The 139,801-nt window shown below is 49.0% G+C and overlaps 11 protein-coding genes, 2 long non-coding RNA genes and 4 other non-coding genes across 18 annotated transcripts; 13 read left to right on the top strand and 4 right to left on the bottom strand.

The window, feature by feature from the left end:
* The first annotated feature begins 18,726 nt into the window (after window positions 1-18,726).
* On the top strand, window positions 18,727-21,210 carry LOC120665160 (U-box domain-containing protein 16-like). Its single transcript, XM_039944619.1, has one exon. It carries the CDS (start codon window positions 18,942-18,944, stop codon window positions 20,964-20,966), a length of 2,025 nt encoding a protein of 674 aa, XP_039800553.1. The 5' UTR covers window positions 18,727-18,941; the 3' UTR covers window positions 20,967-21,210.
* A 12,649-nt stretch (window positions 21,211-33,859) lies between these two features.
* On the top strand, window positions 33,860-35,263 carry LOC120665159 (transcription repressor OFP1-like). The gene has a single exon (XM_039944617.1). The coding sequence runs from the start codon at window positions 33,996-33,998 to the stop codon at window positions 35,067-35,069; it is 1,074 nt and encodes a 357-aa protein (XP_039800551.1). The 5' UTR covers window positions 33,860-33,995; the 3' UTR covers window positions 35,070-35,263.
* Window positions 35,264-42,381: 7,118 nt separating this feature from the next.
* LOC120665158 (zinc finger matrin-type protein 2-like) lies at window positions 42,382-45,182 on the bottom strand. 2 transcript variants are annotated; one of them, XM_039944615.1, is made up of 11 exons: window positions 45,022-45,182; window positions 44,788-44,828; window positions 44,619-44,705; window positions 44,470-44,491; window positions 44,299-44,381; window positions 44,080-44,112; window positions 43,741-43,819; window positions 43,596-43,648; window positions 43,088-43,148; window positions 42,867-42,949; window positions 42,382-42,731 (listed from the first exon to the last, which is right to left on the bottom strand). In XM_039944615.1, exons 2-11 carry the CDS (start codon window positions 44,797-44,799, stop codon window positions 42,639-42,641), a joined length of 606 nt encoding a protein of 201 aa, XP_039800549.1. In that variant the 5' UTR covers window positions 44,800-44,828; window positions 45,022-45,182; the 3' UTR covers window positions 42,382-42,638. The 2 variants fall into 2 exon arrangements, with proteins under 2 accessions (XP_039800549.1, XP_039800550.1); XM_039944616.1 differs by having other exon boundaries at window positions 44,788-44,825; window positions 45,022-45,181.
* Window positions 45,183-45,346: 164 nt separating this feature from the next.
* Window positions 45,347-47,462, top strand: LOC120665154 (40S ribosomal protein S26). The gene is made up of 5 exons (XM_039944614.1): window positions 45,347-45,466; window positions 45,563-45,655; window positions 45,761-45,845; window positions 45,934-46,064; window positions 47,134-47,462. Exons 1-5 carry the CDS (start codon window positions 45,464-45,466, stop codon window positions 47,230-47,232), a joined length of 411 nt encoding a protein of 136 aa, XP_039800548.1. The 5' UTR covers window positions 45,347-45,463; the 3' UTR covers window positions 47,233-47,462.
* LOC120668281 lies at window positions 46,348-46,446 on the top strand. Its single transcript, XR_005672375.1, has one exon. It is a non-coding gene; the product is annotated as a small nucleolar RNA snoR99 (small nucleolar RNA).
* On the top strand, window positions 46,687-46,786 carry LOC120668280. Its single transcript, XR_005672374.1, has one exon. It is a non-coding gene; the product is annotated as a small nucleolar RNA snoR99 (small nucleolar RNA).
* On the top strand, window positions 46,901-47,002 carry LOC120668278. Its single transcript, XR_005672372.1, has one exon. It is a non-coding gene; the product is annotated as a small nucleolar RNA snoR99 (small nucleolar RNA).
* A 983-nt stretch (window positions 47,463-48,445) lies between the features above and the next one.
* LOC120665157 lies at window positions 48,446-51,380 on the bottom strand. The gene is made up of 2 exons (XR_005671110.1): window positions 49,220-51,380; window positions 48,446-48,669 (listed from the first exon to the last, which is right to left on the bottom strand). It is a non-coding gene; the product is annotated as an uncharacterized LOC120665157 (long non-coding RNA).
* A 1,841-nt stretch (window positions 51,381-53,221) lies between these two features.
* LOC120665153 (expansin-A4) lies at window positions 53,222-55,245 on the bottom strand. The gene is made up of 3 exons (XM_039944613.1): window positions 54,926-55,245; window positions 54,510-54,822; window positions 53,222-53,903 (listed from the first exon to the last, which is right to left on the bottom strand). Exons 1-3 carry the CDS (start codon window positions 55,053-55,055, stop codon window positions 53,600-53,602), a joined length of 747 nt encoding a protein of 248 aa, XP_039800547.1. The 5' UTR covers window positions 55,056-55,245; the 3' UTR covers window positions 53,222-53,599.
* Window positions 55,246-71,079: 15,834 nt separating this feature from the next.
* LOC120665152 (non-specific lipid-transfer protein 1-like) lies at window positions 71,080-71,835 on the top strand. Its single transcript, XM_039944612.1, has 2 exons — window positions 71,080-71,562; window positions 71,675-71,835. Exons 1-2 carry the CDS (start codon window positions 71,189-71,191, stop codon window positions 71,682-71,684), a joined length of 384 nt encoding a protein of 127 aa, XP_039800546.1. The 5' UTR covers window positions 71,080-71,188; the 3' UTR covers window positions 71,685-71,835.
* Window positions 71,836-77,193: 5,358 nt separating this feature from the next.
* LOC120665151 (RING-H2 finger protein ATL74-like) lies at window positions 77,194-78,323 on the top strand. Its single transcript, XM_039944611.1, has one exon. The coding sequence runs from the start codon at window positions 77,523-77,525 to the stop codon at window positions 78,159-78,161; it is 639 nt and encodes a 212-aa protein (XP_039800545.1). The 5' UTR covers window positions 77,194-77,522; the 3' UTR covers window positions 78,162-78,323.
* A 6,349-nt stretch (window positions 78,324-84,672) lies between these two features.
* LOC120665150 lies at window positions 84,673-85,911 on the bottom strand. Its single transcript, XM_039944610.1, has 2 exons — window positions 85,458-85,911; window positions 84,673-85,370 (listed from the first exon to the last, which is right to left on the bottom strand). The coding sequence occupies exons 1-2, from the start codon at window positions 85,602-85,604 to the stop codon at window positions 85,041-85,043; spliced, it is 477 nt and encodes a 158-aa protein (XP_039800544.1). The 5' UTR covers window positions 85,605-85,911; the 3' UTR covers window positions 84,673-85,040.
* An 871-nt stretch (window positions 85,912-86,782) lies between these two features.
* On the top strand, window positions 86,783-87,155 carry LOC120665149. Its single transcript, XR_005671109.1, has 2 exons — window positions 86,783-86,847; window positions 86,926-87,155. It is a non-coding gene; the product is annotated as an uncharacterized LOC120665149 (long non-coding RNA).
* A 7,925-nt stretch (window positions 87,156-95,080) lies between these two features.
* Window positions 95,081-98,515, top strand: LOC120665148. Its single transcript, XM_039944609.1, has 4 exons — window positions 95,081-95,531; window positions 95,639-96,077; window positions 97,057-97,187; window positions 97,689-98,515. Exons 1-4 carry the CDS (start codon window positions 95,412-95,414, stop codon window positions 98,175-98,177), a joined length of 1,179 nt encoding a protein of 392 aa, XP_039800543.1. The 5' UTR covers window positions 95,081-95,411; the 3' UTR covers window positions 98,178-98,515.
* A 7,819-nt stretch (window positions 98,516-106,334) lies between these two features.
* LOC120668179 lies at window positions 106,335-106,440 on the top strand. Its single transcript, XR_005672278.1, has one exon. It is a non-coding gene; the product is annotated as a small nucleolar RNA R71 (small nucleolar RNA).
* Window positions 106,441-127,871: 21,431 nt separating this feature from the next.
* LOC120665147 (probable LRR receptor-like serine/threonine-protein kinase IRK) lies at window positions 127,872-131,567 on the top strand. Its single transcript, XM_039944607.1, has 2 exons — window positions 127,872-129,303; window positions 129,833-131,567. The coding sequence occupies exons 1-2, from the start codon at window positions 127,940-127,942 to the stop codon at window positions 131,301-131,303; spliced, it is 2,835 nt and encodes a 944-aa protein (XP_039800541.1). The 5' UTR covers window positions 127,872-127,939; the 3' UTR covers window positions 131,304-131,567.
* A 747-nt stretch (window positions 131,568-132,314) lies between these two features.
* Window positions 132,315-134,946, top strand: LOC120665146 (G-type lectin S-receptor-like serine/threonine-protein kinase At2g19130). Its single transcript, XM_039944606.1, has one exon. It carries the CDS (start codon window positions 132,398-132,400, stop codon window positions 134,771-134,773), a length of 2,376 nt encoding a protein of 791 aa, XP_039800540.1. The 5' UTR covers window positions 132,315-132,397; the 3' UTR covers window positions 134,774-134,946.
* The last annotated feature ends 4,855 nt before the right edge of the window (window positions 134,947-139,801 follow it).

The raw sequence follows: 139,801 nt of genomic DNA, 5'->3' as shown, positions 1-139,801 counted from the left end.
CCATCCGAGGCGAGTTCGCGCGTCGTCATCCTCATCCCCATCCCCATCCCCATCCAATCCATCCACGGCACCTGCCGGTGCAGACGCTGAGCATTTGGCCGGCCGTCGGCTCGCTGGCTTTGCAGCTGCGGCCTCCCTTGTAGTCTTGTACGTTCCATCCCGGCCGGCCGCGCGGCGCGGCCGGCCACGGACAGGCCTCGTCTCGGTAAAATTGTGGCGAGTAACAGTGAAAAGTAAAGGCTGGGGCAAGGTATTCCCCCCAGGTTGGGTCACATCCATCGCCCGAGTCGGGGTCGTTTGGGGGCTCAGAGATGATGAGATTGGAAACTGGAAAGGCGTCTGTCTGGCCGTCGATCTATCCGTCTCTTTCCAGCTGCTCTTCCCGTTCCCTGGACGCATCGGCCACGGCCAGGCCGGGGTCATGTGCCGCAACAGTGGCACATGTTTGCTGTTCCTCGGCTGCTTCTCTAGCTTCTCCGGCGCAACGCACGGCGTGATAGTAGCTAGGCACACTCGTAGTATTGCTAGCGTTACTAGCTTGACTACCAGTCTAGCTGCTGCTGCTGGGACTGTAAAAGTGCAAATAGTATTCCAAAAAACAGGCCAAGATTCTTCTTCTTTTCTTTTGGGAAGATAAATACTCCTTCCATCCCAAAATAAAAGTAATTTTAAGATCGAACATTCAAACTAATGCATGATGTGAAATTACAAAAATATCCCTTTGTCTTTTGTGACCAAACATTGTCCTATTTTTTTTAAAAAAAAAGACTCCGTATACTCTTATCTTTTATGATAGTTGGGGTCAAAATAGCAATTTTTTGTGAGATAAATTTTAGACTCTAGATATGCAATTATTTTAGGACGGATAGAGTAGCCATGTTTCAAGCTAGCATTGGATCGCGCAGGTGAATTTGGAGTAGGAGTTCTGTTAGTTTTCGTTCCTCCGGAGCCATGTGATCCCCCATCTGGTGCGAATTTGCCCCGCAACGAAGCTGGGCATCGAGAGCGCTTGCCGCTCGCTATACTCCGCGCACTGTTCGTCTCGCGTGCGCGTATAGTGCCCGCACTACGCGGTGTACACCGGCCGGGTGCTGTAGAACGAAGCAGACGTGGAGCAGTGCCATGGACGTCTCGTGCCGTCGGTAGTCATCGCACGCACACGCCGCAGTGTCCAGGCAGACAGATTTTCCGAGAGGGGCGCAGGGCCGGGGCCCGCGACCACTACTTATCTTCCCCTAATTCTGTATTCTCCAGCAGCTTTTCTGGCCACGCACTAGCTACCCACTACTCCATATGAACTTGCGATTAGAGCTGCTGAAACCCTGCATCTTTCCAGTAATTTTTCTTTGAGCAGTACAAACTCTGCATCTGTACGTGCCTGTGCGCCTGTCATATGCGGGTAAAAGGATCTCCTAGCCAACTGTTGCAGTGAGAGACCACATGCTGTGTTGTCTCGCCGATTCAGGGTTCAGAAAGTTTGGCTGGACACTCATCAGTCCTCGAAGGGAGAAACTACTTCTAGTGCGTTGCTAGTGTTTTCTGTGAAGAGCTGAGCAATTCGTGCACAATCTTACGTACATGCATGAAGCAGCGATAGGTGTGCAGCACAAATTATATATACACAATTCTTTCTCTCCCGTTCTTTCTTCGAGAGGAACACTGGACCGCTGGTGCGCTGCAAGAACAGCGGGCCGCAGATCAAAATCCGGCGGTGCCGAATGAGCCTTTCGATAGCTCCTACTGTGGTGGTCTGTACACACGCACAGCAGCGCGTCACAGTGGTGACCGGCGATCGCACTGACGCCGTGTATAGCGACGACGCAGACGACGAGAGGTCACGGTACTGCAACAGCATGGCAAGCTAAAAAGGGGGTCCGGACCGGACCGGTTCGGCCGGCCGGGCCACCTACTTCTTACCCATCTTGTCATCGCAACAGTGATACGTGCTGGTACTCTTGGAGCAAACGCGATCGAGGGTTTCGGCCGTCGGGAGCACAACTTGGCGTGCTCATCCGGAGTGGGGGCAATTGTGGCCTAAACTGCTACGGGAAACAGTGTGTTAATGCCAGGGCTCATTCATCAGGGCCCCCGTGCTCATTGATCCTGTTACTGGCATGATCAGAAGATGTCTTTGGACTTTTGTTTCTGGCTCCTGCAACAACTTGAAGCGCAAGACGACAACCGGAAATGACCCAGCAAAATGCTCGCGTCATTCTGAACTTCTGATGGATGATGTAAAGGTGAACGTACTGATGTCTACCTAGTTTGGGCCACAAACCATCCCAGACGATAGAAGGCCATGTTCCCCCTGATTGCTTCTGTTGATTATACGGGCCCTAGTTTTCAGGCCCATACTTAACTCATATAAGCCGGCCCAAACTAAAAAGGAGTAGCTTTTTTCTTTTTCTCCCTACAGAATAGTTTGTACGAGTCTGAAAGACTGAAACTTTGCACCATGCATTCCAAAAAAAAAAGCAAAAGAAAGGAAGAAGAAGAAAAAAAAGGCTTTGACCATGGGATTCAGTCACACTTCCTGCAGTGCAGCGTAAACGGTGGCCCGGCATTCCAACCCTCGGCGCGGAGCTTTATACGCGTATAAAATCCTGTAGCATGTGTGGCGGATGACGCAGCGCTCCGAGAAAGTGCCCCGTCGCCGTACTTTGCTTTTAGCAGAAGGAAAGTAAAAGGGGATCTTGCAGAGAAACCAGAGGAGGGGTCTGTTCGTAGTGCGAATCCTGTCTGCTCCGGCGCGTTCGGAAGCAGCGGGCACTCCCGCGCAGAAGCTGGCGGGTTCCGCGGCTCCGCCGTGAGCACCCCAGCACGCCGCACGCGTCGTTGCCGGTGCTGAATTGCCGCGAGCCAAACTTAGGGCCACGCATGATTGCAACCTGCGGTGCCGGTGCTGGTGGGCGCCAGGCTCGCCTGGAACTGAACCTTCTGTCGCTGTTCATACCCGGGGGGGGGGGGGGGGGGGGGGCGGCGGCGGCGGTTGGGGCCTTGGAATTTGGAAAGATGATTGCTGGTAGTTGCAACTTGCAAGATGCAGGCTTGGGACGAAGTTCCAGGCAACGTGGATCTGAGTCGATGGGGTGCTGCTCGATCGCGACACCAACACGGGTGTATTTAGGCCTGTTTAGATGTATAAAATTTTGGCTGTAAAGTACTGTAGCACTTGTGTAATTGGTTATTTTATTTAGTTACATTTAATATATTATGCATGCGTTTAAAAATTCGATGTGACGGGGGATCTTGTAAAATTTTGGAGTTTTGAAAACATCTAAGCAAGCAAGGGGTGAGTTTCGTGGAGGGTGGAGGAGACCCTTCAAGTTTTTTTTTGTTCGGGTGCCAGATCCGATTAAAAATATCCGAGCAATGTTTAGCTTTTTTTTCTGAAATGAGATCCTTCAAAAAATTGCAAATGTGGCCTCTGTATCCAGCAGAATTTTTTTTTGCCAGTCGAGCATTTCCACGAGCGCCCTAAATGTATTTTTAAAAATTATGCCCAATATTTTCGCACTTTCAATCCCGGTGGAAAATCGAGCCATATTTGGGCCGCTTGCTGGATCTCCCAAACATTGAAAATCACCGACGCGGAGATTGTTGTTACGGAACCGCCAAATTAAAACTCTAATTAAGCGTAATGACCATCATTTAAACACATCGGACGCATTAGCTTAACGGCTTAATTTGGCGATCCTTTCTCAACCCAAGTCCCGATCGAAACAACACCGGTAGTCCCACGCGAAGGCGGACGCAAATAGTACAAGCACGACAAATACTTTAAAATACAACAACACGACATAAATATTACATAACTTTTACAAACTAAACTCCAACTACAATAGTTTTACAAAGTTTACATAAATAGAATAATTTACAACTTACAATAGGATAGCCAAGTTTAGACGAAAAAGATCCCACAACACCTATCCCACAACACCTCTAGTGTTCAGCCTTTAGACAACCGGTTAGACCGGTTCGACCAACCGGTCAGACCGGTCCCACAAAATAGACAGGGTGCGCATCTAGCCCACGCATGCGCAACCCCTCAGCCTCCTAACCTACTGGTCTCGGTTCATCACTTCCCACCCCTCTGCATCTCTGCGGATAAATTTGACGCAGCAGGGGTAAAAATCGACGTGTGGGTGCCCTGAAATAAAATATGGCGGCAACAAACCCTGAGCAACTAATACTCAGCAAGACTTACCCGACCAGTGGGTATAACTTAGCCCACATATCTAGACATGCGAGGCTTTTGGCTGGTGGTTATTTTGTAGAAAAATGACTAAAGTAATTTCTTACTTTCAGTATTTTAGCCTCAAATTATATATGAATTTAATTAACTCTAATCTAACATTTGCAGGGATCAACTATACAAACATGGTGGTGCAATCCAAATATCTCAATGTGTCCAAGATTATATATATATAATTTACATTCTAACATTTTGCTACGATGCAGCAAAGAGATCAAGGCCCTCATAACCGCGAGACACGGCGAATCGATTCGATTTAACCTTGCAAGGTGGACCTAACCAACACGGCACGCTAAAACCCCGTCGGACCCCACGCACCGACCATTCCCCTCCCCGCCTCGAACTACAGGACCGCCCCACCATCATATTGTCAGCCGAGCTCAACGTGAGACCACCAAAAGTAATATATGCATCCCCGTTTTTCCACGACTACTAGACCACCCCAAGAGGTGAGATTGAGTCCTGTACTTTCAAAGTAAGGCCGTACTCGGCTTATCGGTTTCGACTACCTCCTACTCCCGGCATGCGGTTAGTACAATTCAATCCCCGATCAGCACTGCCGACAACGACCGGTCCTTAATCGACACAGATGGGACTAAGACACCCAGAAACCCTGTCCTGTTGCCATTCCTATGTATCCTCATCATTTCACGTCCGGTCTCAATTCTCCATTTAGTCCATGTCAAATTCAACATCTCATGTACTGGAGTATAATTATATCTCATATCTCGCGAGTAACCGTAAATTACTCGACATCTAAACATCCTATATCTCGCGAGTGCAAGAGATCACTCGTCTTCTACCGGAAAACCATTAAGCATAGCACTTCTATCGTCCAATGTATACTAGTAAAACTCAGGGAATCCTAGAGATCATGAAACTAGGGTTCCAAACCATTCCTAAACCTAATGCACAAGTAATAGTTACGTATATAGGTGTCATAATTTAAAATAATAGGATGTGCACCGGGGCTTGCCTTGAGTCTGCGGCTCAGTGCTAGGGTGAGATGGGCCTTGGGCCGACTCCCCACGATCCTCCAGCTGCAGGGCCTGTCCCTGCGGCTCCTGTGGCTCCGCAACCACCTCGTACACAATTTCCTCCGCCGCGGCTCTACACGTATGCATATGCATATGACATGAGAAAATGCATACATGATTTATAAAAATTAATAACCAATAACCAAATCAATTTCTATCTATTTTCACCAACTAACCCTAATGGAACCCTCTCAGCTCTGCTAGCACCGGTCAGACCGGTATACCAAACCGGTCAGACCGGTCTGGCCTGTGTGCGACTCGAGACAAAAAATCCAGAGTATCCAGACACCTACTCGGAGTATCCGGACTCCCAAGTCCGGAGTTTCCGGGCCAAACCCGGAATGTCTAAACCACCACAAACCCAGAGTATCCGAACCAATGGCCGGACTGTTCGGACCCCTACCGGTCAGACCGGTTCTGCCCAGATCAAAACCCAGAATCCTTGGCGCAGAAAAAATTGCCCACAAGTCCTTAAACCCTTCTAGGCACTAGTTCAGGGGTACATTTAGATGTTTTTGATCAGAGGAAATCACCTAAGATCATCTAGAAAAGGAGATCGACTCACACGAGCTTTCATACCTTGAGTGAGCTCCTCCTTGCACGAAGAACTAGAATCCCAAGCACCCCAGGGAGGGAATCGAGGGGAAGATGAGCCACCACGCAGATTTGATCCTTTCCCCGACCTTGGAATCAAAGGAAAAGGAAGGATTGAAAAACCTAGAGCTTGAGAAGGGGAGAGCTCGGGGAGAGTGAGTGAGAGAGCTGGTGAGGTCGAGTGCACAGGTGAGGAAGAGAAAGAGAGAGTGATTTAAATATTGTGGGACCCAAGATGGTTGAAACCAGTTCAACCGGTCAGACCGGTTGCTCCGACCGGTCAAACCGGTCCCACCTAGGCTGACAGGAGTAGTTTTGATTTGTTGCTTTGTCGCGTAAGTTTGAATCTAATGACCATGATTAAGTTAACTACAGAGGATTAACACATGTAGTGTTACAATCCTATCCCCTAAAAGAAATCTCGTCCCGAGATTTATGATGGGAATTCAACTTTGAAAAGGAAATTTGGGGGTTAATATAGGTACCTTGGTGAGTAGCCAAAAACTCCGGATACTTGGATTTAAGGAATTCTTTGGTCTCCCATGTGGCTTCTCGCTCGAAATGATTGCTCCATTGCACCTTATAGAAATTACTCGTTTGAGTCCGAGTAACCCGAGTCTTGTGATCCACAATTTTCACCGGATGCTCTAGGTAGGCAAGATCGGGCTCTAGTTGCAATTTCTCTATGTCAACCACCTTTTCTGGAACACGGAGACATTTCCAGAGCTGAGAAACATGGAATATATTATGAACCGCGGATAATTGGGCAGGAAGTTCCACGCGATACGCTACCGGCCCACATTGCTCAATGATAAGAAAAGGCCCAACGTAGCGAGGTGCAAGTTTTCCTTTTACGCCGAATCGTTGAACCCCTTTCATTGGAGAGACCCGCAGGTAAACATAATCTCCCGCCTGAAACATGACAGATCGACGTTTCTTATCCGCGTAACTCTTTTGTCGGGATTTCGCAATCTTTAAATTTTCATGAATAACCCGGACTTGTTCTTTAGCTTCGCAAACAATATCGGGTCCGAAAAAGTTCCTTTTTTCGGCTTCTGACTAGTTCAATGGGGTCTACACCTTCGCCCATATAATGCCTCAAAAGGAGCCATTCTGATGCTCTCCTGATAACTATTGTTATAAGCATACTCGGCTAAGGGTAGACATTCATCCCATTCTCTAGCTATAGGTGAGCGTACACGCTCTGAGCATATCCTCCAGAATCTGATTTATTCTCTCGGTTTGGCCATCTGTCTGAGGATGATAGGCTGAACTGCGGATCAGTTGTGTACCAAGAGCAGCGTGAAAGTGTTCCCAGAACCGGGCAATGAATTGAGTACTCCGGTCCGAAATGATTGTCTTTGGAACCCCGTGGAGACTCACAATATGGTCCATATACAATTGGGCATATTGTTTTGCTGTATGTGTTGTCTTTACCGGCAGAAAATGTGCCGACTTGGTGAGATGATCCACAATAACCCATATTGAATCATAACCCTTGGAAGTTTTGGGTAAACCGACAATAAAATCCATACTAATATCCTCCCACTTCCAGGATGGAATACTCAAGGGTTGTAAAAGACCGGCTGATCTCAAATGGCTCGCTTTAACCCTCTGACAAGTGTCGCACTCCGACACATATCTGGCGATTTCCCGCTTCATCCTTGTCCACCAGAAGCGCTGCTTCAAATCTTAGTACATTTTATTACTGCTTGGGTGGATTGAATACCTCGAGAGATGAGCTTCATCAAGAAATCGCTTCCGTAGCTCTAAATCTTTAGGTATGACCAGGCGATTATCAAACCAAAAAACACCCTCACTATACTGGTGAAAACATGCAGCCCTAGGGTCATTTTCCATAAGCTTTTGTCTGATCTTCTCCATGCCTGCATTATTTTTCTGTGCATCAACAATCTGATCTCGTAGCATAGGTGTGAGGGTGATATTGGCAAATGTGCCTTCAGATACAATAGCTAGATTTAATTTCTCCATTTCCTGACATAAAGTTGCACACACCATTGTGGCTGAGATGCAACTGCAACTGGCTTTGCGACTTAAGGCATCGGCTACAACATTAGCCTTGCCCGGACGATAATGAATCTCCAGATTATAGTCCTTAATCAATTCCAACCACCATTTCTGGTGCAAGTTCAGCTCATTCTGAGTAAAGATATACTTGAGACTCTTATGGTCTGAGTATATATACACTGGATTGCCCAGAAGATAATGGCGCCATATCTTTAATGCATGCACCACTGCTGCCAGTTCCAAATCATGGGTGGCATAATTTTCCTCATGCCGGCGAAGTGCTCGGGAGGCATAAGCAATCACCCGCTGATCTTGCATAAGGACGCAGCCGAGGCCCGTACCTAATGCATTACACACAAACGTCAAGGCCAGAGTAATACCTGGCTAAGCCAAAGGCAGTAATGAGAATGCAGCTAAGACTCGTACCTGATGCATCACAATAAACATCAAAGGGTCAAGTGATATCTGGCTAAGCCAGAACAGGGGCCGACGTTAAAAGCTTTCTCAACGTCTGGAAAGTCTGATCACATTTGTCGTCCCAAACAAATTTCACCCCTTTCTTAATCAATTCTGTAATGGGCCTAGCAATTTTGGAGAAGTCCGGTACAAACCGGCGATAATATCCTGCTAGTCCAAGAAAACTTCGAATTTCCGGAACTATCTCAGGGGTATTCCAATCTAGCACATCTCAGATTTTGCTGGGATCGACAGAAATACCGTCCTCCGAGATGACATGGCCTAGAAATTGCACCTTTTTGAGCCAAAATTCATACTTACTGAATTTGGCGTATAACTTGTGCTCCCTGAGACGCTGAAGGACAATGCGAAGATGCTCTGCATGCTATTCTTCGTTCTTGGAAAATATAAGAATGTCATCGATGAAAATCATGACAAACTTATCCAGCTCGGCCATAAATACTGAGTTCATGAGATACATGAAATGTGCCGGGGCGTTTGTTAACCCGAAGGACATCACCAGATATTCATAAAGTCCATATCTGGCAGAGAAAGTCGTCTTAGGAATATCTTCGGCTCGAATTTTGATCTGATGATAACCCGAGCGGAGATCAATCTTAGAAAATACTTTGGCCCCGAATAGCTGATCAAACAAAATATCAATCCGGGTAAGTGGATATTTATTCTTGATTGTGACGGCATTCAAAAGTCTATAATCCACATACAACCTGAGGCTTTGATCCTTCTTTTTAACAAAAAGTGCTGGACAGCCCCAGGGCGAAGTGCTATGATGAATATACCCTTTGTCGAGTAACTCTTGCAATTGCTTCTTTAATTCCACCAGTTCATTGGGTGGCATCCGATAAGGTCTTTGGGAAATTTGTGCCGTTTCCGATTGCAATTCAATGGCAAATTCAACATTGCGATCCGGTGGCATCCCGAGTAAATCCTCCGGAAAAATATCCGGGTACTCACACACCACTGGTATGTTAGCCAAAGCCTTGCCCTCAGTGTGATTTACAGTGGAAGTGGTTGACTCAAGGTTCTTTAAAGATAAGGTCATAGACCCATAGTCAGATGGTTTTATGTACACAGAATGTGCATTAGTGTCTAAAATAACTCCTTGTTCCTTCATCCAGTTCATGCCAAGTATAATATCCACTCTTTGAGTTGGGAGTACTATAATATGTGCTATAAATCCTTTTCCTTGTAACTGGAGAGGCACTCGCCTGACAATTTGGTTGGTAATTAATTGGCCTCCGGGCGAATGAATATTGTATGGATTTGGCATGTTTTCAATTCTCAATCCCAGCCTAATGGCACACTCCTTCCTAATGAATGTATGAGATGCCCCAGAGTCAAACAATATGGTGACGGGACGATCATTTACAGAAAACGTACCCGCCATCACTGGAGCTCCCTCTGGGATACCCTCAAGGCTGGTGTAATGCACTTGTCCCAGTTTGAAGTGAGCGACTTTGCCTTTCTGATTCTGCTAACTGGACGGTTGTCCCTGCTTCGGCGGCATGGGGCAATTACGTGTGAAGTGTCCAAGCTGTCCGCAGTTGTAGCATGGGAACAAATTTGGGCGCACCCACTGCTGCGGCACCAAAATCTTCTGCTCGCTCTGTGGAGGAACAGGAGGCCTGACTGTCCCCTGTGGCTGAGTGTACTGAGGGGGCCGGTATCCCCACTGCTGCGGTGGCTGGTGCTGGAAGGGGGCATACTGTGGGCCCGACTGCACCAAGCGAAACCTCTGGGAGTGCTGCTCGAAGACCCCGCCGCCGGCGCCTTTCTCTTCTTCTCTGCCTTGTGAGCCAAGTGGGCATCCTCCTGAATGATAGCACCGTTGACCAGCTCACTGAAGGTGTCAAACTTGACTATAACCAGGCGATCTTGGAGCTTACTGCTGAGCCCCTGCCTGAAGCAAGCCTGCTTCTTCTCATCTGTGTCCACGTGGTAGTCCGCATACTGCGATAAATTGTTAAAGGCCTGGGCATACTGTAGGACACTGTGGTTACCCTGTTTCAGGGACAAGAACTCTATGAGCTTCCTGCGAATGACCATTGCAGGGATATGATGTGCCATGAAAGCTTCCTTGAACTGTGCCCAAATGAACCGAGTGCCCTCGGGAAACATGGCCACGTGATTGTCCCACCAAGTGCGTGCGGGACCCCTGAGCTGCTGGGCTGCAAATCCGGCCTTGTCCCCATCATTGTACGGGTGCAGGGTGAACTTGGACTCTATGGTCTGAAGCCAGCTATCTGCTTCCAGTCGCTCATTAGCTTTGTGAAACAGCGGCGGCTGGGTGCTTAGAAACTGCTCATATCCAGGGACAGCTGGCTGGTGGTGATGCTCAGGCCGCTGCGCTCTGCCCTGCTCCACAATCTCCCGGAGGAGTGCCGTCTGTTCATCTCGTCCGGTGAGCATGGCCGCAATGGACTGGGCCAAATCAGGAGAGTTCGGTGGGCCTGCCATTCTGCATTCAATCATGATTGGATTCGTTACATTTTTCTGATTACATAAAAATAATCATCACTGCAACTAATATCTGAATCATGGAAGAAAGCATCGGAAATAAATTATTTAGGCACAACTTAGGGGCTTCTGTCTGCGCACAACCGGTCAGACCGGTGCAGGAGACCGGTTAGACCGGTCTGCATGGCCTGCATGACACTGCACGAAGACCAACCGGTCAGACCGGTGTCAAAGACTGGTCAGACCCAGAACTAAAATTCTCGGTGTTAGACCCGGGTGACAACCCTTGACTTAAATTCATAAACACAATTTAAAATAATGAATGCCATGATGCATGACTTACGACAGAAACTTTCAATTGCAAAGGAAATACAATGACATGATGCATGAGCGTCCTACGTTAACCTCTCAAGCAAACTGAACATCTACTCACGATTGTAACAACACTATACAGGGCTATTACGAGTAATCCCACCCATATCGTTAAACAACTTTTATCCTAAGTCAGAAATTCATTTTTAATTTGTAATATCTGTAAATTAGTCATGCTCGTACCACCCCCAGTGTGTTTCAGCTCTGATACCAGCTGAGACGGAACCGCCAATTTAAAAATCTAATTAAGCGTAATGGCCGTCATTTGAACACATCGGGCGCATTAGCTTAACGGCTTAATTTGGCGATCCTTTCTCAACCCAAGTCCCGATCGAAACAACACCGGTAGTCCCACGTGAAGCCGGACGCAGATGGTACAAGCACGACAAATACTTGAAAATACAACAACACGACATAAATACTACATAATTTTTACAAACTAAACTCCAACTACAATAGTTTTACAAAGTTTACATAAATAGAATAATTTACAACTTACAATAGGATAGCCAAGTTTAGATGAAAAAGATCCCACAACACCTCTAGTGCTCAGCCTTTAGACAACCGGTCAGGCCGGTTCGACCAACCGGTCAGACCGGTCTGCATGAAGCTCCCCACGTAGCCACCGGTCAGACCGGTCTCACAAAACAGACAGGGTGCGCATCTATCCCCCGCATGCGCAACCCCTCAGCCTCCTAACCTACTGGTCTAGGTCCATCACTTCCCACCCCTCTGCATCTCTGCGGATAAATTTGACACAGCAGGGGCAAAAATCGACGTCTGGGTGCCCTGAAATAAAATATGGCGGCAACAAACCCTGAGCAACTAATACTCAGCAAGACTTACCCGACCAGTGGGTATAAATTAGCCCACATATTTAGACATGCGAGGCTTTTGGCTGGTGGTTATTTTACAGAAAAACGACTAAAGTAATTCCTTACTTTTAGTATTTTAGCCTCAAATTATATATAAATTTAATTAACTCTAATCTAACATTTGCAGGGATCAACTATTGCAAACATAGTGGTGCAATCCAAATATCTCAATGTGTCCAAGATTTTATATATACACGCTAAAGCCCCGTCGGACCCCACGCACCGACCTTTCCCCTCCCCGTCTCGAACTACAGGACCGCCCCACCATCATATGGTCAGCCGAGCTCAACGTGAGACCACCAAAAGTAATATATGCATCCTCGTTTCTCCGCGACTACTCGACCACCCCAGGAGGTGAGATGGAGTCCTGTACTTTCGAAACAAGACAGTACTCGGCTTACCGGTTTCGACTACCTCCTACTCCCGGCATGCGGTTAGTAAAATTCAATCCCCGATCAGCACTGCCGACAACGACCGGTCCTTAATCGACACAGACGGGACTAAGACACCCAGGAACCCTGTCCTGTTGCCATTCCTATATATCATCATCATTTCCCGTCCGGTCTCAATTCTCCATTTAGTCCATGTCAAATTCAACATCTCATGTACTGGAGTATAATTATATCTCATATCTCACGAGTAACCAGAAATTACTCGACATCTAAACATCCTATATCACCAGAAATTACTCGACATCTAAACATCCTATATCTCGCGAGTGCAAGAGATCACTCGTCTTCTACCTGAAAACCATTAAGCATAGCACTTCTATTGTCCTATGCATACTAGTAAAACTCAGGGAATCCTAGAGATCATGCAACTAGGATTCCAAACCATTACTAAACCTAATGCACAAGTAATAGTTACGTATATAGGTGTCATAATTTAAAATAATAGGATGTGCACCGGGGCTTGCCTTGAGTCTGCGGCTCAGTGCTAGGGTGAGATGGGCCTTGGGCCGACTCCCCACAATCCTCCAGCTACAGGGCTTGTCCCTGCGGCTCCTGTGGCTCCGCAACCACCTCGTACACAATTTCCTCCGCCGCGGCTCTACACGTATGCATATACATATGACATGAGAAAATACATGCATGATTTATAAAAATTACAAGTAACCAATAACCAAATCAATTTCTATCTTCACCAACTAACCCTAATGGAACCCTCTCAGCTCTGCTAGCACCGGTCAGACCGATATACCAAACCGGTCAGACCGGTTTGGCCTGTGTGCGACTCGAGACAAAAAATCCGGAGTATCCGGACACCTACTCGGAGTATCCGGACTCCCAAGTCCGGAGTTTCCGGGCCTAAACCCGGAATGTCTAAACCACCACAAACCCGGAGTATCCGAACCAATGGCTGGATTGTCCGGACCCCTACCGGTCAGACCGGTCCTGCCCAGATCAAAACCTAGAATCCCTGGCGCGGCAAAAATCGCCCACAAGTCCTTAAACTCTTCTAGGCACTAGTTTAGGGGTACATTTAGATGTTTTTGACTAGAGAAAATCACCTAATATCATCTAGAAAAGTAGATCGACTCACACGAGCCTTCATACCTTGAGTGAGCTCCTCCTTGCACGAAGAACTCGAATCCCAGGCACCCCAGGGAGGGAATCGAGGGGAAGATGAGCCACCACGCGGATTTGATACTTTCCCCGACCTTGGAATCAAAGGAAAAGGAAGGATTGAAAAATCTAGAGATTGAGAAGGGGAGAGCTCGGGGAGAGTGAGTGAGAGAGCTGGTGAGGTCGAGTGCACGGGTGAGGAAGAGAGAGAGTATGTGTGATTTAAATGTTGTGGGGCCCAAAACAGTTGAAATCAGTTCAACCGGTCAGACCGGTCCCGCCTAGGCTGACAGGAGTAGTTTTGATTTGTTGCTTTATCGCGTAGGTTTGAATCTAATAACCATGATTAAGTTAACTACAGAGAATTAACACCTGTAGTGTTACAATCGTGAGCTCGATTCCTATAGTAACCTACGCTTTGGGATGGTAAAGAATTTTGAAATTTGATTTAGATAATTCAAAGATTGGACTCTAAAAGAGTCAGACTTTAATTCTATATAATTTTGAGTTAAAAATATATAAACACCAAATAGAATTGTGAAGAGACCGCTAAAGTCACAGTCTATTACTGCCCTACGCTGCGACCCGTCTCCTCTGACCTCCGGTGAGCGTGACCTCGAGTCCTCGACTCCTTCGGCAAGTAGGCGCCGGCGTGCGTGGCTCTGGCTCAGCTTGCTCACGAGCGTGATAAGACCATGACGATCGCAGAGAGAGAGAGGAATTAAGAAAAATGACTGGTCTTATACAATCGTATGAACATGAGATGGAACCTTCTTTCGGCTAATTAAGACCGAGCGACAATATTAAACAAAAGCAATGGGCAAGATTGCAGAAGCAGACTAAACAGCCCACTCAAGAGCAAAGGCAATTTGTTAAATGTGTATTTATCACGTGAAATGGTACGGGCTAGGCCCACACATGGATGACATGGCAGCAAGAGTTTTATTTTTGGAATCTGAGAGAACTGTTGGTGAAGGAGTTTTTTTATCTCCTAATAATTTTTGACAAGGTCCCAAAACTAATTTGGGGGATTTTTTATTTTTTGGGCACTTTTGGAGATACTCTGATTAGATCAAATATGCAATGTCCGAATCATTGTCGGATCAAAAAGGTGTTGTTGAAGACCTCGACATAGATAACTTTGGGGAAGGGAACATGACTCGGAACCTGTACGGCCGTACCAATCGATTGAGCCAAATAAGGCTAGTCCCAGTAGAGAGTATAATTATACAGTTAGCAATACTGTGAACTAGTTAACCAAACTGGAAGAGTGTCATGGTGATCTGATGACACTCTTCACATCCCTGACACTTTCCTTCCTCTTCCTTCATAATAAATCTATCATATCAGTAAACACTTTTATGATACTTCCATTAAAATTGGTCTGACGAAACATGGCCAGCCGATTTGGTCCATTTCAGCCGAGACACAGCCTAAGCCAACTGCAACGGTTTCTTCATCAAGTTCTCGGACGAAGTTTGTTTGCTTCGGAAGCAGTCGAGGCTTTCGCTCAGCGCCGCGGCGGACGGTGCCATCCGTTTGCGTTTGAAGGTCTGTGCTGTGCTGCCAACGCATGCAGTTCGTCAGGCCGAGGGAGTCAAGCTCCTTTCGATCTGGATTTGACAAGGCAACGTTTGTTTACTACTGCAAGTGTGCAGCTGGCGAGAATCCTGCACCCTGATACTTGTTTTCAGATTTTAGTTCCGCGATGATAGGTATTGGAGGATGGAGAATCAATAATAGAGGAATAGTGTGCGCGCGCTCCAGTTGGTGTGGTGTGGGCAGCACCGCAGCAGGCGCCGTGTGATGAACGAGGCTCAAAGCGAGGAAGCTAGCTAGTGGCGGATTAGGTGGGAGTGAGACATGGCTGAGCCCAGGTGTTTCGATATATTCTTGGGGATGTATGGTATATGAAGAGCAGAAGATTCAGAGAACTGTAGTGGATCTCCAGTTGTGTCCTTCTCAGCTTAATTATTTTTCAAGAACATCACATGGCGTTCTCTCGGCACAATACAAACATGAATTTGATGTGAGCAAACTTATAACTGGTCGACATACTGTACTTCTTCCTCCATTAAAATTATAGCTTTTGTTTTATCCTAAGTCACTGTTTTATCTTATTTTAACCAAATTTATAAAAAGATATAATAAAACATGCACAATACCAAAGCAAATACAGTGCATTATCGCGCCATACTTTAAAAAACTCGATCGGAGGGGTATGACGGTCTCACCATATTTCATCAAGAGAAAACAACCGGCTTTCGGTCGTGAAACCCTCCCGAACTTTGGGTATGTCAGCGCTGGTGACTTTTTTTAATCTAGTCTGAAATTTGCTCCTATGGAGAGTTAAACCTGAAACCTCAACTGGAACCACCTAATCAATTCAGGTAGAGGCCCGTTCGCCATAGTTGTCGGTGGTTTGCTGGATTTGATGAGATTTTGATGCCTTTTCTATATGCCTTGATCAAAATTAGAGGAGTTTTACTTGGAACAAAGAAGCATGATAAAGTATGATGTGATTAAACGGAGGAGTAGATGAGAATTATTATGCCGTCTATTTTGATGTTAGTGGTCTTCTGGACGGTAAGCACCACAGCGCACTTTGCTTCCCTTATTGGCTTGTTGCCCCAATTTCGGACCGAAAATGGACCGCATCAACGTCAGTGTCACACTCGCATCACGGCATCAGCCCACTGGGCTGGGCAGGCCTGTGGGTCCAGTATGTAATATGAACGTTACTACTCTCGTAAGCTGCTCTATGCTCCAAGGTGCAGCCAGGGGGACGTCGCTCTCGCTAGTGACACACGCACATCTCCAACAGGGCCGGGGTCCACGACTCCTCCTCCACCTTGTTGAAAAAGGATTCATCAACAAGCACACGGTACTCGGTACGGTCCTCCGTTTTACCAATCATCCGGCGGGGGGCGTGGACACGGAGCCGGCCCCGGCCGCCGCGTTCAATTCGTCAGCGCCGGCCCTGGCCGGCTGGCCCTCCAGTCCCCCACACGCACAGGCCAACCGCTTCGCCGTCGCCGCCGTCGCTCTCGGCTCTCGCCCCGCAGCGACTGCTCACGGACGATGGGTCGATCGCTAGCGCTACACCTACAGGGAAGCCCAGGAAACCAACCCCTGCCGGGCGGCCGCAGCAATCCTAGATCATTCTAGAAGAAAACGAACCCGCGGGAGATCATCCTGGGCGTCACGCTACGTGCGCACGCGCCACGGGATTTTTCCCTTCCTCGTCCGCGCGCAGTAACTGTCCCGATTGCGGCGCCGCGCCGTCACCGGCCCACGCGCGGCGCGGGCACGCCGAGGCAAGGGCGAGGTCGCCGGCTTGAGTCGCGGCCGTCGCTTTTACCTGGAGCTTCGGGGGGTGGGAGAAGGCTCTGGACGGCGCTGCCTCCACGTCGACGGGTCGGCGCGCCGCGGCCCCGTCGTGCCGAGGGCGCCCGGCTGCTTTTCCCGCTTTCTCTTTCCCCGGCCGTCCACGCGAACTCGCGTTAGCTGGAGATTTGCCTGCCACCACTCGGCCTCTCACGGCCGGTCGGCCGGCCGGCGATGTTGTCAACGGCCAGTCAAAAATCCCCGCGGCTGCCACGTGGCGTGCTACCGCGCCTCAGGTCGGCTCGCGTCTCATCACTGGATCTGATCGGGACGGGGATCGGGTCAAACGCAACATGGATTTGTTAACCGGGACGTGCGTGTGGCTCCGGGAGCGGACACCTGCGCCTAATCGCGCATTTCTTTTCTTTATCTTAACAGAATTGAAAGGCTAATCTTTATTCTCTGTTGCGTGTCTAGCCGGATCGGCCGCCCCGCCGGGGAACTTGGTAAACCTGCCTAAGCTACTCGTCTGGTGCTGTAATACTTTCGGCCTGTCAAATGGTTCTTTTACCGCCCAAGGTTTGACCGGTCACCGCGCACTGCTCGGGATCCGGCGCCGCTGCACCGGCAGGTCGCTTAGTTTATTCTCGCCGGACTCGCACGGGCAGCTGCAGCGTCCGGCGCACGTACGTACGTGCTGGGGGCAATCCTGAATGTCTCCTTGAGGATCCGGCACGGCCAGCTGTTAAAAATTTGGCCAGCGATCTCCGACGACGTGAACGTGGATGCACCCCCCGTACGTCGCTGCCACATGCGGCTCTTGCCCGTCTTGGCTCGCGTACTGCCTCGTATTTCCGTTTGGGGTAGCTACAGTGAGCGCCAGCTGGGCAGCGCCCCGTTGCCCGTAGCAGTGCTTATTGTCTACTTGGTTCGGCATTGGTTTCCGTCCAGCCACAGTTGTCGTTGGGTGTTCGTTCTCCATCAGAGCATTACAAGCTGCCATGTGCCCTCCGCGGAAGCGGAGGGTAGCCCATGAGCTATGCTTCGCCATTCGGTGCGAGTGCGACGACGTGGTTGCAGACCAAGAGGGAAAGGACACGTGCGTAAACCCCCTTCTTCCAAGAGCCGGCCCTGGCATCATATTGGATCGGTTTCCAAATTCCATATAGGGGAAATGAGCGGCTGCGAGGACTGGGTAGTGCAGTGTGCGTCTGCTGAAGACGAATAGCCTGCAGGAAACTGTCCTCGCACGATCGAGGATAAGCACGACTGTGTCCTCCTTCACTGCGCAGCATATGCAAATGCAAGCGCGACACAAGCTTGGAAGCTTTCCGTTTCTTATCCCGGGCCTGCAACGAGACCATGGACGCGATCCGATCAAACCGGTTACCGGTTACCACCAACCATTTTCTCTACTTATCCTCAACTGCCAGGGCCCAAGCCGAGTCACCAACGTACCAGCCGATCCGATCCGGCCGTCCATCGACCACGATCAGCGGTCAGCGTTTTTCTCCCCCTTTGGGCAGGCCGAGTGGTCAGCGGTTGACAACATCTCCTTCAAACCGTTCCTGCTCAAAAAAAAACAAATAGAGAGCGGCAGCAATTGAAAAAACGCACATGCCACGACATGGGTGACCATCAACACCATCACGGGCCACAAAAGTCAGGGGGATTTCCGCTCGATTTCCGGCCTCTTCAACCCCAGCTCGCGCACAACTCAACGCGCCTACCGGCCCCCACGCCGGCCACCCGGCCGGCCCGTATATATGCCGCCCCACCACCACGCCCTCCCGCTCCGTGTCCAACTGCCCATTCTCTTCTCTTCTCAGCTCAACTCATCTCATCTCAGCTCGTTCATCCATTCGTGTTTGCTAACTGCCTTCGCTTCGGATTGCGATTGGAATTGGATTGCATCGCATCGTCACAAAGGCTTATTACAGCGACAGCAGCAGCAATGGCTAGCGGCGCGGCGATCGACGAGTGGCCGTCGTCCCCCTACTCCTCGTCGGCGCCCGACGGGGAGGTGCTGCGCTCCCTGCACGGCCTGGCGCGGGACCTCTCGGCGGCGGAGGCGCCGGCGCCGTTCCTGCGGCCGGTCTTCGCGGCGGTGGCCAGGCGGGCGCGGCTGCTCGCAGCCGTCTCCGACGACCTGCTGCTGTTCGGCGGCGCGGCCGCGGGGCCGCTGCTGCTGCTGCCGCGCTCGGCGTCGCTCTGCCTGCGGGAGGTCCTGCTCGTGCTGCAGCGGTTCAAGGCGCTGGTGGCGGACTGCGCGGCGCGCAGCCGCACGCGGCTGCTGCTGCAGTCGGACGAGGTGGCCGCGCGCGCCGGGGAGCTGCAGCACGACCTCGCCACGCTGCTCGACCTGCTCCCCGTGGCCGACCTCGGGCTCGCCGACGACGTGGCGGACCTGCTCGCGCTCGCGTCGCGCCAGTGCCGCCGCGCGGCGGCCGCGGAGCTGGGGCTCAGGGCGGCCGTGCTCGCGCTGATCCACGAGGTGGAGCGGGAGATCGTGCCCGAGCGGGAGCGGCTCGAGGGCATCCTCGAGGAGGTGGGCATCAACGACCCGGCCAGCTGCAGCGACGAGATCGAGACCCTGGAGCGGGAGATCGGCGACTGCGTCGCCGAGAGGTGGACGTCGTCGATGATCGCGCTCGTCGGCCTCCTCCGCTACGCCAAGTGCGTGCTCTTCAGCGCCGCCACGCCGTGGACCGTGGACTCCAAGGTGGATCCCGACGACGACGGCGCCGAGCCCCCGTCGCCGCCGCTGGACTTCCGGTGCCCCATCTCCCTCGAGCTCATGCGCGATCCCGTCGTGGCTTCCAGCGGCCAGACGTACGACCGCGAGTCCATCACGCGGTGGTTCGGCTCCGGCAAGTCCACGTGCCCGAAGACCGGGCAGGTGCTGGCGGATCTGGAGCTTGTGCCTAACAAGGCGCTCAAGAACTTGATCGTTCGGTGGTGCCGGGAGAACGGCGTCGCCGTGGAGGTCGCCGAGGCTGGGAAGGCCGAGCCGGCGCCGGTGGTGGCCGCGAACAAGGCCGCGCTGGAGGCGGCGCGGATGACCGCGTCGTTTCTCGTGAAGAAGCTGTCGGCATCCTTCTCCCCCGAGGCGACCAAGCGCGTGGTGTACGAGATCCGGCAGCTGGCCAAGTCCGGGTCCGACAACCGCGCGTTCATCGGGGAGGCAGGCGCCGCCGCGCTCCTGGTGCCGCTGCTCCGCTCCGAGGACTCGGCGCTCCAGCTCAACGCCGTGACGGCGATGCTCAACCTCTCCATCCTGGAGGCCAATAAGAAGCGCATCATGCACGCTGAGGGCGCCGTGGACGCGCTGTGCCACGTGATGGGCTCCAGCGCGTCGTGGCGGGCCAAGGAGAACGCCGCGGCCACCGTGCTGAGCCTGGCGGCCGTCCACGCGTACCGCCGCCGGCTGGGCCGGAACCCGCTCGTCGTCGAGAGCGTCGTGCAGCTCGCGCGCACGGGGCCCTCCAGCACCAAGAAGGACGCGCTCGCCGCGCTGCTGTCCCTGTCCGGGGAGCGGGAGAACGTCGGGAGGCTCGTGGAGGCCGGCGCCGCGGAGGCGGCGGTGTCGGCGGTCGGCGAGGCCGAGGCCGCCGCGGCGGTGCTGGCGTCGCTGGCCAAGCGCGGCGGCGCGGAGGCGATCGTGGCGCTCGACGGCGCCGTGGCGCGCCTGGTGGCCGAGATGCGGCGCGGCACGGAGTGGTCGCGGGAGTGCGCGGCGGCCGCGCTGGTGCTGCTGTGCCGGCGCGCGGGCGCCAAGGCGGCGGCGCAGGTGATGGCGGTCCCCGGCGTGGAGTGGGCCATCTGGGAGCTGCTGGGCACCGGCACCGACCGCGCGCGCCTCAAGGCCGCGTCGCTCGGCAGGGCGTGCCGGCGGTGGGCCGCCGCCGCCAGCGCGGAGCAGAGCACCACCGAGTGCCCCACCTCCGACGCCGCGCCGGCGCTCACGATGGCGTCGTGAATTCCACTACACGATTCTTAGCAGAAACTCCAAAAAAAAAGAAAGCAACAATATTTTTAGGTACCATGATTCCTGTACAAAATTTGTTCCTGGCCATCAAGGCCTTCACGATTCTTTGGTCCGTAGTGCGGGCAGTGAGTAACTGATCAACTGTAAATACAAAACGTTCTTGTCCTCTCTCTTTTTTTCCTGCAAACATTGTTACACATTTTCTCGTCACAGAAATACAGAGAAAGAAACAAAACACTTTGTAATCCAGCTTGTTCAGTGACTTCTGCGCCCCTGTTATGCTGTTCTTATCCTGATCGCTCCTTCCTATAGAGCGCGATTAACTAGGGGTTGCTCTCCAAGACTCCAACTTTGTACGAACGCAGACAGCTTCCTCCGGTCCTCCCCAATCATTGCGTAGATGATGATTGCAACCAGGCTGGCAGGTTCTCCGCGGCTGCGCTGCCGGTGCCGGGGGACAGAACTGCCAGCCAGCCGTCCGTTCGGGTGAGGAAAGGAGAAGGAAGAGGGGACTGCACTGTGCCGAACGGAATCCGTTGCCCGGCTGGAAATGCTTGGCGAGAGAGGCTACGGGCGCAGAGCCGCAGACCCAGCTCGCGGTCACCGGCTTTGGGGCGGAAAGGCCGCCGCTTTGCGTCCCTGCCAGGCTGCCAGCCAGGATGCGCATATCTTCGCCGCGTTTGCGTAGCTTGACGCCATCCTTGCCGTCCCCTTTGAGAAAAGCAGAGATACCCCTCCTTATATTTTTTTTCTCCTTTTTCAACCAAGAGATAGTAAGATATGCGCATAGTTCTGCAGATTTTTTTTTTTTGGTTCGGCGACGTGTTTGGCTCGAGATCCAGGCGCTCTGCGCTGGCTGCCGGGCGCCGGCTACGGGATTGGGGGTGACGGGCGACGCTGTCGCCTGCTGTGTCAGCCGGTGCGTCTGAGTTTCCTTCGACGGAAGCGCTACCCGTGCGCTTACGCTTACGCGCTCGCAGGTTAGAACTTGCTTCGACAGCTTACCACGTAACCGGTGGTGTGCGTGCGCGTCGGGTTGACGAAGGCTGGGCAGCTTGCTTGCGTTCGGACTTCGGACGTAACCTGTGACCCGGATGTTCGCACGGCGCTCGTGTCCAGACTCCTCGGGGCTCCTCCGGCGTACGTAACATCTGCCACCTCGTCTGTACCAGTGTTGCTTCTTCAAAAGACTTGATGATATTTTCTTTTTTTTAAAAAAAAGAAGACTACAAGTAATATTTAAGCAGAGACTCCAAGAAATCAAACTGGTTTGTCTAAAGAAAATTAGGGTGTGTTTAGCTGGTGAAAAAGTTTGGATTTTGATACTATAGCACATTTCATTGATAAATAATATCTAATTATAGACTAATTAGACTTAAAAGATTCAGCTCGTGCTAATTAGTTAGACTGTGTAATTAGTTGTATTTAATGCTATATACATATGTCTGAAGATTCAATATGACGAGTACTATATAAATTTTTTTGGGAAAGGGCCTTAGTTTCACGAGCCGGCCGGTATCCTATCGATGGCTTCCCTTGCGTAACAAGGCGAATTAAACTGTGCAGGCAGGTCGGCGAGTGGCCTGCTCTAGGCACGGTGTGTTTTCTGTTCCGGAGCTGAGAGAGCAGGAGCCGAAATGAGCAAGTGTTTTTTCTTTTTGGTAACCAGCGCGTGCCGAAATGGGCAACCGGATGGCCACGTGCGCTCTCGTCGAGAAGCATGCAGACGGGTTCAGCCATTTCTGGAGGAGGAATCTGACGGAGCGAGCAGAAAGGGCAACGGCCTGGCCCAATGGATCCGTTCAAAATCAGTACTGCCTACTGGGATCGGAGGAGCCGAGAACAGTGCCACTCTTTATTTTTTGGAAAGGTGAGTGGGACGGAAATATATCACCACAGAAATGTCAACTGATTCCTTGGTTCTTTCGTCTCGTCACAAAAAGAGGTCGGATTATCAGTTGCACTGACCAGGCTGGCACTGACGCCTACCTACATATGGCTACATGCATGTAAAACGTGTTGGTTTGGCCTTTTCTTAATCGGCTCACGGGATAAGACGCCACACAGTGACACCTATACATGCATGGCTACAAGGTGCTGTCCTGCACATGTTCATTTCTTTTCGTCTATATTTTTTTAAAAAAAAGATAATGTAAGCTATTTTTTTTCCGAACATGCCTTAGCACGTATTTCATTAAGAGAAAGCAGATTACAGACATAACTTGATGCTGGTCAAACTGGAGTTGACCGACACAAGCACACAAAAGACTAACAATAATAGAGAAAAAATTGAAGAAAGGGCAATGAAAACAAACGGCCATAGAACCGACAGAACGACTACTATAGAACAAAAGAAAAGACCTCACCAACCCGCAAAGACCCACCAAGCGACCTAATAACGTAACCTATTAAGGACAATAAAAGCACATAGAGTGATTTGCCTTGTCAGAATCAAACGTGAGAATTGTGTACATTATACTCTCTCCATATACATGTCATATGTTATTTCTATGTCAAGTTCAGATCGCCGGCTATCCACATCCACGTGCACCACATGGGTGAAAGACAGAAATCAAAGGTAGAGAAGCAGGTAAATGGTTGCCATGAGCCGGCGGCTTCCAACAGTTTTCGCCCCTACATACTCTAAAATTAGACGAAGATATACTCACTTATTTACTGTTGAGCATCTCCCAGAGACTATTTATTCTTCTCTAATTTATAGAAATAGATATTTTGATGAAAAATTTGCCCCCCAACAGGTTCTTCAAATGATATCCAAAGATAGATATCTTCTATTCCAGATTTCATGTTAGCCAAATATGAACAGTAAGGATGGCTCTTTGGACTACAAATAAGATATAGATAGAAGAGCTATTGGAAAAGACAAAGATATGGAAAACAATTTTCACTCAAATAACTCTCCAAATGATAATTTAGAGAGTAGATTTTAGAAAAGCTCTTGGAGATGCTTATTACCTCTATTTCGAATTATAAGTCATTCCAACTTTTTTGATAAGTCAAACTAATTTATGTTTGACCAAATTACAGAAATAATTACAAAAATTTATAGCACCCAATAGATATACTATAAAAATATATTTTTATAAAAATCTAATGATACTTATTTGGTATCATAAATATCAGTAATTTTTATATAAAGACAAAATAGGCACTTTGGTCCTTCAACTTTGCTTCAAGGGTCAAGTTGGTCCCTCAACTTTCAAAAAGACCAATTTGGTCCCTCAACTTTTGTTTTTAGGTCAAATTTGTCCTTATACTAATGTAATGCTCCATATTACCATGAGACTAATGCTAAAAAAAGTCATCTTTACTCTTGGCTATTTTCCCTCCTTCATAATTTGCATGTTTAGCATTGGTGTAATAAGTTAATCAAACACGTGCTTGATATTTTTATATGATGTTAGACTAAATTAAATACGAAAGAGCATTTCAACAAATACAAGAGATATCAAACTAGTGAACAGAATAATAGATCTATTGTGACCTATTATTGATTAATTACAACTATACAATAATGGAAATTTAGTATATGAGAAGGAGCTAAGGGTAAAAATGACTTTCGCATCTATCTCATGGTATTATGGAGCATCACAATAGTATAGGGACAAATTTGATCTAAAAACAAAAGTTGAGGTATCGAATTGGTCTTTTTGAAAGTTAAGGGCCGGGACCAACTTGACCCTTATATAAACTTGGTCATCTTGAAATATTTTATTCTTCAAGAAAGATGGAATAGTTACAACTTGTAACGGTGGGAGTATATCAATAGGAACCACATCTTTTGTCACTCATCGTAGGATTATTAAGAGATGAACACGTGTGACTAGCAGTCAAGGTATCCATATTTTCCAAAACCGAATATCCAAATCAAAATTTTACTGCATCTTTGTTCTAGCAATTTAAAAGTATTCCATCTTATATGATGGTTTGAGTGACTGTCGTCTTTGTAATATTTTCGGACTGCAGCTGTTAACTTGTGGACGCCGCCCCGCTGAACCACGCAATGGCAACACAGCAGCAGGCAGCAGCCGAACCGCCAGGTGCCAACGGAGTGGCATGAAACTGGTGGTTGAGGGAAAAGGGAGTTGGGCTGGCGAGCAGGCCCAAACGCTTAGCACGACCAACCCTAAAGCCCTTGTAGGTGCTTTTCAAAAAAAAAAAGCCCTTGTAGGTTATTGGAGGCCCATGTGTGTGCAGAGAAAACTGGCCCGAATCACAGAGGAGAGACTTGTAGCCCAACTATTGTGGACCTACACTTTCTAGCCCAAAATGGGTCGAAGTGCGCTACCTCTTTATCACTGCCACTAGTAGGTAGCATACTCCCTCCGTTCATGAGAATTTCTGCAGTGCTTCGCCGCGTGAAGCTTACAGCTGAGACGATCAGCAGCTAACCAGGTGAATCAGGCGAGTCTAGTTCCCTCCCATGAACGTGAGCTTCGGTGCCTACCGAAACATACAGATCAACTGCAGCCTAAAAACGAAGCAACAAGGCAGTGGCACGAGTTTCCGCTCCGGTGCATGCCCCCGATCGATACGAGCACAATCACCCCGACAGCGATCACGACCTGATCCCATTGTACCATGGCATGTGCGCGCTGCACCTTGCGCTGCTCGGATCGGATCGCCGCCCGAGGAGTCCGCGTGTCTGGTCCATTTCTAGCAGAAGCCTTGGCCTACTGCCACGACACCGGATGGATGATGCAGGAGAACAGGCAGGTCAAGAATCTTTCAGTTGTTGCCTAACCTACGCCACTAGCTAAGTAGCTAGGGCTCCGAACTGCCTGGCCGGAACCCGGAAACGGAGCGGCCTCTCGTCAAAAAGTGATCGGCGCCGGTTGCCCAAGACGGAGACGAGTCCTTGTCAACCCTTTCGTAGCTAGGCCTTGCAAGCGTGCGTGCGCACGGGTGATACTTAGCGGCAACTTGCTAAGTCGCATGACAGGGCATGCACGCGTGCTGGGCCTACCTTCTCTGATTTCCCATTCGTGTGTGTGTGTCTGGTGCATGGCGTTAATCTTTTTTTTTTCGTTCTTTCCATTTAGATTTTCATGTAGGAACTGAACTTGTCAGAGAAGTACTCGTCCTGTTCTCCTGCACAAAGTAGTGTCACCAATGGGCTCAGGATGCATTTTGCTAGTTTGTCAGCCAACCAGACAGCAGTACTTATCTCTCATACCAAATCAGCATCAGCCACCAACTAACCAGCAGTACTTATTTCTCACAATAAATCAGCACCAGCCGCCAACCACAGCCAGCCAACACAGAGCGATTATAAAACTCCACCTTTTCTTTTTAACAAAATACTTATTCAAACAAGTTCTTGAAAAAAAAAACCGAACACGCCCCGATGGATGATGATGTATACAAACACCCCTCCTTCCATAATAAAACACATGCTACAGCTTCCTTACTACTTTCAGTACTTTGCATGGTATGGAAGTATATATGGACTGACGAAGTAGTTGAACAGCGTCCGGTGAAATCTGAATGTATTTGCCACAGGCTCGTCATTTCATGCGTCCTCCTTCATCTCCTTTACGCTACAAATACGCGTTCAGCGTGACATCACCTCGCTCGCCAGTTTCCTTCCTCCGTCCGATCGGTCTGTTCCTCTGTGAGCAATTCTATACCAGAGCAAATGCTGCCGTGCCTTGACCGAGCCCTGACGCACGTCGCCCAGGTCCAGCGCGCGCCCTTCGTCCTCACTCACGCCCACGCACGACCCGCCGCTATACGTACGTACGTAGACACATCGCCCTCGTGGCCTCGTCACGCGACTGGCACGGCACGCTGCTAGCGGCGCCGCGAGGCCACGTCGCGCCACGAGAAGTGGGGCGCGCGTCAGACACGGCGCAGCACAGGCTAAGCTAGCGGCGGGAGACGTACACGAGGCCGTGCCGATCGAGCCACCAGGCACGTACGGGCCACGCCGCGCATGCACCACCCCGCCGTAACCCAAGCTAGCTCCGCCGCCCGGCGGCCATGAACGTCGGCACCCGGCCGGGAGATTTCACGGGATCGATCGGCGGCCTGGAGGCTGGAGCTTCGCTCACGGAAAACCATGCGGGTCTCTGGCCTCTGGCGTGCGTGCGTGGGCGTCGCGGCCGGGCGGTCCTCGTCGTCGTCCCCCCCGCGGCCTCGCGCGCCGTCCCGTCTGACGTAACCCGGCAGACCGGTCCGATCCGATCCGGACCCATGCGTCGTTGTTTGCATGCCGTCCCGGCCTGCAGATCGATCGATGCCCGAGCCGTGCACCACCCACTCGGCCACTCCACCACAGTCCACACCACCGCCCGCGAGGCCACGACGGGCACCTTCGATTTGTCTTGGTCCATGACTCATGGATCGATCACCGATGGACAGGCGATCGATACGGTCCCATTCCCTAACGCGACTGCTGGCTCGTGAGCGGCGAGCCGTCGGGTCCGATCGGCGCACGGAAGCGGAGGCCGGACAGGGTAGGCGCGCGCGCAGACAAGGAAGGATCGCGTGGAGTTGAGGCCCGCCGGCGAGGTGACTGCGGCCGGCGCTTGGCTTTCTTTGCTTTGCGGGTGTTGAGAGCGACGGCCTGACCAGGCCGGGGGCTGGATGAAATCCGGGCTCCATGGACCCCCGTGTCTCTTGACTCCGGATGCATTTGACCTGAACGCGTCTTGTCTCGTTGTCTTTCTTCTGAACAAAAATGTCAGTATATGCCTCAGCCTCAGTCACATAGGAGGAGTACGTAGTCCTCACAAACCTGTTGAGTAGTGCGCTGAATCTGAACTTAAAACAAATGTTTCGAGGGAGTTGAAACGGCTATGTGAGTTAAAACAGATTTACAATCCAAATCGTGACATCTAGCACGCTGGAGTGTAACACAGTTCTTTTCTAAATAGTAACCACTGTTACACTATCCGACTCAGAATGCGACGTAGCTAGAAAAACAAGTGCATTGATTCAAAAAAAGAAAAACAAGTGCAAGTTTGTATATAAAAAGAAGAAGATGCATTAAAGTTTCCTCTAGTGTTATTATCGCGCACCAGGGTTCTTGTCCCCGAGTTCAAGCTTAGCGATCCACATCCGGTGGCTCGATTTTATTAAGCAACGGCCGCACGGAGATGACAACTAAGGGAATGTCATGTTGTTCCATGTCACAGAGTATAGTACGTAATGTGAATTGCAAATTACCAACCGGACTTGTGAGATGTATAACTAATTTACTGTGCTAACTCTCTTTTTGAAATGTAATTGTGTTTTATAGCGCAGGATTACAACTCAGATAAAGATATTAACATAATTTGTTTTTGTTGCCTTTATTGTTATTTTTTTGTTACACGCCCAAACAAATTGGGGGTGACTATACCTATAAAACAAAAACAAAGAAATCTGAAATTTTTTACTACAATTTCCTTTCTTCTAGCACATACTCTAGCTATTTCATTTTATTTGGGAACTATTGTTGTGTTACTATGTCTATAAGTGAATAATAAAAATATATTGAATTTCATTGCCAAGGAAACAAAACACTATTGTGTCATAGTGCCACACCTAATGCGAGATTCATGTGCGTTATCACCCTCTATGATGAACCTAAAACATAAAGTAATGAGGAAATGAAAGAAAATTCCAGCAACATTGCGAAAATGTGTGGCTAAGGCCAGTCTTGATAGGAGTTTCATGATGAGGAGATATGAGGGAGTTTCATGGGATGAGAGAGAAGTTCCATTCTCATGAAACTCTATTGCCTAGTTTTCTATTTTGGCAACTGTGTTATGAAACATCTAGCACACTAGAGTGTAATACGGTTCTTTTCTAAATAGTAACCACTGTTACACTATCCGACTCAGAATGCAACATAGAAAAACAAGTGCATTGATTCAAAAAAGAAAAACAAGTGCAAGTTTGGTATATAAAAAGAAGAAGATGCCTTAAAGTTTCCTCTAGTGTTATTATCGCGCACCATGGTTCTTGTCCCCGAGTTCAAGCTTAGCGATCCACGTCCGGTGGCTCGATTTTGTTAAGCAACGGCCGCACAGAGATGACAACTAAGGGAATGTCATGTTGTTCCGTGTCACAGAGTATAGTACATAATGTGAACTGCAATTTACAAACCATACTTGTGAGATATATAACTGATTTACTGTGCTAACTCTCTTTTTGAAATGTACTTGTGTTTTATAGCGCATGATTACAACTCAGATAAAGATACTAACATAATTTTTTGTTGTTGCCTTTATTGTTATTTTTTTGTTGCATGCCCAAACAAATTGGGGGTGAGTATACCGATAAAATAAAAACAAAGAAATCTGAAACTTTTGACTACAATTTCCTTTCTTCTAGCACATACTCTAGCTATTTCATTTTATTTGGGAACTATTGTTGTGTTACTATGTCTATAAGTGAATATATGTCATCGTTGACTTTATTATGGATCATGTCAAGGAGTGGTTCTGGACTTATAGTATCATCTCGAGTATAGAGATTTTTGAAGAAAGTTGTCGCCATTTCCTTCATCTCTTTTTTATTCTCAATATATCTACTATCCTCTGCCTTCAGTCTTCTTATTTTATTTTTCTTTGCACGCCAAGCAGCCTTCCGATGGAAAAAACTAGTGTTTCTATCTCCTTCCCGTAGCCAGGAAATCCTGGACCTTTGAAGCCACATCATCTCTTCCCGGTACAACAGTTCATCCATCTTGTATTGTATATGTTTAATTGCCACCTGATTTCCCACTGGATCCTGCAACAGTAGTTGTTCAAGCTCTTTCTTAGCTTGTTCGAGTTCTTTAGTAACTGAGCCAAAATGCTCCTTGCTCCACTGTCTCAAAGATCCCATCATTGACTTGAGTTTGCTGGATAGTTCCTGCAAATTATGGGCCGGCAACTCCTCATTCCATGTTTGTTTGATGACCTCTGACAAGGACTCCATTCGTTCTCACATAATTTCATATCTGAAGCACCGTTTAGATCCTCTCTCTCTCTCTCTTGTAGCAACTTCTGCTTTTAGTAAAAGTGGGCAATGATCAGACCTCGAGGACACCAAATGCACCACCTGGGCATCGCTGAAAAGGTCTGTCCAAGATGGGGAGGCAACCACACGGTCCAAACGAACTATAACATTTCTTTCCCCTTCTTGCTTATTGTTGTAAGTCCATGGCAGGCCTGAAAAGCCTAAGTCATGAAGGTCACACTGGGACATAACCTCTCTAAAGTCCTCCATTTGTTTCTCTCTTCTTTGAGTATGGGAAAAGTGCTCGAATGACCACATAACTTCATTAAAATCCCCAATCATCATCCAGGATGCACTGGACTTATTTTTCAGCATTTGCATTCGCTCCCACATCAAGTGTCGGTCTTGCACCCTTGGTTCCCCATACACAAAAGTACCCCTCCATTTCAGGTCCTTATCCTGTTCCTTCACCATCACATCCACGTGATGTTCCCCAATAGAGAGTAGCTCTATGTCCAGGTTTTCATCCCAGAAGAGCCCCAATCCTCCTCCTTTTCCATTCCCTTTAGATGTTAAACAATTCCGTAGACCAAGTCTTTACTTTAGATTGCGAAATCGTTCATCGCTTTGCCATGTCTCCGACAGGAACACAATTTTGGGGTTATATGTCCGTACTAGTCGGACCTACTTTTAAGCAACCATCTTGTTACTGCGAGGAGTATATGAAAATGATCCGAAATTTTTGGTGGGGGACGAACCAGATCGTAGGAAAGTACATTGGATAGCATGGGAAAAGATGATGTTGCCTAAGCACATGGGAGGTATGGGCTTTCGGGATATGAAACTGTTTAATCAGGCGCTGTTAGCAAGACAAGCTTGGAGGCTAGTGGCACATCCTGACAGCCTGTGCGCTCGTCTTTTAAAAGCCAAGTACTTCCCAAACGGTGAAATGATTGATACAGTGTTCCCTACAGATTCATCACCCTCCTGGAAGGGAATTGAGTTTGGGTTAGAGCTGCTAAAAAAAGGAATCATATGGCGAGTGGGGAATGGCGATAAGATTCAGATTTGGAGGGATAATTGGATACCCAAAGATTCTCTATTAAAAATAATGGGACGAAGAACAGGGTGTCGTCTGCGTTGGGTATCCCAACTCATGCGTAGAGATGTTCGGGATTGGGACATGGATCTTGTCAGGAAAATCTTTCATGATCATGATGTAGAAGAAGTGTTGAAGATTAGAATTCCATCTAGACCAACTGAGGATTCCCTTGCATGGCACTTTGCAAAAAGTGGTCTTTTCTCAGTTCGGAGTGCTTACAAGCTAGCTCTCAGGGATTTCATACAACAACAGGGAGTGGCGAGTAGCAGTAGTTCAATGGATGGAGGGAGAAGGGTTTGGAAACTTCTATGGAGTACCCCAGTTCCTCAAAAGATAAAATTTTTTGCCTGGAAGCTAGCAACCGAGGGTCTGGCTACCATGCAAAATAGGATGAGGAGAAATCTAGAATCTGATAGTACATGCCGTTTGTGTGGTACAGGCGAGGAAGATAGTTATCATGCAGTGGTTGCATGCACAAAGTCGAGAGCTCTTCATGATGAGCTTAGAAAGGATTGGGAGTTGATATCGGAGGATATGCTGGTAAGGTCTGGTCCAGAATGGTTCCTTTTGCTATTGGATAAACTAGATACAGAAGCAAGAGCTCAGGTTCTTTTCTGCTTTTGGAGATCCTGGCACCTGCGTAATGATGCAGTGCATGGGAAGGGCTTGGCGTCGGTGGAGGCATCAGCGAGTTTTGTAAAAAACTACTGGTCTTCCTTGTTGTGTATAAGACATAGTGCAGATCAAAATGAAAAAGGAAAATCACAGGTAGTTAGTACCTGGCAATAGCAAGGAGGGACGACGAAAATCAGACAAACACAAAAGAAATGCCAATTTGGAAACCACCTATACAAGGATGGGTAAAAATAAATGTGGATGCAGCCTTTAGTGCACATTCTGGGGAGGTGAGCATCGGCTTGATCATCAGGGGCCATGCGGGTCAGGTTCTATTGACAGCATGGAAGGTCATACAGAGGTGCTCATCAGTGGAGGAAGCTGAGGCTACAGCATGTTTTGAAGGAGTTCAAGTGGCAGTGGAATGAATCAGTAAGCCTGCTGTCTTAGAGTCTGACTGTCTTTATATTGTGAAAGCATTGCAGACCTCAACGGTGGACAAAGCACATTTCTCTGGTATTATAAATGAGATAAAGGCCAGCATGTTGTTGCTTCCGGAGGTAAAAGTTAGTAAAATAGGAAGAGAGTGCAATAGAGTGGCTCATGAGCTTGCTAGCTTAGCGAGGTGTACTTCGCATAGTGCTGTTTGGAGATCACAAGCTCCCTCTTGTATTTCTGAGCTACTCAAACTTGATTGTATTTCTTCATCACTGTAATGAAGGCGCTCTTTTCCCTCGCAAAAAAATAAAAAATATTGAATTTCATTGCCAAGGAAACAAAACATTGCTGTGTCATAATGGCACACCTAATGCGGGATTCATGTGAGTTATCACCCTCTATGATGAACCTAAAAAATAAAGTAACGAGGAAATGAAAGAAAATTCCCGCAACATTGCGAAAATGTGTGGCTAAGGCCAGTTTTGATAGGAATTTCATAGAGAGTTTCATGATGAGGAGATAGGAGGGAGTTTCATGGGATGAGAGAGAAGTTCCATTCCCATGAAACTCAATAGACACAATTGCCTAGTTTTCTATTTTGGTAACTGCGTTATGAAACTGTGCACTGAGACTAGCCTAAAAATTCCAAGAGGAAATGATCGAGGTGCTCATTAGTAAGAAGGCCACGGTCTCTTTTCCTTGCTCTGCACAAAAAAAAAGAGTCATCGAGGGCATTTGTGTTGCCGAAGAAAGAACAAAAGAAGCTGGAAAGAGCCCGCCGAATCGCATGATGACAATGCGATCGTTAGGCCTACAGCATATCCTTAGGTGCTGCGTGGTCTCGTTCATCCATCCACCCGTTCGAACTGAATGGACAAAGCAAAACCACCGTTGAAGCTGCGTCAACAACCATTGTCTACCGGCCCATCCTTACGTGGCCTCTTTTGGTCCCATCCACTGACATTGAAGCTTGGATGCGGATGTCAACAACCACGACAATGCATGCCCTTGTGTTGTGTATCTGGGGCTCTGATCACGGAGTTACCGGCTGAGTTTGAGAGAAGATAATCAGATGCAGACCGTAACGAAATTTGGGTCTTTCATGACGCGAGTCAGTGAGTCACGCAACTCACATGACTCACGGCGGACTAAGCTAGAGAAGCGTTTGTACCCATAGCTCCATAGGAATAGAGGATTAGTTATGAAGCTTAGAACTTATATTAAGCATGCAACAATAGTATTTTATTTAAAACTAAAAACCGGATTCGTTTGAAAATTAGAAACCTATATTTGCACAGCCCTACAAAAAAAATTAATATAGTGCGATCTATTAATTTTTTTATTAACACTATAGGATCTTTAGCGCTTTAAAACAAGTGCGATCTCATGATAGACATGCCATTGCGCCGATACATCTCTGTCTATAAGCCACTGGTCACTATAAATTTTTTTATTAACACTATAGTTGGCATTGTGCTCTACTTGTAATTAAGTTGTAACTGCATTTGTTCGACCCCGTAACCTGTATGAACAATTTCGTAGCCATTAAGTTTGTAGATATACTTTGGTACTGCCTTTTTTTTTTGCCAAAGGGTAAAGGAAAAGAGTAACCGCCGCCTACAGTCTTCGCCTCTTCCGTGAGCCGAAGGTGGACCCCAGCCAGGGAGGGGCCCACAGTTCAGAGAGAATAGAAAGGACAAAAAGAACCTCACGTCCCACGCTTCCCACCCCGCGCTCGCTCGCAGCCGCGCGCGGCGCGCTACTTATCCCCGGCCTCTCCGCCCTGAGCCGCCTTGGCTCTCGCTCTGGTCCCCGGCCACCACGCCACACCTCCCCTGCTCCACCTCGCCCCTCCAAGCAGTCCTCCTCCTCGTACCAGCGCATAGATCCTTCTCCGCCAGTGCGGCAGGGCCATGGGCCGGCGCAGGTTCCGGCTCGCCGACATGATGCCCAACTCCTGGTTCTACAAGCTCCGCGACATGCGCCGCGCGCGGGGCCACCCTCCCGGCGCTGCCGGCGTCGCCAGCGCAATGCTGCCGCCGCCGTCGCCGTCGCCGCGGGCAGCGAGGTCCGCGCCGTCCCCGAGGAGCGGGTCCGCGGCGCTCCCGCACAGGACGTCGTACTACTACCCCACCCGGGACCGGGAGCTCCCGGCCCCGCAGCCGAGGGCCGCCGCCGCCACGGAGCAGGATCGCGAGCTCTTCCCCCAGCCGGAATATCCTCGGACCTATTGCTCCTCCAGGAGGCGGCACCGGGTGGGGCCCGTCAGGGTTGGGCGCGACCTGGAGGCTTTGGGCGCGGAGGCGCACGTCGCTCCCCCGCGCCGGCGGGACATGTACGTGGGGCGCGATGGCAGCGACGATGACGACGAGGAGGGCGTCGGGGAGCTCCACAGGCCGGCGGTGACCGCGCCATCGGAGGGCAGCCTGAGCGGCGGCGCCAAGGTGATCGCTTCGGACACGGACATCGTCATCGACCTCCGTGGCGAGGGCACCGCCGAGCGGGTGCTCCGGCCGATCGTGACCAAGCCGGCGAGGAGGGAGGTGGTCCGGTACGAACTGAAGGACAGGCACGTCGACGGTGGCGACGCGACGCCGAGAGCCAGCTCTGCCTCGGAACAGGGCAGCAGGGGCCACCCGAGGCGGTCGTCCGTCTCCTCGGGCCGCCGCCTCAGGACGCGCGTCAACAGCCCGCGGCTGGCGTCCGCCAGGTCCAGGAAGAGCAAGCCAGCGTCGCCGCGGAAGACGCAGGCGCCACCGCCGCCGCTCGCCGAGAGCTTCGCGGTGGTGAAGGCGTCGGCCGACCCGAGGCGCGACTTCCGCGAGTCGATGGAGGAGATGATCGCGGAGAAGGGCATCCGCGACGCGGCCGACCTGGAGGACCTGCTGGCCTGCTACCTCGCCCTCAACGCCGCCGAGCACCACGACCTCATCGTCGAGGTGTTCGAGCAGATCTGGGCGGGCCTCGCCGCCGGCGGCTACCCGTGAGCGGAAGACGACGACGACCGACGGCCGTGGATGAGGTCGTCACCCGCGTCGTGCTCCGGCTGCATGCTCGATCAGTATGCGTCGTCTCGTCCATTTCCAGCCGCGGATTAACTAGCATTAGTTCTTGACTCGTTGTTAATTATATTAATGGCTGCAATAAGAAACAAGTAAGGAAAAAAAAACTTGGCTCGATCCGCGGAAGGTTTGGTTCTTTCCTTGCTCGGCGATCGTGATTCTTCTCTCTGGCGTGTGCTCGGTCGCGTGCGCGGCGCGAACTTGCTTTCTTGAGCGCCACTCGCGTGAACAGCACCAGCTAGTAGACACCGGAACAGCTGCAGGCTGCACTAGACACCACCAGTTATTACAGTTACTACTTACTACAGATCTGGGCGATCATTGCAATCTGAAAGTAATAAATCCAGGTGAATCGAGGCCCAATCGCAGCGTCTAGTGAGAGCTTTTCGACATGTGAGATTTCTTTAGCGCACTGATCTGGGTGTAGAGAGCTGCATAGCCTACGATCAGTCTAGGAGACACGGCACTGCGCGCAGTGCATCGTGCTGCAGCCTGCAGATGCCATGGCATGGAAGCGAAACTGCTGGCCTGCAGCTGGTAGTACCTGTGTGGGGTGAATGCTGGTGCGCGCGATGCATCCCCCTGCCTGGAAGATACCAACGTCTCGAGCCTCTTACCTCCGGCCTAGCCTGGACCCGGCGGAGGCACAAACCGTATGTGCAGGAGCAGGACATGCGGACTGGAAAATACGCTGAGAGCCTCGAGCGACCGGTGCGCAGGATCCTGTAGGAGTAGGCCTACAAATGCTATTAGAAGCGACGGCGAAACAAACGACAAAGAACGAAAGATCAAACCGCAGGAAGACACGAGATTTAATATGGAAAACCCCTCCAATGCGAAGGGTAAAAATCACAGGCGCCAGCAAACAAGAACTTCATTATATCGAGTGTGTGTTTTCAACGCCTAGCGGCGGCTTACAAGAGAAATGATGAACTGTTGAGTAAAACTCTAATCTAGAGTATATGTACCGTACCGCAAGGGGCTCCCCTCCCCCCGCACCCCCCTTGCTTGGGCTTCTGCGATGGGCCACTTCCTCCTCCGCTGCGCTCCGGCCCAAACCTCCCGGCGATGAGCCTCCGCTCCGCTCCGCTCCGTCGGAAGTTGGTCATTTTTTTCTTCAGAATTTAGATCACAATATAACAAATGCAACAGTTTGTGCCAAAATGGAGAAGCGACCCATCGTACTAGGTGTGGGTTTCAACTCATACAAGAAGCAACACAGGCGAGGAACACACACACAGATTCTCCAGATCGATCCACAGATCAACCAGTGGCGATTACAGAGACAAATTCAGCAGCCCCCCACTGATGCCGGGAGTGACAAGTTGTACGGGCCGGGTCTTCCCCCTCGTGGCGCCTACCAAGCCAGTGGCCACCACGGTCTCGTGTTCGTACATGAACACGCCGTGCTCGAGGCTCGAACCTTGTCCCGTGCCTTTGGCCGGGGCTCCAAGTCAACATGTACGTGCACGCGGCGGCAGTGCCGAGCAGCCGCCATCTTCCCATCTCGCAGAGCGCACGGCCGCGTAGCGCCTCAGGCGCCCTGCCCGCCGGGCCACTCCAGCACACCGGTGGCCGACGCTTCCATGGACCCAGTGGTCACAGCCTCACGGTCGCAGGCGCAGTGACGGCCAGCTTCGGCCCGAGCAGGCCGGCCGCCCCGTCGCCGGGAGTATCGCTCGCGTCGCGTCGGGTCTCCCTGACATCGCGGTCTTCGTACGTGGACGGTCAAACCGAGAGCCCTATCGCGGACAGGGACGGCGCGCGGTGCCACGGCGCGGCAAGTTGCCGCCGGTAGGTGGCATGTCGCTCGTGCGACGGATAGGCGCGCGGGCCTCGTCCGAAGGCGGTGGCTGGCGCCCGTGCGGCCGCGGCGGCGGCCAGCCAGCGAACCCGCTCCGGGCTGTGGGGCTGCCCGGGGCGCGCGCGCGTGTGGGTGCGGGTGCATACGGCCGGACACGCACGGGACACCACCGCGCGGGCCGATCCTGGCGACAGGGACTCCGGGCCCGCGTCGCGGATTCGGGTTCGCTTTCAGCGGCGCGTCGTCTCCCTCTCAGTCTCTCTTGCAGGCTGCAGCGCCGCGCGGCGAGCGCGAGGCGTCAGGCTTGCTGGCGTGGCTGCTCGGGTGAACGGCGATTAGCTATCTGGTTGGTCCACGGCGACGACGCTGACGCGCGGAGAACGCATTCAAGCTCCGGAACGGAACGGGGGAGCTGGCGGAGATGACAGGAGTTAACCGTACGCGAACGGAAGTGAAAAAGCTTGGTCGCAAAAGGAAACATGGAGGCGTCAGCGGACGAGAAACCAACGAACTGAGAAGTGAGAAGCAACCGGCCGCTGCCAGCAGGGAGAGGAAGAGAGAGCGATGGAAAAGAGTACAAGATCAGATGATTCAGCAGTGAGTGCACGCTGCACAGTGGTAAACCGGAAAGGGTTCTCTCCGACCTAACCTTCCCGAGTCAATTCCTTGCTTGGGCAGCGGAAAAGGAAGGGAGAAGCAAACAAAGACCGGATGGGGGCAAAAGAGAGATGGGGCGAATGATTGCAGAGCAGCGATGATCAGCATGGCGCACGAGTGGGGCGGGGCGGGGACCCAAGCTAGCGGCGGCCGTGTGGCAGCGCGCCGGCGCCAGGTTCTCCTGCGTCGCCCGCCTTCCTTTGGCCCGGTCCGCCGGTCCCATGCCGACGACGCCTCGGCCCGGGGCCCGGGCCTTTGGAGGGAGCGGGACGCACGCCGCCGCGCGCGGTCGCTGTGGCTCGGCTTCGCGGCGGCGCTCCGCGACGAGCCGGCGAGGGAGCGCCCCACTCCCACACCCCACGCCGCGTCGTTTCGTCCTCCGTCCCTCTGGCCCCAGGGGCTGGGCCAGCGCGCCTGTGCTTCGTCCCTAGTAGGTACTAGTAGCTACGCCGTCGTCTTCTTGCAACGCGCCTTGCACCGGTGAGGCGGTGACCGGCCGTAGGTGGTTGGTATGCCGCCCGAGAGGGCTCGGCGTGTTGTCGGCGAAGTCTTTCGCTCGCCGGCACGACAGTGGAAGGCGGCGCAACGGTACAAGAGGTGCAGGGGACGCCGCCACTGCTGCTGATGCCTGCGTGCACTGCAGATTACAGTAACAGTTGACAGCCAGGCACGGCCACGGTGGGCAACTGGGCAGTGCATCAGATTTTTTTTAGAGGAACCGGGAATTTCATTCATAATAAAACTGGTAGTTTACAATCCATTTTACAAAGACAACCTTGAAAAAAAAACGAAAATAACATCTAGGTCCTTGCAAGAATCCCCGGTCTTCCTTGTCGCCGACGATCGGAGCCATCCATGAAGCCGACCACCACACCGACGAAGGAAACGAAGTTTGAAAGGCACCATGGCCAGCACATCGAAGAACCGACGCACCTTGAAGACGATGAACGAACAGGCCAGGAGAGATGGCTGGCAGCCATCACATCGCCGGAACCAGGGAGTCTGACGCCTCAGCCAATGACCCCCGGTTCGCCGGACAACAAGAACCCCGAAGGGGAAGTAAACCACCAGAAAAGGTGGGACAAACAACCAACCCGATTCCACAGATTGGTAAGGAAACGTACCCCATCTTGACCGCAGAAAACGAATCCTCGCCGGACGTCTCCGTCACCGGAGACGAAGCTGAAGCCGGCGCCGTCGCCACGGAAGAAGGGCACGAACATAAACTCCGAACAGGCGATTCGGAGTAGGCAAACCCTAACCTATAGAAACCTAGACTAATAGGAGTAGGTATGGACACCGGCCATCGATTTCGCAGCTTCCCCTCACCTCCAGCGCCGGAGCGGCCTCCGGAGGCGAAGAGAAGCTGATGAAATCGACGCTGGGAATCGAATCACCGCTGGTTCGCCGTGATCTACTGTAGATGGGGAACGAGAGATGTCTGGAGGAAGAGTCCCTCGCAGTGCATCAGATGAATCAAGAGAAGGGAATTCCATTGTTGTGGGCTTAGCGGTCCTGGGCCTATTAGGCCGAAACGAAGGGTTAGAAAATCTCTCTTGCCCGTAACTTGTGTAACAGGCCCCTTTACGTATACTTTCTGGGCCAATAGCAGAAGCTCTAGCAATTCGTACGGACAGGCCTTTCATGGACCCAAATAAAAACAACAACAACCAACTAGGCCCACTATATATATACTGTGCCTGTGGACGACACGAACGTGTTCCTATTAGGAAAAAGTCTACTTTGTCTCCCACAACTTTCACGAAAGTCTAATTTTCCCCCTCCAACTGCAAAACCGGTCGTATGACCTCCAATTCTTCAAAACCGGTCAACATTCCTCCCTTACTGGTTTGAGGATGAGGTGACAATGGTTTTGATTTTTTTCTTTTTGGATTTTTCATATGTGCAACTTTAGAAGTAACAAAGTATAAAAATTTATTATATTTAACAAAACACTAAACTATAGAGCATGGATAACATTACAATAAGATGTACAAGATTTTGCTGAATGCAATTTAAATTGTTGAATTTCAAATGGACATAGAATCCAAAATTTTCCTAATTTTTTAGGTACCAAAATGATTGCTAAAAATTTGATAACATTATATTTGTGTATCCTTTTAAACCTTGTTGATGTGATATCGTTGTTTGGCACATGCTATATATGTATATAGCATGTGCCAAACAAAGATACCAATCATTTGGGTACCATAAAAATTTGAATTTTTTTGATTATGCCTCCTTTTAAAATTTCAATAATTTAAATTTTATTCAACAAAATCTTGCACATCTTATTGTACTGTTATTCATGGTCTGTTTTAGCATTTTGTGAAATATCATGATTTTGAGAGCTCTCTAGGTGATACTTTGTTACTTCTAAAGTTGCACATATGAAAAATAAAAAGAATTGTCAAAAACACTATCACCTCAGTCTCAAACCACTCAGGGAGGAAAGTTGTGCGGTTTTGATAAGTTGGGGGAGGCCATATGTCCAGTTTTATAGTTGGAGGAGGAAAATCAGACTTTCGTGAAAATTGGAGGAGACAAAACATACTTTTTCCTTCCTATTATCCTTTGTCCAGTGCGACCCTTTGTGCGTTAGGATGGGCTACAAGCGGCTGGGCTGCTGCTGCCTCCTGTTGGCTGCTTGCAGCCATAAATATAAGCTGTGTTTCAGAGTCCGTTGTCCACTCATTGTTTCATTGAGAGGTTCATCACAGACCTTGAGCTGACAAAACCCAGGCAGCAGGAGGTGAAGGTGGACCGGAGCAGGGCCACCAGGTGGATCCCTCCTCCTCTGAATTTTGCAAAGATGAACGTGGATGCAGCTAAGTTAAATGAGCTTAATTTTGCAAAGATCAACGTGGATGCAGCTAAGTCAAAGAGCTCAAGCTCAGCTTCGGTGGCGGCAGTGGCTCGGGACATATCAGGTCTCTTTCTTGGCGCATCAACTGTGGTCTTCACCAGTGTGTCTGACCCGGAAATCAAGATGTGACCAAAGAGTCCATGGCGAACCCAATTAGTAAATAAATAGATAATTTCGAAATAAAAATAGATAAACAGTCGGATATGACCCAATAGTCTATATTAAACACGATTAGTAAATATCTAAATTTAGAATAAGAAAAATAGTGTTAGGAGTGATCCAGAGCTACTAGGCAATTGATTGGATAAGTACATGAGTACGTGACACCCGCAGCACCAGGTTCCCGGTGTGTTATTAAGGCTAGTCTTAGTGGAGAGTGTCATCGCACGGTTGCCAAAACTATAAACTAGGTAACCGAGTCAGATGAGTGTTATGGTGATGAAACTTCTCTCACATCCCATGATACTCAACATTCTCTCTCTTGTGTCATGTCAGCAAATTTAATGTTTATGACACTTCCATGACACTCCCACTGAGATTGGCCTAATGCTTATAGTTTGATCAACTCCATCGTGTTCATGAAACGAGACCGGCCGGCCACTTCATTTACGGGGACGGGAATTGAAAAAGGCATTGAAGAAAGAGGGAGAGAAATTGAATCAAATATGCATGTTCCTTAATTTTTCTCTATAACGAAGTGAGAGTAATGCTAATAATTTAACGAGCTGTTGGTTTATTATCATATCATCTTAAACCAATTTAATAGTGACAGGGTTAATACCACGGGTACCTCAAAGTACAACCCTTACGGGATTAATCATAAGATTAGGGGCTGTTTAGTTACCGAAAATTTTTGGGCAAAAATGTTGGGCATTTTTGCAACACCAATTAGGAGTATTAAATATAGACTAATTATAAAACTAATTACACGGATGAACAGGAAATCGTGAGACGAATCTATTAAGTCTAATTAATCTATCATTAAATAATATTTATTGTAGCACGACATTGTCTAATCACTGTATAATTAGGTTCATTAGATTTATCTCGCGATTTCGCCCGGGAGATATAGAATGGATTTTGTCAGTTATTCATATTTAATACTCTTAATTATTAGTCAAACGTTCAAAGTTAGTGTAGTGTGTCCCACGACCCAACTGCGGCCCGGCTAAGTAGTAGCAGGAAAATACGAGTGCCTTTACTCCCTGGAAAAGAGAATTGCGCACCAATTCCGGTTGTCATCCTGTTCCCGGGTAATATAGGAAAATACGTATAGAAATGAACAGGAGAAAAGTAGAAATTCAGTTTTCACCTGTAGCCCTAGCCCTGTGTGTGGGCACAAATCAGTGTGCCCGTGCCCAAATTTAGTCGATGCGATTTGTCTACTTGAAAATATGAAATGCTAGGTAAATAGATTGAAAGTCGGTAGTTATAAATGAATACATGAATCTCTATTACACATTTATAGTTTAAGAAGTAGAAAATAATATATACATGTCAATATATATGAGTGATGCACCCAACAGTATCTGAAAGTGAACTCTTCAATTTTCATCAAGAGATGTATCATGTATGTTCTTTTTTTTAGGTTCGTTACTTTCTCTGAAGTACGTAAAAATATCTGTTAAGAAGTCTCAAATTTTCTTATATGATATATTTTTTTAACGTATTCTTTCCTTGCTCTGAAGTACGTGCCTTAAGCAATGTTTTATCATGGTTATTGTTCGTCTCTGACAAAAAAAAGGACGAATATAAACAAGTGTAGTTGCTCAGCTACGCATCAGACCTGATCCGCATTGCTATCGTAGATGTTTATGGGTTTTGAAGGTTAAAGAGAATTGAGGGAGCTCTAAGTGCAACATACAAGTTTAAGGAAATTAGATTGCAATTTATTCTTCCCAAAAGCCACGTAAAGGACTTCGAACTGTTTCTTTGGCAAAACATCCACCATGTAACAAATATACAAGTTACAAAACAAACAATCTTGGATGCCGCATTTGACTATAAACTCAGGTACAAATGCATTTTCAAGTTTAATATCCAGTGTTGGGCTTAGCATCCTTCATCAAAGGCTCAAAGCCCATTCGATTCTTATCACGAATCTTCTAAAGTACAATTCTTTGTTGCACAGGAGCATATGGTCTCAACCCGTATCATTCAGCACAATTCACTTCTTCGAGGAGCCAAACCCTCCGAAACCCATCATGGCAGCAATGTCAGGGTCGACGTCCTTGGGCTCATGTTGGGCTGCCTGTTCTCTCTGAAACCATTGCATAAAAAGCAATTATGAACTATACTTCTCACAGCCCACAACTTCCAATTGTAATTTCCATTTCAAAAAGAAAGCAGAAATTAGCAACAGGCTATCTGCATGCATGCATCTGGCTGCACTTACTTTCTTCTCCTTTTTCTTTTCTTTGCGTTGCCGTTTCCTTTCCTCCTCCTCTTGTTGTTGTTTCATTATTCTCTCATCCAAATCTGGAAACATTGAAAAAAAAAGCAAGGGGGTGATTTTGCTAGTAATTTCTTACAAAGCTGTTCCACAGCAAGATTTCATTCCAAAGAGTGCTGTGGGGTGAAATTGACACCGTATTATATGAGAAATTATCTTCTCACCTTGTTCAGTAAAGGTGCTTGGGTCTTTCCTCTTCTTAAGTGCCTCAAACCTTTTCTGAACCTGCAGCCACAAGTTACTTGTGAAAACAAATAACAGATGGGCCAAAAAAGAGAGCTGGCTGAAAATCCTTATAGTACAAGAAAGCTAACTAGTAGCCTCACATGATCCAGTCAAAATAATACCATAACATTATGGGCCTCTTTGGCACAGTTTCTGCTTCACCATCAAAGCAAACAGAAATAGACAATGTGTGACCAAATGATTCAGTTCTACAGGGCTATGAGGAAGTAAGGTTACATTTGAACAAAGAGGCAGAACAGTAGTTGGTTATTAGAAGCTTCTCCCACAAGCTGGATACTGCATAAGCAGAAGTTGTGCCAAAGGGAAACAAGATATCATGATATCCAAATCGGGAATGTGGGTCTGCTACCAAATTCTGACACGAATAAAATTGATAATTTTCAATTGAAGATCCAAGTATTAAACGCATAACCTCAGACATTCTACCTGTTCAAGTGATGCCCTTTCAACACGCATAGACATGCCCAATGCTCTCTGATCTGCCAAATGTTCAAACCACGAAACATGAAGGTGAAATTACAAAGAAATAATGCACCAAGTGAGACTTACACTAGAGTTCTCAGACACATACGCTTCTTGCCATTTATATGATCCAAATAGTTGGCCGAATCTTTAACAACACATTCACATACAGAACAGTAGTATCCAGCCTGTTAACAAGTGGGTAAACTTGAGAAGAAACTTTGAATTAACCGTAAACATAATAGACTCATTCAAGTCAAATAGTAAGGTCTAAAGCAGAATTTGATTTCAAAGCTGTAATGAATACTGATCAAGTGCAAACTGGTAAACTCAAATTTACATAAGAAACATTTTCTAGCAAGTTTTGTCAGGAATTAAAATCTGATAGAAATAATTCAAGAGCACCAGAAACACTAAATGCCATGTCCTATGAGACTTCTGAACAAACCTGCTGATTCAATGGTGCAATTGGGGTCACGACCTGAAAAAAGAGATAATGATGGGCACAGTTAATTAACTTTGAAAAACAGAAAGCGATCATTTTCTAAAAGTAATTTCTTCATAGTGAAGTACTAAATTAAAAAAAATCATTTCCATCACTTAGCACCATATCTTCCTCTAATGTTAGACAGTTTTGCAACTTGCTCAATGGTAGCAAAAGACAAACCTGAGTCTTGCCAAGACGAGACTCGAGATCAACTTCATAGTCTCTGTGCTTCAAAGGTTGTCTTTGCACAGGAGGGCCCCTTTCTGTATACATACATGAAGAGAATTGAGTTTAATAGAGCACAAATTGGTACAAATACATATTCTATTTAACTGTAATTGGGCCGCATACCTTTGCCTTTCCGGGCTTCCTCCTGGATCAGCAAGACACAAACACAGAGAAAAGTTAGCAATACATGGAGGGAAAGAGAAGTATGGTCATAGTTTTCTCGAGTGTTGATGAAATATAAGAAAACGAAGAGAGTGCATTATGCATATAACCTTCTCCCGCTGTTCCCTCTGTCGAGCTCGCTCCAAGTACTCTTCCTTGTCAAATTTCCTCCGAGAAGTGTTGTCAACGCCAACTGGCTGCACAACACAACACGCAGGAGATCAGATGTAATGCGCCACCCTCTGGTACCTTTGCACATCAGAAGTACGAGCAACTTACATTTCCAGACATCTTGGTCAGCTCACTCTGCAAACCACCTACTGCACATCAGAAGCATCATAAGAAACAAGCAACCGCACAAAAAAATGCAGCCGTGAGTCATGTAACGACGATGTAATACATATGCATGTAATTGGGTCAGATCCAAATACAAATAGCTTACATTAGGGTTTGGGGTGCTCTATTTCGAGCAGCGGGATGGGAAGGGGAAGGGAGGAGAAGTGAAGGGCTTACCTGGCGGACGCTCCTCGCCGGCGAAGGGTCCGACGAAGACCTAGCGACGGGCCCGACGAAGACCTGGAGAAGGGCGGCGCTGCTCGCCCAGCCGTCGGCGCGAGGAAAGAAGGTCACGAGCCCACAGGAGAGGTGGGAGGAGAGGTGGGGAGCGCCGAACGGGAGGCGAGAAGGTGAAAACAGGAGGAGACACAGATACAATTACAAAATCAACCAGCCCAACTATCCAGCCCATCAAGCGAGGCACCGGTTTCAAGGCCCACATGTTCATGTCCACCACGAGGTTCGTTACCCAGAGCCCGCTAATGATTGGCCCATACGCCCGGAACAGTAAACGGCCCAGGTAGCGTCCCACTCCCCAACCCGCTGCCTATAAATCCTCCCTCCCTGGTCCTGAGAAACCCTAGTGGGGCTTCAGGACTCGACCTCTCGCGCCGCCGCCATGGTGAGTCCCAACTCCCAGTCCGCAATCTCGATCTCCCTCTACTTGCCCCTTCCTTCTCCGATCTGATTTGTTTCCTTACCTGCTATCTGTGCGCAGACCTTCAAGCGCCGCAACGGCGGCCGCAACAAGCACGGCCGCGGCCATGTCAAGTACATCCGCTGCTCCAACTGCGCCAAGTGCTGCCCCAAGGTGAGTGAAGTCCTCGACGGCTTCCTCGCTTTCGTAGACCTCGCTTGTTGAAATGTTTTTTGATTCGTTCGTGGCTCCTGCCTTCCTGGTGGATGTCCTTCGCAGGACAAGGCGATCAAGAGGTTTCAGGTGAGGAACATCGTGGAGCAGGCGGCCATCAGGGACGTTCAGGAGGCGTGCGTCCATGACGGTAAAACACGCATCGTCCAGATCTGTTTCACCAGTAAAACCTCTGTTGATTTTGTCTGCTTGACGGTTCAAATGTTTTGGTGGCTCAGGATACGTCCTTCCCAAGCTCTACGCCAAGGTGCACCACTGCGTCTCGTGCGCGATCCACGCTCACATCGTCCGCGTCCGTTCCCGTGAGAAGCGCAGGGACCGCAAGCCACCGGAACGCTTCAGGCGCAGGGTATGATTTCTAAGCTTCTGATTTTACTATTTTAATGCAGCTATAATGGAACTAAGGTTAGCGAACAGATCTGTGAACTGCGTATTTGCGAATATTAGTACCACTCGGACATACTTATTTACTGATTTTTGTCTTATTGTGCTGTGGTTGTGCCCTTATGATGTTCCAATTAGACTGCTTGTTTACTGCCTATGCCATGGATTGGGAGGTCCGGAGGTGGCAGTATGTCTTAAAAACTTAATTATGTTTGGGACCTTATGTCTGCCCCGATGGCATTTACGTAGTGCCTGCGGTATGAACAGGTCCCTGACATACAATACCATTTTATTCACTTTGTCTGCTGATATTATGGTTTTAGCTGATGAATAAGGATGGGAAAGTTTCATACTGAAGTTTATTCATCTGATTGAATGCACTTGAGTTAGTTTTTTATTCCGAAATAATGAGCCCAATGGGAATTTTTTGTGCATACTCTATGGTTTATCTCAGCTGTTCATGGCAGCAAATGGTTAGTCTAAAGTAAAATTGTCACAACTTGATGCTTCCAAAGTTTATGATTCTCAGTTTCATGCCATACTGTATGTACTTGGGACTTTTACGTTGCCCCTATGGCTTTAACCATGTGCCTGTGGGATGAACAGGTCCCAACATTTACTTCCATTTTTTCACTTTGTCAGCTAATAGACACTCTTTTTTAGCTGATCATTAAGATTGGAAAATGCTTTCTTAAGTTCAATTTTTGATATGTCCTTGTGAACATTATGCTTGACCATAGCTTGAACATAACTTGGAAGTATGAGTTTTGGGACTAATACGTTGCCCCTATGGCGATTACAGTGCCTGTGGGATGAACAGGTCCCAACATTTAATACCATTTTACTCACTTTGTCAGCTATTATCCATACATTATTAGCTGATCATTTAAGAATGGAAAATTTAACACCATTTTAATCACTTTGTTAGTACTCTTGGGAACCTTGTGTGTTATTTTTGAGACTTACATTTTCCTAGTTCTGTTTGTTCATTGTGAGTTTGTCATTGCTTATGTGCTGCATTGTGTTTCCTTCAGGAGGATAGGCCTGCTGGTGGGCAAGGAGGGCCCCGCCCTGGTGGACCTGGCCCTGCTGGTGCTGCTGCAGCTCCGGCACCAAATGCTCCTCGCCCATAGGTTTAGCTTATCGACCGCATAAGTCTGGCCTGTTGGTAGCCATGGCTGTCTTACTTCAGTACCAGTGTGTCATCAATCAGAGGAGTGTGGAGTTGCTATATTAGTAGAACTTTTGTCTGAAGTCTGGAATGTTTGCTAAGAGGTTATCTTGTCATTTGAATATTATGCTCAGCTATAATTTCACTTGAACATCAGTGATATGGGTATTGAGAGCTATCTTTTAGTTTCAACCTATGTTCTTATTTATGTTTTTGATTTCGACAGTTTTAGTTTTCAAGTTCTGTAGTTGGTTTTGATCCTACATCATTTCATCATTGTACTTGATATTCATAGTCCGCATGCAATTGTTGCTCCCCAAAACTGATTCCCCAACTGGGCACTACGTTTAATTTGGACGCGTTTTGTCGGGACTCTTTTTTGATGCCTAAAGTTTCCTTGCCGAAGTTGATTTATCTTTAGCAACGCACATGTATAGGTACATTTTGTTTTCTTATCAAATTTCGTTACATTTGTGGCATCTATTTTAAGGGCATACACAGCGTGCAGTTTGAAATGGATGCCCCAAATGTCAAATCGTCACCGATGCTCATTTTTCACAAATTTGCTGTTGAACATCGATTAGGTGGGGGGGTGCTTCTAATAAATAAAGAAACACAAAAGAATCTCATATCTCCTGTGCAGCAGCTATCATCTCAGGACAGAGCAGCATTTTCAGGAAAAAATAGTTTCCTATTGTTTGGACATCGATGCTGGAAATTTTGTTGAAGCACTCCTCTTCACAACGTACAACCTGATGCTTCCTCCTCTGCTATCGGAGAATCACTTTTGGAGCACACTGCAGCTGCTCTTACTGGTACACTTTATTTGGCGGCCACAACTTATGGTTATTGAAGCGTTACGCACGCTGGGAAATTGCCATATGAAGCCCGGCCCGTTTCTTTTTGTTTTAAGATTACCAGCCCGTTTCGTTGACCCGAACGAGGCCTTGGTCCATTATTTGTCTCGTTGCGGTCTCTTAGTTTTTTTTCTTTGAAAGAGTCTCTTCTTAGTTATACTAGAAAGATGGCGCGGCGTTGCCGCGCCTAATGACCCCAATAAAGTTTGGAGAGTTATCTTGGCTTTGGTGTGGTTGATATGCTACTTGCTACGGCCAAAATTATATGTATCTATACAAGATATCAGTCACTAATATGGAAGTTTACACTCTTGATAATGGATTTATGCCTCTGAAAGCAGCATGGATATATACTTTCCGATTAACAATTGATTTGGAATATTTTGAATAACAGCATGGATATAAAATTCCCAATTAACAAATGTTTGGAATATTTTGAATAACAAACTACTCATTACATATATAGGGACAGGGATTTAAATTGCACTCATGCCAAATGAGACCGTCATTAATGTCATCGAGCAGCTTATAATTTCTGTTCCCTGCATTACACAAAGAAACTATGAAGTGTTAGGATTTTGCAAATCATAGGAAGGATATTCAACTGAAGGTGAAAACTGAAAATTGTATTTTCGCCTCTGAAACAAATGGTTGCAGCTAAGCATCCATCGATTTGGAATATTTTGAATAACAGCATGGATATAAAATTCCCAATTAACAAATGTTTGGATATATTTGAGAAGGTTTTTGCATTCCTAAATATTGATTGTATATATTCATATACATCACCTACTATTTTGGAAATCTTTTTTTAGTCTGTAAAGCGACCGCTCTCACTCTTTCCATTTTTTTAGGATTTTGTTTGAACCCATATAGTATTTTTTACCCCTCTTTTGCTTACTAACAGATAGTTATCATCTCGTAAGTATTGTATTTATGAGCTATACCATTTAAATCAGACCAAACATAACCTCCTACAATTTGGCTATCTGCTGATGCAACAGTTGAGTCTGTCAGAGCAAAGTATAATGCATAGCATCCTAGGCAAACAGTAGTCTTAGTAGAAAGAAAAAAAACTTGAGCAAAAAGTACCTTAATTATCTTTGCAGTGTTCTCTTGTGGTTTCCAAAGAAGGGTGTTTGCCAAACTTAAGGCATCCGCTTTGAATTGCTGCAGTTGAAATTATTGAACATTAAAAGAGTCCTATTAGATGCATGCTGTGATGAGAGCAAGTCCACAAATATTTAGGGCATATCCTATTTTACATTGAATAACTCTAGGAAGAGTTAAGAGAGTATGTAGTTCAAAGAGTTGGAAATGGAAAAAATAACAGATTTAGTACTATCTTCATCTTGATACTCATGACTCACCTACCTGTACTTGAGATTCATGTCATATTGGCATTGTTGGACAAATTATATATCATCATGATTAAATATGTACTGTCTTCATGTTAATGACAGCTTGAAGAAAATAACAATAAGGTAAAACCTCAGGTTAGTTTGTAGCTATTGGCAAACTTGTTTTTGAGCCGTGCTAGATAAGTTTATGTAACAAGGCAGGTCAAAAGAATTCAGTTCAATTAAATTCACAAAAGTTGACGCCGAAAGTCGCCTGATAGTCATCAGTTTGTCCCTGTTCTCCATTTGCAGTAGCTGCTGCCATCAGGTAATTGACGCAGGTAAGATGTGGCATTAAAATCTGTAGTTTATCTCTTGCATTGAGCAATGCACCCATAAATCAGTTGTTTTTAAATATAAATCTTTGTGACTACTTGCTCATACCTGGTGGTAATCCAAAACACATGGAATTTGAAAATCAACATGGTCATTTGTTTTTCCCTTTTGGATTAATGAAGTGATTATCTTTCAATGGATCACAACATTTATTGTGAATACCAAGATGATAACCAGAATTCCAAGAAGATATCTCAAGTTCTGAACTGTGGCTCATTGCTATTTTTTTATTTCACAACAAAATATCTAAATTTCTCCTAAAGTATGTTGAAGTAAACATTGTATAGAACTGCAGGTGTATGTGTACTTCTGAGATAATTTATATCATGTGTGTTCATTGCATTAGTTGTTGATTCTTACTACAAAACCAAGACGAGTTGTCAATCACATATAAAAGAAGGAATTTATGTAGATTACAGGATTGAAACCTAGTCAGTATGTTTTATGCATAAGTGAAATAAACAAGCATATGAAGCATTTAGTCAAACAGATTGCGTGCATGGACGTATGGGTACAACAACCTTGATCAAGCACCCATTTAGTCCCATTAAACTTGCTTGGGTGATTCTATTCAAGAGTACATGTTTAGAGGTGGCAGCGGTATATTGTGGTCCAAACCCGAGAATAGGAACCAAATCACAAGTTGGGAAATCAGAGAGATAGAGCTCTGAATTGTAAAGCTGGAACCCCCAGCCGTAAACATTCTGCTTTCAATATAAGCAGGGCCAAAGTTTTGGCCTTTGGTCTAAAATCAGAGAGATAGCAAGAGGACTGAGGATACCTGGGTTGAACGATGGTAGCACGGCCGTAGAGGAGAGGTAGGCAGCGGCAAGCAGCAAGCAGCAGCACTTGTAGTGTCCGGGAAGGTGGGGCAGAGGTGGCCGAGGTCGATGGCATGTAGGGAATCTAAGGTGTGCTTGGACAGCGAGTGCTGATGCAGTTGGGGGGAGTTGTGTAGGCGCTCGTCTTGGTCGAGGTCAGGAACAACGTTAACCTTCACTGCGACAACAACGGCGACGGGAGGGCACACGAGGACCGCGCGGTTTTGCGAAGTCAGAGGAGTGGGAGGCGAGCAGCAATGGCGGAACGCCGGCGGCCGCACGGCGCTTGCACCGAGAAGAGCTCGGGCGGGGTTGGGGAGCGCAGCACCGAAGGCTGTAGCTAGCAGAGGAGGCTATGACGGCGATGTGAAGATGGAGGGTTGGCCTGGGTAGAAGGACGGCAAGGATCCCGCAGCGGCGGACGAGCACCGAAGACTCCGCGGCGGCTGCGGCCAGTCCAGACCTCCAGGGGCCATGAGGAGGACCCCTGCAGCAGCGGCCGGCCGGCGAGGATCCCACGGCGGCGCGCTTGGTGAGGAGGCGACCGATCCGGGGGCGGTGAGCTGGATGGTGGATGGGGAACAAGAGGGAGAGCGTGAGGGGCACCTGGGCCACCGAGCGCGCGCCGAGAGGGAGGGGGGCGACCGGCCCCTGGCGGTGCGGTGGCCGCCGCATCAAGTCGTCTGGCGTGGATCTGAGGAGGAGAGGGATGGGGAAGTGGACTACGGATTGATTTTGAGAAAAGTTGAGGGCTTTTTCGTAAAATTTTCTGAGAGAGGAGGTCGGACTGCGGGTTGATTTTGATAAAGTTCGAGAGTTTTTTTGCAAAACAACTGGGAATCACTCGATCTGAACCGTCCGCGTGCTCGATCGGATGGCCGGGATTTCACGATGATGTGGCTCATCCTGCGCTCGTTTTTGGCCCCATAGCAGGGTGAGCTTTCGTCTTTTAAAGATCAGGCTTCTTCAGCCTATTTGTGCATCCGGCCCATTCGGCTACGGAGGTTCTTCGATCTGCTTGCTCTATTCAGAGCGATGCTAATAATATAGACTTTCTGTTGGATGTAAAAACTTTTGTAGCCATCTCTTAGCCTGTATTTGTATAGTGGTTTAGATCTTCGCCATTAATATATAGGCCATCTGTCTTTCTCATAAATTTTTTTGATTTTTGTGTCAAAACTGGTTGTAAAGTTACAGCCCGTTTTTTCTCAATTCTCTCATTTCTTCTCCACCTTAACATTCAGACTTTTTACAGCCGATCATAGTACTTGCCCGTGTGGCGGTGCCGGTGTTCAGTATTCTATACTAGAGGAGCCGGGCGCCAGTGCCGCCGCCACGGCGTGTGTGCTCACGTGTAACGCAGATCAGCAAATCCAGAAACGCACATAGCGACAGTCTCCTTTCGCAGCGAATCTCGGCGAATGGTTCTGCCAGCGATGGCTGGTCACTCGCTTGTCGCTTCATCACGTCTCTCGATCGGTTCAGAGGCTTGCAGTTGCAGGCAACAAAGCCGAAGCCGTTTCCGGATCGCGGGGATTGGACGGCGCCGAGCACGAACGAGCAGGCGCGGTGTTGCCGGGCCATTCCCGGCCATCGGCTCGCGTCGCGTCGTCTTCCCTCCGAATCCGCCGCGCCGCGCCGCGCCCCGGCCCGCCCCCGTCCCAACTTCGCCGCTCGCCTTCTCGCTTGCTCTGGGCCGCGTCGGCGTCACCGTCCCTCGCCGACGCCGACCGACAGGGGCTCGTCGTAACAAGATAGCCTGCCTGCTCCGAAGTGGTGTTTGCCCATTTGCCCGCCTGTTCAAGCAACGAGCTCGCCAAACTACTTGCACGCCGGCAGCCTAGCGCACGCGCCGCGCTCCGGCAAGTAGGCGACAGTGGCACTAGCGTATCTTCGCTAGCTAACCTTGAAAAGCACCCATGGGGCCGGGCCAGCGCGGAAAGGGCGAAGCTTTAGTTGCTACTAGTAGCGTAGACCACCAAAGCATGCATGCGTGTCTGCCGATCGAGAGACGCACGCCGGGGCATTGCATGCCGACGCCGACAGAGAAACGAGCACGGAACAGTGGGCGCGCGGGCAATCAAATCGGCGGGCAGATCACAATCCACAACCTTCGTTCCTCTATCATAGAGAGAGGCATGCAGAGGAGTAGAGACGAGGAGCACTGGCGCGCTGCGCCCCGCCGGCAGCTAGTGCGAGGCGAGCGGCGGCGGCGGTACACTGCACGCCGCCCGGCGAGGCGACCGACACCGCTCGTGGCCGCGGAGAGGCAGCTGGAGCATCGCGCGCAGCACGGCACACGACATGCGTGCGTGCCCCCACCACCCATGTGAGGAGGAGATGCGTGCTCGGTGTGCTACACCCTAACAGACACCAAAAGTCACGACCGCCACACTGTACCCTTGCACAGTTACACACCACCAGAAGCTACTGAAAATTAAAACTAGTAGCCAGAGCGACACGGCGGCCTCGCGGTTTTCAATTAATCCCGCGCAAGGGCGGCGGCCGGTGCGATCGGGTACTATCAGGTACGGCAATGATACGAAGGTTCCAAAATAAATTACAATTATTCCTTCCAAAAGTACTAGTATTAGTACTAGGCAGAGTAATGTAATGTTTCATTCATTCACTCTGAATCCAGAGTCCAGAGAAGGAAACGTCTAGGCGGGTGCTAGATTAGCAGCCTCAGCATAGCGCGAGGCCCTCTTCTCTTGTTCAATATAGTCGAAGAGGCCTCGTCTTTCCCATCATCACGCGCAAAACGGCGAGAAAAGAAAAAAAACCCAAACAAATCGAGGATTACCCGATGATCAGTAGTAGCTTAATTAATATACCCCTCCCCGTCGGCCCCGGTGCTTGCTGTGGAGACGATCGAGTCGGAGGAGAAGATGGAAGGCCTCCGATCCCCGCCCGCATCAGAACTGGGCGCCCTCGAAGGTCTGGCCGAACTGCCAGCCGCGCGGCGCGGCGTTGTTGCTGGTGACGGTGCGGCCGTCGCTGGCGGTGACCTGGAAGGAGAGCGCCTGGCCGTCGAGGAACGCGTTGCTCTGCCAGTTCTGCCCCCAGTTCCTGGACATGGGCTGCCACCCCGTGCGGGAGCCCCGGATGGAGACGGACCGCACGTCGCCGGCGCCCGCCACGTTGGTCACCAGCACCAGGTTGAAGTACGAGTGGCCGTTGATGGTGAACCGGATCCCGCCCTTCTTCACGCACGGCACCCTGCACGTCGTTGATGGTCAGTTGAGTGCACACGTGTAGTAGGTGAACACAAAAATAAAAACGATTTTACGAGGGTCGACCAGGTCGTGATGGTCCTGCCCGGCTGTGTCAAAATGTCACTAGGAAGGAAGCAGCAACTGAGAGTGAAGTGCGCTGGAAGTAGTACTAGGGAGGGGTAGCCGAGCCGTAACAACATTTTTTTTTTTTGAGCGAGCCGTAACAACATTGAAAAGGCAAGGCACATGCGCGTCGCCCAGGAGCCTATCCCCACGCCCCGTATCAAATCTGGAGGGTGGCCCACCGAACTAATGGACCGAGCCGGGCGCGGGGGCCCACGGACCTTCGAGGTCCGAACCGACGACGCGCGGTTGGTTGGGCTTGGGCTGTGGCTTGGCTGATCGAGCCAGCCAGCCAGCCCAGGACACGGTACGACAAAGCGGCGCGTGAGTCTCGCTCGCAGCTGGGGGCTGGCCGCGGACGTGCGGGACCACACCGAGCCGTGCCAGCAGCGCGGCACGGCAGGGCAGCCGGCGGGTGTGGAGCGCTAGTAGTAACTGAGCCAGTGAGCCCTGCGCGGAGGCCAGCCAGGCTATAGCGAGCGCGTACCTCCTGAAGGCGACGGGCACGATGCCGGCGCGGTACTGCGCGATGTGGAGGAAGGCCGGCTCGGCCATGTCGAAGTGCGGGCGCGGCGGGTTGCACCAGCCGCCGTCGTCGCTGGGGAGGCCGTAGTTGGGCGGGCAGAAGTTGGTGGCCGTCACGGTGATGGAGCCCGGCAGGCACGACCCGCCCGCGTTCTGGCACCGCAGCTCGTAGCAGGACCCGCACGCCGCGCCGTCGTTGAACAGCGCCGTGCTCAGCGCCGCCGTGTTCGTGCCGTACCCGCTGCTGTACAGGTTGCCGTACCCGCACGCGCCGCCTGCTCCGCCCGTCCATGCACAGCACACGGTGTGAGTCTGGGTTACCGAGAAATCCGCCGGCGGCGGAGGAGCTAGGCACTGGTCGATCGACCGACTACTCACCCATTGTGCCGGACGCGTCGCCGCCGCCGTAGAATGTGGCGTGCGCGCTCTGCCACCCGCCGTAGCCGCCGGCCGCGGCCTCCCGGGCGAGGAGGCTGAGGACGAGGAGGAGGGCGCCGGCGCCGGCCATCGCTAACTGCCACCACCAGCTAGGGACACCCGGCTCGCTTCGAGCTAGCAAGCTACCTTCCGAGCTCGGTAGGGTACCACCGTCCAAAGCTAGCCGCTCTCGACCTTGCTTGGCTGGCTGGCGCTGGCTGTGACGAAGCTCGGCGCTACCGGCCCGGCTATTTATAGCCCGAGCCAAGCCAAAGCGCCGGGGGCGCGCCGCGCGTGTATTTTCCCTCGCGGTCTGGTGCGTCGACGAAAGGCGGCCATAAAGGCAGAGACGAGAAGTGAAAGCGGAGGCCGGAGGGAGTGACGTGCCCGGTGGACGGCGGGCAGCGGAGGCGAGGCCCCCGGCAGTTAACGCAAAGCACAGTCGGGCGCACATGCGAGCCGCGCGCCCGGCGCACGTACTACGTGTCTACGTAGCAGGGCGCCACCACCAACTGCTCGTGTCGTGGGGCCTGAGGGTACCGGTGCGCGGCGCGGCGCGGCGTGGCGTGGCGCGGCGGTCCCGGGCCCGGCCCCTCGAGGCCAACTCCCCACATGGCTCGCGTCGGGCGAGAGTGCTCGCTGCTCGGCACGGCAGGCTGAACGTAAAAACAGAGATGATCAGAGAGTCGATCGATGGCCAGGGCACGCACGCGCCGCGGCGGCAGCGCGTTAACTGTGTGGACCCCGAGGCCGAGGGGGCCGCGCTAGCGCTTGGCCGGTTCCCTGACGGGGATTGCCCATGGCCTTGTCTGGGGCGGCGGAGATCCGCTCACGTTCCGGGTGTCGCCGCGCGCGCGCGGCGCGCGGCCGGCGGCATGGGCTGTCCGTCTCCTCCCGCGGGTGGATAGCCGCATCATCCGCCGCGCCAACTTCCTCATCAGTTCATCACCAATCCTCAAAAAAACTTCCTTATCACCGGATAGATCTTGTGCGACCTGGACCTGATGCGGTTCCGGACAGTTCGTTTAGCATGCGATTCGACAGCTGTGAGAGTGGGAGACGAACGAAGTTGGAAAGTCCAGTGGCAGCTTTGCAAAACCTTGGTCAGACAGTCCGATAGCTGCTCCACTGCCAGGCTCAGCTGTTAGCTAGGATCACACCCCCGCTTTAAGCCGTCTGATGAGAGCTCGAATCAGAAGAGTGCAGCGCACCTACCGACTGATTGGACATGGATTCAGGTGCGGATCTGTCGGTCCGCAGCGCACATGAATCGCTAGCCGCTAGCGCATAAAGAAGAGAATGGTCTCCCCCAGCTAGCCCACACGGAGACGGAGGGAGAGGGAACCCATCAAGCGAACTAAACAAAACACGTTACCGGCCGGCTCTCCAAGCCTCCAGTGATCCGTGCACGTTTTCAAGGTAAACACTGTGTGAGAGGGCGAGTGTGAATGGGCGTAACCACCTGCCTGTGGGCTCGCTATCCCCTGCGCCTGCTGTCCCTGCAGCGGGGATTCGCGGGCACACACCTCACATGCGCGGAACATGGCGAGACTCTGTAGGCGAGGGCGAGACACGAACTGTGGGCCGCCGTGTCCGTGTTCGTGCGACGCATGGATCCATCCAACAGCTCCAAACAAAGCTGCCGTCAAGCCTATGCCTGCGAACGTGCCTCGAGTCGCAGCCGTTCGTTTACCGTTTGAAATTGTCGTCTACACTACACGGGTCTTCGTTGACGATGCAGATTTCGATTTCTCCTCCCTCGCGTTAGCCATGGGCCACGGCCATGGTCTTGGATGAAAGGATGAGGTGCCAATGGCGTCGGGCAAGCGGCTGCGTGCCCGCCGCCCTCTGCCGCCTCCGTTCAATACTCCAGCAGGGGAAAGCAACGGTTCCTGAGGCTCGCCGTCGCTGTCCCCACGCCATGTTAATTGCACATGGCCGCCCGGGCGCTCCGGCCGGCTAATCTCCTGTCACTAGCCGGACCGCTGGGCTCCTCCTTGGACCTGTTCGTTCCTTCTGCTGAAGTGCTGAACCGTCTCGTCTCCATGCGACCTGAACCGTCCGGTGCCTTTGCCGTCTGCCCCCACTCCACAAGTTGTAGCGTCACTTGCGCCGCCGCTACAGAACCGCAGGTTCAGTTTTTTTTTAAAAAAAAACAAGAATCTTTAACGAGTTACCATACTGATCCACTTCACTAGTTTACTGAAACATACGACTACGTCGGGCGCGGTAAAACTGCAGTAGTACTAGTAGACTTTTTTCTTTACGAACGTGTAGTGAGTTGTCGGTTCTTTCTTAATAGGCTATATACACAGCAGCAGCGGCGGCTAGCAATGTTACGGGGAGCCTGCAGTTTTGTTTGAAGGCATGTAGAGCCACGGGTGACTTATCGGCGTTCGACCAGCCGCTGCGACTGCGAGCGCCGATCAGGAGGCGGAACAGTGCGGCGCTGTTCTCCCCCTTGCGGCTGCGCCGCTCCCACATGCGGATATGACAAGGAGGCTTCCGGGGCAGCAAGGCAGGCGGGCGCCATGCGAGGGGGGCTGCACACTGAAACAGATCGCCCCGATCTCGCCGTGATGGGGTCTCGCCGCGCAGGGGCGGGGCTCGATCGGCGACGTCGCCCTCCCGCTCCGGCCTCCAGGTCCCCCCTCCAAACGCGGGGGCTGTGGCTGGGCCGCTGGGGTCTCGGCCGAACAAAATACCCTCAAGGAACGAAGCGCGCCGCCGCTGCCTGTGTTGCCAAGGAATCTCGCGCTGTGGCCGACGCGGCGACGCCAGTATGTGTGTGTGTGTGGCTTGTTTACGGGTAACTTTGCTCGGACAGGTGAGACGCAATCATGAGTTCGTTATGCTTGTACAGTTAGGAGAATACTGCTCGTTAGCTTTCCAGCGGGCTTTCCAGGGTTGCATTGCATGCACGATTCGCGTTGCGATCCTGGTGGCGGCCGGCCGTCCATCGTTGTTGCTGGGATTGGGAATATGCTCTGCGCGGACACGAGAAGATGGGTGGTCTTGTCGAACATATCCTCCTATTAACAAGTTTGCTCTCCCGAAGCATTTCCTGAACCCGGAGTTGAAACAGAAAACGATGATGCCCCCAAAATATGAGCTCAAGGTGAAGTGATGCTCCGAGTGCGCAACGCCACGGGCATCGGATTCGTCCAGAAATTGTAGTTCTTAGGATCCGATACAATCAGTCAAGTCACCGAGAGACTGCATTATCTACATGCCTGATCGATGAGCGTCTGCTGCTGATCAGATCTGATCTCCACCACCAAGGGGTCTTCGTCTCTCCAGTCTCCACGGCAAGCTGCCAAGCTGTCTGGCAAGTGGCATGTGGCGATGTACAGGCCGGGCAGGGGGCGGTGGGAGGAAGAACATGCATGGTCCCGGCCGCGCGAGCGATCGCCCGTGCGCCGGCATAAATTTCTGACGTGCGACCGGGGCAGCTGGAAACACGAGCCGATGGCGCGAGAGCAGCTCGCAGCTCGCAGCTGTGGAATAATCGCGGGGCTCCTTTCTGCGTTATCCACCTCAGATCGCGTGATGATGAGAGGCACGTTCATGCGGATCCTTTCGGTACGTTCAGGTCGCACGTTCATGTGGCTCTTTGGTACGTTTTTTTTATTTTATTTCGGCGTTGCTGTCTTTTGCTTTCAGCATCGCTGGACCATTTGCGTGTGGTAAGGTTCGTTAAGTTCAAGCAACTAACTGAAAACGTCCCGAAGAATACATTCAGGTTACAGTATTATAGGTAAGAGTTGTAACAAAAAAAAGTAGAGTGAGTCCACCGTTGAGGTTTTATTTGTTGGATTTTTAGGAAATTATATTAAAAACCTTTAGCAAAATAAAGAAGTTCTCCCACCGTATATGAAAAGAATATTGTTTTGTAAAAGATTTGGATCAAACATTGTGAATATAAATCATGAATAACTTTTAAATTACTGAGTTTGAAAAAGTGAAAATCATATTTCATAGATTTGTCTTAAAAAGCACTTTCATAAAATATATATATATATATATATATATATATATATATATATAAGTTTTCAACAAATATTTTTATAAAAATAAGCAATCAAAGCAATTTTCATAGCTTACTTTTCCACCGGCATTCGACAGTATGTGTATGAAACGGCATCACTTTCCGAAGGTTATCTCACCGAGAAGTATCTGCGAATTTCAGCATCAAGGTGAATAGGCTGGGCAGCACTTTCCACGCTGTCTGTTTCATTTCGTTCCCCATCACCAGCAAAAACACAAAGGTTGTCTGCTTCACACGGATTTGGATGAAGGTGAAGCGCCCCGACCCGAAGATCAAGACTAAACCATGTATTAATTATCGAATAAAGTCTCCGGTATAATACATGTTACATCAAGTGGAGTCTAGAGTCATACAGAGCTTTATTTAACACGTACACGAGGAGTAAAGTGACAACACAAAGCTACACAGAACAACCATAGGATAACAACTAGCATAGCGACATGCAGGACTAGCTCTTCATCCATCACGGCTCCACTCGATCATCTTGGGTGCGGACACGATCTACTCGTAGTCTTCTGGCACAAAGTCAGGATCCTCTGGAGAAAAATCAACAGGGGTGAGTACAAAAGTACTCAGCAAGCTCCACCTCACCCTACGGGAGGGGAATGACATGCATGATACACATTAAGCACAATCTAATAGCAATGCAACTAATGGTATGCAACTCTTCCCGACACAACCCACAGTGGGTAGCTCACTAGTTGTCAGGACCACACCGTAACCTGTCCATACCGTGGACACGGACCATTCGAATGGATTATACACTCTGCAGAGGTCGTACACTGTACCCACACGCTCGGCTGCCCGAACGGACAACCGACATAGCCGACACCCAGCCGTGGTCACGCCCCAGCCCGGCTGCACAAACCCTCGGGCCCTGACCCCAATGGTCTATACCCGTAAACCATCCCCGCGACCGTCAGGCTAACCAGTGGGATTAGGCTAAGTCCGGCCCATATCGGAACCTTTGGTCGTACTAAAATAAGCTAGGTGAGATGTCAAAATAACTCGGTCCTTATGGTTCACCAGGGCATTAACCATCCCTCAACATGTCAACTCGAGCCTACCACCACGGTAGCACTCACCTGCCAGTCTACCACCACGGTAGCGCCGGCTCCAGCATACCCAGCTGCCTTGGTCTCAGCCCAATCCCTTCGTATCCTATTCTCAGCTCTGGATATGCATGACTACTCAGATGCATGCATGAGCACACTCAATCACTTAAGTACTGGTATATGTAATCGATCCTAGACCCAGGCTACTGCTAAACGTCCTCACAAGGATGCAACCACTCACGTAGGGGTCGATGAAACTTGCCTTCACTTGCGTACGCGTCGGCGGCGGCGGCTTCCTGCTCGTGGTACGGGTCTTCTGGCTCCTTGGCAGGCTCCTCCTCGGTCACTCCATGATCTACGGGCGAAAACAGCACAACCGGCAAACAAACACAAGCAAGTAATAAAATAAGCTCAAATGGAGATGAAAATAGGAGGAATAGATAGTATATGATTTGAGGAGAGTTAAGGAAAAAGAGTTACGTGAAAAGGAGTTGATATGAAGGAGATATTGAGTTTACAGTATTGATTGGTAGAATGATTTGGATTAAGTGCTCACGGCCTGGTGGGTGTTTTGGGCCTTTATTAGTGTTGTGGAGTTAATGGTCGGGGGAGCTGCCAGCCATCTCACCTTGGTGCGGAACAGCTCGAGGAAGAGGGCCAACTGTTGGAGCTTCGTCTCGTGAGTGAGCTGGGCTCGGGAGGAGTGGTTCAGCTAGCGGAGCGAAGCGGCTCGGTGTGCTTGGGCTGGTGACGGGGCTCGTCACGGCCTTGCTCCTTTTATAAGCGAGGAGAGCAGCAGCGGCGTCGTGCAGGGACGGCCGACGGCGTGGGTTGCGGCAGCTCGTCGTCAACGCGAACAGTGGCAGCGCTGAAGGCACGAGCATCGAGGCGGCAAAGCCGGCGAGGACGCTGCAGCGGCGTGGGCGAGGTGGGGACGTGGGGGTGGGCGGCACGGCGTGGTGCCGACGGCAGTGCGCGGTCCCGTCGTGGGGCCGGCGTGTCGCGCGTGCGCGAGCGAGAGCGAGCGGGTGAGGCGGTTCGGCGGAAAAAATCTCGGCCAGCACTGTGCGTGGCGACCCCGATTTATAGCGAGGTGGGTGCTGCCATGACGGGTCATTTCAAGGTCAATGGTGTGGGTACTCTGTGGCTTCCAGGGAATGATAAAGTTATGGCAAAGGAGGTAGGCGCTGTCATGATTGTCTGGGGATTGAGGTGACCATACTAAGTTGAGGATCTACACCAACTCACTTCCGAGTCGGTCAGCTTCTAGTTACTTAGTGTACCGGGTCCTTTTTGACGGCAGAGCCGTCTTTTGCTTCCGGGAGGCAGAGCCTACCAACAGATGAAGCTGGCTTCCGGGTGGCAGAGCCAACCTTCGATGAAGCCCAGACTCTTTTGTGATCCCGGGTGACAAAGCCAACCTTCGATGGATCACAACTTATATACTAAGTGCTGAGCTTAACCGGGAGACTAGCACTTATAAAGACGCTTACCTTATTGGAGCAACAAAGAAACACACCTAGCACACTCTACCTATGCTCACTTCTACCATGCCCTTGGATGTGTGTGGGATGGAGTGGAGTAGTATGGCATGGCAAGGGGTGGCACCCTCCTTATATAGGCACCCATACCCTCTTGGATGAGTGACACATGTCACACTCTAGGAGGTTCCCTACAAATATCTATTTCTAGAAAATTCTAAATTTTACCATGACAAAAAAATATCCAAGCTTCATGTCTTCTTATGATTTTTTGTGGAGCATTCTAGAACCTTGTCATGGTGAACAAAATTATGCCATGATTTATCCTTATTTTTATAGAATCTTCTAGAAGTTTGTATTGTATATTTCAACACTCCCCCTTAATAGTGATGAAAACTGAGATGTTACAGAAGGGGGATCAAGTTGGTAACTAACAACAACCGAAACAGTTACAGGCCCAACTAAAACCAGCCCAGCATTGAAATCAAAGATGACGCGTGCTATTTCAGCCCACTTGCTTCTAAGTGGGCTATATGTAGGCCTATGGAGGAGAGTATGAGGGAACACCTAGATCATCACACACAAAAAAAAGCCAACTTCCCTAAAAAACAAAAAAAAGCCAACTTCATAAACAATTAACAATAGTAAGATTAACCCTTTTTTTTTAAAAAAATAGTGAGATATGGAAATCGAGAAGGTTGGCGTAAGGGCATAATAAATCATAAATATACACCAGAAAGTCCTGGTGTCGGTTTCGAAAATGGGCGACTACTAATTTACTCGCTTGCGTGTTATTGTGTTGGATCGGATATGGTCTAGCCCGAAATGACTTGATATTTATATTGGTTCATACTTTAATGCTCTATGTCCAGTTGCGTGGTGGTCACACTCGAGCCGAGGTGCTCAAAGGTTGGGAGTAAAGCTTGCAAGTCTGAGTGAATTTTAGGATGATTTCTCTATCTCCTGCTCTATCTACGGGGGATCTTTTTTTATATAGTCCAAGGAGGGCCCTTTTATAGAATAGCTATTGTTACCTAAGAAATGGCTCGACTGGCTCCGTTAAGCTCCGTCGGTCTGGGCTTCCTATTCACCCAGTCGGGGTCGTCACCTTTACCAGTCTAGATGGATGGGCGACCTCCGACTAGTTCTTCCCTGATAAGTTTATGTCCCTGTTCGTCCTTTTTCGCTAATCGGGGTGGATGGATGACCTCCAACTTTCCCTATTTCGCCAGTGGAGGCGGATTTCCCATTGGTGAGCACAACATGGCACCTTGTTGAGAGACTTACCCTATCACGACATTACGTAAGACAGTGCGGTCATGATGATGCCGGATAAGAGGATACGAATTGACGACTCCTTCCATCGCCCATCCCTGAGGACGGGCAGGTGGAACAATACTCACTATTGGATGATAGTGCGGAATATTACTCGTGTGGGAGGAGTGGCCGACTTGTATGTCAATCTTGACTTGGGAGCTCGATCTCTACCCGTCGTATCCTCTCCACGTGGGTTCATCAGAACCCAGCTTACGGTGGAAGCTTTTTTTCCCCTTGGTCAAGGTCGTGCCACGTGGAGAGGGGTCAGGATGCTCGATCGGCGAGTAGAGAGTCAGGATGGGAATGGGCCGGCCCAGACTTGGGTTTGGACCTGGCCTTATGGCCTCAGGGCCAATTTCTAAGGCCAAGGGCCGACCCAAACCATGATTTGCCTGTGGCCTCGCAGATCCAATGGGTATGACGGGTTGGCCCATTCTACATTGAATTGTAATGTGAGAAATGATGGTAAGAAATGCATGCGCATAATGCGCATAATGCTCGCCACGGTCGTCTCAAGTCCACTCCGGTGGCCCGCTCCGGCGGAGACCGCTCGCCACGGTCGACTCAAGTCCGCTCCGGCGGAGACCGCTCGCCACGGTCGTCTCAAGTCCACTCCGGTGGCCCGCTCCGGCGGAGACCGCTCGCCGCGGTCGTCTCAAGTCCACTCCGGTGGCCCGCTCTGGCGGAGACCGCTCGCCCCGGTCGTCTCAAGTCCACTCCGGTGGCCCGCTCCGGCGGAGACCGCTCGCCCCGGTCGTCTCAAGTCCACAACGGTGGCCCGCTCCGGCGGAGACCGCTCGCCACGGTCGTCTCAAGTCCACTCCGGTGGCCCGCTCCGGCGGAGACCGCTCGCCACGGTCGTCTCAAGTCCACTCCGGTGGCCCGCTCCGGCGGAGACCGCTCGCCACGGTCGACTCAAGTCCACTCCGGTGGCCCGCTCCGGCGGAGACCGCTCGCCACGGTCGACTCAAGTCCACTCTGGTGGCCCGCTCCGGCGGAGACCGCTCGCCACGGTCGTCTCAAGTCCACTCCGGTGGCCCGCTCCGGCGGAGACCGCTCGCCATGGTTGACTCAAGTCCACTCCGGTGGCCCGCTCCGGCGGAGACCGCTCGCCGCGGTCGCCAAGAGCCGGGTCCGGGAAGAATGTTTGCTCCCTGAGCGATGCGAAGTCTGTATAGCTGCTTAGCTTGGTTCCGCACCCTAAGCCTACACCTTCGTCGCCCTGTGGAGAGCACTCTAGTACCTGGACCTGGCAACCGGTGTACCGGTCCCAGGGGTCCGGAGCGCCCGCTCTCTGCATGAGCTCACCAACGCAATCAAGTTGCGTAGGAACACATCACGATAGTAGGCCCCACCCGCGGGTTCGTACCTCTCCCGAGGTGGGCCCGGGGGCCACTGTCGGTACCCCAGAACTGGGGTACCCCCTTTGCAGTGACTAGATAAGAGCCTTGTGGTTATCCTTAACTACAACCAAACAGCCGGACCCCTGTGATCTGGAGCCCTGTTCACATGACAACGGTCCCGGACACGTCCCCCGGCTGGGGAAGGTCTGGGAGCACCACGTGTTCCGGAAGAAGCAGACGCTCAGCCCGAACACCCGGGGGCTCCGGACCCCCCGTAGAGGTCCGGACCCCCGCGGAGTCCCGGACCCCCATGGGGTCCCGGACCCCCTTGTATAGTAACCGGACCCCTCGCTAAGGGAAGGAATTGACATCCCGCCCCGGGGAGGTCCGGAGCTGCCACGTGTCTGCAGGCACAGACACGTACATAAGGCCGCTTGGTCTACAAGGGTTCACCTACCACTGCGTTCATTGCGGTAGGTGGACGTCCGCATTAATATAGCAGAAGCCGAGGCGATTCTTTGACCAGGGGACACTATTGATCGTGTATTACCAAGACGTGTAGTGGAGCCGATGGCGCCGCCCACGCCGCGCCTGTCAGTCTGCCATGACAGATGGACACGACGGCTCGGCTTCACCCATTATGACGCCTACATAATAGCCTCAACAGGTCACGCCGCAAGCTACGCTCCCCCAACGGGCACCTTGCTGACGGGACAAGAGAAGACCTCCCTTCGTCAGAGCCTCAGAGGGTCAGCAGGGGATGGAAGCATATCGGAGGAAAGATTCGTAGCCACTGTAGCCATTTGAGTACTCTGCGCAGTATGCTGCACAGTCACGTTGGGCCCACTTGTCGGGGCCCCAACGTCCTATGTATCCGCACCCCTTGGTCTATAAAAGGGGGCGCCCGCTAGAAGAAAAACTCAGGCTGGGTAAGAGCCAAGACCCGGCAGAGGATAGATTCATACACAACCAAGATCAAAACCTCTTCCAGTGGACGTAGGGTATTACGCTCCGGCGGCCCGAACCACTCTAAATCGTGTGTTCTTGTGTGCTTGTCTCAGAGCTAGATTAGCCCAATCGCCTAGTACCTTCCCGAGCACTCCCTCTCTGGGAATAGGCGGGTGCGTTCCGCCACCCGGCTGTGGGTACCCTAGAAATCCCACGACATTTGGCGCCGTCCGTGGGGAAGATGCAGGCGTTGGCTAGATCTCCAAGCTTTTGAGGCTGAGCTCATCCTCTGCAACAGCAGCGAGAAGACGAAGAGAGGCATGGCGGCACCTACGCCGCATGTCACTGCGCTGAGGCACCAGCGCCCTCGGTGCGGCGGTGCACGGCAGCGGCGCCTGCTGTGCGTCGCCACTGCGACGCCTCAGAGCCGGCACGGTGGTGCGCGGGGGCGACGCCTGTTGCGTGTCGCCCCGCGCCATCCAGGTGTCGGCTCAAGGTTTTCTCTCAAGCAACGGCCACGCTTCCTCTGCGGTGGCATGGCGTCGGCTCAAGGCTTTCTCTCAACATGGAGCCTGGAGCCAACGGCCATCCCGGAGGAAGTTGGCCGTGTCGTCGCGTCATCGCCAGCACCACCCGAGGTGCTTGGTGCTGCTGCAGACAGGGCCCCGCCACCAGGCGCGGGGGCCCCTGGCGCTAGCACCAAGGACAAGCCGGCGAACGACCGCACCTCTCCGCGCTTCGCACCGGTCCATCTGCTGCGTAAGGGCGTCGAACTGGCTTCGGCTCACTATGAGCGGCCATCAGACTGGCTTCCATCGGCAAACAGCGACGGCAGGGGGGCCACTCCCATTCAAAGCCAAAGAATTTGTCTCATGCTACCTAAGCATATGACAGTTCTTAGGCAAGGAGTGGTCCCCCGAGCTCCCGAGGTGATGCTGGATGATGCTATACAAGCACGTCCAGAGCACCATCACCCCAACGACTCAGGAGAGCCCCCAAGATGGCAGATGCACTACGGCCAGCAACATGCACGCCTTACGGGGCGACGGCTGTAGGTTATCACTAGATAGGTTTGAGTGTGTTTCTCCTTTGTAATGATTTGGTGCCTACGTGTGGTCCAGAGCGGTAAAGGTCCGCCCTTGAAAACCCGATCTCTGGCTTCATCGCACAAACAGGCGACACTAGCAAGTGGTCCAGAGCGGTAGAGGTCCGCCCTCGTAATCCCGACCTCTGATGTACACCACGAGTCAAGCAATAAAGGAGATTTGCTTCCTCAATCCTATCTTTACTTTAACCTAATAGCACTTGTTCGTTCAACCTGCATGTTTCTTTCTCCTGCACGGAGTCTTTTCTTTGTTGCTAACAATCCAAATTGAGCTGCTAGCTTGTGGTCAGGAGGGGACACCCCTTCTAGCTGGAAGGCAGTTCGGACCCCTAGGGACCTCCTCAGGAGAAGTGGTGCCGTATCCTGGGGTAGAGAAGCTCCGCGTAGCTTAGCCTGGTAATGTACCCTAAGCCTACGTACTTCACTGCCCTGTTACGAGTTCTTCAGTATCCGAGGCTGCTGTCCCTAGAGGTCCCGGGCTCCGTTCTAGTGTAAGTCCTGGTTTCCCACACCTTTGCTGCGAGGTCCGGTGGCGTAATCCATGGGATTGTCAGCAATGCTCCAAGTCCACTCCGGTGGCCCGCTCCGGCGGAGACCGCTCGCCACGGTCGACTCAAGTCCACTCCGGTGGCCCGCTCCGGCGGAGACCGCTCACCACGGTCGTCTCAAGTCCACTCCGGTGGCCCGCTCCGGCGGAGACCGCTCGCCACGGTCGACTCAAGTCCACTCCGGTGGCCCGCTCCGGCGGAGACCGCTCGCCACGGTCGTCTCAAGTCCACTCCGGTGGCCCGCTCCGGCGGAGACCGCTCGCCACGGTCGACTCAAGTCCACTCCGGTGGCCTGCTCCGGCGGAGACCGCTCGCCACGGTCGTCTCAAGTCCACTCCGGTGGCCCGCTCCGGCGGAGACCGCTCGCCACGGTCGACTCAAGTCCACTCCGGTGGCCCGCTCCGGAGGAGACCGCTCGCCACGGTCGTCTCAAGTCCACTCCGGTGGCCCGCTCCGGCGGAGACCGCTCGCCACGGTCGACTCAAGTCCACTCCGGTGGCCCGCTCCGGCGGAGACCGCTCGCCACGGTCGTCTCAAGTCCACTCCGGTGGCCCGCTCCGGCGGAGACCGCTCGCCACGGTCGTCTCAAGTCCACTCCGGTGGCCCGCTCCGGCGGAGACCGCTCACCACGGTCGTCTCAAGCCCACTCCGGCGGAGACCGCTCGCCACGGTCGACTCAAGTCCACTCCGGTGGCCCGCTCCGGCGGAGACCGCTCGCCACGGTCGTCTCAAGTCCACTCCGGTGGCCCGCTCCAACGGAGACCGCTCGCCACGGTCGACTCAAGTCCACTCCGGTGGCCCGCTCCGGCGGAGACCGCTCGCCGCGGTCGCCAAGAGCCGGGTCCGGGAAGAATGTTTGCTCCCTGAGCGATCCGAAGTCTGTATAGCTGCTTAGCTTGGTTCCGCACCCTAAGCCTACACCTTCGTCGCCCTGTGGAGAGCACTCTAGTACCTGGACCTGGCAACCGGTGTACCGGTCCCAGGGGTCCGGAGCGCCCACTCTCTGCATGAGCTCACCAACGCAATCAAGTTGCGTAGGAACACATCACGATAGTAGGCCCCACCCGCGGGTTCGTACCTCTCCCGAGGTGGGCCCGGGGGCCACTGTCGGTACCCCAGAACTGGGGTACCCCCTTTGCAGTGACTAGACAAGAGCCTTGTGGTTATCCTTAACTACAACCAAACAGCTGGACCCCTGTGATCTGGAGCCCTGTTCACATGACAACGGTCCCGGACACGTCCCCCGGCTGGGGAAGGTATGGGAGCACCACGTGTTCCGGAAGAAGCAGGCGCTCAGCCCGAACACCCGGGGGCTCCGGACCCCCCGTAGAGGTCCGGACCCCCGCGGAGTCCCGGACCCCCCATGGGGTCCCGGACCCCCTTGTATAGTAACCGGACCCCTCGCTAAGGGAAGGAATTGACATCCCGCCCCGGGGAGGTCCGGAGCTGCCACGTGTCTGTAGGCACAGACACGTATATAAGACCGCTTGGTCTACAAGGGTTCACCTACCACTGCGTTCATTGCGGTAGGTGGACGTCCGCATTAATATAGCAGAAGCCGAGGCGATTCTTTGACCAGGGGACACTATTGATCGTGTATTACCAAGACGTGTAGTGGAGCCGATGGCGCCGCCCACGCCGCGCCTGTCAGTCTGCCATGACAGATGGACACGACGGCTCGGCTTCACCCATTATGACGCCTACATAATAGCCTCAACAGGTCACGCCGCAAGCTACGCTCCCCCAACGGGCACCTTGCTGACTGGACAAGAGAAGACCTCCCTTCGTCAGAGCCTCAGAGGGTCAGCAGGGGATGGAAGCATATCGGAGGAAAGATTCGTAGCCACTGTAGCCATTTGAGTACTCTGCGCAGTATGCTGCACAGTCACGTTGGGCCCACTTGTCGGGGCCCCAACGTCCTATGTATCCGCACCCCTTGGTCTATAAAAGGGGGCGCCCGCTAGAAGAAAAACTCAGGCTGGGTAAGAGCCAAGACCCGGCAGAGGATAGATTCATACACAACCAAGATCAAAACCTCTTCCAGTGGACGTAGGGTATTACGCTCCGGCGGCCCGAACCACTCTAAATCGTGTGTTCTTGTGTGTTTGTCTCAGAGCTAGATTAGCCCAATCGCCTAGTACCTTCCCGAGCACTCCCTCTCTGGGAATAGGCGGGTGCGTTCTGCCACCCGGCTGTGGGTACCCTAGAAATCCCACGACAGTAACAAACTTATCAGCATATCAGTGTATATTCTCAAATACATCAGAATCTCAAGTCTCGCAAAACTTCAGTATTTAGTAACATCATAGAGGGCTGTGCGTAGGAATAGAGGGAAATGTATTTGTAGCAGAATCAAAATTCAGATGACATGCATATCTTTTTCATGCAAGGGGTAACAAACACAATATAATCTTGTCAGCAAGTGCAAGCTGATCTTTTTGGCAGTAGTGCAACAAAGCAGCACACAGAAATACATAAGTTGGGGTCTCAAAAAGAATTAATAAAAGGTCACCACATAGTGATACCCTTCCGTTCTCTTAATGCTGCATTCAAACTTCCCCATAACCATAGAAACATCACATGTTCGGTGCTGAAACAAAAAACTGACATGCGCACATTTGCTGTCAGGAGAAATTTTGTTCAAGTTACATTACACAAATAGGTTGTATATCGGACTACGGTCTCGCTGGTGCTATATAACGAGCAATCAGATCATAAAAGGATTGCAACAATTAGAACTCCACCAAATCAACAACCTATATACTAGTACATTGTTTGGCTTGATGGAGTAAGGAAGCATGCAACAGATCTTGCCGCACCTGACGGGGAACAAATCCTAGGACAAAACCTAGGCCAGCCAATGGAGAGGAAAGAACAGAGATGGAAGAAGCTTAATTGAGGTGACAGTTGACAGCCGCTGGAGGGGAGGATGGCGCGCGTAGTCATCGTCGCCGCCGGAGGGTAAAGAGACACGCCGAGACGCCACCGCCGCTGCCGCGGCTACCTCGCTCGATTCCATACCTAATTCTCTTTTTCATTGGGTTAGTAGGCTCCGGCTTCTATAGAGCTTTCTCTGATTTGAGGCTGACTCATGTAGTCCATTGGCCTTGCTCTCATGGATCGGGCCAACTATCCAATGAGTCGACCTGGCCCGTTCCCAGCCTGAGTAGAGAGGCTTGCCCCTTCGACTGGTTAGATGGGTCGTGCAGGTCCAGGTACGATTTGAGGCATGCGTTCGGGCGAAGGGCCTTTGTCGAGGTTTGTTTCGGATGGTCTATCGCTTGCGGAAGCGGCCCGCTGGGACCCCTGGTCTCAGGGCCCGTCACAGGGTAGAAAAAGAAAACAGATTAGGAAAATATAAGGAAGAAGAGCATCCTCCTGCTTCCTGATCCTTATTACTGTGTGTAGAGTGTAGACGCCCCGCTCACAAATTGCCGCTTCAGTTGACCCAACAAAGCCGAGTCTCCGGTGGGAGATACCGTGCTTCACTACCAGCTAAGCCTCATTAAAGATTCAAACACAGCGTGTCCACAGGGACTTGGCTAAGTCTCGATAATTCAAGCACAGCGTGTCCACAGGGACTTGGCTAGGACTAAGAGCAGACCCGATGGACGAGTTTTCCTCGGCAGGGCAGACAACGATTGCTTCGGCAGCAATCTGCCCAAATCACTCGGAGAATTTGTAGTATTGCAGACTCGGGATGATGTTCCATCTGGAAGGACGGGCCTGGAATAGCGGTAGAAATTCCTAACTGTCATTCCGGGATCCTGGGTTTGCACTATAGTCTCTTTGCACAATTTTTAAAAAGTTTTATAAGAGTAAGATGTCTAGCAATTTCATTACTTGACAACCAACTTGTATAGGAAATAGGAGCTCTCCGCACTGGTCACTAGTCAGCTAGATGCGCAACGTTGGTTCGGGCCTGGGGAGCCTCCGATCCACACGGGCAAGCAAGCTCTCCGTGATGACTCCATGAGTCCATCTGAATCCTCGTCAGTCAGTCGTCACTGGCGACCAAGGTTCAGGGTCTCCCAACTTCTCCGGTCTCCACGGCACAAGCAGAAAAAACTGCCACAGGTCTTCATATTTCACAGTGCACGGACCCACACTACGAACAGTAGCTCTATGAAACTATACCTCGTAGAAGCTGCAGATACAGATGTACCGCCTGGTCCATGACCAAGTCGTTGTCTCGTTGACCGTACGTGTCTTCTGCCTCCTGACGATGCTTATAAGCAGCAGATACAGATGTGCCGGTGCCCCGGTGGTGTCAGTCGCTTCCTCACGCTCACGCACGCACACCGCCGTCCGGCAACCGCTTTTCTGCCATCCTTATCCTCCGCTCCCGCGAGGCCAGAGAGAGGGGGGAGCCATCAGCCATGGCTGCTGCTGCCGCCGCGTCGTCGTCTCGCCGCGCGCCGGCGCTGCTCCTCGTGGCCGCCGCGCTGGCTCTGGCGCTGGCGGCGCGGCCTGCCGGGGCGGCGCTGTCGTGCTCCACGGTATACAACACGCTGATGCCGTGCCTCGGGTACGTGCAGTCGGGCGGGGCGGTGCCCCAGGCGTGCTGCTCGGGGATCCAGAGCCTCCTGTCCGTGGCGCGCACCACCCCCGACCGCCGCGCCATCTGCACCTGCCTCAAGAACGTGGCGGCGGGCGCCGCCGGCGGGCCCTACATCAGCCGCGCCGCCGGGCTGCCCGGCAGGTGCGGCGTCTCGCTGCCCTACAAGCTCAGCCCCAACATGAACTGCAACTCGTACGCCAAACCTGTTACCACGCTTCAGTTTTTTCGCTACGTTTTTTTTTTTTTGCACTTGCATTCAGAGATGGTATGGGTTTAACACCAACGTGCCTATAATTTTGGACAGGATAAACTGAGGTGGCTCTACGTACTGTCAACCGCGAAGTCATCACGAGACGGAGGGCGGCCGTAGGCTGCTGCTTCTACTATAGTGTAGCCTAAATAAAGTCGCGAGATTCTAAGACCGGTGAAGTACGTAGTATATATGCTTGAAGTAGTATACTACTACATACTGTATGTCCGTAATATGCCTGAAGCATATATATATATATATATATATATATATATATATATATATATATATATATATATGTATATGTGGTGAAATGAAACAAATAAAAGGACACAATCTACATATTTTATGGGTTGATTTATACTCTATTCGTTCTAAATCTACGAGTCGAAAAACCAAGACAACTAATAATTTAAAACGAAGGCAGCATATTATCTATTCCTCGTTAATCAAAGCTGTTGCCTTTTATCATTTTATAGCATGGCCCTTGGCCACAGCATACCGATGCGCTGTCAACCACAACAGGACTCGCTTCGACAAGGTCGTCATTCGTGAACATGCATGATAGCGCAATGCCGTCGGATTTTGTGCACGTATCACTGTCTCAATTAGCCTGTGATCGATGATGGTGCTCAGCCCTGTCACCAGCTGCCCTCCAAACTGCTTATGGGTCGTCGTTCTCAGTTTGGCTCACCCCAATTTGGCCTCTTGCACGTCCCACAACCACCACGGCCCACCAGCATTGCCATCAATGAGCTCCGGCCTCCGGGGGCTCATTTAATTTTCCATCAGCATCAGTAGTCCCTACACATTTTCTTTTATCAAAAATACATGGCGTATAAACAATACAAGAGCACTCCACCTGATGACCACCTATTTGCTTTTAGTAGACGTATTAGAATTTTAGGCAATCAAACTTCATATATTATGACCAGTAATTGTACGGTTGCTTATTTAAAGTTATATGAATAAATTTGTGTTCCAAATATGTTTCAGTATGGGATTTATTTGAACTTCAAATATCTTTATTGTATAAACCTATTTTTTATCTACAAAGTAACACTAAAATTACAAAAAACTTCTTTTTTATCCTCATCAAAGACTCAAGATCCTATGACAAACATAATTGCTAGAAAATCAAATGAAGGAAGTAGCTATACTCATCCATTGATCTCTATGGAATCTTCTTGGGTGAATGGAATTGTATGAATTTATTTAGAATTAGCTCGATAAGAAGTCTATCTTTTGTGTACACAACCACTGCACCAAAAGGAAAAAATAATATCAATGTGATGCTCCAACCAATTTTACAAATATATTTTAATTGTACATATTATGCACAGTTTTTTAAAGCCATGGTGATAGAAATCATCAGTGGTTACCTGATATGTCATACGCTGTTTTCTTTTAAAAATGTAACTTACACACATTACGGCTCCCTTTGTTTTATTAAACCTGTATTAAATATAGCTACAAATGTGGTCATGTAAATAAAGTGGATAGCTAGACTTTTTATAATATTTTAATCATATTTTTATTTTATCGTAGATAGCAATAATTAGTTTCATCTTTGTCTGCAATCAGTACATTTCAACACTGACAATTTGAACTTCTAGCTAGTGTTCTTGTAAAAGCAATGATCAATTTATTTTACAATTTTGTCAGGTAACAACAATGATCTTTCACGCTGACACAATATGCATAGGTGTTAAGTCTATTTTCTCATCCTTGAGCTCACATATTTGTTTTCTTCACTCTTTCTAGCTCCTTTATTCATGCACCATAGTTAGTGAACTTGAGAAAGAATAGTGGTGAGGAACTAAGAGGCAAATTTGCTTGCATTTGAATGCCATCAAAATTGGGATCTCTACTTGCAATCTTCTTATGAGGTTTCACCAATAAATATACCTCATTTCATTTTCAAATGAATTGGCTTTAAAGTTTAAATCTCCATTAATCAAGAAAAAACCAATAAAAGCGCTTCATCCCTAGTTGTTACTGCTGACGTAATTTTTTTTGATTAAACAGGAGGGGAGAGCACCCCTTCTGGTTATAAATTAAAAGCAAGCAAAAAGGAGTCCAAGTCACAAAGAGCCAAAAAGAAGAAGAAAAAACACTAAGACTAGAACTAAGAAGCACTCTCTAGATATGTTTTAATGCCAGGGAAGTATTTCTGTTTTGCTCTATGGAACCATGGCAAATTCATGGGTAAAATTTGCGTTCATGAGCTGTCTTGATGGTTGGTTACATTGAAAATGAAGTTGTTTCTTGTTGTCTAGATACTCCAAGAAAGAAGGATTATGACTTCCATGAAGAACGGGGTTGCAAGTTGTTGCTTCAAGTGTTCAAAAGCTGCAAAAGGTGACCAGGATGGTACGGCAAAAAGATTAATAGAACCCCAGCAATCTTGAGCAAAGGGGAATTGTAAGAATAAGTGTTCAATTGTTTCATCATTAGTGCTGGCACAGAAAACACAGTTGTAATCTTCTAGGTGCATATTTTGCTTTATTAACATGCCTCTAGTATTTAGTCTGTCTTTTCATATTAACCAGAAAAAGATTTTGTGCTTGAGCTAACATGAGCTTCTCAAATCCTTTTAAAGGAAGCATGCCTATGCCCTTTCATATGTGTATATGCTTTCTGTGAAGAGAAGGAACTAGTACCCCAAATATAACACCAAAGATCCTTGCTCCCACGAGTAACATAGGCCAGCTGACTCTGAAGAGAAGCCAATTGTGCATAAGCTTCAGTTGAAAGAGGCAAGTGGAAAAAGCTGAACATATCTTGGGCAGGTAAGGCATGGAGAATAGTGGAATTTTTATCCCTTGCAGAAGAGTAGAGTTCAGGAAATTGCAACTTAGGGAATGAACCAAGCAAAAAATCACCTTAGAGTAACATTGTTTTGCCGTCACTCGATGTAACTGAAGCCAAACCTTTGTATATATTTAAGAGCTTAATGATATCGTTCCACCAAAGCGAAAGGCCGGGCGGCCAGTTGGCTAGCCCGGTCCGGTAGCGTCGCGCCCCAACAGGTCCTGAGTTCGATTCTCATAAGATCAACGGTCCGTAGCAGTGCCCGATAAGGGGTAGATTATATTAATTTGGAGCATAGTACGTTCATGGTTTTTCAGAAAGAATCTTGAAGAAATAGGTACATACATGGAAGCACAATCTGGTCCTCAGCTTTTGCTAACCTCTCTGATGGCCGACGCTGATGGCAAGCGCCGGAACCGGAGCCGTATACTCTCCCACGACACGAGGAGGACGAGAGGCTTCCAACCTGGCAGTGGCGGACATAGGATTGGAATTTAGAGTATGCCATGTTAAAATTTCACATACAATTCGGTATTCGTTACGATCTAAAAAAATCGGTACACAATAAAAAAATCCAATAGCAATTCGATATATAAGCAATTAAGTTCAATACTTGCATAGATTACGAAATAAATAGTAGAAGCACATTAAATCTTAAAAATGCATAAAATAAGCTTACACATCTACAATAGTTCAAAAAAATTATCTTATTTCTTCTTATCATTCTTATCACGCCTAAGCTTCCTAAAGTTAAAAAAAGTATTAACTATACTATCTTTGTCCACTTGAAAAAAGATATCTCGCTCGATAAATGTGTTTAGACATTCGTCCAAAAGACTATCTCCTATCTTATTTCTTAGCTTAGCTTTCACAAAAGTCAATGCAGAGAAGATCTTTTCAACACTAGTTGTTGCCACCGGTAGAAGCAAGACCAATTTGAGAAGATTATAAACCATATCATAAACCTTATGCCTCCCAGTTTAGAGATCAACAAGATTAGTAAGATTTTTGAAGCTGTCCTCATATCTAATGCCATCAATATAATTGCCAAGTTAATTCAAGTTTGATCATATTCGAGGCAAATAAGTTATTAATAGGGTAGAAATTAGCAAGCTGGCAGCACTGCGGGCCTGCAGTAAGCCGGCAGCTAGCAGGCGGACCAAGCACCGGCCGATGGCGTGGCGAGGTGAGCAAACGCAAGAGGTGGCTGGCTCGAGTTGACAGCTGAGAGGGAGTCGGGGACGACCGGCGCTGCGGTGCAGCGAGCATGGCGAGCTGCGCGAGTACCGAGGCGAGCGCAGAGAGGACCGGCGGAGGGGGATTAGGGGAGGCGGTCAGGCAGGGACTGGCCGGAGGTGGCGCCGAGAGGAGTTGGGGGTGTGAGCCAGCGCGAGGAAAGGCCGTGAGGCAGCTGTGCATGCGCATCTGTGCCCAAGCGCCAAGGCAGGCCGATTCCAACCTCCATGGTGGGCTAGGGTGAGCTGCTTAGGGTATGCTGTGGCATACCCTGTAAGTCCGCCAGCCCCCCCCCCCCCCCCCCCCCCCCCCCGCGTCCTTGTTCCATCTTTTTAAAAAAAACTTTGCTGGTGTTCTCTGGCGGGTCCTTGGCTCTCATTGCATGTCATTGTCTCGTCCACTCTCGTTGCGATCATGCCCCTGTGATCCTGTCCCTGCATCACCCAACGACAAAAAGGGCATGATTTGTTGGAAATCAATGTTACCATTCGGAGCAGAATCGGCTTTTCATGGTCGATACGATGTATACAGGGTGCACCGTTGCAATGTTGACACGCCAGACTCTTATAAATATGTAGACTCGGTAATCACGCGTTACAAAAGAAACAATTGCCCAATATGACGATCATACTACCAGTGTGCCAACCGCCACTCTGAAAAAAGAGATGCTACGTGGCATGTGGCTGCTGATAACTCCCGTCTCGATTTCCTGAGTGAGATCTAATCAGAAACTGACACGTAGCCGTGGCCGTGCCGAGCAGCCAGACAAGTATTGGTAGATTGGAAACATATGTGCAGGTGACACCTACACAATACCAGCTCTGCTGAAACAGTGCCTCTCTACTCTCGCGCACACGACACGGTATCCTCATGCCACGCGCGCCTTTTCCATCCCAAAATCAAAGCTCGGACAAAACAACGTGCACCAGCTAACAGCAGGGCGGGCGAGTGATGCGTGCTATCTGCCTATCTGTATCTGCTTTTGGCTTCAGCACTTGCATGCATAATGCATTATTTCCAAGACTTGTCATACATCTAATGATCCGAACACTCGCCAAAGCTGAAAAGCGTTCAATAACAAACACTCCAAAGGCAAGAGAGCGAGCGAGCTCGGAAACACCCGGAGGAATCCCCGAAGTGGTGGAAGAGCAAGTCGGGACGCCGTCAGGCGTCAGCACGCCACTCGCCAGAGAGTGCGCACGCAAATCCCCGCGTACTACCAGCGAGCGCGACGCGGGCAGTTCGTGACGGGCAGCAGGAGTGCGCGCGCTTTTGCCGTTCCGCCGGGTGCCCGGCTGCGCCGCGGCTGCGACGGCGGACGAAGCGACCAGGGGCCGAAGAACCGCCGCTGGTCCAGGCACCAGACCTGACGCCGCACCGGGCGCGACCGATGTGACGGACCCGCGGGCGGACGGTCGCCGCGCGGAACGGAGCCCACGAACCAGGGCGCGTGCATCCTCACTCCTCCGGCGCACTGCCCAGCGAGCGGGCTATCCAAATCCGCGGGGCCTTGTCTCCTCCCTGGGCACGCAAGGAATTAGGCCAGCGCGCTCTCAGCGCCCGGTCCCGTGGCTAGCGCTGCCTTCCAAAGCAACCAAAAGGGCGCGCGGGGGGCGGCACCACCCGCGTCGTCCGTGTCCCTATCCCTTCAACAACTTAGCGCCGGGGGGCAACTCGGGATCGACCCTTTACAAGCACACTCGCGCAGCAACATCCCCCACCCCAGAAACGTGCAACGCGATCGCCCCCCGTCCTATTCGCCGCTTGCTTCCGCCACGGCCGGGAGGGGAGGAGCACTCGTGCCGCGCGTGCGCGCTTGAGTGGTCGAGAGAGAGTGTGAGCAGCTGGCGCCATGGACCGGCGGGACTCGGAGGCGAGCGCGCCGGCAGCGGCCGCGGCGAGGCGGGCCGCGAACGGCACCGGCGGCGACGGGGCGGCCGCGGCGGGGCCGGAGCCCGGCGACGCGAACTTAGACACCAACATGGTGATCATCCTGGCGGCGCTCTTCTTCGCGCTGCTGTTCGCCATCGGGCTCAACTCGCTGGCGCGGTGCGCGCTCCGGTTCGGGGGCCGTGGCGCGGCCGGGGACGGCGGAGGCCGCAGCGGCGACGGGGTGGCGTCGGCGTCGGCGTCGGGCGGCGCGTCGTGCGTCCGCGGGATAAAGAGGCGCGCGCTGCGAAGCATCCCCGTGGAGGTGTACGGAGGCGGCGGCGTGGAGGGAGGCGGCGCCGCCGCCGGGGCGGGGGAGGAGGACGTGTGCGCCATCTGCCTGGGCGAGTTCGCGGACGGCGAGACGGTGCGCGTGCTCCCGCGGTGCGGGCACGGGTTCCACGTCCCCTGCGTGGACGCCTGGCTGCTGTCCCGCGGCTCCTGCCCGACGTGCCGCCGCCCCGTGATGGACGGCAGCAAGCCCGCGGCCGCCAAGGCCGGCGCCGCGGGCCAGAGCCGGCGTCGGCCGGATGGCGACACCATCGCCGTGGTCATCGCTTGATTCTCCCGGGGGGGAGCAGAGCAATCGGAGCAGGCCTAGTGGTGGTAGGCAGGCGCGCAACACAAGCAAACGACACCTGACCAGTGACCAAGCAAAGGTACAGTTCTGGACTTCCGGGCCCGTGGCGTGGATAAGCTCCTGTAAAAATATCTCCGTAGCCTAGCGGCCGCCAGTGTTTTCCTTACCGATCGGTAACAGCCGGTTACCGCCGATTTTTACCGATACCGCTACTAGGCGGCAACCCATACCGGCGGTAAATTTCGAAAAATTTCGTCCGAATTTAAAATTTTCAAAAATATTTGAAATAAAAAAGGAAAAAATATGGTAAGAAAGTAGAGATGACATACATCATTCTAATATAGAACATGTTCAAATATTTGACTGTTTGGGCACTCAAAAAAATAAAAAAACTTTCGGACCGGTAATCCCGAGCGGTATCCTCTAATCCCGAGCGGTGTTCGGCGTTTTCCGAGCGGAAATCGGCGCGTTTGGACCGGAAACCACTGCATTGTGAGTATTTCTTGATTTTACATTGATTTTTAGATGTTTGTTGTGTAGCTATATTCAAAAACATGTGTTCATATTAACTATATGGATCCATTTGTTCATGGTAGTTGGATGTTAATTTGTTCATTTTAGCTATATGTATATATGTGTGTTCATATTTCAAATATGTACATATATTTTCATTTGTTCATTTGTTCATTTGGACCGGAAACCACTACTATGTATTATATATATTGACGATGATGGTTTGTGAGGACTATGGTTGTGATGATTTGCATGGACTATTGTTGTGATGATCTATATGGACTATGGATGTGAATTTCTATTTTTATGGATATAAACTTCTATTCTATGTATGTGTAAATGTTATATAATTGTTTGATATATACCATCAGTAATGATATTTACAAAATTACGGTGAAATACTGCCAAAATTTTTAATTTTCCAAAGTCATACGGTGTTTACCGGTTAAAAACGACGGTTACCGGTCGGTAAACATCGATTACCGGTCGGTAAACAACGGTTACCGGTTTTTTGAATTTAAATTGTCATTTCGAGCGGTTTCTAGCGGTTTTCGGCGATTTACCGCCGGTTTACCGATACCGCTAGTTGGCGAAAATCGCTTTACCGTCGGTAAGGTGAACCCTGGCGGCCGCATGGTCCGATACTATCCGGCGACGAGTGACACCGCTTGCATGTCAGGTCAGGTGTCGCTCCTTGGAGTAGCTAGCTGTAGCATCGTAGCATCTTGCCGTCCAATGTATCACAGCTGCCCGATTGTTCGCCGGAAGTGTTCGACCTTCGAAGGCTTGCGGCTTGCCGTACAAAAAAATGTTGCATACCTATGAGCAGGCATATCGCCAGACACGCCCATGTGGCCATGTGCATCGGTGTTGCTCGTCGCCGGCGAGTGGCTGTGGATTCGTGCGCCGGCCGGTCGGCAAAAATCGACCAGGACGTACAGGGGTACAGCCACCGGTGCGAAATCAAATTATGCGGGGGTCGCTGCGTGAGTCACGGCATGCCTTAACCTGGAAGCGTCGCCGACGACCGCGCGGCTGCCGCAACCGCCGGGATCACTCCGTCGCGCCAAACCCGATGGCCACGGCTAGCTGTCCGGCGCGTGCTCCCTCCTCGTCACCCGGCGTTCACGCGACGCGCATGGGGAGGAACCGGCTCCTGAGGCTGAACTACCGAGGGACCTGGGACGGAGGACGCTTCGGGGCATTCTAATTTACTGCCAACCGTACGGAGGGTTTTCCGACCAACTATCTTTTTTTCTATTTTAGTATTATTTTATCGTTTTATTTCAAAAAAAATTAAGAAAAATATTTTGAAGAGAGAAAAAAGGAAATTTGATGAGAAAAAGTTTGAAACAGAAAAATTTCAGAAAAATTCGAAAAAATTTGAAAAAAAACTTTTGCATCCGGATCTAAATTAAAAAGAACTTGAGGCAAAATTTTCAAAAAAAAGTTGATGATAGAAAAAAATAAAAATTTGATGACAAAAAGTTTGAAACAGAAAGGTTTGAGAAAATAATTGAAAAACTATTGAAGAAAAAACTTTTGCATCCAAATCTAAACCAAAGAGAAATTTGGGGAAAAATTTTACATCGAAAAATAAAAAAAGATAAAATAGAAAAAAACACTACGGCTCACCGCCGCCTGGGGAGCGCCCAGAGGAGCCTTCCCCGCCGCGCTGCTCCTCTCTGCCACGCTGCTAGCGGAGCCCACCGCCGTGCTGTCCTCCCTGGTGCCGTTCTGCGCCGCTCGCCCTAGAGGAGGCTGTCGGGATCAAAAGGAGAAAAGAGAGAAGACAGAGAGGATAGGGAACGGGAAGAGAGAGATGCGCCGGGGGAGGGGAAGGACGTGAGGAGATAAAAGGGTCTCTTTGGGAGGGCTCTAGCTCTGGCTCCAAAACGGGCTTCACATGGAGCCCTCACAAACGGTCTGTTCTGCTACCGCTCCAACTTTGGAGCCCCTGAAATCCCGCTCTCTGGAGCGGATTGGGCGTGTCGGAGCCACAAAACTATGGCTCCGTCCGGCTCCAGGCGCTCGCCCGCATCCCGCTGCTATATTTGCCCCCTTGGCCTCTTCGCTCGTTCCGCTCCTCGCGCGGTGGTGGGCGCGGCCGGCTGCGTGAGTGTTGCTGCGCTGGAGGCCAAGCGGTGGGAGGTCGCACGACGGGTGGCGCGGCCGGCTGCGGGACCGTGCGGCGGCCGGCGCGGTTGGCCGCGGGAGGCCGTGCGGCGACGCAGCAGTGCGTGAGGCCGTGCGACGGCGGGCGCGGCCGGATTCGGGAGGCCGTGCAGCAGCGCAGCGGCGCGGGAGGTCGGGCGGGGCAGCGGCGCGGGAGCCCAACAGGGCAGCGGCGGGGGGCGTGGCTGCGCGGGAGCCTGGGGCAGGGGCTGCGCTGGAGGCCGAACAACGCAGCGACGGGCGGCGTGGCTCCGCGAGATGCCGAGCAGCAAAGCGGCGGGCGGCGCAGGAACAACGAAGAGATAAGAAGGAAAAAGATGTAAAAGAAAAGAAAATAGAGAGAAAGGATAAAAGGAAAAAAAGAAATGAGAAGTAAAGGTAAAAATAGAAAAAAAATACAAGGGTATTATGAACATTTTCTTTTTCAATCCATCCATAAAAAATAGGTTGAAACCGTTTTGTCAAACGTTTTCCAAAACGACTTCAACTCCACCAAAGAAGCCGCTCCACCCGAGGAGCCGAAGCCGGAGCTGCTTTTAGAGGAGACGGAGCTCTGCCAAACAGACCCAAAGTCGCACATGGGACCCACCACATGAAGTTGTGCACCTGACTCGAGTGGTCGAATCAACCGTGGGTTGGGGAACCTCCGGTCACCCGTGAAAACAGTTTTGGGCGGACGCTTCGCTTCCAGGAGCGCCGCGCGTGCAGTACGGCAGTGGAAGCGCTAGATCCCTCGCACTCGCAGAAAAGGAAATGGGAGAAGAGAAGTGCCACGCCGTTTTCACCTTACTGGAAAAAAATTTGGGTGCACCCCAGGCGCACAGGAGCTTCCGTGCTCCCCTGGCCCCGATGCCGTCCCGCTCCAATCCGACGGATGGCGCAGTAAGCGGCTCTTCCTTCACGAAGATGCAGCTCGGCTCAGCTTGTTTGTATCAGCAGCTCCTGGCTCATCTCCTACGCTCTCTCGTTGACTCATCTCCCGCCCATGATCCAGTATAGACTGCAGACAACCGTCGGGCGCCTCGCCGTGCGCCGTCACAGACTGCCTGGTGCCGCCGCAGCGACGGGATCCCAGAGTCCCTAGCTTCTCCTCCGCTGCGTGCCTACATTTCCGGTGCAGTTGACAAACACATTGGTGGAAGCAATCAATGGCAGTCGCGGCCGGGGCGGAAGGCAGCGCCGCGAAGCCCTACCCGGCGACGGTGGGGGCGATCGACAGCGGTTCACCGCGAAGCACTAACCAGCAACGGAGACCTCGTGGAGGCGGTCGTGCGGCAGTTGAAGTCGGCGTTGTTGCGAGTCCTCCCATAGACAGGCCACGGCAGGAAGGTGTAAATGTTCTAGTGTGCACAGCGGCCCGTGCCCACGCGGTAGCCAACGGCTGGGATCCAATCTGGCGCGCTAAGATTCGTGCGCTGCGCCTTTGAGGTTACTGAGTACTAACTTGTCATTGTAATTTTAATCTCCTGGTGGACGACACAAAAGTCAAAGTAGTGAGAACCGTGTCCATTGCAAGTGGGAACGCGTTGACTTGGATGGGTACATGTTTCCGATTCCAGAACATTCGCTTGTATGCGGACGCTAAAATGCGGTGATGCCATTCCAGTTGGGGGGGGGGGTATAGTGGGAGAGTTAGAGCGCAAGAAGCGTGGAGGCGGTGGGGATCTAGGAAGGAGCCTGTGAAGGTCGAAGAGGGAGGTGCTCGTCCGATTGGAAATCTTACATAGGCTTGAAGAGGTGAGTAGTTTTTCCAGTTTTTCATCATTGGGTAAAGTAGAATTTTGGTGATGATGATTGCATGAATGCAATCAGAGGACGGTGTCAAAGCGATTCTTCAGATCAAATCTACACAAGGGATATATGGAAGAGCCAGGACAAATCGGGATGGCAGAGGCTAGCAGGGATGGTGAACCGGGCGGCCATGAGGTTATTGTGAACTCGACGTTGAAACTCGTTAATGAAGTATGCAGCGCACTTTTTGTACTCACATAATGTATTATAGTGCTGGACCGTATGTAGCTCTACCTTTTTCTTCCTTGTTGATCTATGATGTATTTCGTTATACATGTCAACTTGGTCTTTATGTCCATGGACCTTTTTCGTGATGTCATTTCAAGCTGCTCCTTTTCTGCGTCTTTACTTACTATTCTACTTGTATTTTTGTACAAGTCTGACGCGTAGCGACTGCATGGCTATGAAGCTGTACGCACAATACGGGTAGTCCGTGTGAGCATGATATTTGTTATCGCGCTCGTAGCTATATATCATTCTGACAATATTTATTTTGATCACAAGGATTGTCTTTACTAAGTTTTAAGAAGTACAAATTTGTGAAGTCATGAACTATTCATGTACATGTAGTTTTTAAATGGACGATATTTGCTATATCATGGCAGCCTGAAAATGCGCAATGATCTTTATCCGTCTACGTCGAAATTTAATGATCGCAAACCAATCAATATATCTCAGCACTATATATGAGTCGTCAAGATGGCATTCTGACTTTTTATATCAATGCACTTGCACCGAAAACAATCATTTTAATTTATATGACGAACGAATATAGGTTTGCGATTTTCATAGTATGTATCTTACCAACTGTTTTTTTTTTAAGGGCCACCCTGCCTCCTCCTCCAATGTATTGATACGTCCCAGCTTTTTTGTTTCTGTCCAACAATCACACCATAATTTTATGAATATATGTAGTCAGGAGGCAGCTATATAGAAAGAAAATCAATAGTCAATGCTCCAATCCATAACAACATTTTTCTATATGCAAGTACCATTTTTTCTCAGAGCTAGAAGAAGTCCGTCTGATTCAAGCTACAAGAACGAAACAATTACAGCAATTAGAATTTACGCAGACGTCCCCTACAAATAAGGCCATAATGTTAAAATGCCACCATTTTGCTTTTGTACTCGTATGTATGGGGGTGCACTGCTCTTTATTTTCTATAAAACGCATTTGGAAATAATTGATTCGATGCACACTTTCCTTTTTTCTTCATGAGAAATTAACACTACTTATGGAATCTCATGTTTGACCATATTTACCGTCCTTTTCTGGGTTTTTTGACACAATTACAAGTGCAACATTCAAATTTTGGGTGAAGTTCTACCATCACTACTCCAACAATACATCTCAGACCCATTCCAGACCCATCAGTCATATACTCTTGCCGTGGATGAAATGGAATTAAACTATCTTCGTGTGGATTTTATTATTCTGTTTCTGAATGGTGTAGTGAGTTACCTTGTCAACGTCATGCTGGACCACATCATGGTCGCCCGCATCCACCCGAACCCCTGCATATTAACAACTCTCTATATATGGCTAATCATATTAACAACTTTATATATATATATGCCCAATTATATTAACAACTCTATATATAAGGCCAGAAAACAGACTGCTACTCAATTCTTTAATGAAAATGATGTCTGCAGGAATAAGAGATAAGTTCAATATAAAATGGGAACTCCTGACGATAATGTTTTTTCCTCCAACGTTTTTTTTAGTCGCCTTTCCTGGCGGAACTTGAGGCTTTTTTTGTAGGCTTCTATACATGCTTGCTTGGGTTATGAGTTAATTGCAAATATCACATTCATTTCTTTTTGGGAACAAATTGGAAGTAATGCATCATTTTTGAAATTAGGATATGTCCCAGTTTATACTAAACCACCTTTTCCATGAGTAAAATAAGGGTAGGATCTTGTCTGTCATTACAGACAATTATTGGCAGACATATGCGAATATCAGGGGGGGGGGGGCATCAATGAATGCTGCAAGTTGTATTCAAACCAAAAAACAAGAGCTACGTGTTATTTCGCACCAACAATGCTGCAAGTTGTTACGAATACTACATTTTACTGAATTTCGCACCAACAACATTGTTTCAAAGCCAATGTGTTCTGCCCACTCGAATTGCTATAACGAAGGCTCAGTGTTATAATACAGGGCATCGTTGCCGACAACAACTTAAACAAATTGGAACATACGCATACCATGTTCATTGTCATAACATCCCTAAATTTTCTAGGCATATACTTGGCTACTCACCAGCACTAAAGCGACCCCTGCATCTGCTACATGTTCCAGCTACTAAAGTCCATGCTCATATTTTTTTTTTCTGCTCGTCATACTAAGCCAAGCTCGATCTGCTACTGGGCGTACTAAGTAAACAGCATGCCAACAACAATACACATACAGCCAATTATTGCTACCACTAGTAATTGCCTTTGGGTTTCTAATTTCTTCAGTTTGCCAGTTAATGAAAAGACTTCGGACTCCTTATCTGCTAGAGCTGTCGTCAAGGCAGTCCACTGCAGTGTCCCAACAAGCTGTTGTTCCGTTCCTGATCTCGCGTCAGCAAAAGAATCTCTCAGTTCTGCGTTCTCTTTAGCCAAAGCCCAAACCTTGTCCCTCAAATCTATCAGCAATTGCTTCACAAATGGGGTAGTGCTGTCTTCATCATGCCACTGCCAGAAATCGCATCCGCCCGCCTGTAGTAATCAGATCTACATTCAACATTTTGGTTGAACCGGAAAAAAAACCAAATTCAACTCTCGTACAGGAGGTAAAGCACCTACCCGGCGGTTGATGCAGGCATAGTACCTCCTCCCAGGGTTCATAATGCTCCTGGAAATCCATCTCGGCGCTTTCTTCTTGCACTTGCAGTACACGGCTGGTTCATACTCCAGGGGCCCCTCCCGACCAAGAAGTTCCTCGATCCGCATCGCCGCCGCGTCCTCCACAAGCGCTGGATCGGGTTGAGCTTCTGCCACTGCTTGTGCTCGCCATACTTTATTTTCTCGAGGTGTCTTTGCTATGGGGGCGACGGAGACGGAAAGATCTAGGTACAGGAGAGCAGACGCCGGCGCAGGTAGAAGGATCTAGAGAGAGGTGATGACTTGTCGCCACAGTGGACCAGCTTTGGTGTGAACGCGCCAGAGGCTCCGTGTGAACGCATTTTTCATTTGCGCACGGTTATGACGATTCTAATTGACGATCCATCTCTTAGGTATGGGCCGTCCGCGAATCTTGAAGTCCATCCAACGGCTCAGCAGTTGGGTGGGCATGGGTCTCCTCGCTTCGGCGTCGGGTGGGCACGAACCACTGTGCGCACAATAACCGCGTCGGATTCAGCTGCCCACCCCATTTTGGAGCGTATCGGCCCGTGCCCACCCGATGTCCTGGCCGTTGGATGCATTCCAAGATTTGCGAACGGCCCAACCGGTAAAGAGGATCAGCTATGTGGCCCGTAATTACAGATGGTGCTCAGACTGTAATAAAATCAGAACCGTTCACACCTATCCACACTGCTGCACATTTGAAAAGGGCCGGTAAGCTAGCAAATGGGCCTGACATGGCATTGGGCCGTGTACTGGACTGTTCTAAATTTATCCGGAAGCTAACAGAAGAGGGTGGAGTGTCCTCTTCTAAAAAAAAGGGAAGAGGGTGCAGTCGTTAGATTCATTCCTGCGTCCGGTTCGCCAAGGTCGGAACGCCATAGCCGTGGTGTGTTAATTCCTGCCCCATCACATCCATTTGCAGTCTCATACTTGTTCCTTTGGGTGTATTAGATCTCCAGTATTCCAGCGGGCAGCGGCGATAGATCGGCTCGTTGGAGGTGAGCAGCAGAAGCACTGTCGCCGAAAAAAAGGTCCACATTGTCCACAGCAAAAGTTCACAGAAACGTAGGTTCAGAACCACATTAACCGATTTGCATGACAACCAAAAGATAAGACATAGAAGTGGGGAAGGAGAGAAAGTCCATGCCAATTAAGCTTCTGCATTATCATCTGGCATCTTTGACTCAGCTAGCTGTCTTCTTTTGTTGCGAGGAGCGTCATCGACTTGGATATGCTGAAATCCTTCCGTACTGTGGAGCATTGGGCTTATCTTGATACCCACCATACTGAGAGTTTGTACTAGTGTTGATGTTTCTTGCTGTTGCTGTGAATTTCTACTGTTTAGTTGGTGAGAAACAAGTGTTTATCAAGGGCAGATTTGATTCCTTAGTCAACTAATGTTCTCAAAATTTGTAAATTTCTGCAGCATTAGGAGCAGCTTGTACTGGTGAGGGATCAAGCACCGGTTCCGCGGGCGCATGAAAAAGCTTAAGGTCCTCGTGGGAGCTTCTCGGTCAAGGGAAAACTGGGTAGCAGCAATTGTCAACAGCACGCGAGCTATGGTGTGACAGCACTTTTAGCATGCTCGTGGACTGGACTTGTTGGCCTTCAGTGTTTCAGCTGTAGTTTGTTATTAACGTTTCACCTTGATCGTTGGTTTTGAGTTATACCAGTTCTGTATGTAAGCTCTTAACATTTTACTGCCTTACTTGGTCCGTGACTAAATGTTAAATGTTCTTCAGTATTTCTGCTTGCAATGATAGCTTGGAATGTGCATATTATTCTTTCTAAAAAAAATCTAGGCACAAGAAATTGAAGATTACAAAATTAGTACATTGTAATTTATATACTTATGTTATCCGCATAATTCATCTTCTTATGGCTTGTATATCTGAAGTGAGAATTTTTTTTTAATTTGCTGCAATATCTGAAGTTCGATACCCTGATTTTGAATCAGCATCCATGGTCCTGGACTTGTGTTCCTATCTGAATGGGACAAGACTCTGTAGGTCAGGAAGCATGGACACTGTTGATATTGGATCATGGTTTGTCTTACTCATCGAATATGGTCAGGAAACATGGACACTGTTCATGGTTTCCACTTTGAGTTGCTAAAGTTTAATTTCTGTGCATGCTCGGCAGAGCCTCTTGGGAATGAAGTTGGTTGTGCTGAACTGAACATGAGCACATTTCTTTCCTCAAAAATGACTCTGGTTCAGGTTCAGCAAACAAGCATTGCAAGTTAAGCTTCACCATTTTCAGAGCAGTTACGGCCGGTGATGATGAATCAAGCTATGCCACTCAGTATGGTGTAGTCGTTCGAAGGTCTGCTTAACGCGTAATACATAGAAATCTCATTCATCGTTGCTTATTTCACTTTCCTGAACAATTCGTCACCCATCAGCATGGTTCTGCACTTCCGTTCAGTCTGAATGGAACAATTTTTCAACCGGCAATTCGGCAGGTGTTGATCGTGCATCATGGTTCGTCTTGCTCGTCGAATTGGGTCAGGAAGCATGAACGATGTTCAGGATTCTATTTTGAGCTACAGTACCAATACTGTACCCCCGAAACTATGTATCGCCTGGGCACAATGCCTTCATCCGGAATGGGCTCTACTTCATTTTACAGCCAAACTTCTGGATCCTGGATTATGATTTGGGTATTGCTGCCCTTGCGGGCGGTGCTGGTTTAATTTGTTGGAATGGTGGCATTGGTGTCTTTGCTACTGATCTGAAGTTGGGCCGGGTCACCAAGATAGCCACGCTCAGTGACGTCAGTTTTGTTATTCCCTATAAGAGCTTCTACACTCCACAGGTATTAAGCTTATGGTGTGCTTCATTTATTTAGTAACAACAGAAGTATGGATTATGATATACGTATTCCCTCATGCTATGAATCAATCTTCTCTCTATTATCGGTGCTGTTACATGAACGGTGGAACTCTCGATAGTGAAGTAGTGATGTTTTTCTACTTGATTAGCCAGCTTCCATTGGCTCGTCAGTCAGTTGATGCCTTCCTGATTCAAGTATTTTCAGCAGAGTTGGGAGCGCCCTCCACCAGTGACGGGCCAGGAGCTGGTGTCTCAAATGCTTGACAAAGTTTCTGCTATACCAGACACAGGCTTCTTGATCAAGCGGATATTTTGTTGACAGCAGTGGTGGTGCTTTAGGTGCTTACTAGTAAGTATGCCCGTGCTAACGCTACGGATAAATTTAAAACATACAAAAAATAACACATGATCCATAGTCCAAAAATAACACATGATCATACAATCTCGCTCTTGCAGTTAACCAAAACTGAAAGTAAGAATCTGCCATCTTTGTTTCTTTCACAAATTGATTAGTAGATACAAATAGCAGAGATCATTGCATTATGGAAGTTCAGAAGGAAACAATACATCAATCTACTTGAAGCAAAAGGAAACAATACAAGGCAATTAGGCTTAATCTATATCTCTTTTTTCATCCCATACAAGGCATTCAGGCAAGAGATATCCATAAATGGCTTTGTGAGATGATGCCTATTTTCATCAATTAAATAAACCACCAGAATATCTTTGGCTTTCCTGCCTTCTGGATACCGTAGGGCAAGGATCTGCATGACTGCATGCAACCATCAGGCTTCAGGCCTGCAAGAGGCACTGTGGTAGGATTGACTGTGCCAAAATTAAAAAAATTACACAACATGAAAATAACAATCTGATTGCAAGCACAATTAGCAAAGTAAGTAGTAATAGGTCAGCAAGTTTTATTCTAGGCATGAAAATGCAAGCACAGATAAGAAAGTATTCCACTACAACAAACTAATTGTTTCATCAGGATAAGAATTGTTTCATTCAATCAGACCAACATTTAATAATCTCAGCTATTAGATATAGAAAGATATAGTGGCAGAATGGAGATCACGCACAATATGTGCACTTCAATATTGGACTATACCTCAGCACTCTTTTTCTTGCAATGTTGAGCTGACCAACACCAATGTACTTCCAGACCTGACAGTGCCATCCAAAAATGATGACCTATCTCCCAGCAATGTTACAATGATTTAGGAATTTGGAAGAACAAGAGTATAAACAAAATGAATACAAAAGTACAAGTTGGAGGGCCTTATGCCCAATTAGCAAAGAAATGCAGCAATGGCTAATAGTATGCTCATATGCCCTTATAAATTAAATAGCCATAAAGTACTCCTTTATGATAATCAAGATCGAATAAGATTCATCCTAAAATCTGTAGGCATGATCACTATAGGTCTTAAACAGATGAAATAAAAAACCAATCTTTTCATTTTAGTTGTTTGCTGCTGCAGTAGGTAGTCTAGGAATACCAGTGAACTGGATAAACCCGTATAAGCTAAACTTAAACTACCACAATTGTGTCATGTAGTAACTACATACTATACATGTATATGCACACCAGGACTAAACATGCCTTGAACCACTGCAAAGCATCCTAGTTCCCAAAAATGTATGAGCATTTGCATCTGCACCACTAATTGGCCGCCTACTGCGTACCATCAGCAAATGAATTCGTTGCATCACACAAGTCCAGCAAAATGCTAAATTACCTCCAAATTACCATAGCTTTTCTTGCCTGTAAGCGATGCCTCTGTCACCGGGCAATGCACAATCTGCTGCTCACGACCACCCAGGCGATCTTCCGTGCTAGGCTGTGGAACATAAATTTCGCCACATTATCCCATATATCCTTCGGTCGACTTGATCTCCATAGCCGCTATGACACCCTGCTTTGATTGGATTCGTGGAACCTCGCACAAATTCACAGTGTATCCGCAAAATATAGAACCGTACAACCTTCTCACCTCTTCAACTCGATATCGATTTTCCAGACCGATGAACAGCTCCCTCTTCTACCTTCTCCATCTCATTCCTACTTCCATGCAGCCGCCTCCAGTGTCACGCTCTGACTCTCGTTCCCCCCCTAGATCGGATTGCTTGACGGCATTTCTGCATCTCCAAACGTTAGAACGTTCTGGAAGCAAGCAGATGACTGCAGCCAAAAGTCTACGCGTTCCCACCTGGATACACCACAGTGCAGTTCCTCAACACAAACCGTCTTCCTCGCTTTGACTTTTGTAACATACCGCTGAAGCTTAGATTTAAATTACAGCTTCCTAGTCAGTAACCACTCAACAGAGGAACACGAATCTTGACGTCTTACTTTTCATCACAGCCGTCGGCTACCGCGTGGGCACGGGCCGCTGTGCGCACTAGAACATTTGGGAGCTGAAGACAGGTAGAGATCATCGACCTCGCCTGTGTCAAGTACATCCCGCTGGTCGACCTTGTCTCCTATGTTTAAAAAATGCAGACATATATGTGATCACACAAGTTCAGATTATAGGGTAACAATTCTCTTGGCTGCTGACACAAGTCCTGTGCATTCAGAGCTTGTAATATGATTCGAGAAAAAGAGCTCGTAATATGGAGCTTGTAATTCTTTTCTGTGCATTGTGGAGTTCTTTTGGTGAAATCACTGCAGAGTTCTTATCAGTTAGGAGAGTGAAGATCTGAATACTATGACAGACAGTATGTTCTGTACCACTGAATGCTACAAGGACCCTTTTGATTCATAAATTATTGACTGAACATGTGTGTGGTAAACTGATATAACCCAGTGGCAGCGAGCAGCCAGAAGGGTGCTCAAGTTTGAAGAAAAAGAAGAACGAGTTCCTGGGCAATTGCACTTTACTTCCTCTGCTCCTGTCAAGACATGCAACCCGAGTAAAATATCTGGTGTGGAAAGGACTGGCAAGATGTCTCAGGATTCGAAGTTTCACCCTAAGAAGTTTAGGAACTTGGCTGAGATTATCAGATCTCACAAATTTTTCTCAAGTCCAAATACTACATGTCTACTGTCTACAACGAACGGACAGAACACACGTTCGTGGAAAATTCCAAGACAAATGCAGTTTCTGGGCACAGCCGACCGCGCGCGAGAGGCTGTAGCTCGGGCATGAGCAGGGTTAAAAATCCCGACGGAACCGGTCCGGTTTTACCGGTAACCGGTCAAACCAGTCCAGACCGGTTCCGGTTCCGGACGGTTTCAAACCGGCCCAAATTCAAAATTTAAATTTGAATTTCAAAAAATAAAAAATTCTCAAAAATTTCTAAAAGTATTTCAGGTTGCAACGAATTTAATGGTGTCAAATTTTTTCAAATATTCATTTATTTAGTATACTTTGCGAGCATTTGAAGTTAAAAAAAAGTATACATACAAAAGTATACAAATACAATGTAAAAGTAATACAAAAAAGGGTTGGAGGGTTCATTTAGGCTAAAACATGTTATATAAACATTCATTTAGTATACTTTGCGGGCATTTGAATCTAAACCAAAAAAGGAAAAAAATTGAATTTGGCCGGTTACCACTCAAACCGACCGGTAACCGGTCAAACCGGACCGGTAAACCGGTCCAACCGGTCGGCTAGCCGATAGGAACCGATTGAACATGAGTTTTTGATTTGGATTTTGAATTTGACCGGTTTTTTCTGGTAACCGGTCAAACCGATCCGTTTTACCGCTACCGGTGGGCGGCGGTTTTGTCCCACCGGTCGGTAAAAAAAACCCTGGCCATGAGTAGGGGTAGTAAAGGATCTTACTTTTTAGTCTTGCTAATCTATGGACCGCTCTAAGGCCCTGTTTAGATCCAAAACGTAAAATGCAATTTTTTTGTAAATCGCTTGCATGGTGTACTAAATGTAGTCGAAAAATAAATCGCATTACACAAATGGACATAAAATCGCTAGACGAATCTAATGAGCCTAATTAGGACGTGATTAGACACTAAATTGCTACAGCAATGCTACAGTAAACAATCTCTAATAATGGATTAATTAGGCTCATTAGATTCGTCTCGTAGTTTACAGACGAGATCTGTAATTAGTTTTATGATTAGTCTACATTTAATACTTCAAATGTTGAAGATTCCCTTCCAAAAATACAAAATGATCTAAACAAACCCTAAAAGAACTAGACTCTAAAAAAATCAGACTCTAATCATATACAATTTTAAGGTAAAAATATTAAAGATCAAGTTGGATTGTGAAAAAAAAATATTAGAGTCCTGACTCGTTACCATCCTTAGCCGTGAGTCGTGTCAACGCCATCGGGGGAATGAGAGGAGCGGAGAGGCATGGGTTGATAGCAACTAGCATTTTCAGGTGGGTCGAAATGAAGGTGGCATAATAGTCTTCTTTTTTTTTGAAATAAAAGAATTGTCTTCTTTTTCCGTTTTCTTTTCCTAGATCCTACACCATCCACCTTTAAAAATTCAATTCTCATTTTTTAATCAAATAATTTAACTTTTAACTAAAATTATATAAAAATAATATCATTCATGATATAAAATAAGCACCACTATATTAGTTACAGAATATATAAAAATAAATTTATTTGGATATATAAGCATTAATATTTTTTGCGGTAATATAAGCATTAATATTTATTGTGAATTTAATCAAACTTGAACTAGTTTAACTAGTATGTATTTTATAATTGTATTTTTTTGCGGACCGAGGAAGTAGTTGACCCTCTCAACAAATGAGGCACGTGTCGCAGAGTACTTCACATGCTTGGACAGTCATGAATGAAATCTTAGAGATGCTAGTGACTCTTTGCTCATCGGTTACCGACGTCACGCATCACAAAACATCAAGCGGATGAGCAGCTAACGAAGGTAGTCGAGCAGCTGCACCCGCGGCACCGCCGGCGGCGGGCGCCGCGCCGCGTCCGCCGCCGGCTCCTCCCTCCTCCGGCGCTCCCACGCGCTCCTGAGCCAGCGGAGCACCGGCCTCAGCGCCTCCAGCCACCGGGCCAGCGCCTCGTGGAGCCGCCAGAACCTCCCGCCACCCCCGCCGCGCCGCGCCGCCGCCTCTCCCTCCTGGTCAGGCGGCGCCCCACGGGGCGCGCGAGCATCACCACTAGCTGCTGGCGGCTGCGCGACCCGGACGGGGCTGGGCTCGGAGTAGCACCGGCGCAGGACGATGGCCCGGTTGAGCTGCGCCTCGAACGCCAGGCGCTCGTACTCGTCGAGCAGCGTGCTGTGGCGGCCCCCGGCGCTGGCGTCCAGGCTGAACCGCGACATGGCGTCCTCGGCCACGCCGGCTCCGCCGCCTGGTTTCCCCTCCTCCTCCATGGCAAGTGGCTGGACAATGCTAGCTGCTTCGTTTCACCGACGCTGATGCCGCGCCGGCCGTCGACGGACGAGGTGCGCGCGCGGTATTTAGGCACGCTGGCTGTGGCCAGCGTGGTCCCTCCCGGTGCCGCGGCTACGCCTATATTTTGCGCGAAAGCTTGTTCGAGCTTGGCGTGGGAAGGACGGCAGGGATCGGTGCACTGCCGATCGATCGAGCTTGTTCTGCACGGATCGCCAGGATTATTATCAGCTGAAAACGCACGGGTATGATCCGTCTTGCAGGCTCGCAGCTCTGCATGGTCGCAAAAAATGGCATCTCGGTTAACGGTTCCGGTGGGGCGTCGTGGTCTCTTTCGCTCACCGGCTGCAAGCGTTACTCAGGGGACATACTCCTACGCAAGGGATCAAACACCTTAAGGCTGCACCATCACAGTATTGTACGAGATTCTAGATCTGCCGCTCTCATTCCCGGGCAGGGGAAATTCCGTGCGCTTTTGCAAAGCATGACGAAAAGTTGCAGGCTGCAGCTGCAACAACTGCAAGCAATCCGATGCTTTGTGAAGCCCGTTTTTATTCCTGAAATAGCACTACTTGCTACTGCAACACGGCAACTAACACTATTTGGATACACTAACATTGTTAGATGTTAGTGTTAGTTTCTAATACAGAACTAACACTAACACTTTGAGGTGTTTGGATGTTAGTGTTAGTTTGACAAAAAAATCACTTTTTCAATAATTTGACCCATTTAACTCCCTTTGCAGTCGGATTTGTTGTGGCTGGCCACTTTGTGGCTTCCTCTCGCTTGTGTTCACTCCGCCATGCCACCTTGGCCCCGCCGCTCGTGTTCCCCGGCGCGCGCAAGGACGCCGACGGTCCGGCCCTGCAGCTCGCCGCCTCACCGCAGCAGCCTGTACCACGCGCAGCCGCCCGCCCCCGGCCTCCATCACCGTCGAGCAGTGAGATTTTTCCTTTTTTCTTTGGATCCCACCAAAACTAACACAAAAAACACATCTTAGAGCTGGTAGTATTTTTGGGAGGGGGGTTGGGGGGAATATTAGTTACATTTAACATAAACTAACACACCTATTTGAATATTTAAGTGTTAGTTTGCTCTGATCTAACACTAACATAGAGTATCAAACAGGGCCTTTGTCCCGCATCGATCAGGCCTTTTGTTCTTCTTTCTTTCCCTGAGTGGATAGCAGATTCCCAGACTTCTCTAACACGTTGACATCCAGTGGCCCAGATTGGACGACAAAATTCAGCAAAGTTTTGGTCCAAACCGCAAGACAAGTTGTGTGTACTTCGAACGGATTTTCCACTGAATGAACGGAGACCAAGCCACCACGGTCCACGGTCCACGTGGGCCACGAGTCTGACCGCGCCGAACAACACTTGCCCGCAGCGAAGCCGGCAGCCGCGAAAGCCTCCTCTCCCAAATCTCCTTCCTCTCGTCCTCTTCGCGGGCGCACCCGAGATCCTCCTCGTCTGCAGCGATAGGGACCGAACAAATCCCGAGCTGTGAGGCGGCAGAAAACGCGTCGTCGAGGCTCGGATCCCCTGCCAGATCCCGCCCCGCCGGCGCGCCCCGCCACGCCCTCGCCGGGGATCTCGGATCTCTCGCCGACCCGACGGCGCGTTGCGGCCGGTGTGATAGCCCGTCTCCGCGGTGCGGACGGAGTCGACGACGCGGCAACGACCTCGGTTCCCGCCCCGCTGCCAGGTTTGGCTCGTGCGGTCGTGCCCATGGGGGCCCGCGGGCTCGCCGCGCTTGTCGTGCTCCTCCTCGCGGCGGCACTGCTCCCTAACACTGCTTCGGGTTCGGATAGGAGGATTCTGGAAGGCGGGAAGCCCAGCTCCGGCGAGGTGAGAAACCTTGTCATGCAATCCAAGTTAGCATGCTAGATTAGTGCAAAGTCGTCATCAATATTTTAAAGAGAATTCGGATTCAGAGGTTGTTTGCATCTCTCCAGCACGCCCCTGCACCCACCGGCGCTGCAGGCGGATCTCCAAAGGGTGACCCCCCGAAGGAATCTGGGCACTCGTCGGCTGCCGGGCAGACAAGCGAGAGCCACAAGCATCAGAAACCGCCCCCGCCGGCACCGTCACCGCCAAACGATACCAAGGTACCTTCGGCAGAGCAGGGAAAGGAAGGGGGTGAGGTTCAGGCTTCTGTGTCACCGCCACCGCCGTCACCAGTGAAGGAGACTGATTCGCACAAGGACCCTCCTCCAGGAGGTCCAGGATCGAATGGTGAAGGTGAAGTGAATGGTGGGACGAACCCAGAGGACACAGGAAGTCAGGTGAACAAGGAGGAGATGAATAAAATGAAGGAGGTGATGGAGAAGTGTGGTGCCTCACATAAGTGCTCCTCCGGAAAGGAATTCTCTGCTTGCCTGGTTTCTGATAATGGTAATGCCTTGAGTCCTACTGGAAATTCAGTTCTATAATTCATTAGGCCATTGCATTCTGAATTTTTCTGTGTTATCAGATTGCCATGTTAGTAATGTTTGAGGTTTGAGCTGAAACTAGAAGAATGTTAGCTTGAATTGATAGTTCATAAAGGCTCAAATGTATCTTCTATTTAACTTTGGCAAGGGTAAAAGCCACGGGATTCATTTCATGTGTTTTATTCAGAATAATTTTATTAGTGTTCCCTGTTGCATACATAATTTGGTGATTGTATTTACCACGAGATTCTTAGTCGCATATTTGATTGTGCTAATCTTTTGTGGGAAATGCCTCACATTATCTTTGTAGCTAAAATCAAGTTGTCTTAAATCAAGAAAACAGTGAGGCCATAAGATAGTTAACAGGTTGGGATATCCCTAAGTTGTAGAAATTTCAAAGATTTTCCAATGTAAACATAATATGCTCCAACCAACCACTGATGGAGTTTATAAAGTGCATTTCTCATGTGTCATACCATGGTTTACCACCAAAGTGCATCATCCTACTAGAAATCTTATTTTTCATATACTGCTCTTACATTCCTCAGAAGATCAGGACACAGGTCCCACTGGCGGTGACAATAAAAAAAAACTGTACCATGACCCTAGGGGTGCACCTTTTCTATTCATGCCATTATGGACAAGTCAGATGACACTAAATGGTTAATAGCTATGTCCAAATTTAATTTGTAGATCTGGCAGTTTTGTTTCCTAAAACTAGTAACACCAAAAATTTGAACCAATGCTGAAAACAACTATTGATATATAAGCTGAGATTCTCTGAGGGATGATAAAGAAGTTATTTGATACAAACTTGACTTGTTTCTTTGGCCTCCAGATATATCAATAGACAGAAATGAAAATCATAGTATTGACTATGTAACATATGTACGACCTACACTGTCATGAACATAAAATGGGCCTTTTGTTTATCCTTGCAGCTTCAGTTGGGTCATTTGTTATTACTGTCCAGAATGAAGGGCAGAATGAGATTAACGTTACTGTCAAAGAACCGTCAAATATAGATATTAATAAGAAGCCTCTACATCTTGCCAATGGTGCCTTTGGACAGGTATGCAATTTAGTCTTTTACAAGATCCGCTCCACGTTTCATTGAATACACAGGTATTACATATTGTAGTCAATCAGATGGTGTAGATCAGACTCAGGCAACTGCAAACTCATTTCTGGGTCAAATATGGTGTGGCATGTGTTGGTTTTACTTTAGGGCTTAACATAGTTCTCTATTCTTACCTCATGTGTTCATGTGGGAAACTGGGGGGTTGATATCCTGTGCATTCTGTTTGGAATTGACAAGTCACATATGTCTACCAAACTAATTACACTATAATAGGCCTTTGAACACAAAAGTCGAGTCTTTGTTCCATACATATCTGACACAACAACATGCTTATCATATTTCAAGATAAGAGGATAAATGCATGTTTGTCTTAATATAATAATGGTCATTTTTAATTAGTATTCCAGGTTTTCTTGTTCGAAATTTTAGTATATGCGTTGTTGTTTTTATTTTCTTATCCACTAATTTTTTGGGTCCAATTTATATAATCAGATGAACATTACATATATCAGACCAGATGGTTGGAATATTACTTTACATGGTGGAAATGAGAACTGCTCCATACACATCAGGCAGTTGGCAAAGAGGCAGTCGGTTTCTGATTTGCAACAACAGTTTCAAATGTTTGCAGCCTATGCAACACGTTTGAATCCAATATACGGAGCCTACATTTTCGTGTTCACTGTTGTTTTGGTGGGCATTGTGTGCGCCTGCTGCAAGTTTGCAAAGAGAAGAGGCAACGATGGGGTCCCTTACCAGCAGCTTGAGATGGGAGCTCAAGCACCAAACTCTGCAGTGGTGGCCACCACCACAAGCACCACGGATGGCTGGGAAGATGGCTGGGATGATGACTGGGATGATGAAGAAGCACCTGCAAGACCATCAGATAAAAAACCTACTAGCAGTGTCTCAGCAAATGGTCAGTCTTTGAGATCACAGATCAATAGCAAAGATGGTTGGGATGTTGATTGGGATGACTAAGCTCCTTGAACAGAACGTCAAATGTACTTGTGAAATGAGAAAGAAGATATACATCCATCTGAACAACTTGCAGCAAAGAAAGATCCATCTAAACCTGTCACTGAATTTTCTCATGCTTGCCAAAGTGACCCATATCCTGGACGAGTGAAGGATTGCCTCTCTTCATACGGTTTGTACAATAGTATCCCATTATTACTTTTGCCTCTGAGCTGATACACAAACCATTAGTGGCGCAATTCTGATTTTATTTTCTGGTTGTAACACTACAGCGCAGTTTCTTAGTATATGACCAAAACACACATTTTGATTCGATGGAGGTAATCATTCTTTATTGCACATATTTCTGAGTTCCATAATCATGCATGTTGCATGCTTGGACTAGTTGGAAACAGGCCATGCTGAGCTGCCATATCAGATCCGTAATGTGCTTCAAACATGTTTGATACAGCTTGTGTCTGAATTGTGGTAGTACCTATGCACATTGTACTGTCACTTTTAGAGTTGTGCAGGTGCAGGGGCTAGTGGGTGGCCTTTGGACCTTATACTACAGTTCCACTGGTCACCACATTGCCACATGCATTCCTTTTCCTTTTCGCTTTCTCTGTTTGTTCGTTTGCCTTTTGCATTATGCCTGCACCCATTCTCTTGCATCTTCGCACTTTCCATTTCATGTTATATCGACACACTATGGATAAGATCTGTGGAACAGACAGAGTTCGGTGGGTGTGTTTTTTTTCTTCTGAATTTCTTTTGCTTGGTGTGCACATGTATGTCACGACCTGTTTGCAACGATGGTTCTAATTGGTCTATCAATGTCTTTGAGTTAATGTTGTTTATACCCATTCCATTTGGCCATAACTTTTCCAAATATTGTATTTGAGTTTTGAGGCACTACCATGAACTGTTGCTGTACATTATGCTCTAGTGTGTTGTGAGTTGTCCCTAGTATGTTCTTGTATCGAAGTCCAGAGTGGCTGATTGCTCCAATCATTGATACAATTATGCACCGGCCTAGTTCAGGAGCTACCGGCCTGGCTTCAGATTTGGTGCGCAACAGTTCATGTGTAAGAGGGTCTGTTTAGATGAAACGCAAAACTTTTTGCGAAAGAATCTTGCTAATTTGAAGTACTAAATGAAGTCTATTTACAAAACTTTTTGCACAGATGAGTTGTAAATCGCGAGACGAATCTAATGATGCTAATTAATCCATGATTAATCCATAATTAGCGGATGGTTACTGTAGCATCACTGTTGCAAATCATAGATTAAGTAGGCTCATTAGATTCGTCTTGCGATTTATAGCCCATCCATGCAAAAAGTTTTATAAATAGACTTCATTTAGTACTCTATGCATGTGTCGAAATATTCGATGTGACGTTTTTATTGCATTTACGGGGTTTATGGGATGAGAACTAAATAGGGCCTTTGTGGTTAGGTTTTTTTGGGACAGGCATAAAGTTGTTATACTGAGCTTTCTGGTATTATGTTCTTCCTGGCTGCTTCTACTTGACCAGTTCAGTACTGACCAAAGGTGCAGTTGATCTGCTAAAGTGAGAACTTGGCATTGGATGACTTGTGACTTGTTGCTGTATCTGCTAAAATTCTGTTCTGCATTTTTTTTTTTGGTTTTAGGGATATCATATCCGTACTCCTTGTTGGTAACCTCATAGCTACCAAATATTTGTCTGAAACTTTGTTCCTCTAAACGGCCGTTTAGTCTGTTTAAACAGTGTTTAAACAGTAAATAGAGATCACCCGTGTCGTTTAGGCCCTAAACAATGAATTAAACGATTGGGCCGTTTAAACCGGTTTAAACCATTAAAATCCGTCTAAATCGTCTAAACAGAGTCGAGTTAATCATGATTAAAAGAGATAAATATCATTTAATTCATAATTTAGTCAATAGGAGGATTACAAGTACCACAATCAATACCGAACCAAGTATCACCGTATGTGTATGAAATGTTGTGGGATTTAGATTTCTTCCAAAAAGATAATTTAACAGAATAATTACTTTTTACATGTGCAAAAATATAGATTTTCTAGTATATTTGACATTTACGTACATAAATATATATATTTTAACGTTAATATGCCAAACTGTTTAGGCCGTTTAACTCCGTGTAAATACTGTTTAAGCGTTCTAAATACTAAACAAAGGGTGACCGACTGTTTAACGTTTAGGAAAACATTGGTCTGAAATCATCCAACTATTGATTAATCTGTAAATCATCGACCTGCTAAGAACAATGCCTTTAGGTCTGGTAAGAATCTCGAAAATGTTTATTCGTGTAGATCTATTTTTTTTTTCATTTTTTTGGATAAAGACTTGCCGACAAAAAGGGGGGAAAATCAAATTGCAGCTAGGGTGGGGAGTGGAGGCCAGATGTCCAGATCAGGTGGCAACTTTTGCAGCAGAAGGACGAACTGGACTCGCATGGTGGCCTAGTGGGATACAGCAGCTTCTGAAGCTCCGGGGTCCGGGTGGCAGGCCGCGGACATCACCAGAGCTGGTGGCATGGGTGAGATGGGTGGACGACGGCTCTTTTCTTTCCCTACCCCACCTTCCATTTCTCTCAAGCTTTTCTCGCAAGTTTATATGAGGATGTGTCAGGTCCAATGTTAGGCTAGGCGCTAGGCGGTCTCTAGGCGGTGACCCACCGCCTAGAGCCTAGGCGAGCCTAGGCGGTTTTCTAGGCAGTGTTGCATATCAGTTACATCTCTAAAAGAAAAGAAAAACTGGAGACAAATGAGTCTAAAGTTGGATAGAAGGCTCATCAAACCAGCCCAATCCAAATCTCAATCCCACCTAAACCTAGCTCCACCTTATCCATTCGATGCTCCCCACCTCTCCTCTCCTCCACCCGTCGCCTCCTCTGCTGCTCAGACCGCTGCCCGCCCGCCCGCCCGCCCCTGCCTCCTCCACTGCCCAGGCCGCCACCACCCACACGCTCGCCTCTGCCTCCTCTGCTGTACAGGCCGCTGCCCGCACCTGCCCATGCTTCCTCCTCCACAGCCGTCACCCTCGCCGGCACGGATTCGATGCTCCAGCCTCTTCCGCTGCCGCTGCCTGCCCTAGCCTCTCCCGCGGCCCATCCCTGCCTCTTTCTCCGCCGTCGCCACGAGCCGACGTCCCCGCCGCTGAAGCAACTAACATCCGAGCCTCCGCCGCCGTCCCAGCCCACCCACAACGCCTAGGGTACTGCCTACCCCCTAGGCGAGGCGGAACCCCTCCGCCCAGCGATTAGGCGCGCCTAGGCGGCCGCGAACACCGCCTTGTCGAACATTGGTCAGGTCAAATGGTAAATAAGGAAAAAACATCCATCATGTTCAGCCCTAATACATCAAAACATGTGAGGGATCAAGTATTGACAGCGCTGGGTGCCGAGCATACTGCAAAAAATGAAAAGTACCTTGGCCAGCAAATATACATTGGAAAATATAAGCAGCACATGTTCCAGTACATCAAGCAAAGAATTTGGGCAAGAATTCAAGGTTGGCAAGAGAAACTCCTATCCAGAGCAGGGAAGGAGATCATGATTAAAGCGGTAGCACAAGCTATACCAACGCATGCCATGTCATGTTTTGACCTAACAAAAGGTTTGTGCGAACAGATCTCTTCAATGATTGGGAGATACTGGTGGAATCAACAGGACAAAGAAAATAAGATTCATTGGGTAAGCTGGGAGAAAATTACAAGAACAAAGCGGAATGGTGGTCTCGGCTTCCGAGATTTGCATATTTTTAACATAGCTATGTTAGCCAGGCAAGCATGTCGACTATTGATGGTTCCAAATGCTTTATGCTCTCAAGTCCTTCGGGCTAAATATTTTCCAACAGGAAATTTACTAGAAGCTAGGCCGAGGGGAGGAATGTCCTATACATGGCGAAGTATTCTGAAGGGTTTGCAACTTTTGAAGGATGGTTTGATTTGGAGGGTTGGTAATGGCAAGACAATTAATATTCGGAAGGATCCATGGACCATGGATTCCCCGAGGGGATGCAAGAAGGGTCATCACCCCCAAAAGGTGCCTCCATCCTCCAGAAAGTTGAAGAGTTGATTAATCCGGTCACTGAAGATTGGGATGAACAGTGCGAGACACATTCTATGAAGAAGATGCAAATATCATATTGTCACTACCGATCTCTGTTGAGACAGAAGATTTCTTGGCTTGGCACCCAGATCCTAATGGATTTTTTTTAGGGTCACCGGGGGGGTGGTCCCCACCTGAATTTCATTAAAGGACCTTGGGTAGGTCAAAATATTACAAGATTTTCAGCAATAAAACAGAGGAAAAGATACACCCGGATACAACATTGACGCCGCAAAGCCGAAGAACGACGTTGACGCCACACCCATTTCCAGAACATAAGGTACAAGCCGAAGAAACGACCACCAATCGTTGACTAGAGCCGCCATTGAACAACATACTCGCCCAGAGAGCCATGGCCGTTGCACCTCCAAACCATCCTTCGTAGCTACGCCGCTCCGCTGTAACCCTCCATCTGAGGGTCAGGCCAACGGAGTGGGGACTAAAAATGGCAAAAGGTGTGCAAACCAGGACTCACGAGACACGAAGACCCTCCTTGAAGTTGATGGTAACACCTTTCGTAGCACATCCGGGCTCCATCGATCGCCATCCAACGCCATACAAGGGGAGGAAGCCTCGTAGGGGAATGACAGAAGAGATGGAAACACCACCCGGCATAAGATTTGATGACACCATCAACAAGAGGACCATCGACGGAGTAGAGGCGCCAAATGGGGGCACTCGCCGAGCCAAGATGCAAGCCTACGACCTGTATCAGCAGTTCCAAAAGAATGTGCGCAGAAGAAGAACAAAGGTGCCCGGTATCACCAAGAGCCAACGCGTAGCACAACGGAGAGAGCAGATGAACCCAAGCTCCCATGGTTGGTCGAGGACCCTAGCAGACCGTGTGAAGGTGAGACACCCCCTGCACACCGGGCGCAGAGCTTTCGCTGCACGATAGCAGCTGCCACCAACATGGACCGCACCAGCTATCATGGGTATTGTGCGGGAGTCGCAAGACAATGCCTCCATGGAGGGGAACGGCGCCCGCAAGCGTCGTCATTGTCACTGGTTATTGGGAACCAGAGATGATGGCTTTCGCCGGCGACTCCCGGAACACCCGCCCATCGGGCCTTTAGCAAGCTTCTCCAGGCCGGATGTGGCCTTACACGGTGAGGAGCAGCTATGCCCGGTAGCCGGCGTTGGATCCACTCCATTGCTGACCTTGCGGAAGAAACGAGTGGGATGCGCAACCGAGCAAGGCACCCCAGACCGCAGCAGGCCGCCGCCGCGGGAGCAGCACGCATACCGCACCGCCGCCGCCACCGACACCGGGCTGCTTTAGGCCGCTGCCGCGTGAGCTGCAGGCCGGCGCCGCGGGAGCAGCACACAGATAGCAGCTTCCGGCGGGACGAAAGCCTCTGCCCCACCATGTGCAGAAGCAGCAGGTCGCGCTGCGAGCCGCGCCCGGCCGACCCGCTCCCGCCGGAGCAGCAGGCCAAGCAAGGCGGCTGGAAGCGGCTGCCAGCGCAGATCCGGCCAAGATGGCGCCGGATCCGCCCAAAGAGACCTTGGATCTGGCCTCGAGGCGAGCCTCGACACTGCTGGAAGCGGCTGCCAGCGCAGATCCGGCCAAGATGGCGCCAGATCCGCCCAAAGAGACCTCGGATCTGGCCTCGAGGCGAGCCTCGACGCTGCGCGCTCGAACATTGGCGGAGCTCCGAAAATGGTGGAGAGGAGGAGAGGAAATGCGGAGAGATAGCCTTGCCGCCGCCGTCCTCGCTGTGCGCGGGACTTCCCGGCGACTTGCTCTGGCGGCGGCTAGGCCGGAGGGAGAGGGAGGGGGAGGGAAGCCGCGCGGCACTGAGTGCCGCCCGGGTCGCCCGAGGACGACGACGCGGGGGCCGACTTGGGTTTGTTCTGGTCGATCCTAATGGAAAATTTTCTGTTAAATCTGCGTATGTTCTAGGAACAAAGAGGAGGGATCACCAAAATAGCCGTGACACATCCACCTCATATGCAGAAGGAAGGGATTTTGATTGGAGCAAAATATGGAAATTGAATGTGCAAAACAAAATCAAAATATTTGTCTGGCGGATGGCTCATGATGCTTTGCAGGTGAAATTAAACATTGCAAGAAGAGGCGTGGATCTTGATACGCGGTGTCCGATGTACCTAAGGTCTGATGAAGATTCAGGTCATCTATTTTTTAAATGTAAGGCGGTAAAGTTGTGCTGGCGCTTGCTGAATATGGAGGACATAAGAATCATGCTGATGGCAGAAAATTCACCCAAGACAGTGTTGGAGAAAATTTGGGGCTTTAACACAGATAACCAATGTAAAATAATTTTATTTATATGGTGTTGGTGGTCTGCACGTAATAAGACAAGCTCAGGTGAAAGAAAGAAATCTGCGCATGAAGTGGTTAATGACTTTTATTTTCATTTTCAGGTGTGGAGAGATACAACACACACGAGGAAGACTTTAACCTCAAATAGCAAGCCAAAATGGAAAGTCCCACCAGAAGATGTTTACAAGATCAATTGTGATGGAGCTTTTATCCCCGGGATAAATAAAGCTGGATGGGGTTTTGTCATTAGAGATCACACTGGCATGGCGATAGCTGCTGGTGCCGGCTTTGCTAATTTCCTAATGAGGGCTCAGCATGCTTGCTTGTTTGAAAGGTATGGAGTGTGCTGCTGGTGCTGCTGGTTTAAGAATGAGGCGTATTATTTTGGAGACTGATGCATCTTTTGTGGCCAAGGCTTTATCTGCTCCAGGGGTGAACAAATCTATCTTAGCCACATTATTAGGTGATATCAAGGCTTTAATGTATGAGGAATTCTCTGAATGTATTATATCTCATGTATCCCGAGATTGTAATACAGTGGCTGATACTCTGGCGGCTATGGGTTTAAACTGTACGAACGGTCCTTTGCTGTGACAAGGCTGTATATCAAACTGTAACTTTATTGGTGTCTGGTGATAAGCCATGAACACCTGACTAATGGAACTTGTTATCCATTTCAAAAAAAAAGTGGTTAAGCAACTGCCACTGTTTGCTTGGCTGCCGCTTGGTCACTGCTGCCCTTGCTGTTTTACTACTGGTGACAAATGAGAACGTCACGGAGGTTCTTTTTGGTTGTTGCAGCACAAACTACTATAGTAAATTTTGATTAGAGGTATTAAATAAAGCTGGTTTACAAAACTAACTTCACAATTCCTGCGCTATTTCGCGAGACGAATCTAATAAGGTTTTTGACCGCATGATTAGAAGATGATTACTGTAGCCAATCATTGACTAATTACTATTATTAGATTCGTCGCGAAAAATTACACCCATCTATAAAAAAAATTATAAATAAACTTCGTTTAGTACTCTATGCATATAAATTTAGTACTCTATGCATACAAGATTCTTTTTATAGCGCGAGTAGAGCAAGGTGAACCAAACAGATCTAAATTCGAATTGCTTGACACCCGGCAACAACTCCTTTCCTTTCGAAACTTTGATGCGTTGATGCGATCGTCGTTCGGAATCTCCCGGCCCTGGTCTATGAATTTTGAAACCTGTGTCGGGTACTGCAACTGTTCAACAACTGTGTACTACTGCGTGCTCCTCTCGTCCAAATAGTACTAGCAAGTTGCCATTTGTACCATACAAGCGCGAAGTACGCACAAATAAATGGGTGCATAAAAAATGGTTGCAATTTGTAGCCACGCAAAGAAGTTCACATCAATAAACAGTCAAATTTCACATAATTGCCACGTGGCCACGTTCAAAGCCGGGCCTAACGAGTGGATGGTCGTTATGTTTAATGATGCTAGAACTGGTTTAGTAAAGTATGAGTTCATAGCATTGCCGGTTCCCTTTATCAAGCTTTTTTATTAGGAGGTCCAGCTGGACGGCGAGCATATATATCTCCTTGACGGTATGCATTCCGCCCTTTGTTCTGGGCTGAGAACACTCCTCGTTCCAGTCCTGGTTGGAGACCATCTTCTCGATTAAGGTCGTAGCCTTGACAATTGTCAGGTCGAGATAGGCTCCTCCAACAGTAGCATCAAGGTGGGCTCTGGATGTAGTCGTTAGCCTGTTGTAGAAGCTTTGGAGCACGAGCCACATGTCCATTCATGATGAGGACAGGCGAGTATATATTCTTGCAATCTCTCCCAAGTTTCTGAGATGGATTCCATCCTCGTCTGCTGGAAACTTGAAATTCTTCCACGTAGGGCATTGGTTTTGCCTAACGGGAAGAATTTAGCGAGGAACGCAGTGGAACACTTGTCCCACGTGCTGACGGCTTCCTTGTTCTGATAAAACCACTGTTTCGCTTTCCCCAGGAGGGAGAAAGAAAACAGGCGGAGCCTGATGGCATCAGCCGTAACGCCCCGTATGGTTACGGTCTTACAAAGCTCCAGGAAGTTCTGGAGATGGGCGTTAGCGTCCTCATTCGGCTTGCCACAGAATGGGCTAGCTTGCGCCATGTTTATGAGACTGGACTTCAGCTCAAAGTTCACGTCCCCAACCTCAACGTTGGGTCCAGTTGCCACATTGACAGCTGAGGGGACGGAGAAGTCGCGGAGAGTCTTTGTAACACCCCAGTGTTAATTGCGATGCTAATCATGTGCTTAAACCGCTGATTACGGACTTAAGCTCATCGTTAGCGTTAATTGGGTTTGCGCGATAAACATTGGTTTAGCAGTGTTCGATCGCGTTTTTGTCTCTGATCCGAGCTTCAATTCAACTTTCGCCCAAAAGCAAAGTTGTAGATTTTTTCGTCCTCTACAACTTTTATTTTGGCCAAATTTCAAGTTGCTATATGAAATTTGGAGTTTCAGCCAGTTAAAAACGAGTCAAAATCATTCAACTGTGTCACTGTTTCTCCACTGTGACGCCCATACCACGACCGACCACCGGCAACTCCACGCGTCGACCGGCGGCGATCCTCGCTCTCCGCGCGGGCGCGTTCTATCCCTTCCCGAGGCCACGTTGCCCTTATCCAGTCCCGGTTCCGTCTCCGTTTTCCCCTCCCCATCGTCTTCTCCCTCGGGCTCACGCCGAGCAAGCCGAGCAGAGCAGAGCTCGCTGCCGGAGCTGCCCCGGCCAACCCTCACCGCCCTGCCTCGTTTCCTTTCGCCCAGTACCGCGCGAGCTCGCCCCGAACCTCCTCCATCCATCCATGAACGCGGCCATGCCCTATCCCGACCGAATCGAACCCGCGACCGCCGGCCACCATTGACAGCCCCGTCGAGCTCCGCCCCCCTCTCATCGAGTTCCACTTTCCGACCTCCCTTCGCTCAAATCGAGTCGCCGGTGAGCTTCTCCGCACGCCCCTCTTCCTTCTCGACCTTTTCCCCAATCGATTCCGCGGTCGCCATTGTCAATTTTGCCGCTGCGCCGCCGTGTGCGCCATGCCGCCGCCGTGCTCCCGCCGCAGGCTGCCTCCGCACGGGTCCCAGCTGTGCGGCCGCGCGCCCCCGCTCCGCCGGGCCCTTCTGACCGCGACGCGCCCCGCCCCTCGCCGGTCTGCGCCGCCGCCGGCGAGAACGCCGCGCGCCCCCGCCGCAGCAAGCCGCCCCCGCCCCGCGCGCTTCCCGCCCCGCCGCGCGTGCGCCCTGGGCTGTCTCCCCGCGCGCCCCCTGCTCGGCCGCCGCGCGGGCCTCCCTGCGCGCGAGCCCGCCGGCCGGCCGGCTCTCGGCCGCCGTGCGCGCGCCATGCGCCGCCGGCGTGCGTGGCCGGGCAGGCCAAGCAGAGCAGAGGAGCTCCCCTCCCTCCCTTTATTTGGATGACGAGTGGGGCCCATGGCTCCAGTTTTGTTTTTCTTTTTTGTTGTTTTCAGCTGAAAAGTTTGATAATTTCTACAAAAATGCAGAAAAATCCTAAAAATGCAAACCTAATTTTGTTAGGTTTCTAAAAGCAAGATCTTCAGAAGAAAAATACCTATGCTTGTGAAATGTCATTTTTTACCCCTGCTAAAATTATGGTTTGAGTTTAAGCTAGTTTATTTTGTATCAGTTGTTTGGTTTGTCTAAAAATCCTGAAATTTTTATTGTAGCTTACTCTTTGTATGGGTAGTCCACTGAAAAATTTCCAGGTGCATGGTCTATGTGCATGTGTGTGGATCTATTTGTGTTTGATTTCTTTTCATTTCGATAATTCTTGTTGCTAGTTATAGTTTCATGCATGGCATATTTTATTCGTGTAGACGCTGAAACCGACATCGCCTGCGAGCTGATCGCTGAGCCGATCCAGGAGCCGCAAGCGGGAGAGCAGCAGGAGGACGTAGTCGAACACGCTCCCGAAGAAATCGCTAACCCCGCTGACCTGCAAGGCAAGCCCCGGAGCATATCCCTTATTTTAATTATTCCATGTTATACTTTAAGTATTGTGCATTTACATTTAAGGAATTGATTGGAACCATAGATGCATAATCTTGTATACCCAGTGTCCTTACTAGTGCAGTTATCGTTAGCACCGCTATGCTTAAGTAAACCGGTAGAAGACGGGTGATTTCCTGTCACCCGCGAGATATAGGGTTGTTACTTCAGGCAGTGTTATGAGAATTAATGCTATGAGAATGGAAATGGAGACCGGGCGGAGGGAAAGTTGGACATGTTTATGGATTAAGGAAAGTTGAGTCTCCGCCTGTGTCGATTGAGGACCGTTCCGTTGTTGGCCCTTTGACTGAGGATTGAACAGTACTAACCACATGCCAGAAGGAGGAGGTAGTCGAAACCGGTAAGCTAATTACCTAAATTGCGTCGGAATCTGGGTCTCGACCTGCGATGCTGGGTAGGGTTGACGGATGGTGAAGTAGCCCACGGGTTCACTGGGTGTTCGCATGTGCGGGGCTCATCATCCGGGTGTTTGCGGGCTTGATTCAGACTTCGGGGTAATTGTGGGAACAGTTGACGTATGTGGCCCGACGGGGTTTTCACGTGTCGTGTGAGTTAGGTCCACCTTGCAAGGTTAAATCGGATCGATTCGCCGTGACTCGCGGATATGAGAGCCTTGGTCAATGCGTCGCATCGTAGTAAGGATTTAAAGGTCAGAAAGAGAAAAGTTGGACTTTTGTTGATATTCTTGAAAAGATAATATGATTAACCATGTGTGCTCTAGAGAATTAGGCAAATCTAGTTTCTAGCTATCAACACAATTGGAGCTAAAATATTGAAAGTAAGGATCCAGTTTTAGTAGCTTTTCAGCAAAATAACCCAGAGTCAAAGAGCTGTGCATGTCTAGATAATGGGCTAAGTATACCCATAGACGGGTAAGCCTTGCTGAGTATTAGAATACTCAGGGTTTGGTTGTAACCCTTCTGAGCAGGTTGTATTCCGGAAGACTTCGAGGAAATCGGTGCGTCCTGGAGTGGTCAGCCTCTTCCTCCAGGTTGGACGTTCGAGTGGGTTCCGCCTTCTCCGTGAAGTGCAGGCAGGTGAGCCTCACATCAGTGGGCAAGATGTGAAGCTCGTCTTTTGTCATCGACGTTATCTACCGTGCGGTATTTTGAAGCTTGTTTCAAACTGTTTGTATTTTTCCGCTGCGTTTAAACTCTGTATTCGAAGTGTAACTCTGGCTTGTAAAACTTTATTGTAAATTAATTTTGAAGACTTTTGTTTAACTCTGGTTGTAAGTTAAGTTTGAAAACCTTGGTTGCTTGTAATCACCTGTGCTCGTCTTTTGGCGAGAGTTCCTGTGCAATCGATCCTGGTTAAAGCAGGCAGTCTGAGTGTACTGGTGAAGTGCAGTAGCGGAGGATTAAGTTAAATGGTTAGTTAGTGCACTTGATCGGTATTATTTGGACTGTTCTGTGACAGTCTTCTCAGCCATGAGTTCAGTGATTGATGGTGCTTGGGAAGCTGGTTCGCTTGTTGACTGCGAGATCGGAGGAGGAACGACGCGAGGTCGGACCCTTCTCACAAGCTTCTCGGGATTTTCAACAAAGTTAGTCGGCAAGGAGAAACCAGACATACACTACCCTGTTTTCATCCAATCAGGAGAAAACAAAAAGATAAACACATTAGCCTGTATAACCAGTAGCTACCTCTTACTTATATTGCCATGTTTATATACTAGGAGTGGTTAGTTCCTAGCAACGGCGCCTCGAAGATGTCGTGTGGTATGTCTTAACATTTACAGAAGGATCCGCAAGCACACGGATATACCGTTGTAACATTTCACCCAGAAGTATTCAGGGTATCATTATTTATATTTTCCCAAGGGATGGCTAGGTTGTGTAAAGTGTATTTACTTAGTTGCATAACCATGACACGTATGAAGTAAGATGAAGACCACTGACTATACAAGGGTAAGTGATAAATAAAGGATAATCAGGGGTAATGTGACACACACAAAACAGCCAAATCTCATGAATAAAGAATAAACAAGCAATCCTAAAGTTAGTGGGAGCATAGGCAAAGATTCTTAGTATACTATTCATGTTAGTGGATAAGTTATGTTAGTCACATTGATTAGAGCTGTAGGTGCCGGAAAATTAGGGACACGGGGAGAATGACCCGCACTGGAGAACATCCAATCCCGTTTCATCTTTGCATGAACTCCTACACCGTACCCGAACGTCGTGGAGTACACTAACCGAGAAGCAGCTTCCCGGCGGACCGACAGGGCTGTCACCACCTGCAGTCTACCCCAGTCACACCATGGAGCACCGTCATATCCGAGGAATTCCACATACCCGGGCACCATGCCCGCATATGAGGTCACTACCCTAGCACCCCCGGGCCTCCCACCCTTCGGATGGACAGGTAAGATGCTAAGACAAGCCCGAAAGCACAACGAACCGATATCCTTACCCAGATCATCTGGTCTAAGCAAGCAACTAGAATAACTTGATGAAGCACAGATCAAGGCTAAGCATGCTACTAACATAGTAAGATAACCAAGAACGAACTCAATATGAATAGCATAAAGAAAATCGGAATACAAAGCTGTAGGATCAAGATCACCGACTAGAGGGGGGTGAATAGGCGGTTTAAAATCTAAAAGCAATAACACTAGAGAAATTTAATTAGTAACAAAGGAAAGCCCTATGTCATGCTACTACTATCTCTAGATGGGTTTGCAACCTAGGGTGACAAGATACAAATCAAGCTCTAGTAAAGTAAATTGCTCAAAGTAAAAACAAGAATTAAAATGAGCAAGACAAGTAATTAAGTTTGACACAAGAATTTATCCCGTGGTGTCGATAACTTTCCGGTCACCCCTAATCCACGTTGAGGCGGATTCCAAGAATCAATTGCTCCTCTATCAAGAACCTCTTGATCTTGAGCTGGATTGAATCAAGGAACCGCTCCACACCTTGATTCCACTAGAGTTGCTCTTCACCACTCCGGTGAGGTGAGCACAAAACCTCTCACAACCGAAATCGGGGCTCCTCAACAATCTCCTTGGAGGTGCTCCATGAAATCCTCTTCTCCAAGCCGTCTAGGGAGCGGCAACTCCCAAGAGTAACAAGTTGATGACACTTGCTTGAAGTTTCTCTAGTGCCACAAAGCTCAAACTATTGACGCAAAGCACTAGAAGGCCCTCACACTCTCAAGAATACAATCTCTAAGTAAGTGTGTGTGAGAGAGGGATGCCTTAGCTCTATGATGTCAAGTATGCAGTCCAAAAGGCCAAGAGAGACACCCAATGGCCGGGCATTGGGTATATATAGACACCCCTTCAAAAACTAGCCGTTACACTCTTTTCTGCGAAGTCGCGGACTGTCCGCGTTTCAAAAACAGGACTGTCCGCCGTTATAAACCAGTGAGTCAGAGTGCATTTAATGCGTGTCAGAACTAGCTGTTACAGCCCTGGCGGACCGTCCGCACCCCAGGGGCGGACAGTCCGCGGTTATGAGATCTGACTCACCAGAGACAAACATGCTCTATGGTACAAAATCGAATTAGCATGCGGACCGTCCGCACCCCAAGGGCAGACCGTCCTCAGTTCACTTTTCAGCCCAAACCAGAGAAACAACCTCTCTGGTACAAATCTGAGATTAGCCGGCGGACCGTCCGCGCCCCATGGGCGGACTGTCCGCCGTTCAACTTTGAAGCCCACCAGAGAGACACCCTCTCTGGTACATTTTTTGAAATAAAGTGGCGGACCGTCCGCCCACCTGGGCCGGACCATCCGCGAGCCCACCAGAGCCTTTGCAAGCTCTCTGGAACAGGCGCGGACTGTCCTCCCCTCAGGTGCGGACTGTCCGCCGTTACTCAGTCAGCTCTCAAACTTAGTCTTTTTCAAATCTTTTCAAAACGCCGTTAGCCCTCATGCATGCAACTAAACATTTTGAGCAAAATGGCACTAAAGACCCGTCAAGCATGAGTACACAACCCCTCTTGATAATACGGCTATCTATCTGTCGGTACCCTATAACAGGGATACCCACTCTTACTGCGGCAAGGCAGGACCCGCGTAGTTATCCGTAACTGCGCGCAAAGGACAGAGTAGCCAGGCCCCACGGGTCAGGCTCTTTCCTCTCCAAGCCAGTGGCGCCGGACCCATCCTCTGCCTGGGGATGGGTCCGGAGACGCCACATGTCCCTAAGGAAGGAAAACTCCGAGCTGACAGCCGAGGCCGCGGACACCCCATAGGGGTCCGGGACCTCCTGCGTCCATCCGGACCTCTCTTACCGCGTGGGGGTCCGGAGCCGCCACGTGACCCGGAGGCGCTGGCGCGGACAAGTGCGCAAGTCTTCCGCTGGAAGACTTACGCACCCACCACATTTAATACAGATGGTTGAGGCGTGCTCTGTCGCCGCAGCACGCGGGACAGCCTTTGTCAGGCCTCACTGTGCACCGCGTATTACCAAGGTACACAGTGTAGCCGCCTGTGCCGCACCCGCGTAGAGCCCGTCTATCGCATTAATTGGATACGACGGCACGTCACTTTTCCATCATGCCTCCTACGCCGCAAGCTACGCGGCCCGTTCAGCTACGTGGCAGGCAACGCCGCTAGCTATGTCTGGCGCCACTCCGACAAGACAGCGCCCTGGACACGCCGGACGGAGGATTTCGGGAGCAGGCAATGGAATCCAGGAGAGGGATCTCCTTCGCCTGCGACGCCATAATTATGAACAATACGTTATCTTGTACTGCATCGTTGGGCCCACCTGTCGGGGTCCCAACGGCCATGTACGCGCCCCCTTGAGATATAAAAGGGAGGCGCTCGCTGTACACAAGAAGGACACAGGCTCCCCAGACACACACAAGCTCTCGCGAACTCTCTCGAGGCAAGGCAATACAACACACAGTGTACGTAGGGTATTACGCTCCGGCGGCCCAAACCACTCTAATCCCGCTGTGTTCATCGTGTTCTTGAGCAAGATCGAACTAGGACTAGCTATCCCCTGAGTACACACCCTCTGGGCTTAGGCGGGTGCCTTCCGCCACCCGGCTGTGGTTTGCAGCACCACGACATTTGGCGCGTCAGGTAGGGGAACGCACAGCCGGATGGCGGAACGCACCCGCCTATTCCCTGAGGGGAAGTACTCAGGGAAGTGACAAGCTATTAGGCCGATCTAGCTCGGGGGCAAGAATGCAAGAAAACTCGAGGATTTTAGAGTGGTTCGGGACGCAGGAGCGTAATATCCTACGTCCACTTGAGAGTAGTATTGCTCTTGTGTCCGTGGATGAGTCTATCCTCTGCCTTCTAGTCCTCTTCTGGACTTGACCCTTTCTCTAACGGGCGTCTCTCCTTTTATAGAGCAAGGAGGGCGCGTACACAGGTGTTGGACCCCGACAGGTGGCCCCAACATGGATGTATACTATAGACACTAATGGAGCTACAGTGATGGAGAATCTCTTGCTGGATCCACTTTATCGTCTTGTCGACTCTCTAACCGAGGGGGGTCTTCTACTATCCCATCGGCGGGACGCCCGTTGAGGTAGTGTAGGTTGCGGCGTAGATTGTTGGGTCTACCACATAGGCGTTATGATACTCCATCGCCGAGTTGTCGTGTCTAACTGGCGCGGCAGACTAACGCCAGCGGTGTGAGTGGCGCCAGCGGCTGTATTGTGCACCTTGGTAATGCGCGACCAACAGTACAGCCTGGCCAAAGTCTCCTCGGGCTCTGCCATGGCAGAATGCTTCTGAACCACTCGCATTAAATGAAATGCGGTAGGTGAGCAAGTCTTCCAGAGGAAGCTTGGTAGCCGTGCGCGTGCTTGCGGACACGTGGCGGCTCCGGACCCCCCATGCGGGGTGTCTGTTCCCTCCCGGTGAGGGGTCCGGATAGTATATGGGGTCCGGGACCCCGCGGGGGGTCCGGGGTCCCCGGCCGATTTGGTCCTGAGTGCTTTCTTCTCCAGGACACGTGGTGACACCGGACCTGTCCCGAGCGGGGCTGTTGGTCCGGTGAGATGGAGCCGGACCCCAGGGATCCGGCTGCTCAGCTCCTTAGGACGTAGTTACGGATAACTACACGAGTCTTGCCATAGCAAGAGGGGGTACCCCAGTCCTGAGGTACCGACACTATCCAACAAATCCGGTCACTTTTCATCCACTAAACGCCTTGTGACCGGTAAAATGCAAAAGCCCTATTTTATACCTTTGCCTTGAGCCCGAGCTTTGCTCATCATCTCCAAAACTCCATACGTTCACAACCAAATCTCTTTCATCCGTGGATCAACCTATACTCATTATCTCAAATGAAATCGTTAATCCACAAACCGTTGTCATTAATTACCAAAACTCGAATTAGGGGCCTAGATGCTTTCAATCTCCCCCTTTTTGGTAATTGATGACAAAACTAAATTTTGGAGTGATAAAAGTATTCAAGTCAACTTTATACACTAGGCATAAGGTGGACTTGGAATTGAACTTTGGAAGAACTTACTCATTTTCTTGAAAATTTCAGAATATGTATGAATAAATTCACCAAGTTCGATGAGTAGAGAGAACTCCCCTTGATATGTGCATATAAATTTGCATGAATACCAAGTACACACACACACACACACACACACACACATATATATATATATATATATATATTTGAAACTTTTGACGGAGTTTTCCCTACAAGTGGAAATCGAGGCATACAAGATACAAGGTATATATGATATGAATTTTAGCTTGGTTAGCACAACCTCACAACCACAAGATGAACATAAATAGATAAGAGTAACACAAACCAACATAGTTCATCACACATTACAATCCAAATGTTCAAATCCAAACACAAGTCTCAAACCGAGTTCATGCAAGACACAAATAAACATGAGTAGCAAGCGGAAGCCGAAAACGAATAATCTCCATGAGAAGTCCATGAGCTCCCCCTATATCCAAGCACTCCAAAGCTCCTTCTCCCCCTTTGGCATCAATTTCCAAGAAAGTCAATCCATCGGCGGTGGAGGAGGTGGTGGTGGGTAGAACGGCTGGTGCGGGTAGAACTCTGGAGGCGGCACTGGAGCCGGAAATACTGAGTAGAAGTGGTCAGAAAAACCGGTGAAGACTGTGCTGAAAGTATCAAAGCGCTGCTCTAGCTGCTGCTGCCTTTGCTCAAGCTGCTCAAGCTGCTCAGAAGAGGGCAAATCCTCAAAGCGTGAGTCAAGAGCTGCTATGTCTGAGTGTAAGATCTCCTGAACCCCCTGCATCTGAGCCATCATAGGCTGGAACATCTGCTGCTACATGTTCTGGAAGTTGAGGCTCATCTGATTCTGCATCTGACTAGCCAACCCCGCAATCTGAGAGGACATGCTCTCCTGCATGCATGTAAAGTACGGGTCAAAGTACCCAGCTGGAGGAACCCACTGCTGCTGTACTGAAGGATGCGGTGGTGGCATGCCATGCTGAGCTGCAGCGGCTCCCATGTGAGCATCATCATCACTATCATCATCCTGCCCCTGTGCTTCAGCATCCATATCATCTCCAGGGAAAGGAGTCAAAGGCCTCAAAAGAAAAATATTGTCATTCTTGAATGGCCTGAAAGGAGTGTGCTTGCTTTCACATATCCCTCTGAAGCTAGACTTGACCATGATGATGGACATAATGTATGGAGCAAAATATATGTTCATCTCCATGTTAAGCCTTAAATCTGCAAGCTGATCCATGACAAGAGCAATGACATTTATTCTATTTCAGTTCATGACATGAGATATCACATTCCAATAGTGCCTTCTAATCTTATCTTTGTTGCCACTCTTAGGCATGAATGTGACACTGACAATCTTATTAATCACTACAGGATGGTGCCTCAGACCCTAAGTGCCCCCAAAGCTTCTAGCAATTCCAAGATGTGCAGGCTCATAGAACATGGGGTAGTCATTCTCATCTAGAGGGTTTTCTAACACAACATTCATACTTTGCTCACTAGTGATAAAATTATAATCCAACTGATTAGCCTCAGCAAACTATGCAAATGTAGCATAATAGGTTCTCTTGCCAGTTGTCCACCGAAATATTTCCTCAACCATGTTGATCTCTAGAGTGGCATAGAACTGACGTATCACAGTTTCATTCCAATCACACCTATGCTGCAGAAAATTTGCTAACCCCATTTGCTGAAATCTATCTACTAGATCAGACATGACTTGTTATTGTCTCATATAGCCTAGGTCAATGGTCTGATGTTTGAATACATTCTTCTTAACTAGATGACCAAAGTAAGCATCTTTTTTACCTCAGTTTTGAAGAAAAGGATGTTGGTGTCACGAGGCAAGCTGAACTGATCCACTGCTCTTGCATTTGCATAGCTCTCTGCAGTCCACTGTTGGCTAGGTAGATCTAGCCCCATCAAATCTGTAACATCATCCTCAACCCCCTCAGTCTCTTCCTCTGAAGATTCATCACCTGCATCTCCTACTAAAGATGCTGCAGCCATCTCACTGAGATTTGGAGCATAGTTCACATCATCGGAGTCATCACTGTCTCTTTGTCTTTTGGAAGTCATAGCCTTCTTGATTTTTGAAGCAGTGACCTTGATGATTTTTCGGGGTGGCCTGAGATCAAGATTTAACCATAAGAACAATTACTAAAGCAATAGAACCAATCCATAATGATATAAGTCAGTTCAGCATTCATCTGAAAAATCTGACACTGGCGGACCGTCCGCAATTCCGTCCGCGGTTCATGAACTACCACGGAGGACCGTCCGCGTCCAGCAGGCGGACTGTCCGCGACCCATCTGTTCTGCGTAGGAACACAAAATCGCCCTTAACTTTGATTCATCCATATTTTGAGTTTCAATTCAAATCCACCAACCAAATTTTAACCATAGCATCTCCTCATCACTAGGAACAAGATCCCCCAAGTATTTTCAAGATTCCATGATCCAAAAACAGATCGGAGCATCTAACCCTAACTCTTTCCAATAAAGAAATCCAAGAACAAGAGTTAGGGATTCGTCAAAATACCGGGAGGTCATGATGCACAAACTTGAGAAGAGTCCGGGGATGTTCTCGGACCGTCCGGGAACCACGCCAAAAAGCCTTGACCTTGTCGTCTCCCCCACGTGCTTGAGAGAGAAAGAGAGAGAGCTTTTTGGATGATGTGTGCGGTTTGGTGGGGGGATGTGAGAGGGACACCCCTTATAAGTCAAGTCTGGCCGACCCCACCTTTCTGTCCATTCGCAGACCGTCCGCGGTCCTTTGGCGGACTGTCCGCAGTGTATTTTTACGGTTGACAACTTCTCTGCAGAGCCTCTGGTGGACAAGTCTCATGAACGGTGGACTGTCCGCCCCTTACCCGCGGACTGTCCGCAGCACCAAATTTCAGACAGCCCAAAATTTTGCCAACTTTCTCAATTCCAACTTCAATTTGGGATTATTGCTCATATAAAAATCCAAAAATCTCAAATCTTGCATGAAAACCTTCAAAAGACTCATATGAGCAAGTTACAACAAGAATTCAAAAATAAATCGAGTAAAATCATGAAAACTCATAAATGGCTCAAAAGTACCTCAAAAAATCAGAAAAAAGAAACAAAGAGTGCATGAAAGAACCATATGCCACATGTGCTAGTTTTCAATCCACATTTGAGAAGTCAATGATATTTAACTCATTTCTTAACTTGCAAAACCGAGATTTATCCAAAGGCTTGGTAAATATATCGGCTAATTGATCATCCGTGCCAATACCATCAATCTTGATATCACCCTTGTTCACATGATCTCTAAGAAAATGATGGCGGATATCAATATGCTTGGTTCTTGAATGTTGAACCAGATTAGTAGCAATCTTCACGGCACTTTCATTATCACACAACAAGAGAATTTCATCAAATTTCACAACATAGTCAAGAAGAATTTGCTTCATCCACAACAATTGTGCACAACAACTTCCGGCCGAAATATATTCCGCTTCGGTGGTTGAAAGAGCCACGGAATTTTGCTTCTTTGATGACCAAGATACAAGAGATCTTCCAAGAAATTGACAACCACCGGAGGTGCTTTTCCTATCAACCTTGCACCCCGCATAATCTGAATCCGAGAATCCAACCAAATCAAAATGAGCACCCTTGGGATACCATAAACCAATATTAGGAGAATATTTCAAGTATCTCAAGATCCTTTTAACGGCGGTCAAATGACATTCTCTAGGTGCGGCTTGAAATCGTGCACACATGCAAACACTAAACATGATGTCGGGCCTAGATGCGGTCAAATAAAGCAAACTACCAATCATAGAATGATAAAACTTTTGGTCAACCGGATTACCTCCCTCATCTAGGTCGAGATGCCCATTGGTGGCCATAGGAGTCTTGATTGGTTTTGCATCTTCCATACCAAATTTGTTCAAGATATCCTTCACATATTTTGATTAACACACAAAGGTGCCTTTCTTGAGTTGCTTGATTTGAAGTCCAAGAAAGAAACTCAATTCGCCAATCATGGACATCTCAAATTCCCTAGACATCATTTCACCAAATTCCTCACAAAAACTTGGGTTTGTTGAACAAAAAATAATATCATCAACATAAATTTGACAAACAAACAAATCTTTACCAATATCTTTAGTGAACAAAGTAGTGTCAACCTTACCAATTTTGAAGCCCTTAGAGATTAGAAAGTCCCTCAATCTTTCATACCAAGCTCGTGGAGCTTGCTTAAGACCATAAAGAGCTTTAGAGAGCTTGTATACATGATTTGGCTTTTTGGGATCTTCAAAACCGGGAGGTTGCTTAACAAAAACAAGTTCACTAATTTTGCCATTCAAGAAAGCACTTTTCACATCCATTTGAAAAAGTTTTATGTTGTGAGAGCATGCATAAGCTAATAAAATTCTAATAGCTTCTAATCTAGCAACGGGAGCGAAAGTTTCACCGAAATCCAAACCTTCGACTTGAGTGAAGCCTTGAGCTACCAATCTTGCCTTGTTTCTCACAACCATTCCATCTTCATTTTGCTTGTTTCTAAAGACCCATTTAGTGCCAATAACATTATAATTCTTGGGCCTCCCAACTAAATCCCAAACTTGATTCCGGGTGAAATTATTTAATTCTTCATGCATAGCATTCACCCAATCCGGATCTATCAATGCTTCATCTACATAGTTAGGTTCAACAAAAGATACAAAAGAGTAATGTTCACAAAATGAAGCAATGCGAGATCGAGTTTGGACACCCTTACTAATATCACCCATGATTTGATCCACCGGGTGATCCTTTGCAAGAATATGATGAATTCTTTGAGGAACAAAGGGTTCTTGAGTTGATGAAGAAGGTGCACTAGATGAAACAACTTGATCTTGTACTTGAGAATCATCATTACTTGAATCTTGTACAATTTGTTGTGCTTGATCATTTGAGATAGAAGTTGAAGGATTAACTCTAATAGAGATAGAAGGACCATCTTCATCTTCATCTTCTTCTCTTGGTCTAACATCACCAATTGATATATTCTTCATTGCATTTCTCAAACCATCACTTTTCACATCATCAAGATTTTCTTGTTCATTATGAGAACCATTGGTTTCATCAAACTCAACATCATATGCTTCTTCAACAATGCCAGGTGTTTTGTTGTAGACCCGATAAGCCTTGCTACAAGATGAATATCCAAGAAGAAACCCCTCATCACATTTGCTTTGAAACTTTGATAACCGAGTTCCCTTCTTGAGAATGTAGCATTTTCAACCAAACACTCTAAAATATGAGATATTTGGCTTTCTTCCAATGAGCAACTCATATGGAGTCTTGTTTTGAAATCTATGGCAATATAATCTATTAGAAGCATGACAAGCCGTGTTGATTGCTTCGGCCCAAAAGCTATCCGAAACATTGTATTCGGAGAGTATTGATCTTGCCATATCAATCAAGGTTCTATTTTTCCTCTCAACAAGACCATTTTGTTCCGGAGTGTACTTGGTTGAGAATTCATGCTTGATTCCTTTCTCATCACACCATTCCTCAACTCTTGTGTTCCTAAACTCACTTCCATTGTCACTCCTCACTTTCTTCACCTTGAGCTCAAATTCATTTTCGGCCCTTGTGAAGAATTTCTTGAATGTGTCATATGTATCGGCCTTGTCATGAAGAAAGAAAACCCATGTATATCTTGAGTAATCATCCACTACCACAAGACAATAGCAATTTCCACCAATACTTCTTTATGTTGTAGGACCAAATAAATCCATATGCAATAATTCCAATGGTCTCTCGGTTGACATGACACTCTTAGTGGGATGAGTATATGCAACTTGCTTTCCGGCTTGACATGCACTACATAGCTTATCTTTTTCAAACTTCACATTTTTCAAGCCAACTACTAAATCATGCTTCAAAAGTCGGTTGAGTTGCTTCATGCCAACATGACCAAGCCTTCTATGCCATAACCAACCCAAGGATGATTGAGTGAACAAGCAAGTAGACAATTTTGCCTCTTTAGTAGCAAAATCCACAAGATATACATCCTCATGTCTAAATCCCGTAAAGATGTGATTTTTTCCATCCAAGCTAGTCACTACCACATCATCTTTAGTGAAACTACACTTATATTCAAAATCACAAAGTTGAGTGACCGCTAAGAGATTAAACTTGAGAGAATCAACCAACAATACTTTTGAAAGAGAATGATCACTTGAGATAGGAATTGTACCAACTCCTTTGACTTTGCCCCGGCTATTGTCACAAAAAATGATGTCACTATAGCCACCCACATTCTCATCTAGAGAGGAAAACATCATTGGATCTCCGGTCATGTGTTGAGTGCATCCACTATCAAGCACCCAATGTCTTCCTCCAGATTTGTAATTCACCTAAAAAAGGAGGTAACTCTTTTAAGTACCCAAACTTTCTTGGGTCCTTGAACGTTAGTGACCACGTTTGTGACCAAGACTTTTGGCACCCAAATGACATTTTTTTAGCACCATCTATAGGTATCCCAACAAATTTTGCACTAATATTGTCATTTGAATTTTTCATAAGAATGTAACTTGAATCAAAGGATATGACTTTCTTGTTAGTGCAATTCTTCTCAACATGACCAACTTTCTTGCATTTTTCACAATATGGCTTACCACTACTCTTCACAAAAGTAGTTTTGGTTTGCACAAAAGCCTTCTTCCCTTTCTTAGGAATGTATCCAAACCCTTGCTTGTTCAAGGTGAACTTTTGGCTTGCCCAACAATGATTAAACTTGGATCCACTATCATAGCACTTTCTCAAATCATTAGTCAAGCAAGTAATCTCTTTCTTTAACAAATCATTTTCCATAATTAGAGATTCATTGCAAGATGGGTTATCAATTTTGGTGCAAAAAGAACTAGTGGAGCTAGAGCCACAAGATTTATCATCAATTAAATCACAACTAACACCAATGCTCAATGTTGCTTTTCTTTCACGATTAAGCAAGGTATTGTGAGCTTCCTCAAGCTTCTCATGAGTTTTTTTGAGATTCTCATGAGAAGTCTTTAGCTCCTCATAGGAATCTTGAAGAGAAATAAACTTCAACTTCAAGTCCTTTAACTTAGCATTTTCCTTTGTCATGAATTCATCGGCATCATTAAGCATTTCAACAAGATCATCATATGAAAGTTTATCAAGTTCACCATCTTGTTGTACCTTTGTACCACCATTTGCCATAAGACAATGTGGTGTAGAGAAGAGTGATGGAGCCTCCTTAATGGCAATCTCGGCAACTCCCTTGGATGGCTTGTCGTCGTCGTCATCATCATCATCATCATCATCATCATCATCAGAGCTTGCATCGGAATCTCATTCAACAAAATAAGTTTGGCCATTCTTCTTCTTCTTGATGAACTTCTTCTTCTTCTTTTCATCATTTTTCTTGTCCTTTTTCTTGTTTGGACAATTGACAATGATATGACCTACTTCATCACATTGGAAGCAAGTCTTGTCTACAAAAGGATTTTTTCTTGATGATTGACCTCTCTTGCCAAAGTTCTTCTTGCTTATCATTCTATTGAATCTCTTGACAAAGAGAGCCATCTCCTCAACCGATTCTTCTTCTTGGCACCCACTTTCTTCTTCATTTTTGCTATCTTGAGCTTTGAATGCCACACTTTTCTTTTTTCACATCAATTTCTCCACCATGAGCTTCATCTTGAGATTTCTTGAACATGTCATGGGTGAGAATTTCTCCCAATATTTGTGTGGGAGTTGCGGTCTTCACATTTCACCTTACAAGTAAGGTCACAATTGTGTCATATCTTTTCGGAAAATATCTAAGAAACTTGTGGTTGAAATCCCCATCCGGTACCTCAAATCCAAGTCCCTTGAGGTCATTCACAATGTCATTTAGCCGGTTGAACATCTCGGCTATACTCTCATTCTTCTTCATGGTAAATTCACTAAAATTGCCCTTAAGCAAATATAACTTGGCCTCCTTCACACTTGATGTGCCCTCATGAATTTCCATGAGCTTCTTCCATATGTCATTTGCATTTGTAAGGCTCTTGACTCTATTAAATTCAGTCACATCAAGAGCACTAAAGAGCACATTAACCCCTTGATCATTTAGTATCTCATTTTCCTCATCTAGGGGTGACATTTTTGTTGAGTCCAAAATGACATATCCATCACTTACTACTCTCCATAGCTTTCTACTCATTGCTTTGATATGAGCCGACATCCTAGTCTTCCAATAATCATAATTGTTCCCATCAAAGAACGGTGGCTTCCCAAAATGAATCCCATTATCACTAGTCATTGTTCTACTCCAAGATGGTTAAATCCATAATTAATGGAGTACTTAGCTCTGGTACCACTTGTAAGATCAAGAACACCGACTAGAGGGGGATGAATAGGCGGTTTAAAATCTAAAAGCAATAACACTAGAGAAATTTAATTAGTAACAAAGGAAAGCCCTATGTCATGCTACTACTATCTCTAGATGGGTTTGCAACCTAGGGTGACAAGATACAAATCAAGCTCTAGTAAAGTAAATTGCTCAAAGTAAAAACAAGAATTAAAGTGAGCAAGAGAAGTAACCAAGCTTGACACAAGAATTTATCCCGTGGTGTCGATGACTTGCCGGTCACCCCTAATCCACGTTGAGGTGGATTCCAAGAATCAACCGCTCCTCTATCAAGAACCTCTTGATCTTGAGCCGGATTGAATCAAGGAACCGCTCCACACCTCGATTCCACTAGAGTTGCTCTTCACCACTCCGGTGAGGTGAGCACAAAACCTCTCACAACCGAAATCGGGGCTCCTCAACAATCTCCTTGGAGGTGCTCCATGAAATCCTCTTCTCCAAGCCGTCTAGGGAGCGGCAACTCCCAAGAGTAACAAGTTGATGACACTTGCTTGAAGTTTCTCTAGTGCCACAAAGCTCAAACTATTGACGCAAAGCACTAGAAGGCCCTCACACTCTCAAGAATACAATCTCTAAGTAAGTGTGTGTGAGAGAGGGATGCCTTAGCTCTATGATGTCAAGTATGCAGTCCAAAAGGCCAAGAGAGACACCCAATGGCCGGGCATTGGGTATATATAGACACCCCTTCAAAAACTAGCCGTTACACTCTTTTCTGCGAAGTCGCGGACTGTCCGCGTTTCAAAAACAGGACTGTCCGCCGTTATAAACCAGTGAGTCAGAGTGCATTTAATGCGTGTCAGAACTAGCTGTTACAGCCCTGGCGGACCGTCCGCACCCCAGGGGCGGACAGTCCGCGGTTATGAGATCTGACTCACCAGAGACAAACATGCTCTATGGTACAAAATCGAATTAGCATGCGGACCGTCCGCACCCCAAGGGCAGACCGTCCTCAGTTCACTTTTCAGCCCAAACCAGAGAAACAACCTCTCTGGTACAAATCTGAGATTAGCCGGCGGACCGTCCGCGCCCCATGGGCGGACTGTCCGCCGTTCAACTTTGAAGCCCACCAGAGAGACACCCTCTCTGGTACATTTTTTGAAATAAAGTGGCGGACCGTCCGCCCACCTGGGCCGGACCATCCGCGAGCCCACCAGAGCCTTTGCAAGCTCTCTGGAACGGGCGCGGACTGTCCTCCCCTCAAGTGCGGACTGTCCGCCGTTACTCAGTCAGCTCTCAAACTTAGTCTTTTTCAAATCTTTTCAAAACGCCGTTAGCCCTCATGTATGCAACTAGACATTTTGAGCAAAATAGCACTAAAGACCCGTTAAGCATGAGTACACAACCCCTCTTGATAGTACGGCTATCTATCCAACAAATCCGGTCATTTTTCATCCACTAAACGCCTTGTGACCAGTAAAATGCAAAAGCCCTATTTTATACCTTTGCCTTGAGCCCGAGCTTTGCTCATCATCTCCAAAACTCCATACGTTCACAACTAAATCTATTTCATCCGTGGATCAACCTATACTCATTATCTCAAATGAAATCGTTAATCCACAAACCGTTGTCATTAATTACCAAAACTCGAATTAGGGGCCTAGATGCTTTCAAAAGCCATACTAGAGGCCGATGATTGCTCGCCAACCCCAAGGACGACTGGATTCGCTAAGAAGATGAAGTACTAACCTAGCTCCACTACCCTAAGGAGTACAAGTCACAAGAAAGTGTAGAGAGAGAGGCCTTCAAGTGGTGTGTGTGTGAGAGAGAGAGAGTGGTGGGAGGCCCCTTTGAGAGGATCTGAAGATGCCTAGAGGGGGGGGGTGAATAGACTAAATCTAAAATTAGAACACTTAAAATCTGATCTGTAACAGGTGACCCGGACTGTCCGGACTATCCGGGTCACAGTGCGACGTGCCCAAGAATATATAAATGAAGTATGAAGCTTGAATCAAATGAACTAGAGGTTACCAGGAGGTGCTTCTAAGACAGTTCTACCAGGCAAGCTAGACAAGAACCTTGTAACCAAGTAGATCGACCTCAAACCCTAACAAGTTGACTTGCAAGCAAATATCAAATAGAAATAAGTAAAACAATGACAAGTGACGCAGGATTTATTTCTCGAAATTCACACCCAAAGGTGCTACGTCTTCGTTGAGGAAGAGTTCATGAGACGGTGCTCAAGAACCCCTATACTCCTCACCCAAGGGCGAGACCAACGCTCAAACCCGAGGTCACTTACTATGGCTTCCTCGGAGAGGAATGAAGCTTACAAACTTCCCGTGGAGCTCACAATACAGCTTGAGCACTCACGAGCACGCCTAGCCATCTAGGATCTCAAAGCTCTAAGAGTAAAAGACTTGAATCCGCGGGCTCGACGAAGAACTAGTGCTCAAGGAATGGAATGGATGCTCACTAGCTCGAATCTCTTCTCTTGCAAATCTCTCACTTGAATCCCTCAAGAAATCTCTCAAGAATCAAAGGGAAGGGAGTGAGAGAGCTTGTTCTAGGGTTAGGTCTTGTTTTGGTTCGGAATGAGCAAGAGCGAGAGTGAGAGAGAGGGTAAGAGTGGTATTTTTATCCCTCACTCTGAAAAATAGCCGTTGGCTGAAAGGTACCCGGATACTCAGGGAGAACTGTCCGGATACTCTGGACACCCGGACTATCCGGGCTGGAGTCCGGACAAACCGGGTCCACCTCACAAGTTCACTCACAGCTGCTTCTCTTTTGGATTTTGTGTGACAAAGATCTCTCATAGGTTTTGTTTAGGTTCCTTGAGCACTAGAACTTGGTCACAACCTTTGAATCGACGTCCCCCTTGATAGTACGGCGTTCCTAAACTCAATTCATAAAACAAAAATCTAATTCTAGAGATTATATCCAACACCACTTTTTTATTTCCTTTTTGAGGGGTGTACTTCATCATTCTTAAATATTTATCCAACCGTAGCTCCTGCACACACCCTCAATCAACACACTAAGTGTACATGGTTTTGTCGTCAAACACGAAAACCCACTTAGGGGCCTTGATTCCTTTCACCCTTATATAGTGCTTGAGGTCGGTTCCCGCCAAATCTATACATAGAAACATGCCTAACCGACCTCTAGAGGATAGGATCAAGCTTCCCGCCAAAACTCAGCGTGAGACACTGACAAGGGGGGTCGGTCGACCCCCCCTTAGTGCCATTTGCCACCGACCTTCTCTGGTACACTGCCTGGTGGGTCCTGATGTCATATGGTCGGTGCCAGAACTTGGTTGGTCGGTTTGGTCTGGTTTGTGGGACTCCTTTGCTCATGTTACGCAGGATACGATCGTTTGTGGCTTCTGTCTGCGTATTCGTCGTGTTTTCGTCTTATTCCGGACTTGTGCTCCTGAAAACATAAATTCTCGAAAACAACTGTGGAGCTAGGTTAGTGATACAAATATGCGAGTAAGAGGTATAGTTTTTCTTCTTTAATGAGTATAGTTGACGGTCATATTTCGCACTTAACGACCATCAACACTCTGCTCGGCCGTGGCTCGTCGGGGGCGTGCACGAGCGTCGAGACAGCAGGGAGGGGCGGTGGCGCGTAGCGGCGGCGTAGTGATGGGCGACACACGTGATGGTGGTGATGGCGAACGGCGGCACTGGCGACGCGGCGAGGAAGTGGGCACACGGCATGTTCCCAGCGTGGGCGAACCTTACCCCAGCGGCGGACGGCGAGGAACTACGGCGGAGGGGTCGGCGCGGCGAGGAAGGCGGCGGCGGACGGCGAGCTCCAGCGAGGGGGGGCCTGCAAGAGGAGGAGCGGTCGGATGAGGGCCCAAATCGGCCGAGGAAAGGAAGGAGGAGGTGGTGGCGCCGTCAATTGAAGGGGAAACTCACCGGGAGGGAGGAATCGAAGGTCGCCGGCGGTGGCAATGGAGGTTGGGGCGGACGACAATGGTGGAGAGGTGGAGGGGAGCGGCGGCGCACGGGCCTCTCGCCAAGCACGCTGCCGCGCTGCCTGCTGGCCGCCGCACCTAGGGATAGGGAGGAGCGACGCGGCGGCAGCCAGCTCCGGCGGATGAGCTGGTGAGAGATTGGAGAGGCATTAAGGAATAAATGTGAAAAAATAAAAAATTAGCGATTTTTTTTTTGCAGATATTCGCCACCATGATGCCAAGTGGCATGCCCCGTTGTTTCGGATGCACACGTGGCATATTTAGAATCTGGGATGAACCAGTGCTGTCACCCCATTAGATTTCATTTTGAAATGCTAACATCGTCTACTTGCCAGGGAAATAATCCCGTATCCTTTTGTTTTGAAATATTCGTGTATATCCTTTTGTTCGGAAGAAAACACTCCTTATCTTTCTCTTGTGTGTGAGCTGTGAAACAACCTCGAGCGAAGCGGCGGCCCCCGCCTCACGGCCAGGGGAGCATTAATTGCAGCGGTTTCCCACTCCAAGCAGCAAGGACAGCAGACAACAGCATCTGCGCCGCGAACCGCCGCTCCAGTCCAATCGATGGACGAACCACGCCTTCCATGATCCCGCCGCCCACCTCCTCCCCCTCCCCCTCCCCCTCCCCCTCCAACGCCGCGGCAATGGCGGTCGCCTCCCGCCACCGCCTCCTCCCCGTCCTGGTCCTCCTCGCCGCGGCGGCCGGGGCGGCCGCGGCCGCCACCGTGAGCGACGACGTGCTCGCGCTGGTCGTCCTCAAGTCGGGCCTCTCCGACCCGGCGGGCCGCCTCGGGCCCTGGTCCGAGGACGCCGACCGCGCCTGCACCTGGCCGGGGGTCTCCTGCGACCCGCGCACGGGCCGCGTTGCCGCGCTCGAGCTCCCCGCGGCGTCGCTCGCCGGTCGCCTCCCCCGGTCCGCGCTGCTCCGCCTCGACGCGCTCCTCTCGCTCGCGCTCCCGGGGAACCGCCTCTCCGGCCCGCTCCCCGACGCGCTGCCCCCGCGCCTCCGCGCGCTCGACCTCTCGGGGAACGCGATCTCGGGTGGCATCCCCGCCTCGCTCGCGTCCTGCGAGGCGCTCGTGTCGCTTAACCTCTCCCGCAACCAACTCACAGGCCCCATCCCCGACGGCATCTGGTCGCTGCCGTCGCTCAGGTCGGTGGACCTCTCCGGGAATCTGCTCTCCGGGAGCGTGCCCGGCGGGTTCCCGCGGAGCAGCTCGCTGCGGGTGGTGGACCTCAGCCGCAACCTCCTCGAAGGGGAGATACCGGCGGACGTCGGCGAGGCCGGACTGCTTAAGTCGCTTGACTTCGGGCACAACTCGCTCACCGGCGGGCTGCCGGAGTCACTGCGTGGGCTGTCCGGGCTGAGTTCTCTCGGCGCCGGTGGCAATGCTCTATCAGGGGAGCTCCCGGTGTGGATTGGGGAGATGGCGGCGCTGGAGAGGTTGGATTTGTCTGGCAACCGCTTCGTTGGCGACATCCCGGACGCCATTTCGGGTTGCAAGAACCTGGTCGAGGTTGATCTCAGCCGGAACAAACTCACCGGGGAGCTCTCGTGGTGGGTGTTCGGGCTGGCACTGCAGCGCGTCTCGTTCGCCGGCAATGCACTGTCAGGGTGGATCAAGGTTCCCAGTGATGCTGCTGCCACCCTGGCAGCACTGGACCTGTCAAGCAATGGGTTCACCGGTTCGATCCCACCTGAGATTTCCACCTTTGCAAGATTGCAGTACCTGAACGTGTCCTCAAATTCCATGTCGGGGCACCTTCCTGCAAGCATTGGCCGGATGTTGCTGCTTGAGGTGTTGGATGTGAGTGCGAACAAGTTGGATGGGGCTGTACCACCGGAGATTGGAGGTGCGGTGGTGCTCCTGAAGCTGCTGATGGGGAGGAATTCTCTTACTGGAGGCATTCCGGTGCAGATCGGCACATGCAATTCCCTGGTAGCTTTGTAAGTGAACTTTTTCACCGACATTACCCTGTTGCTAGTGCTTGTGCAGACATGTTTAGTGCTTGACTAGATGACTACTAGCTTCCTTTTGTTTGTTCTCGTGTTAATTTTTGCTGATTCTCTGCTTCCTAGGTTGTAGATACCATTTAGAAAGCGATAGGTATGTCTTACTTGCTGTCTGGAAGCACTAAACTGAAAACATGGGTGACATCTTTGTCTTGCTGCTTTGCTTGTATCCCACTGTCTTGGTCCGTGGTTTTCTTGGATACACTAAAAAACACAAGTCAAATTCCTCACGAATTTTGTTGCTGATTAAAAAATTGTACTCTGTTTTTAAATATATGATGATTAGGACAAGTTAATTAGTTAAAAAACTCAAGCAATTGGCTTGTCCAAAACATCATATATTTAAAAATGGAGGGAGTATTACATCAAACAAGGTAAAACATGCTGCACCGCATCTTTGAATTACTAGGCACTAATTCAGGTGATGGGCATGTAATTCATTTTTCTATTTTTTGCTTTGCAGGGATCTATCTCACAACAAACTTACAGGGCCAATTCCTATATCCATGGGCAACCTGACTAGTCTTCAAACAGTTGATCTCTCAGAGAACATGCTGAATGGGACCTTGCCGACAGAACTCTCTGACCTCACCAGCCTTCGTGTCTTCAATGTCTCTCACAATTTGCTATCAGGGACCCTCCCTATCAGCCGCTTTTTTGACAGCATCCCTTATTCTTTCATCTCCGACAATGCCGGCCTTTGCAGCTCACAGAAGAACAGTTCCTGTAATGGTGTAATGCCAAAGCCAATTGTTTTCAACCCTAACTCCTCATCAGACCCCTTGTCGGATGCTGCGCCAAGTTACCTGAGTAACCAGCACCAAAAGAAAATGATATTGAGCATTTCCACACTCATCGCCATTGTGGGCGGAGCAATCATTGTCATCGGTGTGGTCGCCATCACAGTGCTCAACCTCCGTGCCCGGGCAACAGCTCCCCGCTCTGCACTTCCCACTGCATTGTCGGATGATTACCATAGCCAGTCAGCCGAATCTCCAGAAAATGAAGCAAAGTCTGGCAAGCTTGTCATGTTTGGCAGAGGCAGCTCAGATTTCAGCGCCGATGGGCATGCGTTGCTGAATAAGGATTGTGAGCTTGGGCGTGGAGGCTTTGGTACTGTTTATAAGGCAGTGCTCAGAGATGGCCAGCCAGTGGCCATCAAGAAACTGACAGTTTCAAGTTTGGTCAAGTCAGAGGACGACTTCAAGCAGCATGTCAAGCTTCTAGGCAAGGTGCGCCACCATAACATTGTAGCCCTGAAAGGATTCTACTGGACTTCCTCACTGCAACTCCTTATATATGAGTTCATGCCTGCTGGGAGCTTGCAACAGCACCTGCACGAGTGCTCAGAAGAGAGCTCGCTTTCATGGATGGAGAGGTTTGACATAATCATCGGTGTGGCCCGCGCACTTGTTTACTTGCACCGCCATGGTATAATCCACTTCAACCTGAAGTCCAGTAATGTCCTGCTAGACACAAATGGTGAGCCGAGGGTTGGGGACTATGGTCTTGTGAACCTGCTTCCCATGCTGGACCGCTACGTGCTGAGCAGCAAGATCCAGAGCGCGCTGGGGTACATGGCACCAGAGTTCACCTGCAGAACGGTCAAGGTCACAGAGAAGTGCGATGTCTACAGCTTTGGAGTGCTGATCCTTGAGATTCTGACAGGCAGGCGGCCCGTCGAGTACTTGGAAGACGACATCGTTGTGCTTTCTGATCTGGTCAGAGGCGCGGTCGAAGAAGACAGGCTGGAGGACTGCATGGATCCGCTGCTATCAGGTGACTTCTCGATGGACGACGCCACGCTGATCATCAAACTGGGGCTGGTTTGCACGTCGCAGGTGCCTTCCCAACGGCCGGACATGGCTGAGGTGGTCAGCATGCTTGAGATGGTTAGGAGTCCGCAGGGTACCCCAGAGGATGATCTGGTCTGAGACCTATTTACTAGACTCTCTCCTTTTCTCCTTTTTCATTCGTTTTTTGGGTAGATACATGATGGGAAAGTAAGTTAGGAGTTGGCTAGTCGGCTTAGCTTGTCTGCAATATTTAGGGATGTAAAGCTGCTGCGTCTCTTCAGACTTAAATTATTGGCCCCCTTTGCGCACAACAACTCGTGGGCCATGCGATTGTTGCTTCAAATTGTAGGCAAAAGAAGTTCGTGGTGGATCAGTTCGGTTAATACTGTTATTGGCTGGCTATACTAAATTAGTCCTTTCTGGAGAAAATTTTGCCCACGCCCTGGCTTTACATCTCACCCTGGTGATCGTATGATTTATGTGTGATTCAGTATATGCTCGTTATGGACAGTTGACGTTCCTTACGAGCCGGGCCTCAGGGCCCAGCTCAGTCACCACTGTTGCCCTTGCCCAGCAGCAGCGGTCTCGGTCTGCTGAAGCAGAAGTGCCGCCAGCCCGCCATGCCATATTAGCCTGCTCCGCATTCCCTGGCATATACGCCCTGTAAGCATCCAGGGAGCCCAGGAGCGAACAGGCAACGGACCCGGCCTTCGATTGCTCGTCGTGCTCCGTGCAGAAGCGGGCCGTGCCGAATACGCGACCTGGCATAGATTGAGTTGGGCCAGGTTCGGTCCTCCGGTTTCCCAGTGCCAGGTTGAGTCAACCCAAGCTTTACTCCTCACCGTTACACCCCCCCCCCCCCCCTTGGCCGCACTGTAAAAAGAAAGAAAAATGAAAGATGTCACTACGACGGGCAAGGAAGATCATCTTTCAAAAAATAAAAAAGGTAAGTATCGACGATGTATACAAAACAGGGTTCAACGCTGAATATATATATATATATATATATAGGTCATCAAATCAATCAAGTGACCCAGCTCGATCTCGGCAGCAAGTCATAACGTCGCCCTCGCCGTGGACTGACCGTTATTATGCTACTATTACTAGTGGTGCAATATATGGGAAAAAACTAGTTCCCTCCATCTCCATTCTCCAATGTTAGGTTCGATTGCTCTAACTCCTAAGCATCAGCCAGCATCAAACCAGAATTCCCTGCGTTCTCTTCATCAGCCATGCCTCTTGCCTTCGTTCTCCTCATGTATCTCTTTCAAGCTCTGCATGCTCCTGTATACTCTGCAACAACGGATTCCATTTCAGCCGGTGAGGTGCTCGTCGGCGATGCCAAGCTCGTCTCAAGCAACGGCAGGTACGCGCTCGGCTTCTTCAACCCGCCGGGCAGCATGCCCTCTTCCAAGCGCTGGTACCTAGGCATATGGTTCAACAAGGTTTCGCAGTTAACTCCGATATGGGTAGGAAATAGGGAGAGCCCAGTTGTAGGCCCTCACAGAATGTCAAAGCTCGCAATCTCCCAAGACGGCAACCTTGCCGTCTTCAACGAGGCCACCAAATCGATGGTTTGGTCGACCCGTGCTGGTATCACGGCCAAGAACACTACGCCCGTGCTCCTGGACAATGGGAACCTCGTCTTAAGGGACGCATCCAACTCCTCCACTGTCTTATGGCAGAGCTTTGATTACCCTACTGACATCTTGGCCGCTGGTGCGAAGCTTGGACTAGACAAGATCACCGGTTTAAACCGCCAACTTGTTTCGAAGAGGAGCTTGATAGACCCATCTAGTGGGCGCTATTGCCTAGAACTAGACCCTTCCGGTGCTGCCCAATTTGTGTTCAAACTGTGCAACACATCCATTATGTATTGGTCTAGGTTGCTATGGAATGAGCAAGACTTCAACTTAGTGCCAGAATTATCAGGAAAACATCTGTTTGAGGAGAAGTTTATCAACGACGACAAAGAGGAGTACTTCCAATACAAAGTGTTAGATGAAAATATGATTGCTGTTAGCCTTTTGGACATATCTGGCCAGTACAAGCTGCTCGTCTCGGTTGAGGACGCGCAAGAATTGAAACTAATCTTCGTCCAACCTCAAGATGAGTGTGATGTATATGCTACTTGTGGGCCATTCACTATATGCTACAGCAACACACTGCCACCCTGTGACTGCATGACGGGATTCTCAGTAAGATCGCCTAAGGAATGGGAGCAAAGAGACCGAGCCGGTGGATGCATAAGGAATACGCCATTAGATTGCAGTACCATGAACAAAAGCATAACTGCAACAACAGATAAGTTCTACTCCTTGCCTGGAGTTTCATTGCCTGCAGAAGCCAACGTTATTGCATCAATTGGCAGTGCAGACCAATGCGCACAAGCATGCCTGAATAATTGCTTATGCACTGCATATTCCTATTCTAGTGGCAATAGGTGCTCCCTATGGTATAAGGACTTGCTAAACACCAGATGCTACACTGATGGAACAACCAGTGATGGGGAAATCCTGTACCTTCGCATCGCTGCCAAAGATGCAGAAAGCTGGAGAAATATGAAGAGAAAGGGAATGATCATTGGGGTTGTTACTGCTGCAAGTCTCGTAGGTTTGGCTGTAATAGCAGCTTTTTTCTCATGGTCTCTACTGATGTGGAGAAATAAGATGAAACAATCTTTTAGCATACCCGATGATGCTCAAGGTGGAAATGGAATTGTTGCTTTTAGATACATGGATCTTCAAAAAGCAACTAAAAATTTCTCAGAGAGAATAGGAGGTGGAGGTTTTGGGTCTGTGTTCAAAGGCTTCTTAACTGACTCGACAGCTATTGCAGTAAAGAGACTTGATGGTGTACGCCAAGGAGAGAAGCAATTTAGGGCTGAAGTGAGTTCCATTGGAATCATCCAGCATATCAATTTGGTTAAGCTAATTGGCTTCTGCAGTGAAAGTGATAGGAGGTTGCTTGTATATGAACATATGCCAAATCGCTCTCTTGATGCACACCTTTTTTGTAGCCATTCCATGGTCCTAAATTGGAGTACCCGTTACCAGATAGCTCTTGGAGTAGCAAGAGGTTTGGCATACTTGCACGAGAGCTGCAGGGATTGCATCATACACTGTGATATTAAGCCAGAGAATATACTTCTTGATGCATCATTCATACCTAAAATTGCAGACTTTGGGATGGCAAAGTTTTTAGGAAGGGATTTTAGCAAAGTTCTGACTACTTTGAGAGGAACCATAGGGTATCTTGCACCTGAATGGATCAGCGGAGTTGCCATTACAACAAAGGTGGATGTCTACAGCTACGGGATGATGTTGATTGAAATGATATCAGGAAAGAGGAACTCATCATGTAATGGAAATACTAGTGATGAAGTTGAATATTTCCCAGTGGAGGTTGCAAGTAAAATTGCCGTCGGAGATGTTGGGAGTTTGTTGGATTGTCAAAGAGTCTGCAAGGTGGCTTGCTGGTGTATTCAGGACAATGAATCGAATCGGCCAACAATGGGTGTAGTAGTACAAATTCTCGAGGGTTTATTAGAAATTGACATGCCGCCAATGCCAAGACGACTTCAAGCTACTGTAGGAATTTCACCGTAGATATACCCATTCATGCTTTTTTCTCTCTCTTTTCTTCCTTGTGCTTGTTTTTGTTTAGATATGCCCATAGCCTTTATGAAGGCGAAGGGCTAACTGTATCTGCTTTAAAATAAGCTTGTACTCAATGCAAAGCTTCTGAACCTTTATGTGATATATTATGGAGAACAAGACTCACCAAGAAAACACCAAAGTGCAAGTTTGGGGGTTTATACTTCAATTATTGTGACATGGATGATTCGAAGTTCGTACAGTGAGGAGGCAGTATTTCACTATGGTAATTGTAGCCATAATTTCCAAACAAAGGCCAACAGAAATGGGAAGCAAGGGACCATATCTTTAATAGGTTATGAATTGCCGTGATTGTCTATTATGAACAAAAGAAAAAATCAGCGAAATTGATGGCATATTGCAATAGAAAAAAAAACTCGCTACTCTACTCGGTCAGGCAGAGCAAACCACATGAAATTGTTGCCGGCATGCAAAGCCTTAGCTATCTAATTGATACTAATTGGTTCTAACTACAACAATTTGATTCAATGGAATCGCAACAATTTGTTTCAGTGGAGCCAAGTAATACGAAATAAAACTTACACTAGAGTGGTCGAGGGATAGATCGAGCGACTGGTGGGCGCCGCCATCACCAAGGAGGACACCGCGCTCCGCGTCGCCATCCCCATCCGCCAGAAGATCGCCGTCCGCATCTGGCGACTCGCCACGGGGGAATCACGATCCGGCTCGTCTCCAAGCGCCGCCGTCAGCGGGTCGCGGAAGAGCTCTCCCTCCGTGATTGGTCTTTATTCACGCGCGTGCTTCGGCAACGAATTCGATTCCGTCGTGCGCGCTACTTTTATCATCGGCAGACTATGGAGCAACTACAAAGCGCACGAGAGATACCCACTAATAGGAATTTGGTTGACAAGTTGAGACTACAGTTGGCCAACTGGGCCGAGTCCGCTGGGCCGGCACGGGCACGGCTCGAGAACGGCCCGACCCGTGGCCATTCGAGCCCGTGCTATGCCCGTGCCAGGCGCCGGGCCGTGCTTGGGCCGGCGAAGCGGCCCGCGGCACTAGCACGGGCACGGCCCGGTTAATGGGCCGGCACGATGCGGCTCAATAATTTACTACCGTTGAATATCTTTGGATGATTTATAGTCGTTGGATCGAAACCCTACTAATAAAATCATCTCCCAGGCTCCCTCCCGACTCCTCAGACTCCCTCACGCTGGCGCCCTCACAGGCTCATCTCCTAGGCTCCCTCCCGCCGGCGCCGCACCACACTCAACTCAGCCGCTCCGACGGCGCCCGCGGCGGTCGGCGGCGCTCGAGCGGCCTGGTCCGCGGTGGCGCTCGCGCGGCCAGCGGCTTGCCGGCTTCCTCGACCTCGAGCTCTCCTCCTTTCTCAATCGCGACCGCGTCGAGCAGGCATGGGCATGGTGCGTCACCGCGGCACGGCACGGCACGGCACGGTGAAGCCCCCTTAGTGCCGTACCCAGGGCACGGCCTCGGCACGGCGGCACTACATGGCACGGTACAACAGTGTCGCCGTGCCCCGCTGTGCCGTGCTCCACCGTGTTCGTCCCCGTGCCGTGCGGCCCGTTTGGCCAACTATAGTTGAGGCCCAAATTGTTTGGGATGGGCCACACGCGAGAGCCAATAGAAAGCATATTTGCATGTATAACAGTATAAGTGTGTTTTCGAATTGATTGAAAAACCATGCGAAAATACACGGCAGCGCGGAGGGGCGGGACAATTCACGCTGGCAGACATCAGAGCAGGGGAAAGGCGGTAAACTTCTCCACGGCATCCTGATGTCCTCCACGCAGATCGATCCTCGCCTCGCCAACGCAATTTATATAACAGGCCTCGCCAACGCAATTTATATAACAGAATAAATATTAATCCACCGGAAAGGAAAGGGGTCTCGCTTTCGTCTCGTCTCAGTTGTTCGTCCACAACAAAACTTTTTCAAAAAAGGCAGGGGCAGCAACGCTCGTCGCCTCGCCGCGTCGCCATGGCCGGCGACAGCGACGCGTCGTCCTCGGCCGGCCCCACCCCCGCCCCCGCCCCCATCTCGGCAGCACCTGGGGGCTCCCGCTCCACCAACAACCCCACGGCGGCGGGTCCTCCTCCCCCCGATGACGACGACGTGCGGTGCGTGCGCCCATCCCATCGCGACTGCTCTGCTCGCGTGCTTTTGCTTGATTGCTGTGCTTCCGATGGCTCTGCTTCGCTTGCATTTCCTCCCATCCTCTGCTCCGCTCCGCTCTCTGGTTGCTTCCGCTGCCTGCTGGTTGTTGCTGCATTGGGGATTTGATTTCGGGGTTGGGTTGGGTCCTGCTGCTGCTGCTTCTGCTTCTGCATAACATGCATCTCCCGGCCAAACCGCCTGCTCTGCTCGCGTGGCTTTTGCTTGATTGCTCTGCTTCTGATGGCTCCGGTCCGCTTGCATTTCCTCCCATCCTCTGCTTTCTGGTTGCTTCCGCTGCATGCTGATCGTGTCTGCATTGGGGATTTGATTTGGGGGGTTTTGGGTCCGGCTGCTGCGTAGCATGCGTCTCTCACCTAAATCCGCCCGCCTGCTGAATCCATCTCCATCGATCATAGCGGCATGCCCATATCACTGAATCGATGCAGTGCAGTGAAGTGCGGCGAATCCATCGGATCGGATTGGGGTACAACACAGCATGCCATGTAGTATGAACTAGTTACTAGTGGTGGCGCTAGAATATACTAGATCGAATCGAACGACCATGGTACGGTGTAGTTAATTGTGTTACTTGTTCCATTGCTTTGCGGCTGGTCATCGGTCGAGGATCGTTCCATCCATCCAGCGCGCTTGCTTGCTTTCCATCTAGTTATATACGCATGCATGTGTGCGACAGATACATAGTTCAATTACGTTGTTTATTACTGGCCGGAACGGACCAAGCTATTGTGCCTCTAGTAATCTCGTGCGCGTTCCAGTCTAACCCATCCTGCTGCTTTAATTTGTGTCTTTCTTCAGCCAATTGTGCATATCGGACTAACTGGCTTCCATCCATCAGCGTGATTATTCATCTGATTCATTGTAGCTTCATATACGGTAACCGCTACCTGCATGATATGATAATTAACTAGAGTAATTTGCTTGGTTTATTTGTCTGGCCCGCAAACATACATGTACTCTTTACTTATGTATTCCATATGTGCACTACTACTTGCATTGCTGACACATACATACATTGATGCATGTACTGATGCATGCGACGCTACTGAACTGCGAAGCGATCGAGAGCTAGCACATATATTATATATTACTGGAATATATTATTAGATGAAGGATCAACATATATAATGCACTCCTGCCTTCCTGGTGGATATATGATATGATGCAGGACGAACGTAACCCCTGAGGCGGTGGACCAAATGGCGAAGCGTTTGGAAACAACGGAAACTGACAAGATCATGTACGTTGGATGGTTTAATGGTTTACACGACTACTACTCCATATAAGATTGACTGATCGAGTACTATCATGCATACTCCTCTGTTTTTCTACAACCTATTATTCATATATATCGACTAATCATCATCAACTAACTGGTTTCGGTCATCAGTAATTAGAATGGTGATTATTAATTTGTCTGCACTGATGGATGACTAAACGAGCCATCAGATCCGGTATGTAGCTAGCTGCATGACATAATTAAACATGCATACTGCATCCATCTAATAAATAAAGTGCCGTAATTTGGTTGGTTTAGTTGTCTGCAAACAACAATGTAGTCTTATATATCCCTAAAAAAAGTAGTCTTATATATGAACTAGTTGTGATATTATATATATACATCTCGATATGCATGTAACTAAGTGGCACCGGTGAACTGAACAGAGAACCGCCGTCAACAGCGGCACCAAGCACCTTGCATGGGCTGGAGCATTCTCAGTTAAGTGTCAAGGCGTGCGTCAAAATAATGAAGCGGTATGCGAAACATCACCTGTTCGGTGACGACGACAATGACGAAGTGTGAGTTGTTAGCTGCGTCCTGATCTTATTGCCTGCTTGATTCAGCACAACGAGCCGATCGATGGAGTTTCATTTTGTGTGTGTGTGTGTGTGTGTGTGTGTGTGTGTGTGTTGATGGCTGTATGTCCTGTCCTGGACATGATGATGCAGGTTGAGCATGACCTATCCCGGCAGGCTGGCGGAGATAATGGCAAGTTTGGAAGCCGAGATCACCACGTAAGTTTTTATGTTGGTTTATATAATGGTTGGTTATTAAGCGTCGTCGTACATGCATAGTCCTCTCATCATCTGCCTGCTGGAGTCCACACATGGAGTATACATACAGTAATGAGGATTGAGGAGTATCTAACTAGCTACTGCTTATTTAAATTTCTTGCAGATAAATAATCCCTTCTCTACAACAGTATATCATGCATGCATGTATGTGAGATGATGAAAGCATATAGTACAATAGTACTATAGTAGTCTATTGATCCATTTCCTGACTAGCAACCATGCATATAGGATGCCGGCAGCTGCAGCTTCTGATCCATTGGTCTCTGCTGAGAAGGAATCCTCTTCCCCTGGCGGGTAAGTAGCACTATTTCAGCAGTTAATAATTACTCCAGGAGGAGTTATTTGAATTAACCGGCTTTCGCAATTGATGAATCAAGCAATATAATACTGATGATGCGCATGCATGGCAGCATGTCAGTGACCATGGAGGAGCAGCTGGACGCGGAGGAGGCAGAGCTTGTGGCGGAGCTGGAGGCCGTCCTGGCGTTGTTTGAACCGCAGAAGGTGGATCGGTTGGTGCAACTGGAAGATGCAGGGAAATGGATGACTCTGGCTAAGTATCTCAAGGACTGCGTGGAGTATCATGCCAATGACTCCGTCTTGGTGCCTGTTCCTGAATGTGCATATGCCGATGATGGCACACTGCTGCCGGACGGCCTTGTCAAGGTGCATGCCGAGCTCTTCCTCTCGCCTCACCGACAACACGTTCTGGAGCTGATTGCTGCTGGGAAGGACGGCAGCGGCCG

Source organism: Panicum virgatum, chromosome 3N, assembly GCF_016808335.1.
Source record: "Panicum virgatum strain AP13 chromosome 3N, P.virgatum_v5, whole genome shotgun sequence".
Taxonomy (NCBI): domain Eukaryota; kingdom Viridiplantae; phylum Streptophyta; class Magnoliopsida; order Poales; family Poaceae; genus Panicum; species Panicum virgatum.
The sequence above is the reverse complement of the archived record's forward strand: the minus strand, read 5'-3'. Positions and strand labels throughout refer to the sequence as shown.

Coding starts and splice junctions, on each gene's coding strand:
- LOC120665150 (XM_039944610.1), bottom strand. CDS start 85,604: ATGCGGATCGAGGAACTTCTTGGTCGGGAGGGGCCCCTGGAGTATGAA. Junction 85,371..85,457: donor ATGCCTGCATCAACCGCCGG/GTAGGTGCTTTA, acceptor TGATTACTACAG/GCGGGCGGATGCGATTTCTG.
- LOC120665153 (XM_039944613.1), bottom strand. CDS start 55,055: ATGGCCGGCGCCGGCGCCCTCCTCCTCGTCCTCAGCCTCCTCGCCCGG. Junction 54,823..54,925: donor CGACGCGTCCGGCACAATGG/GTGAGTAGTCGG, acceptor CGGGCGGAGCAG/GCGGCGCGTGCGGGTACGGC. Junction 53,904..54,509: donor GTGCCCGTCGCCTTCAGGAG/GTACGCGCTCGC, acceptor AACGACGTGCAG/GGTGCCGTGCGTGAAGAAGG.
- LOC120665152 (XM_039944612.1), top strand. CDS start 71,189: ATGGCTGCTGCTGCCGCCGCGTCGTCGTCTCGCCGCGCGCCGGCGCTG.
- LOC120665148 (XM_039944609.1), top strand. CDS start 95,412: ATGGGGGCCCGCGGGCTCGCCGCGCTTGTCGTGCTCCTCCTCGCGGCG. Junction 95,532..95,638: donor GGAAGCCCAGCTCCGGCGAG/GTGAGAAACCTT, acceptor GCATCTCTCCAG/CACGCCCCTGCACCCACCGG. Junction 96,078..97,056: donor TTGCCTGGTTTCTGATAATG/GTAATGCCTTGA, acceptor TTATCCTTGCAG/CTTCAGTTGGGTCATTTGTT.
- LOC120665158 (XM_039944615.1), bottom strand. Junction 43,820..44,079: donor TTGCACCATTGAATCAGCAG/GTTTGTTCAGAA, acceptor ACTTGTTAACAG/GCTGGATACTACTGTTCTGT. Junction 42,950..43,087: donor AAGCACCTTTACTGAACAAG/GTGAGAAGATAA, acceptor CAATGTTTCCAG/ATTTGGATGAGAGAATAATG.
- LOC120665160 (XM_039944619.1), top strand. CDS start 18,942: ATGGCTAGCGGCGCGGCGATCGACGAGTGGCCGTCGTCCCCCTACTCC.
- LOC120665159 (XM_039944617.1), top strand. CDS start 33,996: ATGGGCCGGCGCAGGTTCCGGCTCGCCGACATGATGCCCAACTCCTGG.
- LOC120665147 (XM_039944607.1), top strand. CDS start 127,940: ATGATCCCGCCGCCCACCTCCTCCCCCTCCCCCTCCCCCTCCCCCTCC. Junction 129,304..129,832: donor TGCAATTCCCTGGTAGCTTT/GTAAGTGAACTT, acceptor TTTGCTTTGCAG/GGATCTATCTCACAACAAAC.
- LOC120665146 (XM_039944606.1), top strand. CDS start 132,398: ATGCCTCTTGCCTTCGTTCTCCTCATGTATCTCTTTCAAGCTCTGCAT.
- LOC120665151 (XM_039944611.1), top strand. CDS start 77,523: ATGGACCGGCGGGACTCGGAGGCGAGCGCGCCGGCAGCGGCCGCGGCG.
- LOC120665154 (XM_039944614.1), top strand. Junction 45,846..45,933: donor GGAGGCGTGCGTCCATGACG/GTAAAACACGCA, acceptor TTGGTGGCTCAG/GATACGTCCTTCCCAAGCTC. Junction 46,065..47,133: donor CGGAACGCTTCAGGCGCAGG/GTATGATTTCTA, acceptor TGTTTCCTTCAG/GAGGATAGGCCTGCTGGTGG.